The sequence below is a fragment of the Rhinichthys klamathensis genome, unplaced genomic scaffold, assembly GCF_029890125.1.
Source record: "Rhinichthys klamathensis goyatoka isolate OS25496 unplaced genomic scaffold, OSU_Roscu_1.1 h1tg000121l_1, whole genome shotgun sequence".
Classification (NCBI taxonomy): Eukaryota; Metazoa; Chordata; class Actinopteri; order Cypriniformes; family Leuciscidae; genus Rhinichthys; species Rhinichthys klamathensis.
In genome coordinates, this window is record NW_026606658.1 from 5,510,709 (window position 1) to 5,612,500 (window position 101,792).

Below are 101,792 nucleotides of genomic sequence, written 5' to 3' on the forward strand. Positions count from 1 at the left end.
TGGTGCGCGCGCGCAAGCACTAGCACACATAGCCTACACATACACATCGACACAATCTGCAACTTTTCTTATTCATGATGAGGCAGAAATCTGCATGTCATAAAACTAGTCTCAGCAAGAAGTAAACGGCAACATGTTATATAGGGGACACTGGGGCTAGTTGTCACACTTTTTACTCCAAAAAGTAGGCTATTTAATCCAATCTAGGCTATAATGTTCAAGTATATAACTATTTTTTTTTACATTTCCATTGTTATTGCCCATTACAAAACACATATGGTTAACATAGCCCTGCATTCATCTTTTGTGACAACATGCAGTAGTACCAGGTATGGGGTAAGTTGTCACAATCTAAACCAGCAGCTTTTTGTAATAAATAATTAATAAATAATGCAATAAATAAATGAACAAAGTGCAAAACATTCACAAAATATATATATAAAAAAATGTCAAAGGTAAAATAGGCTACAAATTATCTAATGACTTTTTGTGTATTGTAATTAGTAAATAATACGCTATAAAATTACAATATTTAAAACATGTGACAAGCTTTGACTTGACATATAAAAATAGTGTCCTGAGAACACTAACCATATAGTTGACCCTTGTATTTTATTATGTTTTTTCTTTTTTTTCTTGGAAAAGCTTTTTGGAAAATATGATGACATTGGAATATTACCTTGAAGGATAAAATTCACGAAACTTACACTACTTTAAGATGATTTTTAACAAGGTTTTGACTCCCCTTTTGATTCAGAACGTCACAGTTCTGACATACAATCCTTGTGACAACTAGACCCAGTATCTCTTATATACTTCATTATATTACTTCAGATAGAATTTCCAAAAATTTCAAATGGTTGTATCTGACAAGATCATTCAGACAGTTTTAAATCTTTTATATGCTAGTCAGTTTTCCCCATAAGTTTTGAATTATATATAACTGTTTTTATTTAGTCCATATTGAATTCAAAGGAACATGGTTGGAACTTCAAAGTAGTGCCATTCATTTATTAATTATTAATTATCATGACACATGACTGATGCTATCAGTGGCTGAGTTTTTTTTTAAAGAGTGCACATCTTATCGTAATGTAATATTTGACAAACACATCAGTGAAATAAGCATATCTAATGCACTTGACAGTTTTTCAGGTTGGCGAAAGCTTTCTAAATAACTGTGACATAAGGTCTAATGCTATTTGCCTTTTGCCATCTCTTTACTGGCATAAATGTATACGCATCTAGATGTCTAGGAGAGACTGTGTATTCGTATTATAACTTTCAAGAATGAAGAAAATATGTGTTTGAGTATGTGTACGTGTGTGTGATTGGGTAGGAAGGAGGAGGAATGCAGTGTGTGTCCCAAGGCCCAGGGAGGATCATGGGACCCTCACTGCAATGATTCAGTCCTCCACCCAAAGAAAGAGCTCGCTGTTCCCCAGGGATGTTTACTCCTCTGACTCTGACCAGGGAGAGAGCGCGTGAGAGGCAGAGAGAAAGAGACAGAGAGAAAGAGAGGGAGAGAGAGAGAGGGAGAGAGAGAGAGAGAGAGAGAGGGAGAGAGAGAGAGAGAGAGAGAGAGAGGGAGAGAGAGAGAGGGAGAGAGAGAGAGAGAGAGAGAGAGAGAGAGAGAGAGAGAGAGAGAGGGAGAGAGAGACAGAGAGAGAGAGAGAGAACTGACACCAAGTAAAAAGAAATTGAAGGCCAGAGAAAAGTTTGACGTAGAGAAATGTTTAAGATAATACTGGATGAGTTAAGATTTAATCTAAACAAACCTTTGTGCCATCCAATGCCAAATATCAATAATGGCCAATGAAAAAGATTCTCTGCTTAAGTGCATTTCTTTAGAAATATGAATGCAGCAGCCAAAATAGGAGCAAGCACATTCATACTTTGTACACAGACCGAAGCACCAACACGGTACTTTCTGAAGGTCTGCCGTTCTCTGTCACAGGTCACAAAAGCAAGTGCTGCAGCAATGGCGGGATAGGGCTATTCTTGTACCTGATGACTATCAGGTTTCTGTCAGACCTCAACTGGGTGTGGTGTACTTAGCATGGGACTGCAGTGTACAGTCCGTATTGATTGAGTGAAGACACTATATAATCTCACAATGATATGCTGTGAATCAAAGTGAGTTGCACAAGGCTATAAGAAAAATACTCAACAAAATAATCAGTGTAAAATTAATTAAAAATTCCCATTTATTTACTCTTAAAATCCACCTATTGGAAAAGATAAAAATTTAAATGTTGTCATTATTTATATACTCACCCTCATGTTGTTCCGAATCCGTATTATTAAACAAAAGGAGCAGTGCATGGCGTGCACAGACCTCCTCAGGGGCGGAGGGACCAAAAAGGTCCCTCTAATTTTTTTTATTTATTTAATAGTACCTGCATTTTTATTCTCTCTTTTCAGCCAACTTGTGAGAGGGATGCTTCCTTTGGCTGCATCAGAGAGTTCCTTGATTTTTTTTTTTTTCTTGGCATTCTAAGAAAATTTGTTGATACAATTATTAGAATGCATAACACATCAAATGAAAGTAGGGAAATGATGATAATATTACTAAATATTACTTAATTTACCAAACAAAATCAAGAATCAAGAAGGTTATGGACAATTAATTTTTAGTTTTGTTGATGTTGTAAATTTAATGTATGTATTATATGTATGAAAGACAGTGTTATAGCTATCATGAATCAGTAACACTTTACAATAAGGTTTCATTAGTTAACATTAGCTAATAATGAACTGCACTTCTACAGCATTTATTAATCTTAGTTAATATTAATTTCAGCATTTACTAAAACATTAAAATCAAAAGTTGTATTTGTTATCATTAGTTAATGCACTGACTGCGTGACATAACATGAATGAACAGTTAACAGTTGTATTATTAACTAAGATACAGTAACACATGTGTTGCTCAGAGTTCATGTTAGTTCATACATGAGTAAAGAACAAATGAACCTTATTGTAAAGGGTTACTATGATGAAATCAAAGATATAAGTTCCTTTCAATTATAAGTTCCCCCCGCCACTGAAAAGGAGACATTTTAAATCATGTACCTGTCACTCTTTTCCATGCAGTTTCAATGTATTTGAACTACAGCTTTAAAAAGGATGTAAAAGAACCATAAAAGTATAATACAAGTGATCCATGTGATTCATTTGCTGTAAGATTTCTGATGTCTTTGTGTTTTATCTCTAATCTTCATCAAGAATCACTATGATCTGCTGAGTCAGTGAGTTGAACAGATCAGTCTGAATCATTCAGATCATTTTTTTAATTCAGTGAATCAGATCAACTGATTAATTTTGATTCAGTTCATCAGATCAATTAAGTGAATCAGATTATTTGATTCATTTTTGATTCAGTTATTCAGATCAATTAAGTGAAATGATCCAACTCAAATGAGTAATTAGTTTAATAATCCACTTCTCTCATGAACTCTATCATGTGTAGTAGCGTTGCAAGTGTTTGATGCTGTCTACACTGGAGGCGTCAAAGCAAACGTTTCAAATTCATTTGTCCTTTGTGTCAGAAGTAGCTCAAGCGAGCGGGCAATCCATTTACTGGTGACGCTTCGCATGGGATCAATAGACAGTACCAATGATTGCAATTTCTACTGGCTTATGACACATGTAATGAGTAACTGTAATAGAAAATAATGAGTAAATTATTCAGTAACACTGTTTTAAGGTGACATAGTTACATGTTACTACATGTGCTTACTAAAGTAATAACAGTCAATTGTGTAGAATTACAAACTAACCCTAAACCAAATCCTAACCCTGACTCTATAGAAAGTACATGTGGAACATAATAAGTAATTTATTCAGAATCTCTCTTCATTTTTTGTTCCTTAGTATAAAACAGTCCAACAGGTTTGAAACAACATGCTTGCCATATACAACACTGCCAGTTGTATAATGAAAGAATTGTCATTTTTAAGTTAATTTATCCCTTTAACATCCTGTGATGTTTTCATTTTGCATGTCAACTGCAGTATGATCACACTAGGAAAACTATTTCCATAAAATGAACCCAGATAATAAGGTCTGAAAGGAACTATGACCTTCTTAAACATTCCAAATCCGTCTATGTTTAATCAAATCTGCAAACGCTCCACAGGTGAGCTATGGTCATGAGAACAGGAAGTGGAAAGGGAAATGAAACAATGGTTAGGATACAAATGACAGGGCAATTTTGTTTTAAATGTTTAGAGAGAAGACAAGCTCTGTGTTGAAAGCAATATCCTCTAAGTACATAGCGGAATCTTTGCAGAGAAAAACCCAACATTAGTTTAGAGATGCCCCTGGTAGAAGCCTCAAATACCCTCCCTGTCATCTGTCTAACCCTCTCCAACCCATGGCCTCTTTCACTTCATCAAACAGACAACAGACAGAGCTGAGTAAGGTGCCTGTCCCTTCATCATTAAGCCAGTTTGCTCTGCCTATGGCTGCTGACAGTGAATTATTCAACAGGACAAAGTGCTCTGTGGCTGTGCAGAGGCTTTACAGAGTAACAGATAATAATAGCATTAATGTCCATAGAATCTCATTAAGGGAGTTAGTACTCGGTTTTCTGCCTTCCTATATATATTTATTCACACACCGCATGTGCATATAATGGAAAAGAGCGACGTGGAAAAGGGTGGACAGGTTTGACGGTCCATAATGAAAGGGTTTGAGCTACAGTATGTTCCTGTAGTTGAGGTAGAGGAGAGTCGCTAAAAAAGAATTTTTTGGAAGAAGTGAGGTAAGCGACTTCTGGTGGGATTAAATGAAAATCATCCTTCTGAACTTTTCTTGGGAATTTCATTGGTACATGATGCTGTCCTAAAAGAAATCTCCTCCAAAATTGTGCTGACTTGGTGAGGATTTGGAATGGCAAGATGGTAAATGTAATTTCATGGTTTAGATTGTCATTGACCAGGCACCAGTTAAATTCTCCCCATGTGCCAGCGACCAGAGCAGCTGCCCAGCTGAGTTGGCTCCAGGTGCCACTATGGTCCAGCAAGCGGGCCTGCGGGTGAGCTCAGAGACAGAGTGAAGGTGAAAAACAGACGTTCCCTGGCTAGAGGGAAAAGAAAAAGAAGAAAAGCATTGCAGTGAAGGGCAGGCTTCATCAGAGATCAATGATGAGGCATTTTGAAAACCACAAACCACACTTTTCTCTCTGCTGGTGCTAACCGACTGGAAAAAGACGGGACACTATTCTGTGGAAAGTCCGGTCTATTCCTATTTTCCTTGTATGCTGCCATTTCGACATGAAGTCATATTTTCTCGCAACAACGGAAAACAAAGAGTAAAAATAATGCTACTGCAAATATTAAAACTGCATAATAGCGCTCACTATGGTATTAAAATAGCAGTCTGAATGCCAGTAGCCTCTATTCCCGGTTACTGGTGACAGGACCACCCAGCTGGACCAAATTAAAACCCAACAATATCTGACATCCAAGAGCTGCTGGTTTGAATCCACTGGGCATCCACTGGCAGTTTAACGGAAGCAGAGTGGTGATCTCATACTGCAAGCAATTTATCCAGTAATATTTCCACTGTACGTCCATTTCTTCACCTGTTACCTATTCTCATTTACCTTCTCCTTTTACTGGGCTAAACAGAAAGAGAATGAATGGGGCATGAAGACAGGGAGAAAGAGTGCAAAAGAAGAGACATGATAGTAGAGACAGCAACATTAGGGGGGGGGGGTTAGAAAGCTATCCTTACTGCTCTACATTAAGGGATCAGGCCGCGTCTCTGTAAATGAGTATTGATCCTCCTCCTGGCGGGATCATTTAGGAGATTAATGCTGGCAGTGCTGTTTGGGGGGGGGGGGGGGGGGGGGTTGGGGGGTTCCAGTTGGTCCAGGGGGGAGCTGACTCAGAGCTGCCCAGGACAGAGAGCCTGCTGTGGGGCTACATGGAGAACAAGCCCCTGCCTCCCCTCCTAACCATCTGGACTAACAGCTCAGGGCGCCAGCTGTGTGGGGGAAGGGAGAAGATGGTGTGTGTGTGTGTGTGTGTGTTGGGGGGGGGGGGGGGGGGGGGGGGGGGGGGGTAAAGGATTGAGAGAAAGAAAAAGGAAGGAAGAGAAATGGAAATGCAAAGGACTGCTAAAGAAACAGGGAAACGTACATAAAAAGAAAGAGGGAGGAAAAATAAGCTAAAAGTTATTTGTGTAAGGCTCATTTGACACACAGACACGTTGAAGAAATGAATGATTTAAAGTGGCGAAAACAGAGGAGAGGAACAGAAAGCATGAGGAACGAAAGAGAAACACAGGTGGCAAGTACAACTGCAGAAACAGAAAAAGAGAGTGAAAAACAAACAGGATGGCAGAAACTGACAGGTACACGTTAGTGACTAAGGTGGAGAAAGAAAGAAAGAAAGAAAGAAAAAAAGAAAGAAAGAAAGAAAGAAAGAAAGAAAGAAAGAAAGAAAGAAAGAAAGAAAGAAAGAAAGAAAGAAAGAAAGAAAGAAAGAAAGAAAGAAAGAGTGTGGTGATCATGATGGATGGAGTTTTTTTTTTTAAACTAAAGCAACCCTTGGGACTGCGTTCAGCATGAGGCATTAGCCATCTTCCATTACAGAATGAGAGTAAACAAAAATGTAATAATCTTAAACTAGGGTCAGACCAGGCATTTGCCAGAAACTAAACTGATTTGAAGACCCCATGAAATGGCTTGATGTGCATTGTGTTGTGTTGACATTAAACAGGAAGTTTAGGTTGTTTTAAAAAAAAAAATAGTCAATAAGTTTTTAATTATGTCACAGAAGAACAATTAGCTATTTGCTATTGCTAGCCAGTCAAGTGGTATTAAGGCACGGTCACATTTACGACTGTTTAGCAAATTTTCACAAGCAAATCCAGTTCTTTCAATATGAAACCCATGCAATTAAGAATTTTTGCGCGAGGGATGAAATATTTGTCCACTCAGAGGATTAAGCTCGTTATGTGGCTTTACCGCGTTCACCAACAAAAACTGCTTGGTTTAAAAGTAATTTCTGTGTGAGCTGTGCTTCATACTGTACATCATTACACTACTGACAATAAACAATGGACCTTCTACCTTAGACTGAGGGACATTCTCATTCTCCAGAGCATTTTATTATATGCAAATGAGTGCAAATTGCACTTATGAGTGCAAGATGAGTTATCAATATTTTTTTGGTCTATTTTCCTTTTAGAAGTACACTAATAACCTCAACATGGACTCAACCTCAATGGACTAATGTCCACAAAACAATTCAAACAATTTTGATTTCATATGGTTCGATAAACTTTGGACATAAAGTGCATACAAATGAAAGCTGTCTTCCCCTGTGCTGCGAGCCAAGTATGGCGGAAACATCTGTGCAAAAAATTTTGAACGTCAAAAGTGATTTCTGAGTCGTACAGTTCCATGGCCAGAAAACGAATTGATTGATTGAGACAAGATCCAGAAAAATCCAAAGCAAAAAAAAAAAAACATTCTGTGTCTACGTTTCATAAGCTCTAGTATTATGCTGAAGTTACTGCTGCTCATTGAAAATGCAAACACTAATGCCATTGCGACAAAACTATTCAAGAGCCCAGAACCACTCCCGGGCCTTACAATGGAATGTTTTGAAGGCAAGATTGAGATGTCAATCACACTACGCGCCCCCTTCCCAAGAACAAGGTCATTATGATCTCACTTCCTCTTCTCTGGAGTGTCCCTGGACAGGACTGACGCTCAGGAGAATTTGGCCACTCCCAAAACAAAACATCCAGTGAGCCAGCAGATTCTTCTAGAACTCAATTTTGTAATCAAATTCTTCATGCAGCCTAATGTAGAATAAGTTATCTACAGATAAATACAATCGAAAGTGTAATTAAAATCTTACCAAATGACCAAACACAAACTCTCCTTTTTTCTGTAAGCATTTTCTTTAAAGACTGTATTTCAAAACTGGTATACAACTTTCACTGCTTAACTGAAAATGACAAAGACGTGTAAACAGATATTGTTTCATGTACTTTAAAATATTTTGTTCATTGTAAAATATGTGTGACTCAAAAAAAATTAGTAAGTAAAAGCAAACATCTGCGTTCCCAGTAGTTTTTTTATGGGAAAAAATGAGTGTGTGGGAAGAAGTAGAATAGCTGATGTGCGTGTGTGTGTATGAGACGGGATTTTTTCTGGATCATCCAGGTTGTACGGGTGAGCTAAGTCTGTCACGCAGATTAGCTGAGATCCATTCCAAATGTTCCGTCAAAAATTCACCTCACAACCACAGCTAAAATTTATTTTGTGTATGTTGGAACACCAAGATCTTTCTTTGCTCATTTTGCTGGCATGTCTGAGAATCATGTGCTTCCCACACTCATACACACACACACCTCAGGCTCTGCATATCAAAAGATCCTCCACATTTAGGTGCAGATGTGAACACACCTGAGAGAAAAGGAGAAATAAAAAAGAGAACCCAATAGAGAACGGTTGTTAAGTGCTTTCATCAAAGGAACTTTTTCCACAGAAGGCATTTGGACATCCTCCTCATTACTTTCCTAAGTTTTGTTTTCCACTGATTCAGTCTGTTCCCTTCGCATTAGCGGTTAGATATTTCCATGTTTATTATGCAGGTATTTAGTCATTCAGAATTCCTGCCATTTTGTGGATAGATTTGGTGTATTAGCATGAAGCTAATTTCTGTTCAATATTTTTTGTATGTTTCCTTATTAAAAGCTTTTACACAAATGTTTTTTTTTTTTTCAAAAGTTAAAAACAAAGAAAAAAGATGTAGGCCTACACTCACATTAGAGTAAGACTCCAGTCATATTATAGCCTCTAAACCATTTTACATAACATGGAGTGGGTCACCTCATGGTGCCCACCATGTTGAGATCACATGACCTATTGAATACTACTCACATTATCTCAGTAAACATAATTATAAATAAATGAACCATTACTGGCTGCAAATAGCACTGGCATTGGTAATAATGTTTGCTTTTGTTTTAAGCTTTGCTTTTGCTTGCTTGTCAGAATTAATCTAAGACGACTGCCATATCTGTCAGCATTACATAAGCACAAAAAATACTGAGTGCACCTTTAAGGAAGAAGAAGAAACCTGTCACATGTCTCACCTGTTATTTTCATAGACAGTATAAGAAATGGACAGAGCCATCTCATTGGAACTCAGTTGAGACAGTTGAAGCCCATTTTTAGCGATTTTTGAGCACTTCCGTTCCTGACGCGCAGACTCAAACCGACTCAAACTAAGCTTGATGACGTGAGCAACCTGTCTGACAGACGTTACTCTTCTAGTAGCTGTGCTTGAAAATCGCCAACGTTAATCTTGCAGAGACGGGGAACTTGAGCAAAGAGTTCTTTGGCGTGAGTGAGCAGGAGTAAGTATTCCGTTGCTTTTATGGACTCATTATCTATGGGCTTCTCCCTTGACGGGACGTCCCCCCGATTGCCTGCGAGCTTCTCCTCCTGTCTGTACGGTAATTTCTGTACAGCGCGACAGAGAGTCGAGTGGTTATGACGCAATCGTTAGCCTATTTTTACTAAATCGGTTTCTACGGGGCCATAATGTAACATAGAAGGTAATGGAGCCCTTTATACATTGTCGTGTTTCTTTAGAAATAAATAATGGACAAATGGAGTCTTTAAACGCCTCAGATGTAAAGTTATTCGCTGTCAAAGTGACGCCAAAATGAATGGGAGTCAATGGAAATGCTAACGCAAGTGAAGTTCTGCTACAACATGGCGGGACCCGGCCGGCTTCAACTTCCGGTCGATGGATTACCCCCTTGGTTATTTTACGCTGACCCCCCAAAAAAGAACCCTGTCCAATGGTAGGCGAATTATTGCCTATATTCTTCAGACAATACATTCTGAGATGTTCAGTAAACTTTAACAGGGCACAGGATATAAATTGGCTACTTACACAGTCTTGACCAAAGGTTAATATTAGTGGACGATATGAAAAGAAGTAGGAATTAACAGGTGGGATTACTTAAAGGAAATGTCTTTTGAGAAAGATATTTTAGAGCAGCTAGAAGAGGCCCAGAGCCTCTGTTCGAGCAAGATCATCCATTCACACACACACACACACACGATAGGTCCAGCGGTCATGAAAGCTGCAACAAGCTACAGATTTAGCCTCTCAACCCAAAATAATTTAGAATGTCTTCAGAGAAAAGGAAAAGAAATGAAGGACAGCATGTCAAATAAATAAAATCACTCTCATTGCCCTTTTCACTATATTTGACTATAGCCCGTGTCATAGACCCAATGTCACCGGGTGCGAAGGACAAACGTCAAAATATATGTCCAAAAGAGAAAAAAAAAAAAAAAAAAAGGTTGATGATACAACTGAAAAGCTATGTCAGGTGTACTTCAGATACTGAAGAGGGCAAAGTTGGAGGCTGCAAAAAAACTATTTGAGGAAGCTCTCCACTACCACTTTCAATGTGCCATTTAGAGATTCTCAGAAGTCAAAACACAAGTTTCCTTGAAATCGACCAGAGTGAAAAAGAATCCCGTAAGCTTTCGTTTTTATGCTAGAGGGCTGATGAACAGCCGGGTCATCGCACTTACTGGCCCCAGTGGAACAATTCATTGACTCACCTTTTCTCTGCCTTTCTAATGACCATGACAGATTTAACAGACAAATACATTCAAATGGCTCCTGTTACAGAACAGACAACCATAAACCATTACAAATATGCCTGAGACAAGTGAGGGAAGAGAAAACGCAGCGCTCATCACTGTCACTTTTTACCCAACCGTCCAATCACAGTGGCGGAGGGGCGGGACTAATACCACACCGACCAACCTCCACATTCTGCTTGTACAACGTCAACAATGACAACAACAAGCATAATAAAGGAACAAAATAATTTAAAACAAGAGCCAGAGAAAATGCGTTACATTGTATCGACATTTTAATATAGAATCAACACAGAAACAAAATATGTGTGAAATGAGATGTGTGAAACATAATGTGTTGTCATTGATTCTCTCAGGCCCGGTTTCTCAGACAGGGCTAAGATTAAGCCAGGATTAGTTATAGGATTAATTTAGTTCAAGGGCATTTATATAGCTTTTATAAACGTGTCTTAGAAAAAAACATTTCTGGTGTGCATCTTCTTGAGACAAAACAATGGGAGTGACATTTTAAGATATGTCAGTGCAAGTTGCTTTCAGTTAAAACAGCTCAAACATGCATTTCAGTCTGCACGGGACTAGGCTTATGCCTTGTCTGTGAAACCGGGGGTCAATGTTTATAGTCCAGCCTAAGCCTTTAACCACAGAACTCAGATTCTATCACACTTATGTTAAGTATGATGAAGGTAACTGTTGAAAATACAGTTAGTACAGGATTGTATGAAGTTTATTCAATAAGAGTACAGTACACCTCAAAATGCACAAGGCAAGAGTTCTTATTGCTCATGTAGCCTAATTGTTTTGGCTACACGTCTATTTGCTAGACATAAAGGGGTTCATTAAAAACACTGGGTTAACACTAATTTGAAGAAACTGGAGAGGTCTTTCTCTGAATGTGCTTCGCCAGGCCACATTTGGTACGCACATAAGTGAACTAACCTCCTACTGCATATAAAAAAGGGAAAAAGGCTGTGAACCACTTCTATAAATTCAATTGTCTAGATTTAAAACAGGAGTTGTTCATTTCAAACCTAAGAGAGGATGTTATCTGAGTGTTATGAGTCTAAATCACAATTTGTACTTTATTCAAATATTCGCTTTAAAAAATATATATAGATCACGTAAGTGTTTATGTTTGGTGAAAGATTACTTGTTGAGTCATTGTCACAGCCTTTGCAGGAAGTGCTTTGACTTATAGCATATAACAACCACCACAAGAAGCAGAAAAACTAAACAAATTAATACAAATCAATGTGTGGTACCACCGTCTCCACAACTTGGATACTGACGCTTATATTTGATAAGCCCAGAAGCGCTCTTGGAGTCTCTATGAGCTGATGATATAGGTGTGTTTGATTAAGAAGACATGCAAAATGTGCATTTTTGGGGGTGCTGCAGGAACATGGTTGGGATTCTTGGGAACCGTCCTATCAAACAAAAGCAAAATTCAAAATATATAACTTAAAAAAAATACTTTTTGAAACAAGTGAAAAGCCATATTTAAATATTATGCAAATATGCACATTATTACATACTGCCATGATTGAACTGATGAACTAAATGAGGCTGGGGTAGTAGATAAACAAAAATATTTGGGCCTATTAGCTTGATCATGATTCATGTGCAAAAATCTTTGTGAAAGTAATGTTTGGGAAAGAGAAAAACAAAGAGAGCATACAGTGGGGGAAACAGCACATTGAAAACTTGGATCAAAATGTGAAACAATGGTGTAAAATTGATAAAAAAAAATATGAAAGATGCTGCACTATTTCTAGGTCATTAATCAAATAAGCAAATTTGTGATACTGACCATGTAAACTTCTTTGAGTGATGCTGTGATTAACAGAGCTGAAAGTTACTTTTAAAAGTGATGCATTACAATATTGCGCAACTCCCTAAAAATGTAAGCAATTGTGTTACTTAGTAACTATTTATGGAAAATAATGGATGCACTGAAATGAAAATTCTGGGCCGAAACCGAAAATTCAGGATGCACTTGGCCTAAATTCGAAATTAAATAATCAATTAATTAATCAAACTTTTCAACACTCAAATAGCTAAAACTGGGTTGTACGAACATTTAACTTGCACATAAGGCAGTTTTTTTATCAACATTTTTTTTTAATAACAGAATTTTTTCTGCTCCAGTTTTTTGGAGAAATATAAACAGCAATAAACAGTACTAATTTGTCTTCATGACAGATTTATTCAAATAGCCTAATAGTAATAAGTAAATATATAATGAATTTTTAATACAGTGCATTTACCAAAATGCTCTTTTTTTCTATTAATGAGTTTATGGACATTGAATAGCTTTCTTGAAAAAGATTTTAGATTTAAGAACCATTAAAAGTAAACATTATCAATCCAGGGTGTCCACACAACTGACATGTTTAACTGAACACAGTCAAACACTGAACACAGTCAAAACGTGCCATCAGAGAAGTGCTAATTAAACGTCTGTTTCGGTCACTGATTTAGGCCCTCCAAACCATTTCGGCCCAAAAATTCGGTATAGCCGAAATCTCTGTGCATCCCGAGACACTAATGCGTCACGTTATTTTTGCGTTAGTTTTTCTCATCTGGGCTGGCTTGTTTGATTTTAATTACAAAATTGTAGTTACTCAGTGTCTGCATACACCGAAAAACTCAGTAATACTTATACAGTTTACCACACACCAAAGTGAGAGGAGAGCTGATGAGTGAGACTGATAAATATACCATTCGTCGTTTGTTTACCTGTAACGTTAGCCTTTTTCTGTGCATGTCTTCACTTTCACTCTCTCGGGAGCTTCAACCTCCTTTTATCCACTTTCTAGTTTAATTACTGTAACGTTAGTAAAATATGTCGCCTTGAAAACCTTGCACTAGTCTTACTGAATTAGTATGGTTTGGGTACTATTACCCTTTTACATGTATGAAGAAGATTACAGCATAATTCCTGTTCAACTGGCTGCCTACGTCGTCTGCCTCAGATTTCCCGCAGTTCCTTGAATCTGATAAAAAAACTGTACACACGTCATAGGTGCTCTGATTGGCGAGGGACATTTTTGCATTTTTGTCGTCTCCGATTGGCTGCATTCACAGAAGCGAACCGGTGTTGTATGAGCTGTACCATTCTTTCTTAAAAGGGGTGGATGAGTAACTTTTTTTATGGATGGTGAGAAAATATATATGGTCTTTTGCTTAAAAATGACGCTTTACAACACATTTTTGTATTATTATTGATTAAAAAGTATAATATCAGGAGAACTATATTGTGTTTAACATAAATATCCCTCACTTCCACTTTGTAACACCCACCGTTTAGGATTCGAGGTCTCGCCCAAAAATGGCTGTGGAGAAACAGTTATGAAGATGTGTCGATCTACTCACCTAATTAATGTGGCGCATGCCCCAAATTAACCAAGAGTCCTCTAATCGAGCTGGAGGACATTCCTGGAAGGTGAGGCACAAGATGTTCCGTTATTTCCATTATTTCGTGCAGAAAAGAGGAGCCCAATGGGCTCACTGTGCAGTCGTGTTACGACTTTTATTTTCAGCCAATAGGAATCACAGTGCGATCACAGGCCAGGGCCTTCAAAGATGTTTTTATGCTGAATAAAACACAACACTGAACATAATACTGCATAGAAACAAGTCTTTAGCACAGAAACGGCAACAAAACGTTCCTAAAAGCATTGCAAAGTTCATATTCACACGGATGTATTCATATTTCTGTGCACAGTGAATACAGTTCGCATGTCATACCGTTTTAAAAGTGACATTGTATTAATAGAATAGTAATTGCTTCGCTACATCCATATATAAATTCAATAAGTTGTTTGTTTGCGTTCCGTGTGATTGCAGAGGCATTGTGCATCTCTTTAATTGCACTGCGAGATGTTTTCTTTGTTGATTAATTATCTCGTAACATAAAGTTGTATAAATTACTTTTAATATTTTAATTTTGTACGTGGGACTCAAATTTCCCAAAATATCCATTTCTGCACAGACTTTGTGATAGTTCACACATTCATGGTTGTCAACAGGTGCTATCAGTGTTGACATTTTCCTGTATTGTTATAGTACTATTTTCCTTGTAAGCATAGTGATAATGGTTTGGAAGAAGTAGAAATGGTAATAGCAGGGATTGGAAAATTTCTTACCATAGCTTGTTCTCTATAAACTTTGCTGTGGATGAAGTATAATGGCAACATTTGTGGGCTGATGATGTAACTGCATGTTATTGTGATTGTTTGCATTATGTGTTACACCCACTTTTTGCATAGTTTTTAGAAGGTAGAAGTTTTAATATTTGCGTTGGGTGTGTAGGCTATGTTACTTACCTAATGCATTATGAGACTTTGGGGAATGTAATATATTTTGTAAGTGTCTGATCTCAGCTAGCAGTTTGTAAATATCATAGGCCAGCCTGTTAAATGAGGTGCTATAATACTGTTTATCCATATTGTGGTTATTTACATTGCTTTCCCTGAAATTAATTTGAAAGTAAGGCCTGTTTACACTGCATGCTCAAGGTAATGTGAAACAACACCATCACTGCATCAGCTTACACACCGACAAATGTAAGAAAGTGCTGTTTATGCCTGTCACATATGTAAACTGCATTGACCCCGGGGTTATTTTTTTATTTTTATTAAAAAAATAATATGTAGGCCTAAGCATTTTGCTCAATGTGCATCTTATGTTGCTTCATATAGGCTATTGCTGTGTTGTGTTGATAAATAGCGTCAGTACATTGTGGAAGCATCTTTTTTTCAGTTCAATGTAGGGCTGCAACTAACGATTAATTTGATAATCGATTAATCGGGCGATTATTTTTTCGATTAATCGGATAAAAAATTCAATTTGATTTTTTTGTTTATTATAACTAAATAAAACCCTAAATCAGGGTATATTTATGTGTAAAAGTGTACTTTAAAAAGTGCAAAAGCCACACATTGAGTTTTACTAATATCAATATTTGCATTGTTTTTGATAATTGCTGATGGCAAGTTGACAACCATGATTAATGTAAAAAAAAAAAAAAATTATATCCAACATATTATGTTTTAACACAATTTTTGTTAAAACAAATTTACACAGACATGTTGTTCAGATGTGAAGATATAAACTAAAAACATCTAAAATATATAATTCATATAATTCAAAATATATAAATCAAACATCTAAAATATATAATTAATTTAATTTGTATTTAAAATTAATTGAATTATAAGGATACATTGATAAAATAAATATAGAAAGACTGAAAACAAGCGTGTGAACGTAGAGCCGCAGTAGATCGCGTTTGAAAAACAATTAAAACTTAAAGGGGTCATATAATGCCATTTTTGTACAAGCTAATATGATTCTTTAGGGTTTAAATTAAAAGTTTGTAATATACTTTAATTAAAAATTCTCATTAGTATTGTAAGAAAACACTTATTTTACCTGGTCAAAAACAGCTCTGTTTTCAGCACGCCGTTTCAGTGCATATGACTTTAAATGATAATGAGCTTTGCTCACCCCGCCTCTCTGTTCTGTGCGTATACCATTTGTAACACAATAACACAATAACCATAACGCGTTGTTCAGTATAAACGTGGGATTATGAATTATATTGAGAACGTCATACATAGAAAACATGCCGTAATGTACCCTGAGTGTACACCTTAGACGCATTCATTGTGAAGCGTGCAGCTAGCGATTTGCAAAGATTAATATATTAATATAAAGTTTAATAAAACGTTATACTCACTTCCGTTCTTCTGGAGATTCAGCAGGAACACGAATATCTGGTACCGATCCTTTTTTCATGAGCAGCTTCTTAGCAAATCCAGCTTTATACTGATCCTCGTTTATAAAGCAGTCTGGTGTGTGAAATGATTCGCGCAAACATGAAAGCATTGACGTTGCTCGTGGGGAATATTCCCTTCGAAAACAAACTCAGCCACTGCGTCTTCAGCGGTTCGGATTTAGGAACATTAAAATGACTGCTGTGTTCGTTATTACACCCAAGAACAGAACACCACAATCGCTTAGACGCCATTCTGCTCATAGACAGTGCTCCAGCATATCAACAATGACCACGCCGGTCCGCGCAGACTATGATTGACAGCTCCCTCACGAGCGAGGGCGGGTCTGTGTTGAAACGCTCCTGTCAATCAACAATCGTGGGAGGGGCTTCCGACCGTGTGACGTCACACGGTCGAACGGCTCGATTTGAGGCAGGGGAAAACATATATAAGGAGATTAAAGGATAATTCCGGTATTTAACACTTTGAGTCTATTTTCTAGTTTGTTTTGGATGAACTAGAGTGGTGGACTTAGAAATTTTGACGATGGGTCCTGTCTCGACTTTTTTAATATTTTAGAATCGCCTCTGAGCGCTTCAGAGTGGATGTCTATGGGCATGCTCAAACATGTCCTTAAAACAACCCTTAACGTTCGTTTTCAAAACTGTGCAACTCACCGAGTGGTTAGTGGTGTTCGTTGATGTTCCAAAACAAGTAGCGTAGCGAAATACAGTTTCTGTCGAGTTTTATTTGCCATTTTTTTAAATCGCATTGATGTCTGCTGGAGGACTCAGTGCTCGTTGATATTACTGCGCTACCGGAAACGGAAAGGGGTCTGTTTACATTTGGTTGTAGTCTTTTCGCTCGGTTCTCCGTCTCTCAGAAGGCTAGCGTGAGCTGAGCAGCTGCGGCAAAGTGGTTGTCGCCATCAAGTGGTCGGGGGTGTGCTAACGCTTCAGACTCAAATATCGAGCGGAAGTTTATACGCGGTTGTGAGGTATCTGAAAAAATATATTTGTTTTTAATCATCAACGAACACCACTAACCACTCGGTGAGTTGCACAGTTTTGAAAACGAACGTTAAGGGTTGTTTTAAGGACATGTTTGAGCATGCCCATAGACATCCACTCTGAAGCGCTCAGAGGCGATTCTAAAATATTAAAAAAGTCGAGACAGGACCCATCGTCAAAATTTCTAAGTCCACCACTCTAGTTCATCCAAAACAAACTAAAAAATAGACTCAAAGTGTTAAATACCGGAATTATCCTTTAAAACAAAAACACTGGATGGATTTTTATCATTTTATGATGGTTGTGTACAGGCACTGCCAACACACATTTCAGTACAATCAACTTGTAAAAGTGCATGTACCATTATATGACCCCTTTAATAGTAGACAAATGCTGTAAAAAGAGAACGGAATGGAGGTACGCAGCAAGCTAACATGCATGATTAAAAGGACAGGAAAAATGATGCATTAGTGCACAAGCATTCGCTGAAAACCACTGAGGCCACCCTTAAAAATATTTTGGTTTGCAGTAACAGCAAAAAAAAAAAAAAAAGGGTAGGTAGGTCTATTTTTTTTTTCAAGATTCAATGTAAAAAAAAAAAGGATAATTTTGGTCATGGTGATTACGTCGGTATGAATTTAAACAAATTTGCATATCGTGACGTCACTGACTGGGTCTTCAACCCCCATGCCTTCGGGCGCACCATTGCGAACCTCATTCTGATACAGGTTATAGACCACAAACAATTTGAAATCTTTGTAAAAAAAAAAACATATTTATTGCATTAATTCCAGCTGCATTCATTTGGAAAAAAATAGGCAGAATCAAAAAGAAAAAAGAAAAAAAAGGAGCCACTAGATTTCAATGAAAGTGGCTTTTCAGAGGGAAACAAATAAATTAAAATGACTAATCTCACCAGCGCCGCGCTGACCAATAAAACAGCGCGTTTGGCACCATTCGTTTACATTTGACCCATACTGTTACAAGCCCCCTTTCTGGTCTAGGGGCAGGAAAGGAGGGTAACAAAAAGTTGCAGGGAGAGAGTGAGAGATTTGACCCATAAACATCTGCTATTATTAACGGAAATCAGTGTGGTCAAATAGCTAGGCGCATTGTAGGAAACTATAGGCCGATTAAGTAGTCCTGACATATTATGGAATGGTCGATTTTCTTTTGTGCAATTTAGTACATTTCGGTATGGGATGTGCTGTTTTATTGGTCAGCGTGGTGCTGGTGAGATTAGTTCGCGCCGCTCTGACCATTGGCTGGCCCAAGCAAACAGTTCTCCCTGCGCTGTCGAGTCTTTCGCGACTCGCGCGGCTCGGTCCATTGAGCCACGCAGATTAAAAGTCAGCGCAGCGCGAACTCTGTAACACACCGCGCCGTTTGTCCCACTTTCGGTGTGTTTGGCTTCCCACACTTATGTGTGTTTGTTTGTCAGAGCCTGCAGTTGCTGTGTGACGCGCGTTCGCGGTGGGCATATCGTGACGAGCTGGACGCGCTCCGAGAAAAGGCCGTTAACATCGATTCCCTATTCTCCTATTCCATATTTGACCATTAAGAATTTCGAATAATGAGCGACTAAATGTAGGCTCATACAGACGTATTTCACAAGCAGCCGCGCCGCAGCCATCATCACCGAGCGCGAACCATTGACAGTGAATGAAACGAAGCGAACGCACAGGCCATAGTGTGACATGCGTAAACCAATGGTGTAAACAATCATAATAGATGACGCCACGGGTTTTTATTTAAAAGAAAGAACGTAGCCTACGCAATTTATATTCACAATACTTACTATAATCAATTTATATTATTTTATTGCATTTGTATATATTAGTTGTTTGAAGAGTAAAAAAAAAATCGGTCGGTCTTAATGCAAGTTTACAACCGGCAAGTCGGTCGGACTAAAAGGGAAAAAATAAATAAATAATTGGGTCGGTCCTAATTTGACAGGGTCGGTCGGGTTACGGCAAACAAGAATATTTTTAAGGATGGCCTGAGTACAGTGACTAAAAACAATCTTTTACTGCTGCTGTTATTAACTACCTTTATATTTAGTGCTTCACTTTGTAAACACCGTTTTAATTGAACCTATAGGGTAAGTGTACCCATTAAGCCCACCAAAATCTAAGTCTAGGTTTTTTAATAGATAATGACAAGGTTTATAAGGAAAATAATTAGTTAAAATGCAAGATTTATCTCTCATTTGAAAATGTATTAGTTAGTTGATGTAAATTTTTGAATATAAAATTAAGATAATTTATGAATAAAGTCAGAAGTCTGGCATGGGCTTAATTGGTACTTTTGGCACCATTTAAGCCCGCATGTGTTCCAAATAAGCCCACATCATCATTTATTCACAAAATATAAAAAAATGTATTGATTTTAAAGAAGTAAAACATCAATATATTTATTCAGTGACAGGGAAGTATTAAAAAAATTCCTTTTGCTAATGTTCGATTAAAGCCCTGGGTGGGATGGGTTGGTGTTAGTGGACGGTGGTCTGGAGCCTAAAGTCGGCTTGAATGGAGTTGTAGCTGGAGTCAAGCTGGAAGTTTGAACGGGTGTATCTCAGGAGCCAAGCCGAGTTAAGGCTCCATACTCTGGGCTTAGGGGGGCCTCCTAGTGGGCCCCAGACACCGGGAGTCTGGAGCCTTAACTCGGCTTGGCTCCCAAATTATGCCCGGTTATACATAAACGACTTTAGGACAAAACGGGCTCTATCTCATTTGAATGAATGTGTGTAATTTGTAGGCCTATCTAAATATAGTTGTAAATTAAGTTAGTAAGTAAGGTAAGGTTAAAAGGTTAGTAAGGTAAAAAGTACACAAAGAAATGTTATCATTAAACACTTTCAGAAAATGTATCAAAGTTTGCAATTAGAGGGATTCCTCATTGAAACACATAAGCTGGGCTTAAATGGTTCCACAGTGAGTAATGGTGAAAAAAGACAATGTTTTCCTTTAAAAATGTAAGATATGTTTACAAATACATGCATGGAGCTTAAATATACTGTGGACTAATTATCATAGTAATTTTCATTGTGCCCACATTGAGAAATGTTAGGGTTTTTTCATTCTAGGTTAGCTTGTGTTGGCTGTAGCTTGCATGCGTTTTGTGGCACTGTACCATTTAAGCCCATCTTTAAAAAAAGTTAATTTATGAAAATAATCTTCTCTACAAAACAATTTATGATGCATTTATTTGTAAATGAATGTAAAATGAATCACAAAACATTTATTGTTTGCAGTTCACATGCTTAATTCTTTGGCAGTCTATCTTTCTGTAAGGCTAATGGATTGACCTAGAGATTAGCTTTGAACTGAAGCTAATAAACTCATCTTTCCATTTAAAGGAAAACTATATAAAATGCTAAAGTACTATTTGTTCATACACAAAAAACAACACATTTATCTCTTATTTGATATAATATCAATGTAGTTAGTTACCAAATAAATGGCTGAAAATTGCAGAAATTTATTGATTTCTGAAGGGTCCCGAAACACCAAAGTTTTGGGGTGACTTTGTGTGAGGTGCCCTGAGACAGCTTGCACATGGGTGGGGCTAACTCAACATTGACAAATGTGATTGGTATACAATAAAAAATGCCAGGGAAGTAACAACTCACTGGATTGATTAAAATAATGAGCAGCATAAAATATGATTTACTCTTTTTTTTTTTTTTTTTTTTTTTGACTTCAAAGTTGAAAGTGGGCTTAAAGGGTACATGGGCTTAATGGGTACACTTACCCTATCTGCGGTAGTGCTATTTTAATCCATCACTTATGTTGCGAGCGAACTGATTGCGCCATAGACATAATAAATACATAGACGCCCTATTGGCTGCTGGAGCGCACGTCAACGGCGCCGCCATATTGCGGAGGGCAACTTTCCCATATATACCTCTCATTACGGGAATTGAGAAAAATGCCTGCTTCGTGTGCTGCTTGGGGCTGTACAAATCGCCACACAATTGAAAACAGGTCTCGGGGAATTACCTTTCACAAACAAAACTGAACATTTTTTAGGGCCAGAGCACCGATGGTGAGAGGACCCTCTTGGAATTGCTCTGTTTATTATGTTGTATTTGGTCATTATATAATTAGTAATAGTAACGTACACCACGTACAAACCAGTGAAATCGGTTGATAAATGTAAACGTTATTATTGTTTTTATCCAGGAAAACTGCAGCTCACCCGTTTACTTGCATTTGTTCACAGCGCAGTCTTGCACTCAGCAAAATGGCGGACGCGTTGACGTATCGCAGCAACGTTCCAAAGCGGCCAATAGGGCGTCTATGTATTTATTATGTCTATGGATTGCGCAACCTGATGCTCAAGACAAAATACAGACATCCCAAGTCTCCCGGAAGTTCCGGGAGTCGGTCCGCATATTGATAGCGGCTCCCTGGTGCCCGCAAATAAGTTCAAACTCCCGGAATCTAGAGCGCGCAAGCAAGAGCGCGCATGCGAGACAGAAGAGACTGTGCTCCAAATTAGGGCTGCAACTAACGATTATTTAGATAATCGATTAATCGGACGATTATTTTTTCGATTAATCGGATAAAAAAATTCTATTAGATTTTTGGTTTATTATGACTAAATAAAACCCGGTTACACTTTATTTTAAGGTGTCCTTGTTACAGTGTAATTATATATTTAAGTACAGAGTAATATTAAGTAACTACATGTACTTACTATAGGAATAGGGTAGGATTAGGTTGAGGGTTAGTTGCATGTAATTATGCATAATTTACTGTTATTACTACAGTAATTATTATTACTATATGTAACAAGGACACCGTAAAATAAAGTGTTACCTAAAACCCTAAATTAGGATATTTATGTGTAAAAGTGTACTTTAAAAAGTGCAAAAGCCACACTTTGAGTTTTACAAATATCAATATTTGCATTGTTTTTAATGATAATTGCTGATGGCAAGTTGACAACCATGATTAATGTAAAAAAAAAAAAAAAAATTATACCCAACATATTGTTTTAACACAATTTTTGTTAAAACAAATTTACAGACATGTTGTTCAGATGTGAAGATATAAACTAAAAACATCTAAAATATATAATTCATTTAATTTTTATTTAAAATTAATTGAATTATAAGGATAATTTGTAAAAATAAATATAGAAAGACTGAAAACAAGCGTGTGAACATATACATAATTAAAACTTAATAGTAGACAAATGCTATATAAAGAGAACGTAATGGAGGTACGCAGCAAGCTAACAGGCTTGATTAAAAAGACAGGAAAAATTATGCATTAGTGCACAAACATTCGCTGAAACATACAGTGACTAAAAAACAATATTTTACTGCTGCTGTTATTAACTGCCTTTATATTTAGTGCTTCGCTTTGTAAAGACCGTTTTAATTTAATATTTCTGCGGTAGCACCATTTTAATCCATCACTTATGTTGCGAGCGAACTGATTGCGCAACCTGATGCTCGAGACGCAAAATACAGACATCCCAAGTCTCCCGGAAGTTCTGGGAGTCACCCGCATATTGATAGCGGCTCCCTGATGCTCGCAAATTAGTTCAAACTCCCGGGATTTGAGCGCGCAAGCAAGAGCGCGCATGCGAGACAGAAGAGACTGTGCTCCAAACCGTGTAGCGCGAGCGCGCCAGAGCAACGGAGGGAGTGTGTGTGTGTACCTTGCGTGTGTGTGCGTGTGTGCCTCATGAAGCGCGTGTAAGACAGAGAGCATCCTGATTGGCCTGTTTCAACCAATCACCAGTAAACACTCCCCGTGACGTAAGCAGACCAACTAATCGATAATGACATTCGCTGACAACGATTTTCATAATCGATTATTATCGATTTTATCGATTAGTTGTTGCAGCCCTACTCCAAACCATGTAGCGCGCGCACGGCAGAGCGGCGGAGGAAGAGAGCCCTTGCGTGTGTGTGCCTCATGAAGCGCATGTAAGACAGACTAGAGCATCATGATTGGCCTGTTTCAACCAATCACCAGTAAACGCTCCCTGTGAAGTAAGCAGACCAACTAATCGATAATGACGTTCGTTGACAACGATTTTCATAATCGATTATTATCGATTTTATCGATCAGTTGTTGCAGCCCTAGTTCAGTGTGCTACACGTCAAATATAGGCTCAGTTGAAACACAAATTCTGATATACAGTATCACTGTGCTTGGACAGGCAATGTGAAATTTGTAACCTATTGATATTGTTGCTTAGCTTGGGCTTCCCCATACTGCCTTTGCGCAGCGCGATTTTATTCACGCTGCTAGGCAGTCTGGATACTATGGACCAAATTTTCGCCTCATCTAGGGAACCAATCACAGAACGGGGAGGGAGCAGCAAGACGATGACGACGTCTATGCGACACACCGAGGGAGTTTGTTTATACCTATGGATCAAACATGGCAGCAGACGCGAAGTTACCTTTCGACGCATATTGTTCCAAGCAGTTTACGCAAATAATTCTCTGACCCATCGTCTTCTTCCTCGTCTAATTTCTTTCGCTCTACATGTCATCTGGTATAATTGAAACGATTGGCTATGAGCTACGTACAGGCGCATTTGATAAATATTCGTAGCACCCAATAAACGGCTCTGGGCATTTGTAAACCACGCCTCAAATACGAGAAAATCAACATGTGAGACGTGGTCTGACGTTTGCCAGGCTAATTGTTGCTGAGATTTTTGCTGCTTTCACATCGAGTGTGAAACAGGCCTTATTAATCTAGAAACATCGGAGTTGGACAATAATAAGTTCATTCTAGACATAAGATTGGAAATTTGCCTTAGGTTTTACACTGGAACATCCTCTTATTTAGAATGGCAAGGTTTGCTAAATTAAAAGCAGTGTCAGGGAAAATTGTCTTGAGAAATTTGTTAAATTCATAAACAGTAGCTGTAATCAAGAAACTTTACTGCCATACCATGAGTGCAGCAGGCGCAGGCACTTAGTCCCGGTCACGTTGGAAGTTACTGAGCTGGGGACTATTTTCAGGCGCTGCGTCATATCATTACACCTGCTGCACTCATGGTACGGCAGTAAAGTTTCTTGATTATTACGCAGGAATGAGAGTATAGTTCCTAGCCATATCAGCCTAGAAAATCGCAACTTTACATTTTCCGTCAGTCTTAGTGCACAATGTAACTACAGAAGAGTCAAGTTTTAAATAGGAAAAATATCGAAACTCTTTGGTCATTTTTTTATGAGAAATGCTAATGGTCTTGTCCACTTCAATGATGTATGCTAAGCTATGCTAAAAGTGGTACCGCCAGAACCGGAGATCGGCTGAATGGATTCAAAAACGGTAAAACTCAACAGTTTAACTCTGGGGGAGTTGTAAAATAAGCCTATTTCCAAAAAAAAGTGGAGTACTCCTTTAAAGCTTACCTTACATGACTAAAACATTTGACACACTGTATGTGTTTTTGTGCAGTATTTAGAGTACATAGTTGTTTACCGGGACCTGGGTTTTAACATTTGCACAAAAAGGCTTATCTGTTTCTATTTGCTGTGTTACTAAATTAGAGATTTGTAACAGACCTTCAAAGAAAGTGTGTTGAAGCATGTTTTCGAAAGACACATAATGTAATTGATGGCAGGTAAATTAAATTTCACTCTATTCATCACAAAAAGTTGATGTATGGTTTAAGACTTGGAATATATGCCCGGTTTCTCAGACTAAAATACATGTTTGAGCTGTCTTAACAGAAAGCAACCTGCACTTAAAATATGTCGGTGCCATTGTTTTGTCTCAAGATGCACACCGGTAATGTTTTTAAGGCAGGCATGTTTATAAAAGCTATTTAAATGTCCTAATTTAACTAATGCCTAGTAGTCCTGGCTTGATCTAAGCCCTGTCTGTGAAACCAGGCCATAGTGTGTTACTTGAATGGTGTTTTGCATCCTTTTTGGTGCCTGACACCCCAGTATTCACATCAGCTACAGAGTTAAACGTTTAGAAAGGGTTAATGTAAAAACAGGACTTGAGAAAAGCCTTTTTCAGCTCAAGTAACATTTTTTCCTCATCAAAATATTTGACTTTAAACTTAAACCTTCTTGAGAGAAATTTAGAGGATCGCTGAGAATCTTCTGCTGGTTATGGTGTAGCTATTGGCAGTCGAAATTCATTTCTGCGGTGTCACTGAACACATTCTTTCAGAGATTTGCAAAAGGTTATTAAATACACCGCTGTATGGCCGTGTTGCACGGCAGGGAAGCGCACACACGCACTCTCCATTTGGAGGATGCTGAGGTTTATTTTGGCAGTTGTCATGACGTTGTGTGGTTTCACATGTGGTGAGAGAGAGAGGGGGAGGGAGACCCTTTTCATAGCAGAGATGCTTATTTAACATTTCCGGTCAATCAGAACCATGTCAACATCACTACACACACACACACACACACATTTATCCCATGCACACAAACCTATAGCTAGAAAAAGATTGCTATCTTAAACTCTCCTTCAACTTCTTGGTCTGTGACTTTGTAGTGATTACTCGTAGGAGACCGTTCACCTATCTGCACGTTGCTCGAGAAAGATGTGTGTGGTCAGAAATGCATGGCTTTCCACAATTAGGGATCAAACCTGTGGAGGAAACTGCACTGTAATTACTGGGATTGTTCTGAGCAGATGCAGAACAAATGTCTTTGTTGTAACAGCGCAGAGCTTCACAGCAAGGTGCGACGTGGGGCCAAAGTAAACACATGAACATGGAGTTGTGCATATTTTATGAGCAATTCATCTCTTTGTTCAAGGGTACCAGGTTTGCTGTGATCAAGATTCAGAATTTCCACCATTATCTGATATATGCAGATTTCAAAGAGGTCATATGGCAATGTGTGGCGAAATCTCATGCTTTCCTGTTTATTTTACAGGCTATGCATACAAATCCACTTTTTCCCCCTTTTTTGTAGTTTCAGATACATGCGCAAACTTCACCCCATTCTCTACACCTGGACAAGCTAATAAATACACTCAGTTTACTGCTTTTATAGATAGTTACAATTCTAAGCACATGTCGCTATACTGTTCAATAGTTAATATAGGATTTCAAATGCTTTTGAACTTACTATTCTTCAAAGAATCCTGGAAAAAACGTATAACAGAAACACATTAAGCAGCACAACTATTTTCAAGATTGATAATAATTAGATTTTTTTTTTTTGAGCACCAAATTAGCATATTAGAATGATTTCTGAAGGATCATGTGACACTGAAGAGTGAAGACTGGAGTAATGATGCTGAAAATACAGGCTTGGTTTGGGGTGACAGGAGTTTGTAAATATTATGACAGAATTTTCATTTTTTACTGAACTGTCCCCTTAAGTCACACTTGCACCTGTGAAGACATCATGTGTGCAGTTTATAATGTAATGCCAGTGTCTGCATTTGTGCTGTTTGTCAAAATGGTCTTGCGACATTTGCATCTTTATATCATTATAGTTTTTTTTTCTGCTGCAGAAAGGCATTTATCCTTAAGAAAGGATTCACACAGTATTTAAAGGCAGGCCCTCTTGAATTAATCATGTCTGTACTTACTCAAACTAGTGGCACATTTACATTGAATAGTTTTTCTCTGTGTCATCATCATTCTCATTATCAGTAAAGGGAAGCACCTCACCAATCATGGCTGGTAGTTGAGATAGTTATAAGAGTACATTGATTAATAAGCAGGAGTGTCAAGGCTGCAGTTTACACTAAAATGTCTGTGCAGCAGAGGCTCACCTTAGTACTTCAAAAAACACCTTGTACAAGAAAAATGCATAAAAGTGTGAATTATGAATGTGGTGGTATTGGACTGAGGGTAGAGTGGCTGTGGTAATGGACTGGTGAATGTTTCATTTGCTGCTGTATTACATCTTGCAGCAGCATGTAGGAAACTTTGAGAAATTCTTTTGTTGTCAGGATGCTAATGAGGTCATTGATTTTAAGGAGCTTTCACTGGAGATTTGGGGCCAGAATCCGTTTGAATTCCGTTTGTTTGGTTTGAACCACACCTGAGTCTTGAACACCAGCTTTGAGTTTGTGTCACTGTAGCTTTCTATCTGCTTTGCACATCTGGTCAATTTCCCCAATTCTTCTTTTTAAAACTACTCCGGCTCTGTCGGGTTGCATGGAGATCATGAGCTTTTTCAAGCCCACTCATAAATTCTTAGTTGGCTTCGGCTTGAGATCTGGACTGTGGATTTGGCCACTGCAGGATATTAACATTGTTGTTTTTAAGCCATCCATGTGTAGCATTGGTTTTATGCTTTGGGTCATTGTCTTGCTGGAAAACAAATCTTCTTCCAAGTTGCAGGTGTCTTGCAGATTCCATCAGGTTTTCCTCCAGGATTTCCCTTGTGTTTTTGCTGCATTTATTTTACCCATCAAACTCTCTACTCCGGGGCCTGTTGCGGAGAAGCATCCCCACAGCATGATGCTGCCGTCACCATGCTTCACAGTGGGGATGGTGTCTTTCCAATTCACTTTCATTTGCATGCTCCCGATCACTATAGTCTACTATATATTATAGTTTATTGAATTTCTTATAGATGCTGTCTTCGAGGGAATACTTCAGAGAGAAGGTTTCATTTTAGCATCTCTTATGGTGCATCTGTGGCAGACAAAAGTCGTTCTGTGTGTGTGTGTGATTCTATGTGGATTATGGGAAATCCACAAAGGGACAAATAGCCCAACTTAAAGGGATAGTTTTAAATTCTGTCATCATTTACTCAGCCTCAAGCTGTTCCAAACCTGTATGAATTAATTTTTTTTCTGCACAAAAGAAGATTTAAATTTCTGTAACCAAACGGTTGATGGACCCCATTGACTATATTGCATACTATGAAAGTCAATGGGGCCCATCAACTGTTTGGTGACCCATTTTTCAAAAGATCTTCTTTTGTGTTCAGCAGAAGAAAGAAATTCATACAGGTCTGGAACAACATGAGGGTGAGTAAATGATGACACAATTTTCATTTGTGGGTGAACTATCTCTTTAAGGTGAGGGTCAATCGCTCCCTAAACCCTAAATCACTATTCCCTATGTTAATCCACTAATAATCCACAGTTCACTTGAAGAAATAAATGAAAACGAGTGAGTGAGCGAATTCGGACAGCCGTTCAGCGTACATCTCGTTATTGCGATGCAATGTGGGATAGAATGAGTGCACTCAATAACGGCCTCTAGGTTTCGGACACCACTACAAATGACTGTCCCTTCAAATAATGCCGGCGATTTCGGATTCAACCTCATATTTGGTCCAAGCAGTCAAATCAAGTTAGGAACTGTTTTTATTCTGATTTTAGGGATTGGATCAGCAATTAATGTCAGCATGGATGTATATGTCCAACTAATATATATATATATATATATATTAGTTGCAGTGTTTCCCCTAGGATTTTTTTCAGGGGGGGGGGGACTGCTAGTGTTGCGGAGCGGGCGTGTTACGGATACGTGGTGTAAATTTTTTAGCAATCAAAAAGCATGTCTAATTAATTGAAATAGTGTATTATGAATCATTAAACGTATACAACATTTTAAGAAAAAATATGAAAAAAAAAATCACTAATTCTGTGTTGCGTTTTTTCTGGTAATAAAATGAAGACATAAAACACAAATTTTATCATTTATCATCAATTTTAATCATATGAAATTGAATAAACTTTTTGTCAAATAATGTGCTGCTGCACAATGAGCTTTACTGTTAAAATTAAAACATGGATTATTCCTTAAATTCAGTTTTGATGATAATTTATTTCTTATTTGGATTAGTGTTAGTGTATTATTACATTGGGACATATCTAAATTCTACTGTACAACGGTAATATTTCTGTCAAGTTAAACCGAACTTTTATTTTGACGGGTTGCCGTGAAGACCTTTTGAGTTTGTGTGTTTATGTCATAATGATAGTTTTTCTCAAATGAAGCGGTTAAATGATCACGAAGTGACTTTCGGAGTGGATCTAGAGCCTGGAGAGGAAGTTTATGCATTTGTGTCTTCATATAGGCAAAAAAACAGCGCAGTGCACACGTGCTTCAGTGTGTGTGTGTGTGTGGTAAATGAAACTGCGCGTCGGCTGCACCATTCATTCACACAGAACAAGCAGGATTCGTATTTAAATTGTCTTTGTGGTTTAATATCCACACACACTTGTCTACATCGCGATTTGATTTCAAGTGTATACTGAACTGCTTTCTATTTAATCCTCAAAAGATTGACAAATTCCATGAAATTCCGCGTTATACAGTAAATTTCTTTTTTATGACTGGATTTCGTCAGCAATTTAGGGGGGGCGGGGGGTCGTTTTGGAACAATGGTAGGGGAAACACTGAGTTGGGCATCACAGCTCTGGCCCTACAGAGCAAGTGACATGCATGGAGCCTGACTTTTAATGTTAAAACGGCAGAATTCCCACAAACCAAGGAAGTGCACTTTTCAGTCAGTCAAAAGCCATATGTCTCCACTCTCTTTCAGGAGTGAATGATTAGTTACATATGGAACTTGATCAGATAAATCAATCCCTTTTGTTGATTACACACATCTGGGCCCACCTTCCCAGCTAGTGTACAAGTATCTTGCACAATGATGTTTTCCAGAGATGACTGTAATTTAACATGCAGGTAAACAGCCAAAATTTTGTTTGGGAAAAAGTCAAAATGTCTTTTTACAGCTCATTTGAGAATCCTTGTTGCTCAACCCTTATAGGAAATTGGCTGTGTAGCTCTAATACTAAATAAAAGACACAATTATTTGTTTTATATTACAATATTGTTACGACATTGTGACCTCCTTCCAGTGAAAATCAGGCCTAGCCGTTTAGGATGACAAACATTTGCCAGAAAGGAAGTGCTGTTTAGTTTATAGGTGCTTTCAGTGTTACTCAAGTGAATGAAAGGAAACAGTGAAACACCATAATGACAGATCCCTCTGGTATTCTTTGTCCATGTCAGGATCTATTCTACATGATTTAAATCTGTAATTAATTTGATGTGGCATGTCCTTGTTTTGCAAACACTCCAGAATTGCGTAGACACGCACAGCTCTATTTCTAACATTTCTCTTGTTTGTACTATTCAACATGATGTTTTTCTTTTGTAGTCATCGTCTGTCCCCGTCTCTCCTTCTCACTCATTCCTTCCCCTTGTCCACCTGAGGAGGTGACTGTACTGTAGAGTGACTCACTCGTTCCTAGTGTGGTTTTGTGGTGGAGCGAGTACCGTCTCGAGCCTTCTCTGACTTCAGAAGACTTGAGCCCAAACCACATAAACTGTTACTGCCACTAACCCACGCGAACCCATACACACATGCCGGCTATGGGGTTTTGAAACTTATAGCTGGGAGGATGGAAGAAGAGATTAAAGAGTGGAAATAGCTATGTTTTTTGGATCCCTAGGTGGTATTTAATCTGAGAACTTGCCTTTTATAAGCAAAAAAATGTGAGAATTGTGGTTAAGAACTATTTTCTTACAGAATAATATCATAATTAAGAAACTCTTAATTTTGAAATAAATAGTTACTTCTAGATGTTACTTTATTATTTCTTAAGATTCACAAAATATCAGTACTATATCAGTTATTGGGCCGAATTTGAGATGGTTTTTATAATCTTTTATAATGTTGTGATGCTTAATTTCTTTTTTAGTTCTTAAAATGATAGTTAGTTTTTAGTTTTATTTATTTTTGTACAATTTATTTACACAAAAAAATATTTTTAATATCACTTGCAGCATTTAAAATGACAGTTAATTAAACAATTTAATTTGTTACTTATTTGCAGAAAATAATACTTCATTTTATTATCTGCAATATACCGTTTATCTGTCATAACATGAAATTTAAAGGTCCAGTGTGTGATTTTTGGCGACATCTAGCGGTTCGGTTGCGAGTTTACACTAAGGGCTCAGCCCACCGCTCACCCCTCCCTTTCGAAGAAGCTACGGTGGCTAAAACGGGACAAACATCGTCGTCTGAGACAGCAGAGAATAGCCAGCGTAAACCAAGTTTCTGTACCACAGTCCATTATAAACCACATCATGGATAAAGTTTCAGGTGAGGATCAAGGGTCTTAATGTTACATAATATAATGATAGTAATCAGCTGATTGTCTCACGAACGTAACCAGCACATTCTCCCCACATAGCAAACCCATAATACAGCGAGGGAGAAGAACCACATGAAAATATGCAACTATATATTTTTCTAACAGGGTAGTAAAAGTTTAGCTGGCTAATATGAGCTGTTACTGTGGCTGAGCTCGTTAAGCGTAAATCCTTGTTTAAACTCGACGCGTCCGCATGAGCCCAAAGGTGCGTGCGGCAAAAATGACGTGATTGTAACAGCGCGCGCGCCTCCGCATCCCTAGACACACTTACTACACACAATAGGCTTTTTTACTCTGATTTTGGAAACTGGATCGACTTAAAATGCTTCCAAGATCGACGGGTTGGTGATTCTGTATTACGGTCAATGAGTAGCCAACTAATCAGCTGTCTCACGAACTTAACCAGCACATTTATCCCCACATAGCAAAGCCATAACACAGCGAGGGAGAAGAATTAAGTTACATGAAACAATCCAACTACATATTTACACCACTGACAAGGGAAAAGTCACTACTCACGGTGTTTATGACTAGCTTCTTCTAGCTTCCTGCGGCTTCTCTTTCAAGGTAGTGACGAAACGCGCTCTGTAGCGTTGTTTGTTCGCGTTCGGCTACTGTAGAAATATGACGTCACAATATGGCGACCTTCATAGAAGGGGATTCCCGCGCCTATGTAGATATAAATGCCTCATTCTAAGGTAATAAAAACATTACGGTTTGTTAAGTAAGTTCTTTATACACCACTAAACACATAGTTATGGATGTCATATTGCATTTCTGTTAATAAATACTCAAAAATGTTACACACTGCACCTTTAAAAAAAAAAATTATAATAAATTATTTTAGAAACATTTTATTATTTTATCATCAAATCAACTTATAAATGACTTTCTTACAGTTGTCTATCCACATTAAAGGCACAGTATGTAAGATTTTTGGATCAAAATATCCAAAAATCACTAGAACAATGTTATATATTTAGTTGATTTGCGTATATTATCCCGAAGGTTTCTAAGAATGTTTAAATCCAGAGAAATAAGCAGTTTTAACCAGGACACGAACCATGTCCTTGCGTCGCCCATCAATGACATCATACCCACGTTACTCTCGATTTCCGGTTTTATTGTTTAGCAAACCATGGAAACACCAAAGACGCTTTAATATATTATGTGTTTTATTAGACAGGTGAGCAACTGTTTGGATACATTCATCGACAGAAAACTAATCATATAGCTCAACACAGTTAGTCTTTTTGTTTAAATCTAGTTTTTTTATTTATTTACTGCGAGTAGCCTATTTATGCCTAATATCAATCTAGCTCACTCACTGCAGTGTGCAACAAGTGTCTCATATAATAGCCGCCGAGCGAACGCACAGAGTAGCATTATAGCAACTTATATCACACTCAAATGTATCTAATATGACAAAACCACGCTGCGTTACCCCCCATACTCATGAACGGAAGAAGAGGAAGCGGTCTGCGGCATAATAAAAGCTCCACTGCTCTCGAGCTATGGGTCGTCCTTGTCTCTCATTAGCAATCACTGCAGCGGCCTCGTTACGTTAATAAATCTTTAATCCATAACTGGTCATCCATGAATATGATTTCTGCCTGAGTCGTCGTCGTATTCTCCGTAGAGGTGAAGACAACAACTCCCATGATTCCGTGAAATCAAGGCGTCATCAAGCTACGCCTTCGTTTTGAATAAACGACCTCTAGTGGCAAAAAATTACATAGTTTAGGCAAAAGACAGGAGAACGTTTTTTAACATTGAAAAAAATATTGCACTTTTAAGAATCATTTAAACAATGATTGTAGCTCATGCCTACGTTTTTCTTATTAAATGGTAATAAGCTCACCTTGGCAGTTAATTGTATATTTCCCCAAACTTTCTACACCTAACTTCTGCTATTCCTTCAGCCACCTCTCAGTCCACTAATGGTTTAATCTGGTTATGAAATGCTGTCCCTCTCCCCAATGACGGATCTCTTTGACTCGTGCTCCTCCCTCTCCACATTAAATTGAATGAAAGTTATCATTGTGTGTGTGGGGGAGGATTTTGCAATGGCCTATATGACAAGGGTGTGGCCTGAAGAGAGACAGTGGATGGTGTGGGATGCAACAGTTTTTTTGTAATATGAAGATTGTCTTTACATAAATGCATGTTATGGCCTCAGAACCCATGTGTGTGTGTATATGTATGTCAAGGAGAAAGAAATATGGGCTATAGAGTTCCAGAGTGTATGACAAGCATGTGATGAAAGTTTTACGTATTTCCCTAGTGCATTTGTTTATTAAATATGGTGGCTAATTTTATCATGCTTTTTGCCACCTATAAAAGTGTAGTAATCTTAGCTCAGTTTATCACATCATCATGTCGCATTCTGCAGATTTTGCCCCGACATAAAAGCAAAAAAGGTTGAAGGTTTTTTACTTAGAAATGTCATTAAAATATGTAATTCATTAGCTTCTATTTTTATTTGTTTTATTTAAATATTATTTATTTTATTTTTAGAATCCCTTCATCAGCAGCCCTATCTATGATCTGAACAATGCTATGGACAGCATCTATTTCTTAGGCTGGGATTTACTCATCTTTATAGTTGATATAGACGCATTATTTTACCCAACATTGCTTGAAAAAAACCACACATACTGAAATACTGCTGAACTGTCCTTTTGATTCTGAAATGTTTTATCATTTAAACATTAGAGCCTTTCATACCAAAAAGACAATGTAGGTGTAAGGTTATGTTGTGACAGTCCATGCAGAATAAATGCATGCATACAGCTCTAATGAGACAGTTGTACTGTCTGTGCTATATGGGCTAATTGTCTCTTAAGAAGAGGTTTCTGAGCTTGAGGGAGTAGTCTGTTACAGACCAAACAATATGGAGGCCGATTTTGTTTATTTTTTTGTTCGGTTTGCAGATAGACCTGTCTCTTGCTCTCCAGTGAAATACAGTTTACAGTGCTGAATTCAGCATGCCTGAGGAATTGTTGCAGTATGCGGTACTTGAAGTGCTGACTAGAACTACTTTCTAATCGGACCGATTTGCCAAGCTGGGGGTCTGTAGCACATTAAGAGCACTTATTTAATTGCGTTTCATTTGTACTTTGGCCTTTCTCTATATAAATATTTGACTATTATAGTTCTACTGAAAGCATCTAAATTAAGCTAGATAAAGCACTTCTGTCTTCTATAAGCCTGTCTATAACAGGGAAACAGTTATTGTTCATAATGTCCATTTCTAATGGCGCATGTAATGTAAAGCAAACTAATGCAGTTAAAACCTATGATATTGACTACAGCCAGATCTTGCATGCGAACGGATCTAAAATTGATCATCCATGGCATTCTGTGCAAAATCGGATGAATGAATGTAGAATTCTTCCAGCAACAACCACATCTTTCCTATTTCTTATGAAGTTCAGTCTGCACAGGCTGTTTAGAGGCAACCTGGCTGTTGTAATGAGGACATTTATGTCGCTCTGCATCAGGCGCATGCATGAATAAGCGGCAGGCTGCTTTTCTGTCTGAATGCTCTCTGCCAGCTACATTATTAAAATGTGTTTGTGTGGGTCTTATTTAACTTTTTTGTTGCAGCCTGTTCTCTTTGGATGTTCACCTAGAAGTGACAAGCACAGAGTGATTGTTCATCATGTCAGGGTGCTGTTGGAAACGCTGTATGGTTGTAAGCTTTTAAGCTGTTTTCAGTAAAGCCTGGCTTGTTCGTCAGTTGTGTGTAAAGTTATTGATTCCAGACCTGGCATAGTCGACTGTGGGACTTGGACCTAATCGCCATCCGGCAAAAACGCAACAAAATTAACATTCAGCTAGTGTTATGGTTCTCAAATTGTGGCACGCTTTATACAATATGTACGAATTTTGTATAAAAATATAAAAAAAACACTTGCACAGTGTTATATATTTCTTTCAATTGTGACTTACATGATCCTAAATGTTTCCAAGAATTTGTAAATTCAGAGAAATTCACAATTTTAAATAGTGCCCGTCACTTGTCGCCTGTCAATGGCGTAATTTCCGCGTTATCCCTGGTTTCCGCTTGTACGGCCATAGTAACCATGGCGACAGATGTGGATAACTGCGTAATGTTTAGCGACACACTGTTGTTGTTTCATTCAAACATTATGGATCATGGCAAGCAGACTTTGGGACAAAAGGAGAAATAAAACGAGGATCAATATCGGCATGGCGTTTTCGAGATGCAGAGAGCTTCGCGGTAAACTTCGACTTGACAGAGTCGCTCTTGCATGTACTTTATTAGACAGGTGAGCAAATGTACATAAAACAAATCAATGTTATATAGCTCAACTCAACATGATGAAATGTTAAAATATGATCCGTATGTTATTCTAATGTTGATCTAGGTTACTGCTAGTCTCATATAGCCAACAAACTAACACAGAATTACATTATAACTTTCAACACACTCAAATGCAGTTTAGTATGATAGTGTAACGTTAGACCAAGTGAAACAGCGTTTAATTCGTTTAATAAACTGACCTGTGTGAGTAGTAATTCAGCACTTGTTGGTAGTTCGGTAGAATTAAATGTCCTCATTCCTTTATATCAGCGGGACTCGTGTGTGGTGCGGATATCTGTCTCTCATTAGCAATCGTGACCTGCTTCATACCACAGTCATGTTAAAAAACATGAATGTTTTCACTCATCCATAAACATTATTAGATCCATCAGCATGACAGCGAGTTCCATTATTCCGCTTATCACTGCGTCATCAATCTATCTACGCCTTTGTTATTGTAAGAGGTTAGTGACCCCTAGCGGCGAAAAACAAACAAACATATTGTAGCTTTAATTCAGCAAGGGATCATTAAATTGATCAAAAGTGATCTCTTTTGTGCACTCTTAATTAACAATAAGCCTTGGTGCTAGAATTTTATATAGTGAGTTTTTTAACTGACAGCCGATTAGAAAATGAATAGTGCTTATTTTATAAAAAATCTTTATACAGTCACAAAAACTTTCACACATTAGGCTATTTATTTTCAGCATGTGATAGAAAAATGATAATGTACGAAGGAGACAACAAATGTAATAAGTGAAGTTTTTTTCTAACTACATTGTGACATTTTCAGAAATGGACAAGCTGTTAACAGGTCACATGCACACAAGCTGTGTTTGTCCAATCAATGTTATTGACCTCATAAATATGCAAACAAGACAGTTAACCCAGGGTTTAAAAATGTACATCCCAAAACCTAACTAACCATGAATTGCGTTACAAGGGTGTAGAAAGGCCCTTAACATTTCTCAAGTGTGAAAGGCCCAAAAGTGCCAACTTGTATTTCATTGTTGTGACTGGATGGTACTGGGATGTTCTGATCTGATTGAAGATTGTTTGTGGGCTGGAAAGTTTGGGCACCACTCAACTTGTGGATTTTCAAAGATTTCTCTCCAGTCTTACTCTGTTAAACACAAGAAATAATCACACATACTTGACCCAGGCAGACACCGGCCTGTGGTGGTCTGTAGGGTTAATGCTGGCCGGCTGTGGTGGAGTATTCTCAGGGCTTTAGGGGAGAGATGCCGAGGTTCGGCGTGTACCTGTCACTACTAAATGATTGCTCATTTCCTGCCGCGGGAGGAGGGGTGGGGGAGAGCAGTAATAGCACACAGCTGCCTGAGCTGGACGCTACCTTTCCTCTCCTCTCCTCCGCTGTCTTGTTCTCTTGCTATGTATCTGTCTCTTGTATCTTCCTTTGCTCCTGTCCTGTTTGTATCGTTTATAATATAAGATTCACTCTGGAATGTCAAAGGTGGACACACACCCACGGTGCCTCAGTGGGCATGTTCTCCACCTAGCATCTCTGGCTTTATTTGCGTGTCTGTGTGAGTTTGTGTTTGTGCGTACACACATGCTTGTGTCAAAGTGTGTGTATGTTTGGGGGAGGAGTGGATTAAGGAGGGGTCAGTAACAAATTCCATCCCGGTTCCAAACTAGGTCACATGACCTAGAATGGAAGTTTAGCAATGACCAGCTGTAGTCCACATTACATAGCAGGAGAAACTGCAAAGTCAGTTAACTAGACAGGAAAGATGCGGCTAGCTGAGCAAATTATGAATTAATAAAAGTCATCTGGGTTGTTCAGTAGTCAGTTGTAAAACTTAAAGCTGCAGTCGGCAAGTCTGGCAGATTGAGTGGATGTAGGAAAATTTTGAATGTTTACAACTCTCATGCCCCTCCCCCACTATCAACAGATACCCTCCCACCGAGTTCATGCTCGTCAGTGCGTGTGCACCAGATTTTCAGTTAACGCCAGGGCTCTCAAGTGTCACGCATTGAGCGTGACAGTCACTCATTTCGGTCTTTTGTCACGCTCTCCCGCCACACATTGTATTTCTCACGCTGAAAAACTATTTGTAATATATTTAATATGCCGCAGCGCCCAAAACTCTGGCCGCGCCGCTCTCACTGTGGAACCGGCATGAATCAAGCGCGTTTCCTCTGGTGTTGTTCGTCGAGCTACACAATAGCCAATCAGAAAATAGCACTATTGTATCTGGGTAAGATTTAACGCAACAACCAATGACAAAAATGTATCCAACCCCCCGTCGGCTGGGTGTCACTCTTACCTGTCTTCAAAACTTGAGAGCCCTGGAACGCGCCCGTCTCATCAGCATCCAACACCATGGAGTATTTGGAGGTATGCTGTCCTGGCTAATCTACCGATAGATTGCAATTGCTAACGTCATTTATACTCTAAATGAGCTTACTTGATTTTCCGCCATCACTCTTCATTACTGCGCGAACTTCCGCGAACTTCAGGCGTGTGCATGCCATGTGATTGTAATGTGCGCGAGGTGTGGCGTGTGCCCGATCTGTGATCTGTGACTGTGTGACAGTCAGATCTCACACCCCCCTGCGCTGATTGGACATGATGAACCGGGAGCTGTGGATTTTTGCTAAACAAATAACACGCTCCAGGTGGAGTTAGAAGCTCGGGTTTTTTTTCTAAAACCACTTTATTTATGTTGTTCTGTCAGATTATAGTGTCGATTTCACTGAATATGATAAAAAAAATGTTGCCGACGGCAGCTTTAATACTGCAATAGATATGGAGGATGGTCAATGATGTACATTATAATGGCATGATAAGCATTTTAGATAGGTTCAGGCCAGTTGATAGAACTTTTACTTGTACAGTTGGATCAATGGCGCATTTATTCCATCAGTCTTTGTTGTTTTCATAAATTATTTTTTTCAGACAGTTACGATAGATACAGAATTTTTTTAAACTCTTGAGACAATGATTATATTGTCTAAAAAATGTATATTGTATAAAAAACATTGGACTGCAACAATAAAAAACAAAAAAGGTTTACAATTCTCATTGCAAATTGAAAAATGTTTTAAGGACACCTATTATGCAAAATTCACTTTTACATGGTGTTTGAACATAAATGTGTGTTTAGCAGTGTGTGTACACAACCACCATATAATGAAAAAGATCCACCCAGTGCTTTTTTTTTTTTATCCCCATAAACCATAAGCACTGTCTCAGAACAACCCGTCCTCAGATTCAGGGCAACGTGACGTACTTTTGCACAAGCCCCTCCCACAACTGTTGATGGACACTGCAGTTTTAGCATAGACCCGCCCTGAGTGAACTGTACACAGTCAGCCATTGTTTCGACTCCGGAGCAGCTGTGGACAAGAATGTTTCCTAAGCGATTGAGGTGGTTTGTTATAAGATGTAAGAATGATCATAGCAGTCCTTGTTACTCGAGGATGGATCTTTACCAACTGTTCATGATCCAGCTTACAGTCTCCGGATCGATAGGCCTAATGTTACGGATCACGGCAGTAATGGAAGGGAGAGCGCGCACTTTATTACAGTTCATCTGAGTCGTTTTACGGATATAAAGTTTACCAGTTTATTAAGCACCCCCTCAAAAGGTGTATATATTTGTTTACTGTTAGTTGTAATGAGTGTTTTGTGCACTTCGCTGTGTATGTTGATGATAATGAAAGGGATAGAGAGAGAGTTTATGGATAAGACTTTAATGCGCACTTCTTATACTGTGTTTATTCAGCTCTTACGGTGATTTTCTGGAGTAAACCTGACGCTTCATCTTTTGTGTGATGTACAATAAACTTAATTAAACTCATCAGTGTATTTTTGGCCATCATTCGGACGGGGTCTGCTACAGCAGGCTTGTATTAAATAGTGGATAAAAGCAGATGACAAATAAGTTATAACCGTAATTTAACTAAACTATACCTGTTCTATCTCCATACAGCATATATTCTCTGGCTCTGTAAGCATTATTGTCCAACTCCAGGACGAAATGAACACCGCTACTGTGAGTTTCTGTTTTAATATTATCATTCCATGAGATTGTCCTGCCACTGAGCGCCAGCTCGTGAGGCTCCGCCCTCTGTGCCGGCAGCAGCAGCTCATTTGCATTTAAAGGGATACACACTAAAACGGCGCATTTTTTAAGCCCCAAAAAGTGACAATTTAAACATGCTGTAAAAAATGATCTGCTGGGTATTTTGAACTAACACTTCACATACACACTCTGCGGACATCAGAGACTTATTTTACATCTTGTGAAAAGGGGCATAAGAGGCGCCCTTTAATGTTTAATAATACAAAAAATACTTCTTACATTATATATTTTTTATTGCCTAAAACCAGATTTTATTTTCCATTTTTTGCCTTAGGTTCAGTGAAAATGTCAAATATTGGCCTGACCGAGCAAGCAGAATATATATCATCCTTATTGTTGAGCCCTGTATGCTCATATGAGCACTAGCTTAAAAAAAGATATTGTATCCACAGCTTGACTCATATCACTGGAAAATGATAAAACATAAATCTTCAGAATATCTCCCTCTTTCTTGGACGTAGAAAAGAGTGCATGTCAGGGTTCCATGGGTCATTGAAATGCACAAGTTGAAGGTGCTATATGTAATTTTTTTACTTTACTATAACATAAAAATACCATAAAATGTTGGCAGATATTTAGGAATCATGCTAAGTTCACATACTCTTTTCTCTGAAAAACAATGCTACAGCCAGTTATTCTACTTTGAAACGGAAAACATGGAAGCCAGCAAACGAACTGGGTCACAGTTTGCAGACTCTACCAGACCTAAAAAAAGCCTCGGCATCCATCTAAAAATCTATGAAGGGGAGCATAATTAACACGGATAAATCAACTCATAAACTTAAAGTTTGTAAGTCTCATCGCCGCCTTTTGTCAATTGCGCTCACTCCTGTTGCGTATCCTCAATCTGGCAACCTAAATGAGCATTGAGTCGGAGGAGGAGGGGGCGGGTGAAACAACTCTGGACTGCAGTACCCATTTCAACCACTAGCTGTCAATATTACATACTTCACCTTTAAAGGAACCACAATCCTCTTCAACAGCAAAGGCGGTTATAGCAAGCCACCACAGTTGTTTTGTTCAAGCTGCCCATTGCAAAATATTATACTCGTATTTGATACATTGAGTGACACAAAACGGCATGAATCATCTCGCATCACAGCCGCTTTATTTCTCAGTCAGTCGGGACATCGGGAAAAGAACGCCAACGTCAGGCTATATAAAATACCCAATGTACTCTCAGTAAGCCCTACACATGATGTGTTTGTTATACATATTTAAAGTCATCTGAATTTTATTTCAATAAATTATGTCACCCCAAGGATATGCTTGAATCGGTTTCCCATACACAGAACAGCGTAAAGCATGGCAGACTGTTATTTCATTTCGCTCGAGCTGACTGATAAATAACAAACATTTTTTATATGCTGTCCATCGAGCATGTCTGCTGTTTTATCACCTGGTCAGATTGCCAAAGTAACCTCTTCTCTTTTCTTCTCTCATTCCTTCACTCACTTAATCTCTCTCTCTGTCCTCCTACACCCGTTGTTTCCTCTTTGGATATTTCATGGGGATTTCTCCAGAGAAGATTATTCTCTGCTACATGCCAATTTTGGATTCTCAATGTTATTTTGAGGAAGAATGTTATCTTTGTGATTAAGTCATAAAGCTCTGTAATTCTAGATGGGTTTCAGGATTTGTAAGTGGAACATGTGGGAGACTGCATTTAAAGGGATTGTTCAGTCAAAAATGAAAATTTTGCCATTATTTACTCGCCCTTATGTTGTTCCAAATCTGTTGCTGTTCTATATAGAAAACAAAAGGTTAATTTTTAAACAATCTTCACACAGCTGTGTAGTGTGTTAGAGTATAATCTTGCAGTGAGCTGTTAACTCAAGAACCTCTGTAAACTAATCGAGTCAACCAGGTCAGTAAAAGAATCGTTGTTTTGAGTTCTCTTGTCTATAGGCCTGCCCCCTAGCAGTCGACTAAACGTTAGTCGACGAGAAGGCAAGGCAAATTTATTTATATAGCACATTTCATACGCTATGGCAATTCAAAGTGCACTTTGGGAAATGCTGAAACCTATCTAGAAGAGGCTTAGTCAGGCAAAATTTTATTACTCGGTTATTCGCAGAAAAAAAAAAAAGTGGCGAAGGCATGCAGTCCGTCCGTGAGGGACAGAACATTAACGGCGGGTCCTTGTGGTAATTACAGTATGTTGGGCTGGAAATTCAAACGTTCGCCTATTATTCATCGACCTCAAATATGGCTTATTTTAAACATGTAAGTAGCAACTTTACTTGGCCGCTCGCTCTAACGTTAAAGGTGCTAAATGTAACTTTTTCACTCTACTAATGGCGCTTTTCCATTACCAGTACCAGCTCAGCTCGACTCGACTCGCCTTGGCTCGCCTCGACTCGGCTCGCTTTTCGCTCCGTTTTCCATTGCAGAAAGTACCGCCACAAATAGTACCCGGTCGTCATAGCGACGCATTTCGTTCCTCGTTGCCCCATCAAGCTCTCGCTGGATCCTCTCTTCGGCAACCAAACAAAGGAATGTCTGCACCTCCTCGTTTGACCACGGCGTATTCTTCCGAGTTGCCATAATAATAGTAAGTAAGTTTAGTAACTATCTCTGGCCAAACTATTTAAAAATGGCGGGGTTATTCTGGATACTCCATCTGGCGCGTGCAATGATGACGCAGATTCTCTGTGACCAATCAGCAGTCGGCATTGTTTTCACGTCACATTTTAGTATCGGCTTAGCTCGCCTCAGCTCGCTTAGAACCTCGCCGGAGGTGGTACGAAAAAAAGTACCTGAAAGCAAGTACAGGTACAACTTTTACACAGTGGAAAACCAAACAAAGGCGAGTCGAGTCGAGCCAAGCCGAGCCGAGGCGAGCTGGTACTGTGTAGTGGAAAAGCGCCATAAAGCATAAAAAACAACAATCTCCGATATTTTGAAATTGGACTGCAGTACCTATTTCGACCATAGCTGTCAGACTGCACCTTTAACCAGGATATGCGCTATTATTAGGCGCATATCCAAGTGTTTTTGCGGAGTGTGGAAGCTAAAGTATAGTGCGCTTCATTGACATGGAGGTGCCGGTGTTGTGCCTAATTTCGCCCCCCTCCCAAATTATTACCCCCCTCGTTGAAGTCAGTACCTGATTGCCTAATCCCAACCCCGCCCCTTATCCTACCCCTCCCCCACAACTAATCCTAAACCTACCAATGCTAGGGGGGTAATAATTTGGCGGGGGTCGAAATTCGGCACAACACCGGCACGATCACTTGACTGAGAAAACACTAGTTTATTAATAAATAATCTCCTTGCTATTTTTTCAGACACATTCATAATCGTTATTTTTCTGGTGCTTTGCGGCAAGCTTTATCCGTGAGCTTGAGCACAGAATAGGCTATATATTACACATCTAGCCTACATACAGTATATTAAAGGCTCATTATTAATTTAGTATACAGTATATTAAGTAATTAAATTAATATAAACGTGTGATTAGTCGACTAATAGCTTAAATGAATGACTACTAGTCAACTAGAAAAATCTTTAGTCTAAGCCAAGGGAAGCCCTAATCTTTCCAGTTGTCAAATAGAATAAAACTGAATTAGAGTTCAACTCACTTACTCAATGATTCGAAACAACCCTCATGCCATTCCAAACCTGTATGATTTTCTTCTGCGTAACACAAAAGATATTTTGAAAAATGTTAGTAAGAGGTTTGGTAACCATTGACTTTCATTGTATGGACCATACAATGGTCCCCCCCCCCCCCCCCCCTGTTCTTTCTGTAAAATATAAAAAAAACACCTTTGATTCTTGATGGTTTATCCTTACTGTACGTTCACACCGCCACCGACTTGAGCTTCCAAAGCGGCCGGAAGTCATTCATTTTCAATGGAAGCTGGCTTCTCTCAGCTGCAAGGAGCGTCAAATCCCTCGGCGTCGCGTTTTGGGCGTTTTGAGCGTCTTGAGCGTCAATCAGAAAGTTGAAAGAAGCTCAACTTTATGGTAATGAGCTGTGACGCGGTTCAGCGGCAAGCAGCGGCAAAACGCCAGCAACCAATCGGAATATAGACGTCCCTCGCGCTGGCTGATTCCGGAGAAACACACGCTATAAACTTTCGTTCCTACCAAAACATTAGTTCCGAGAAAATGGAAGAGAAGCCAATAATCGCCGTTGCTGGGTTTCCTATCATTTATGACATGACGTTGTTTGCTTATAGGGACCGTGAGAGCACAACTTTTATTTGAAATATTTACGATCGCTCGTTTTAAAGCGGGAATGCAATTCATTTGCTCACGGTGACACCGATTTGACCGCAAATAATAATAATAATAGTTCTATTCTTTTTTCCCCGACCAAATGTGACCAAAACAGTTATAAAAATGCTGTCATTATAAAATATTTCTTTAATGTATTGCTAGTTTTTTTCTGTTTATTACATTTTATGTTGTGACACTTCTATTCTCCCTGCAACGTCAGAGCTTTCAAAGTGTCCAAAGCGTCAACAAGCTTCCCTGTACTTTTTGACAAGCGTCCTTGACAGGGTGGCCAGAGCTTCTTTGACGCTCAAGTCAGCGGCGGTGTGAACGTACAGTTACCAATATAGGCCCCTTTCCCCTTATAGGAAGTGATCATGTGACACAGTGTGTGCAGGATTGTGATCATTGCCTAACTGCTTTATGAAGCGGAAGCTGTTTCCTGAGCTGTCATAGGTAATGTTTGTCTCATTCAATATCATGCAGAAATGTCCTCTGGCCGTAGAGTTAAAGAAAAGAAATGCTCGGGGCAGTGCAGACATGAATTGATTTTGAAATATTTATAAAAATCGATAAGAACAGACTGCAGCGCTTAACTTATCTTCTTATCTCCCCTGTGACCGTTCTCTTTCACTAGTTCTTTACCTAAATAACTCTCATGAACAGCGCTGCACTGCTTTGACTGTTATATCATTCAAGTGCAAGTTGCTGATAATATGGTTTGATTACTGATGGACTAGACCACATGGCATCTGTGCCCGCAGAGATCTGCAGAATTTGAATGCATGTCAGTCACAAAGTTAAGTTGTTATATGTTGGCTAATTTATTGTACATTTAGCTATAAGACTGTAGTACGCTCAGCTTTATTTAACACATTTTTCAATGTTGAAATCCAGATTTTGACACGAAATCAGCACAAAAAAATGTGGCAATCCTGTCTTTGTCATTTTCTTAGATTGTAATAAATCGCTATGCTTTTAAATTGAGTAAACATTAACTGGTTTAGTGTCCTGTACGGTGTGGAAAATGAAACGGTCACAGTAGAGTCTTTTGCCTCAGCCTGTTTCCATGTTTTTCATCAAATCAGCATTTATTCTTTCCCGGCTGCTGCCGTACCTATGCTGACAGGCCTCCAACCCTGCATTAGTGTGGAAATAAGTCAAATCCTTAATGCCTTGTTTTTCTTGCGTTTTTCCCCCCCTTCTCTCTCACCCTCTTAAGACAGGAAAGGGTTACTTTCCATGTTTCCTGTCCAATTCCCCCTGCTCCAGCTCCTTTCGGATCACTTTCTTCATACTAAACATTCCCAGGCTCCCATAACCTCCTGGCTTCCTTACACTGGCCAAGAGAGATCCCAGGTGAGCGTGTGGGCGAACCTCCTGTTTTTAAGGATAGAAATCTCTCGCGTTTTGCCTCCTGACAACGGTGGTGGTAAAACGTGGTTTCTTTTTTAGCTTTCCTCGATCGCAGGCATGGGAAAACGGTTATTTGAGAAATCTATACCAGTCATTTGGCACAGAGTAAGGCCAAGCTGATTGGTGAAACTGAAGTTTTAGTGCTCAAGTGAGCAATGTTAAAGGAGAACTCCGGTCAATTTTAACATTGAGCTAATTTTTTTGTACATTTGGAGTGCTGTCAGTACAGACAAAAACGACAAAAATCGGTGTTGCCTACACCGTGTTATCCTCTTTTTAAAATTCGCACCCTGTTGACTTCAATGGGGCAAGTTCTAAACCTGCTTTTAGCCTCTTAACAACCTTAATATGTCATTACAAGTGCACAGCCATGTGAGTGGTGTTATTAAGAGTGACCACGGTCAATCTGACTGCATGTGAAAGATATTAATAAAAATGATGTTAATTCAGCCAGCTCACATACCTGTATTTACTTCCTGTTTTCGTTCGAAGTCCACAGTAGTCGATTGTTGAGTTCGCGCCAAGGTTATTATAGTTTTGCTTTTTTAAATTAGTTTTTATTTAATATCGTTTTCAATTTTGCTTTAAATTTAAGTTTAGTTTTAGTTAGTTTCATTAATGGTATTGTTAGTTTTAGTTTAGTTTTTATTTTGGAAACACATTTCTATTTAGTTTTTATTTTATTTAGTTTCAGTTTCAGTTTTAGTAATTATAAGCAGAGTAATTATTAGCAGAGCTAACAGAACACTTCCAGTGTAGACCAAAGCGAGACGATTAATTTCAGCAAAGTTTAATGTTTGCCCAGATTACAGTTAACTCTTGTGCAAACATCTTAATAATACAAATAAAATAATGGTTTGAGATTGAACAAAGCACCAAATAAATAGAACTTAAAAGTAGACAAGAAAAAAAATATGAAAAATTCAGACAAACTAATTCATATTAAAGATTAAATCTTGTTAAACATAGTTTACTTTTCAGAGTGGCCACTGGAACATAACAAAAAAACAGCTCAATTTATCTGACTACAGCCAACACAACCGGCTGTGAAGCCAGTGTAATTAAATAATAAGTATCAGTGTGTGAGTGTGCACTGTGTACATGTCTTTATATCCTGGTGGGGACTTAAACCTGAATGCACACAGACGCATGGGGACTCGTGTCACTTTGGGACCTATAGGTACGCAAGCTTATAAATCATACACAATGAGTTTTTTTTTAAAATGTAAAAATGGAGAAAGTTGTGTGTGAGACGGGTACGTTTAGGGGTCTGTGTAGTGTGTGTGTGTGTGTGTGTGTGTGTGATGGGTCGGGTCAGTGTAAGGAGACAGAATATACTGTTTGTACAGTATAAAAAAAACATTACGTCTATGGAGAGTCCCCACAAATATAGTGGACCAGACTGTCTCTGTGTTTGTGTGTGTGTGTGTGTATATGCGCGTGCTTGTTGGTGTTTCGTGTCCTGGTATTTCCTAGAATCCCTACATTGTCAACGTTAATGAAAACATGATATCTCAAACATACAGAAGTACATTAAAGGTTTTTTTGTGCTTGACGGACTTGTTTGCTGTTGCACCCGCGCATTGCAAACGTCATTCTAAAAACGCTGCGCTCAAGTTAAAAGAAGTTCAACTTGCGTCTCATTACCTTGTGTTATTTCCCATTCCACTGCCACAAACGCATCCTTTATGAACAGCCGATGTGTTCAACGATGTGTTCTACGTTACGGTCCTTCATTGAGCACATCACGACACGCGGTTAATCGCCTCAGCAACTTCACACGGGTGAAGCGCCAGGCATTTCCCTAAACAGCCAGGTCTGATTTCCCGTCAAAGTAAAGAGCTTATTACGAAAACGATTATTTATTTTTGCTAATTATTATTTTATTTCAGTTAGTTTTTCAGTAACTGTTGTTAGTTTCGTTTTAGTTTTTCATTTATTATGAATTTTTAATTTTATTTCAGTTTACGAAAATGTTTTTTGACCAATAGTTTTAGTCTTAGTTTCAAGTTTCGTTTTAGTTTTTCATTTATTATGAATTTTTAATTTTATTTCAGTTTACGAAAATGTTTTTTGACCAATAGTTTTAGTCTTAGTTTCAGTTTTCGTTTACGAAAATAACCTTGGTTCGCGCGCGCGATCATTGGTAACTATTATAACTAATGATCGCGCGCGCGAACTCGACAATCGACTACTGTGGACTTCGAACGAAAACAGGAAGTAATACAGGTATGTTAGCTGGCTGAATTAACATCATTTTTATTAATATCTTTCACATGCAGTCAGATTGACCGTGGTCACTCTTAATAACACCACTCAAATGGCTGTGCACTTGTAATGACACATTAAGGTTGTTAAGAGGCTAAAAGCAGGTTTAGAACTTGCCCCATTGAAGTCAACAGGGTGCGAATTTTAAAAAGAGGATAACACGGTGTAGGCAACACAAAATTTTTGTCGTTTTTGTCTGTACTGACAGCACTCCAAATGTACAAAAAAATGATCGCAGTGTTAAAATTGACCGGAGTTCTCCTTTAAGTCTTCTCAAATACCTCACGCGATAACTCAGAGCCAGGCTATCATGAGGCAATTCTCGGGAATTTCATCTTCGAAATGTTCCAGAAGTTGAAGGCCTGTCATTGGATCTTGGAGCTGTCACTCCAGGTACCATGACAATAGATGAGAGGCTCTGATACAGCAGAGGTGGCCTGTGATCAATTTTAGCGATAAAGACCGTTTAGCTCAACATGACACTCGATACATCCTGTTAAGGGTTTCGCTTTGAATGTTCAGATGAGTCTAGGGGAAACCTCATACAGAAAAAAAAAAAAAAAATCTGCTAGTTAGTTCATAATGCCTCTCTCTTTCCCAACAGTAAAATCCTTGTAGGGTCAGAAAATAGTCTTATCAGCAGGTTTTAACTGCACACTTCCAATAAAATACACATAGTATGGTCAGGCAACTGGTTTGTGTTTTATAATCCTGTTGTTCATCCCTCCTCTTTGTCCTGTTCGCTATCTTTTCCCACAGATTCTCTTCCAACTCTCTCTCTCTCTCTCTCTCTCTCTCTCTCTCTCTCTCTCTCTCTCTCTCTCTCTCTCTCTCTCTCTCTCTCTCTCTCTCTCTCTCTCTCTCTCTCTCTCTCTCTCTCTCTCTCTCTCTCTCTCTCTCTCTCTCTCTCTCTCTCTCTCAGAGCACCTGACAGATGGATTGAGAGAGAGAGGGAGAGAGGTTTGGATGTGCGATCACCCCCGCTTTGACCAAAAAAAACACTAGTCTTTGTAAATAGAAACCCGGGACAGAACGGAACAAACAGAGCGATGTTATTTGGGCTTGACCCAGTGATAGACCTGCTGAGATGGTCTAAATATAGTCCCGTGGTGTACTGACTAATTGCCCTATGAGCAGTAATCATTCCCAGCCTCTGAAACCTCTTAAACAGCGAAGAGAGTCAAGTCACTGCTGCCCCCCTGCTGTGCCAGAGCCAAATACCAGAACGAGCAGAAGTGACTGAGCAGATCCGTGTGGAGATGAACCCAGCGCTTCTCTGTTTTAGGTGCCTGTCTGCACAGGTGGGGTTAATTTGAACAGGATATGAAAGATTGTGTTTTTTTTTATGTTTCATTGCATTTTAACTTTAGCTAATAGAGTGATGCAGGGATAACGTAATGTTTTTTTTCTTCTTCTTTTTTTTTTCTCAATTCATGAGTAAAATAAGGTCTGTGGTTAATATAACTTGACGGTACTTGAACGTTTTCCTCTACAACGTGAACCATACACCCATATGGAAAACGCAAATTTTGAAGCAGTTATGTTTATTTAAAAAAAACGTTCTAATTAACTAGATAAGAACGTTTGGAGTGTGATTCTGTGCAGTTTACATTGTAGACCTAAATGTTCAAGTATCATCATCAAGTTATGTTTACCACAGACCTTATTTTACTCATCTATTTGAAAAATCCCATTATAAAACACCATAGGGAAATCTTGAGGGAACAAGGGGGGAATTAGTCTTCTGGGGTTTGACATCATCCCTGCACCACTCCAAGGCAATAGGTTTTACCTTGCATCACAAATAAGCAACCAACATTTTAAATAGTGTTTGGAGAAATCGAAACATTTGGGCCAAGGCAATAGTTTTTGGACCCAGTCTTTACCTTTGATTGTTAGGGATGGGTAGCTTAAGGAATTTAACTTGTTCTGAATCCTAAAAAGACTCTGTTAGTCACCATGAATTCAAAATTCACAATTCAATTTTTTTTACAGAATGTTTATTATAAATGAATTACCCATGCACATAATCTTTTTTTAAATTGTGCACTCTCAATCTTTAATCAAAAAACGTTAACCTCCCCTTTCTTCATGACGTATGTCTCGCGGAGGGTAGGACTAAATATCCTCTCCACAACTGACTGCAAACTGGCATTCAGATCTGCCTCTATTTAGTTAGCAACGGCCAACCTTCTACGATCCAATCAATTCCCGAGGACAAAATCTTCGAAAAAGAATTGTTTTTTGGTTCCCAACTCTATTTGTTTGCTGAGTAAATCAGTAATGCATTGTAAAAAGATTTCTCAAACTGCCAGTATTAAAACGCTGTGGCAGTCTTGCTCTTTTTGCAATCAGTATACAGCACTTTGCCTGCCAAGTAACATGAGACACTGTGTATGCTACCTGCTTCCGAGCAGAGCTACACAAACCTGTGACCAAAGCTTAACCTGCGGTCACACATAGGAAGTGGCCGCCACCCACCGGATATCCTCCTAACTCCCACGGCTAAATAAAGCCGTAGAGCAGAGCAGCTGATAGCGAGTGAGATGTTCGCCCTCTGCTGCTTCAGCATGTGTGATTATGACACTGCAGCTTGATCTGAGAGTCTCTTCCTTTCTCATTCAAGCGCACATTCTGCAAATGTGGTTTGGAACTTCTTGTCCTTTTACATATTGTGAATGAGAGCATATGTTGTCTGTGTAGCCAATGCTGTTTTTATATTAAACAAATAGAGATAAGGCAGTCACAGAAGAGGACAAGAGATTCCTTCCTAATGCTCATTTATATTTAGACATTACATTCTAACAAGGACAAGAATGAGGTCTATCTTGACGACAGTGAATATTACTCCTCCGGACAGCAATCTGAGATACAGGGCCTCTTTTATTTCATCGGCCAAAGCTTGACTATATCTGGCCTAACCCAGAATTGTTTTCCTAAATTACTCGAGGCTTAAAAAAGAGGCAAATTAAAAATAAATTCTGATGCATAATATACCTCAATTGAAGCATAGACAAATAATAAGTTAATTGAGTTCAATTGGTTTTCATTTACCCATGAAATAGTTCACACTCACTTTCATAGCCACACTGGCTGCTTTAACACATTCAGGAAGTTGCAGTAAAACAGTGACAAAACAAGAAAGCATGTACGAAAGCGGAAGTCATGAGTCAGCATTAGTCCTAGACTGCCGTATCCCACCAGCTTTTTTACAGAGGAAGTGATTATCATTACATGGAGCTTTCGGTTTCTCATTAACACAGGGGTGAATGCTGTTTTTTTAATCTACTCGCTGGTCAGTGAGCAGAGAGCTGGATAATGTCAATATAAAGAGCAGGGGGTAGCCCAGACATCAAGACGAGGACCTTCTAACACGGAACTGAGTTTAGATGTTTACTGTTCCCGAGCAATTTGTTGCTTTAATATAGAATTGAATTTATGTGTGGTCTATATGGACTATATTTAAAATCGAACTCTCGGATTTGTAATAGCTTTGTTGTTTTGGACTTAAATGTTACATAATGTGAAACTGTATGTACCGATCCTGCATTTGTCCTTTTTTTTTTTTTTTTTTTTTTTTTTTTTTTGAGTCTATCAGTTTCCAAATAAAATTAATCAGATTAGTGTACATGGATTTACAAATCATATACATTGGTCCAACATAAATCAAGTAAGTTAAACAAACATAGTTTGTTACGTATTAATTTCAACATCACGGAATTAAATATTTTTTTAGGTGAGCCAATTAAGTAGTATCAAAGTTATCTTACTACCAAACTTCTGAACAGCCTATTGTATGTTTATGTTAATATGAGATAAAATTATTCATATTGTGAAATTTGGGCTTTATCTTTTAATGTGTATATGGGTCTTTCTACAGAAGTGGTGCAAAATGCCCCCCATATATATATATATATATATATATACACTCACCGGCCACTTTATTAGGTACCCCATGCTAGTAACGGGTTGGACCCCCTTTTGCCTTCAGAACTGCCTCAATTCTTCGTGGCATAGATTCAACAAGGTGCTGGAAGCATTCCTCAGGGAGTTTGGTCCATATTGACATGATGGCATCACACAGTTGCCGCAGATTTGTCGGCTGCACATCCATGATGCGAATCTCCCGTTCCACCACATCCCAAAGATGCTCTATTGGGTTGAGATCTGGTGACTGTGGAGGCCATTTTAGTACAGTGAACTCATTGTCATGTTCAAGAAACCAATTTGAAATGATTAGAGCTTTGTGACATGGTGGAAGTAGCCATCAGAGGATGGGTACATGGTGGCCATAAAGGGATGGACATGGTCAGAAACAATGCTCAGGTAGGCCGTGGCATTTAAACGATGCCCAATTGGCACTAAGGGGCCTAAAGTGTGCCAGGAAAACATCCCCCACACCATTACACCACCACCACTAGCCTGCACAGTGGTAACAAGGCATGATGGTTCCATGTTCTCATTCTGTTTACGCCAAATTCTGACTCTAACATCTGAATGTCTCAACAGAAATCGAGACTCATCAGACCAGGCAACATTTTTCCAGTCTTCAACTGTTCAATTTTGGTGAGCTCTTGCAAATTGTAGCCTCTTTTTCCTATTTGTAGTGGAGATGAGTGGTACCCGGTGGAGTCTTCTGCTGTTGTAGCCCATCCGCCTCAAGGTTGTGCGTGTTGTGGCTTCACAAATGCTTTGCTGCATACCTCGGTTGTAACGAGTGGTTATTTCAGTCACTGTTGCCCTTCTATCAGCTCGAACCAGTCTGGCCATTCTCCTCTGACCTCTGGCATCAACAAGGCATTTCCGCCCACAGAACTGCCGCTCACTGGATGTTTTTTCTTTTTCTGACCATTCTCTGTAATCCCTAGAGATGGTTGTGCGTGAAAATCCCAGTAGATTAGCAGTTTCTGAAATACTCAGACCAGCCCTTCTGGCACCAACAATCATGCCACGTTCAAAGTCACTCAAATCAACTTTCTTCCCCATACTGATGCTCGGTTTGAACTGCAGGAGATTGTCTTGACCATGTCTACATGCCTAAATGCACTGAGTTGCCGCCATGTGATTGGCTGCTTAGAAATTAAGTGTTAACGAGCAGTTGGACAGGTGTACCTAATAAAGTGGCCGGAGAGTGTATATATATATATATGTGTTTATTTAAAAAGACAAATTACATGTATTTACAAAAATCAAGTTCATTACTATAAGAGGCAATATAAAGAATTCATGTAACAACTAATACATATCTTTAAATATAGTGGTTTATATATTATTCTCTATTGAATGGCATGTGTCCCCCAGTCTAACCCTCAAAACTTCACTTAGAAAGTACTACACAACTGTTTTTTATATATAAATATATATAATACATTTTTTTTTTAAACACCTCATCCTAAATGTGCCTTGTCAAGTTCTTATGAAATTTAGCTGATTTGGTTTTTCAGCCCTTTTGAAAAACATTTTTTAAAGAATTTATTTAGATGGGAAAATTGCTGTCCCCATTTTTTTTTTTCAATACCGAAACAAATCAATTTTCTTCTAGATTGATGAAATACTTGCCCAAACCATGTGACCAAGAAGACGAATTAAGCTGTCTTCCCACCCTGGATCACATGGTGCGTAGATAATCTTTAACATTTAAAAAAAAAAAAATGCTGTAAAGTCAGACAACCTGCATGTGTTTTTAAAAACTGTCATTACCAAACTTGATATACTTTCAAAAAACTAAATGTAATGTTGGCATTCATTTCATAACTTTCATTTCGTGACTTTCAATGTTCAAGTCATTGATGTATGCATTTCACTGTTCTCACATTTTAAGATAAGGGCAAAATACGGTTGAATCGTCAATACCGAAACAACCATAACTGTTTCAGTATTTACATATTCGTTTCGGTTGTAATATTCAATTGTTTGTTTTATGTATATTAATTAATAACACATATATATATATATATATATATATATATATATATATATATATATATATATATATATATATATATATATATATATATATATATATATATATATATATATATATATATATATATATATATAATGTTATGTGTATATATAAATCAGCTTAGCCTGTGTTGTGATTTCATTTTTACATTCTGCACCTCTTCACTGAGAATTAGCTATAATGATATGGCTGCTCTGGGGACAATCAATTTACTATGCTTAGCGTGTGACATCTCTCTGCTTCACAGTGAGGTCACCTGTAGCTTTTACTAATGGCGAATGCCTTTCACATCGTTCCCCCTGTTGTTTTCCATGCATTTGATTTTAGTATGTGGAATCCTATTCCAATAGTCGTAATTAAATGCTCAGGATACTAAAGCACAATACAGACATCAGCAGAAAAGCTTGGGCAGCCGGATAAGTGGGTGGGTTGTTGGCAGAGTGTGAGGGTGGGTGTAATGGTATTAGTAGTGATTGGCTAATTTATGAGGCTGTTTAGTTATTCATGTTGAGTGTTGGCCATCCATCATAGCAGTGCTGAAGGAAGTCAAACTGCAGCGTTTATCTGCCAGACCAGAGAACCACGTCATGCTGTGGAAACTACCGCTGCTCAATAACTAGACACGCAGAACATGACATAGTTTCATAGTTGCAGGCTTTTAAGGGTTTTGCCCAGGAACTGTAGGTGGGCAAACAAACAAATTTAGACCAAAAATCCCCCAGCATCATGAGGATCTTGTGTTGCGGAGCTCCACCAACAGGAACTCCATCAGAGTGTTACGGCTCTCAAGGGACAGCAGCATTTATTTCCCCCCCCTCCTGCTCATGTTTTTCACACAGTCTCACTCCATGTTCCTCATCCTTCAGGTGCATGTGTTTTTACTAACATTTTGTGTTTCAAGCAGAGCATCTCATGCCCAAACTGCAGCCATTTGAATGCTCTGAAAACATCAGACAGTTCACCAACTGTGTGATGCATATTTCTCACAGTATGGTGAGATCTGGCTGAAATCTCGAGGTCCAATCTGATTGGCTGTCTTCTACATTTTACTAGAGTGCCATCTGGAAACAAAGACGTTAACAAGTTCTGAAGAACCTAGTTTTTTCCTTAGAGTTATATATATATATATATATATATATATATATATATATATATATACTCTATAGTTATATATATATATATGCCTCTATTTCCTTTATACATCTTATTTGATGTATCTGGAACATCAAAAGTCTCCTAAAACTATAATTGAATGGAGACGATTATGAGTGACTCATAAATATGTGTGGTCTTTTATATCTTGTTCTATGACAAAATGTTCCTCTAGAAATTCAATACTCTGCTCTGGTCTGTATTTTCACGACAGTGGCTTCTGGTTCATGTACATATGGCACTTGTTTTAATCAAATGCATTTGAAAAAAGAGACTCTTTAAAATATTAATTTCCTGGACTTTGCAGAGGAGTTCCTGCATAACGCTTTAAGCCATTGTATTATCCTGAAAACTTTTCAAAGCGTTGGATTATTTTCAACATTGATGAAGTTGTAACCTAGTTTCTATCACTGGGATGGTGTTCCATCAGCAGTGGGGTTTTCCATGTGAGCCAGAGGATATATTATCTCTCATTCACATCCCCCATATTTCTCTCTCTCTCTCTCTCTCTCTCTCTCTCTCTCTCTCTCTCTCTCTCTCTCTCTCTCTCTCTCTCTCTCTCTCTCTCTCTCTCTCTCTCTCTCTCTCTCTCTCTCTCTCTCTCTCTCTCTCTCTCTTACCTCACATCCTGTGATTTGTTGGAGGGCTTAATCCAGGTTCTTAAATGAAACCTTGAGGGTCTCTATGGGATCAATTTGCAGGGATTTCTCCTCCCTGTTCTCCTCTGTTATTCCATCTTCCTCTTTCTTCCTTGATTTCTCCTATCCTTTCTTCATTTTCTCTGTTGGCTCAATGCAGCATGTTTAGAGCCAGATGCATTCGGGCGTCAGTTTGATCTGTTGACGACCCACTCTCTGGTGGTTAGCCGATCAGTCTTGTCTTTAATCGGCCAATCAGTAGGGGGCCTTTGTTCTTAGGTCCAGTCTGCCACTTCCTGGCACCAGTGAAAGAGTAAATGTTCCTGTAAGTGAAAAAATATATAATCAAGATAGCTTCGAAAACTGGATTTGCATTGAGGTTTTATATCAACTCCCTGAGGGATGTGCCGTTTGATTGTTTTGTACTCTGTTAGACCTTGTCACCCCCTCTGAAAAGGGAAATCATTTTTTTGCCTTTTAATGTGGTGCTTGAGAACAAGTGAGAGGGAGAGAGACAGACAGGAGGGTAATAGATGTCTCCGTAGGCTACTCTCACTTAAACAGGCAGAGCTCACTGAAGGGAACCCGCGGGCCTGAATCTATTATTCACATACAGCTCTGCAGATCTTCTCTTTCAAACACATGCACACACTCACACAAAAGTGAGGAAATGAAAGCTGTCGGCTGTTAGCGCTCACAGCGCAAATGGACGGAGCAAAGGCCTTTTTGTAAAGACATGAATCTCCAGTGACTCTACAAAGACCTACTAGTGGACCCATTGTGTGAGAAACAAGGGCAGATACAGTATCTGTATTGAGGTGAATAAGCTTAATGGGTAGAGTTGACTCTTGAACCGATAATGGTCTTGCTGAGTCCTGGGACTCTTAACAGCTGAGGTTTTTTTTAAACTGCTGGATGTTGGCATCGAGAACCTGTACCTAAATCCGTATTCATTGGGACGTTTTGCCTACTTTTTATGCTCTAACCACTTGTGGTCACTTTTTGGATTTCTATTCTTAAAAAACTCAACTTTTTATTAAATTTTAGTGTTAATATATTGAATAAATATTATATTTTATTATATTTTTTCCCTCAAAGAACTAATGGGGTGATTGCCATTCAACAGAAATTGCCACACTATAGTCAGTATTAATATGATGGGGTGAAACAGATTCCACCACTCTGACAAATGATCTTCAGATTCATTTTCATGCTTAAAAACACAGGAGCAAATTTAGCTCAACAAGTTCAGGCATGAGTTTTACTGGAAATGCTAAATATAAAATGGTTGGTTTGAAATAACATCCAAACATTGTGTCTATACACACACAGCCTGGCAGTCCTGACTTTCTTTCCTTTATTCTTCACTTATCGGTCACTTTCTGTCATTTATCTGTCACTTTCTGTCAATCAAATTTATTTGTGAAGTAAACATAAAATTAAAACATTCTTAATGCATATTTTTTTGTCTTATTTTAAACTATTCATTGGTGAACATTATTTTATTTAAAGTGTCTTCATTTATTAAGACACGTTACAAATACACTTCTTTTTATTATTTTCTTTTTTTTATTATGAACTTTAGTTATTATTTTTATTAATTGTTTTATTATTTTTATATATCGTTTTATATATCATTTCACATTATGAGAGTAAAATTGTGAACATGAATTCACAATAAGGTGTACTCTAGTGTGTAATTTTTTCACCACTGTCGACACAAATCAGAATTGTTTACGAACAGGTTTCCATCGCACTCCTGCCGCTGTTTGCTCCCATTTTTTTGACAAATAGTATATATTCATTGGGAAGTCAACCTATGCATATTTTAAAAATGTAAATAATTTTTACAATAATATATAATACTATTTTAGGCAAGTATTTCAAACATTTAAAAAAATACACACTTCTCCAATTGGAAATGGCCACAGCTGTGGGAGACTAGGACCAAATGTGACCCTGGACCACAAAACCAGTCACATGGGTATATTTTTTGAAATTGAGATTTATACATCACCTGATATTTGGCCGAGATGCAACTATTTGGTATCTGAGAGTGCAAAAAAATCTAAACATTGAGAAAATCGCCTTTAAAGTTCTACATTTATGTTTGCGATTGTGCTGCATTCACTCACAAAAATAAATGTTTTATATATTTACGGTAGGAAATTTACTAAATATCTTCATGGAACATGATCTTTACTTAATATCCTAATGATTTTTGGCATAAAAAAAATATCGATAATTTTGACCCATACAATATATTGTTGGCCATTGCCACAAATATACCCGTGCTTGTGACTGGTTTTGTGATCCAGGGTCACAAATGATAAGCTCATTTAACCCTAAAAATATCCATATTTTAATCCCATGATAATATACATTTGCTTTTTTAAAAAGACTTTTCATTAGACATTATTGGTATAGTCAGGGCCTCTTCCGTTTTGGTCACATGGCTGGTAATAATGACATCATTGAAGCTCTCCAATTTAAGTTTAATACCAGAGTCGAGGGTTGAAGGCTATAATTTTGCTTCTCTTTTTGACATGCAGTCAGTCCGGTCTAATTTAGGCCTGGGTACAGCTGTGTGCACTTCTAACCATACCCTGTTAAATCTGTTTGTCTGTTGCTAAACTAGTGTTTTTAAACGACAACAAAAACACCTGCTGCTGTTTTATTCAGTGATGTGCTGACAGCCATTACCGTCCGTGAGAGACCATGAAAAGGCTGCAGCATTGTACTGTGATGTTAAAAGACTATAAATGTGTTTTATGTCATGTTAAATGTTAATTATAATATTTTTCTTTCAATATCGGAATGATTTTTGTCTGCTGTTAAAACTTTACCATGATCAAGCTTTCAGTGTAACAAATGCCAGATTTACACGAAGGACTTAAAAAGACATTTTACTTAAGTCAAGCTGAGCAACTTTTTTGCTAGTGAGTGCTGACATAATCAGAATTGGACAAGAGAGTGTTGTTAGTCACACTTAAGGGTTGGAGTTGGACAAAAAGAAAAAAAGCCTGTGTCTGTATCATGAAGCCACACTGAGCAATGATGCAGTATGGAGTCACACACAGCACACTGTTCAGCCTATGTGCAACTACAGACTCCAGGTCACATCACAGGACTGCTTATAAAGTGTGTGTGTGGCCGAGATAAACGTGTTCACTGAAAACCATTTCGGTGGACAAACACAAATACATGCACAGACTTGGCCGTCTGCTGATATTTTATCGCCAGCTCTATTGGGGTAAACACTACGCAATGTTTGAAGAGGAAAGCTTTAATCAAAGAGTAATTGTTTACATTTGGAGGTGGCTTGGCCTTGTGCCATTGGGTACATGTGAATGATGGGTCATTTACTGTATGTGTGAAGGAATAGTAGGCCCAAAAATGAAAATTGATTATTTACTGACCAACAGGACCCGACAACATGGGGGTTTTGCCTTAAAGAAAAAAATAATAATTTACACACCCTCAAGTTTTAGACCATTTGTGCTCCAAACATGAATAGAAGGATGTGCTTTTACTTTTCTATGGGAGCTGAGTGGCAGATATGATTGTGATATTGACAGTGGTGATGAATGGTGAGAGTGTCATACTGTGGTGAAACACTAAACTACATCATCCATCAGAGTAAAAAAAAAAAACAGGCGACAACTAGTTGCTTTAAGGTGAAGACAAAGTTGTCATATGTTGCTCACAATGCTGGAGTTTCTATTTAGTGCTTAAATCATGTTACATATTTAATTTTTTTAAATGCACTTTGCGCTCTTTAATTGTGACTTTCTTTAGCACCAAATAAGCATAGTGGTACCTGAAAGATCATGTGACACTGAAGACTGAAGTAATGACTGCTGATAATTCAGATTACATCGTAAAATAGAAAACGTTATTTTAAATTGTAATATTTCACAATATTACTGTTTTTTCTGAATAAATGTAGCCTTGGTGAGCATAAATAACTTCTTTCTAAATCATTAAAAAAATATTACCACCAACCACAAACTTTTGAACGGTAGCGTATATGATGACTTTATTTTCCTTGTATGGAAAGCAATCATAGACTGTGCTGAAGACAACCACACTTGCAAACGCAGCAGACTTATTCTGGCAAGAATTGAGCGGACTTCGCCTGGTGAACAATAAAACAGGCGAGAAAATCTCATAGACTTCCATTACAGCATACATGACAAGCACTGCTGACATTTTCTTCAGAAAATAAAAATCTGCAATGTTTTCACCATAAATTCTTGTTATAGAAGCACAGTTCATGCACTGTATGTGAAATCCATTTGCAGAGTTCTTGTTGTTTTGTTATTTATGGCAGCTGCCAACACTGCACGGTAGATATTTGGCCTCATCTCATTTGGCTCATGAACTTCAGTTTAAGCTCTTTTTAAATGCTCTTATTATCACTCAGATGAACAATCAATGCAAGCCAATTTAATATGATTAATGAATTCGCACTGTCACACCAACATCGTACTCTCACATTGCTCATTATACTATTCATTACAAAAACACAGGATGTCCCACTTTCTAAAACTTCACAAATAAAAGCCCTAAAGTTGATTCGTTTTATTTTAATACCATGTATTTGAGTCTCTTATACATTATTCAGAGACATAGAGAGCCACTTTGTGAAGCATTATGAATAATCAATAAGCAAACCTCAGTAATACATCGTATAAAGAGATCATTTCTCCCTTGACTGTACAGCAGATTATAGTCATACAGACGGTAAAGAGCGATTTCATACGGACCTCCCGGTGAGGTCAACGGTGTCTGGGGGCTAAACGTTATTGACTGAGTGCTTCAGCATCTGCTTGTGTCCTTGTGTGGTGCTGACTCCATTTGACCCTTACACACACACACACACACACACACATCCAAGTTGAGGGATGTAAGCTTTGTGTTTTACCCTGATGGGACTCCAGGGCTCTTGTCTATCACACTGTTACACTCAGAACATTCATAATTTACAGCTGAAGATTTAAAGAGGCAGCGTGTTTACAGTGGAGGCTTGTTCCATGTGTTTGTGGACTTTTCAGACCATGGTGTGCGAGAGCATGTTTGTGTACTTGCGTACATTAGTAAGCCCTGCTTTCGAAATCAAAAGAAGGTGTTGGAACTGATTATCTCTGCAGTCTTAGATGCTCACAGAGGCTGAAGACATAGTTGTGCTGAATTAGCGTACAGGTGAATAAACTTCTCTCTTTCCACATCCCTTTTTCCCCCTGTTTCACAAGGGAGTGTCTAACAAGGGTAGTCAGTATGGATCAAGAATGTCAAGTGAATAATTTATTTCTTATTAATATTTATTTAGTCTCAAACAATCTTTTCTGTGTGCTGGACACATTATGTGGTTAAAAGGTCCTTTGCGGGGGTATTCATTTAATCCGTTTTCATAATTGGATAATTACAGGATCATGAGAAGACCAAATGTAAATGCCTCTGGTTGTTTAAGTCGCACATGTAAAGTTTACTCTTAACAAGTCTGTGACAGCATACGGAAGTCACACAGTCATGGATGAGATGCATAGAAAGATCTCAAATACTTATTCCATATGATGTGGAAAATTTCACCGGCTGGCTTTAGCATCATCACAGAAGTGAACTATGTTTGCATATAGCATGGGAGTAGTAGATGAGATTTATATCTGATTTGTGGAGACACATTTATGTAGCCGAGTGTAAATGGATTGTGCATACCCAATTGGACAGCTATCCGATCGATCCGAAGTGTAAATGGGCTTTAACTGTGTTTGTTTTGTGGTTGTTTCAGGTGAGCAGAGGGCTGTGGAAGGAGAAGAGGAGGATTGTGGCCCGTCTTGGGACAGAAACGCTGAAGATTCTTTGGGTATTTTTATGAACATCATACAGAAGTCTATTAGTATGCTCCATATATTGTTTATATATTGTTTTATAGATTATTGCAGTGTTTATTATAAATAATTTATCCGTGCACATTATATTTGTTAGAATTGATTTGCCCTCTTACTCTTTAATCAAAAACATGGACAGTAGGCTACTTCCTCCTCTCCTGCAACCTGTCCCTCACATGGGAACGACAACAATCCAACTATCCAGTCAAATTGTGTTGGACAAAATCCAAGTCTAACGCTACTTTTTTTTTTCTTGTTCAAGAAGCTGTATATTAGGGATGCACCCAAATTTAGTTTTTTGGCAGAAAGTCCGAAAATATGAGCCGAGAATATATGCCGCCCCACCCCGCCCCTCAGTGTTCAGCGCTTAGGTTTTACTCTTGCTCTAGCCATTATCAGTGCGCGGTGTGGCGCTCCACTCAATATTCCGCTCACATGCGTTTTGTGGATTAATTGCTAAGTTTCACCATTATTTCGGTACTCGTGCGCTGTTATCTGTGAGCACAGCACAGCCACACAACTCGAAGGGCACACTCACAGAAAGGTGCGTTTTAGATTCCTCTTTTGGACACACACACAAAATTATGTCAAAATACCAGTCTCTGCAATATATAAAATACCAGTCTCTCGTTAACACACAGTCGGTTATGTCTTAAGTGAACATAAAGAGTTGAGAAAGAAATCAGATGTGTATCATTATATTGGATCTGTGCATTCAGTCTTAAAGTGACAGCAGCCTATAAATATCTGCTGCTGAGTCATTAATAATAATCAAACAACAAAACACAGCTTTAACACAGATTAATCTACATTTAATTAATTTATACAGTGAACACTTAAGTGTTATTTTATTGATGTATAAATAAATGTTTAAATTCAGTATCATTCAAATTATTGAATTTAATTAAAAAGTATCATATTAATACAAAAATAAGCTTATTTGAAATAGTAAAAAAAATAAGTTTCTGCCCAGAATTTTCATTTCGGTGCTTCCCTACTGTATATACGTCACAGTAGAGATGAATTGCAATTTCTGTTTCTTGCCAACTTGTAAGGTGCAGTCACATTTGAACAGGTGAAATACAGTCATTTCAATAGGAATCCATGTGCATGAGGGTGAAAGATTTGCCCACACAGATTTTGCAATGTGTTTAAGATGGTCACCCAGGTTGCTGGTGAAATGTCACCAAAAATGTCACTGTGATCACACCTTTTAAACTTTACTGACCATACAACTGGAAAAAGCTCTCACCAGGGGTGTCTAAACTCGGTCCTGGAGCCACTGTCCTTCAGAGTTTAGCTCCAACTTGCCTCAACACACCTGCCTGGAAGTTTTTAGTATGCCTAGTAAGACCTTTATCGGCTGGTTCAGGTGTTTAATTTAGGTTGGAGCAGGATTGGAAACCCCACACACAGTTAAAATGTCATTGCCATTGCAGTTGTTGCTCTTCGGCTGCCAGATCGGTTTTATATTCCATTGTATAAAACAATCACTTGACCTTGTTTCGTAGAGTATTCTTATTCTCTCGTGGCACAGTGACACAGTTGATCTTTATTTAAGCTGATATAGTTGAGGTCAGATTTGCTGGGACTGCTGTTACCACAGCCCTACACTGCCGCCCACTGCAATAATGCTAAGCTGTTATTGATAGGTCATGGTGCTTCATTACCAGTCATTATAAAGTCTCAATGGGGAGCTGTTGTAGTCATTACTTGGCATACAGTCTCATTCTTTGTGCATCATTGATGCTTGTCACTCACTTTCGAGGCAACATAGTGGAATGTTTTGCATTTAGGTCTAGTCATGTTTTTTGGGGGGGTGATGTAGTGTATAGTACATACATACATAGTCTACAGTATTAGGTTCTGGATCCAGCTGTACATTTCCTGTGTTTACAGTCAATGAGCGACCAAGGCCTTGACAAATCCCTTTTGGAGCGTCTCAGGAGATCCGAGAACTCCCTTTGCTACCATCGACCTCGTTATAAAATAGACAGCTGTTTCAGTCCCATTTTCAAAACAAAAAATGGAAATTTGATATGATATTTAATAACAGATTAAAAACTTGTGCTCTTTCAAAGCTTTAGGTCTTTTGGAAATGATTTAAAGCTGCGCATCTGTAATTGTGACAGCTCAAATAGGGATGTGCGCATCACTAATTTGAAAGTCGTTTAAACAGAAGTTTTGTTACCGACTAGTCTAAAAGTAAGAAACCCTCTAAAGACTTGTGTATATACGATCCATTTGAGCACTTAATCTATGAATCAAACAGTCAAATCACATAATAAATGCCGCACACGCGAATAAAGCTCATTCTAATTCTGATTCTAAGCTCGGTTATTTATCCGGAATCGAAATGAATATGCAATGCACCTTCTTGCTTCGGCTATCACACCTACGTGCATGTCCTGAATATGGTTATGATGGCTCTAGTGGAATTATGCCAGTTTGAAATGGCACAGCTTACATTAAAACTTTTCTGTTTTATCTCTAATTCAAAATACTCCCGCACCATGTTTGCATTTTGAGCGGTCAATTCTGCGCTCTCCGTGACTGACAGGTCAAATAAAAAGATTAGGCCCTACCCTATCTTGAAGTAGCCTATTATTTTTCCAAGTGTTTTATTTTAATGTGCTTTTTAAAATGCTTTTAAATATAAATGTATCAAAGTTAATGGTGCAGGGAAGAAGAGGTAACCGCTAACGGTAAAAGGACGTTTTTAAATAAATAAAACGAAAGTAAACGGCAGGTGCAAGTTCATAGCCGAATGCTGCCCATACAGACAAAACACAGCTTAAATGCCCAGGCCTGGCCTTCTCTCCTCTTCCTCTGTCGTCACTCCTCCTCTTATCCTTCAGAGCTCCTGGGACTCCAGACTGGTGCAGCACGCAGTGACATTCATTAACAATCGCGCCATCGGCCTCTCTCCGTTTCCACGGCTCGCTCCCTGCTCTTCACAGTAACATTAAAACGACAGTAATTTGAACGATACAATCTCTTGTGTTTTTCTTCTTCTATGTAATAGACTATTGTTTTTAGTGTCGACTAGTAGCAGCTGGCCAGCAGACTTCACTAGTGAACCTTGCGTCTATGTAGTTTTACCATTTTCTCAGGCAAATTGGACCTTGGGAAGTTTCTCCGAAGGGATTTTCAATGTTCTTTCTTTTGTTTTGATTAATTGAATCTGGCTTTAGTGTAGTCTTGTATGTAGAGTAGCTCTGACCTGATTAGTTCCGTTGTAACTTTGTAACACTTTATTTACTGAATGTTTAGGTATGATAAATGCCTTCAATCAATAAATAACTCTCCAGACCCCAGTGTGCGGTTTTGTCTCGCCTCATAAATGCCTTCTCTAATGAGTGGAGAGAAATTTCTCATTAACAGACTGAAGGTTGAGCCTGCTTAATTTAACAGCTTTACTGTTGGTTACCGTGGTAATTACAGCCCCGCTTCACTTTGATCTCGCCAGACAATGTTTCCCAGATTCTCCAACTCATCAGAGAAACAGCTGCTATATCAGAGAAACCCTCTCTATGGCAGGGAAATGAGAGACAGCTCCTCCATCACATGACACACGCTCTGAAGTCTAGATTTACAACTGGTGCCTTTGTTGAACACAATGTGCATGATTCCTGCGAGATTTCCGAGGGACAGAGGGTAAAACTGCATGCCGAAGCTTAAAGGGAAGCTTCACCCGGAATAAAAATTGCCATAATTTACTCACCAGATTGTTCATGCTGCTTTTATACAATGTAGGTTAATGTTGACAAGGGGCTGTCAAGCGGCAGAAATTATATCTCATAGCTCATATTAGTTGTGTACTATATTCTACTTTGTGTGGTTGTGTAAAAGGCTACTTTTATGATGCTTTTGGTATTTTCTTATATTGGGAAAAGAGTAATGTGAAGAAAGAAAGTCATACAAGGAACGTCATGAGTAAATGGTGACCGAATTATCATTTTTATGTGATCTATCCCTTTGACCCCGAGAGCAGAGAGTGAGAATACACTTGTGTCTGTGGATATAAAAGCAATGTTGGCCACTGATCGCATGCAAACACAACCGTGTTTATGTGCAAACAGACTTTCTTTTTTGGTTCTACCCTATCTAGATAACCGTTGCTCGTCTTATTACTTCTTAAAAGCTACCCGAGTTCACTCTCAACTCCCTGGGGTCTCCAGACCTGAACAAGTACTGAGGCAGGAGTATCTGCATAAGCTTTGATGCTCAGTTTCATATTCTCTAACATTAAAAATGTGCATATTATAACGGGCTTCTTTTCCCTGGCCTCTCTGTTCTGATATTATACACAGAGTTGAAGACAGAGCTCTTTAACCACACCCTCCATCACTCAGGAAAACTTGATGCAGGTCTTTGTCTTTCTGTCTATGTTCCTGTAAAGTTGGCCTTCCTTGCTTTGTTTTTCTCTCTTTTGTTCTTGGTACCTTTGTAAGTTGTTTTTATTTTATTTAAGCCAAAGGTACTGAGTGAGTCAAGGCCCATTCGCACCAAGAAAGATAACTATAATAATAAAAATAACTAAAGTTCTTATTCTATGAGAATAGGAAAGTCCACACCACAGCTATAACGATAGAGGAATGATATCGTATTTTTTTCCCTCAGTTTATGAACAATAAAACATCGATTGACAGCCAATCTGAATCTAGCCGACTTTAAAGAGCTTGAACATTTGCTGTGCTCTTAGAATAAACAATGTTATCGTCAGTTGTTGTGGACGCTAATATAGTTATTATACTAACCCATCTTTATAGTTATTGTTCTTTTTTCTAGTTCTAGTTATTGTGGGCAACTGATCAAATAAAAGAAGGGCTGGCATTTATTTATTTTTTTGTCTCAAAATAAAAATGTTGTCATCATTTACTCACCGTGAAGTTGTTCCAAACCTGTATGAATTTCTTTCTTCTGTTGTACACAAAAGAAGATATTTTGAAGAATATGGGTAAAATATCTTCTTTTGTGTTCAGCAGAAGAAAGAAATTCATACAGGTTTGGAACAACTTCACGGTGAGTAAATGATGACAACATTTTTATTTTTGGGTGAAGTATCCCTTTAAGATAGCATTAGCAAGCATTAGTACCATTATGTGTATGCAACCCTATACTGAAAGGCAAAAAGACAGAAGTGTTGGGAAATTTGGAAATGAGAGCATAATGATGAAACAAGGAAAAGATGTAATGGGAGTTGGTTGAAGGTGGAGTGTGAGGGTTTATGCAGTCTTTTCTACTGTGTGACCTACTTAAGGAATACAAATGTCACACCAAACAGCAAAAGGTCGTTTAAAGGTTCTTTAAGGTGACTCACATAGACTTAGCCTCTGGCCACAGTCTTTCACACTTTCATTACGGTTTCTTGGCCTTCCTCATACATCCCCTGATCATTTCATCTGGGTGAATGCTATTATCGAAAACAAATCCTGTGCTATCTGTCTTCTCACTTCTTTATTCCAGAATCTAAAATTGAGCTAAAATTACCCATTTAAAGGGTCACTCCACCCATTTGCATTAAGAGGTCCATTGTTAGACAACCAGTCATACTATTGAATGGTCGTGCAACATTCTTTCATTTTCCCCTGAGACGAGAGAAATCTACTATTTACCTTTTTCACTTCCTCCTACAATGACGCAAAAATCGTCATTTGACGTCATTGTAGGAGGAAGTGTAAAAAGGGGGGATTTCTGTATAGACTACAAGCACAAATTCCCACCCTTTCAAACCCGCCCATAGGGGGTTGTGCCTAATGCGCTAACAGAGCTATCACAGATCAGTGGGTGGGACTTCACTTGCAGATACTGAAAGCAATATCAGCCATCTTGTTTATAAGCTAAGCTAACAAGCGCTGTGGAGATAGGAAGTTACGACAATGACGGAAGAAACTAAACATGATATGGAAGTAGAGGATTTTGAAATTCTGCTGCTCGAATCCGCTCTTCGTGGCTATCTTTACGAGCCGCAATATAGTGAAGAGCAGCTGAGGCTGATGGAGGATCAGGAGGCGGCTGCCTGTCGCGAACGAGGAGCCCGGACTGGGTCGAGCTGAGGCGGGCTGCTGGTGCGTGTGCTCTCGCTGTGCGCTACGGACACAGATAGAGTCCGTCTGCTGCAGAGAATTTCAACGATCGCAATTTCTCCTAGACGAAATCTCTGAATCAGACGACCACACGGACGTTTGTGTTGTGATGTGAACCATCCTAGTTTCGCCTGACTGAAAATCCAGGTATCATGCAATAATTCACCATATAGAAAGAAATACAAACGAGTAATTCACTAATGAGTTTGCCAATGTAACGGGGTTCGTTGTTGTGGGAAGAAGGAGGCTGGAACCGGCGAACATTTAAACATTTTAATAGTAAAATAAACAAATACAAAACAAAAGTATAAGCCAGCTGGCCACACACAACAGAAACAAAACATAAAATCAGGCCTGTTCCTTTTGTGCTTCCGCTCCTCCGTGAGAGATATGAGACCGCTGCACAGGTGCCATTCATTATCACTGGCGTCGTCCTCTCACGTCCCTCGCCCTCGTCCTGCTCGCCACAGCCAACTAACTAGACATTTTTTGTGAAATGAATTTCAAACTCATTTAGCAGCTAGCCTTCTTGTAGACGGAAGAGTGATTTCTCTGATGTTTGCGCTGTTCTGGATTAGTGGGAGTGGCTTGCGGAGCTGTGCAACGTGGTGCATTGTGGGAGTTGTTGTCTTACATACAAATGCGCCCTAAAGTTATTTTCTGTCTTTTCTCGGTCAAGAGGGCACCAAATTCAAAATTTCTTTTACATTTCGACTACATATATAACCCACTTTCAATAAAGATTAATGTTGAAATGGGTGGAGTGACCCTTTAAATTCAAAATTGTAGCACTTGGCTCCCTCCTACTGTGGACGTTCATGCAACATCAACCCAAGTGCTGAGAATCTTTTTGGCTGTCGCAGTCACTTCCTATCCAACACTTCACCGTGGAGGTGACACACACTAAGTTGCCCTTGGCGACTGCATTCCGTGGGTCAAAGTTCAATACCTTGATTTACAGCATCCTGTCTGGTCGGCTCTGCGGAAATGAGGCTCCTCACCACAGCGTCTTCAAGAAAAAAAACATCACTGCCAAGAGAAATTGACACACGGTTATCTTTTGGTTCCTGCAACCATACTTTCCTGTAGAATCCAGATATGTTTACTGCTAATATTATTTATTGAAAAATATGGCTTAAGTATGATATGTATAACAAATCATATTCATATAAAATCATGTACATTTTTTTAAATAATTTTTTACTTTATTTTATAATTAATTAGTTTGCTTATTTACTGTAACAGTTTTTCTATACAATTTTCAAGCTCTGAAAATAACAAAAACACCACAAAAGTGGCATAAAATGGTTTCATTTGCAGTTGTTTACAGTAGTATTCACACATACAGTAAAGTCAAACATCACTGGTCTTATGATCATCTTTAAAATCAAACCTGGTGTGATGCATTTTGAGACTATATTTAGATGCACACATAAGCTATTGAGATTTGCAAGTTGCTATGATTTTCACTGAATAACAAATTTCATTCTATTCCTCACAAAAAAAAAGAATAATTTGAGGTTACTGCATTAATCATATGGGCTATCCAATACTTTTGTGTTGTTTTTCGCGAGTCCTCATTCCCATTCACTTCCATCATTTAAAAAAGAACAGCCAGGATATTCTATAAAATGTATTTGTTTTCAGCAGTATTTATGGGTGAGATTCCTTTAATTATCCAGTGATTTACATTGAAATGGTTCAGTCATTGAGAATATTTTGGTTTTTTATTCTCTCGTCTTTCTGATGTGGGATGCTTTCCTTATTGATTAGTCCACATCTGCGTGTACAGGCAAGCCTGTAGTTTTGAAATTGGAATAGATTTTTTCCCTTCCCCATTGATTGGCTCGGGTGACAGCTAATTACTCAAGAGTGTGTTTGTGCGTGTGTTATGCACAGTTGATATTATTTCATGTGGTTCTTTAGATAGGGCGGTCTAGTTGACTGACATGTTTTAACATCTGTTGTATTGTTCCTGCAGAGAACAGTCTTTTTGCAGGCACATGTACGTAGCGTGTTACGGTGTACTGGCATGTTTGTGTTTTCATTTCCTCTGGTTAATATTTTGTTGCTGTGGCTGTCACAAGATAAGATACTGCAGGGCTGTTTGTGTGTGTGTCACGTTCCTGCAAAAACTGTGTGTCCATAAGTCTGCTGTGGAGAAGCAGTCTCTTTCAAACAAGGAATTAAAAAACAGATTAGCAAACTGTGGTGTTTTCTATGAAAATGTCTCGTCTTCTGAGAGAGACAACTGACCTTTCACTCAAACACACACACACTTGACTTTTAACCGACTGGTATCAAGCTTATACGTCTATGACTTAAAATCCCCCTGTAGTCAATAATTATATCCCTTAAAAGTAATCTATGATCACCAAAATGACATATTTAAATGTTTTTTCCTTGAAAAAAAAAATCTTCATGCCTTAAAATAGCTTGAATGTATCTCTACACCCTTGCCTCATTTAGTATATGCGGTTCTATGAATATGCAAATTAGCCCTGCCTCCACTCACTCACACCAGCGCAGAGATAATCACACGTTGACCTGATTGGTTACAAGGTAGTTTGTGACGTCAGAAACACTAGCGATTTCAACCCGTACTTTTGAGACTGTAGTTTTAAGGAAAAAATACTCAGCAATGGCATTGACTTGTCTTAAAGCATATTAAAAATACCACATAGACATATAAACAACATTTTAAAAGCTTGATTTTTTTTTTATATATATAATTCTTTTAGGGCCACTGTACACTACCAATCAAAAGTCTTGACACAACTGACTTAAATTTTGTTTTGCAAACAAATATTGTGCTTACATTAAACAAAATATATATTTATTTATGTTTATTTGTTTATTTATTTAAACTGCATAATTCTCATACTTCCATTTTGTGTTATTTCATAGTTTTGAAGACTTTACTATTATTCTAATGTGTGGGAAGTTGTAATAAATAAAGAATGCGCAAGTGTGTCCAAACTTTCGACTGGAAGTGTAGTTCAGGACTAAAATTAAGTAGGAGAGCTTAAAAAACTAAATGCTCAGATAATGCTTTCTCTAGGTACATTTGTGAAATAATAACACTCTTTTTGTTTTCATATCAAACAGATCAGCGGAGCCTCTCTTTGAGCTGGGATATTATCGTTAAATTCTCTGAAGAAACTTGGCTTAGAATGTTTAGCATGTGCAGTTTATTGTCTCTTCATCTTTTCCCTATTTTGTTTATTTTCACACGTGTTAACGACTTCACAGCTTGCCCAGAACAACAGGAGAATTAGCCAACACAGGCTTGATTAAACAAGCCAAAATATGGTACGACAGACCTGTGTTGTGTTTAGAGATCGGGAAGTTTGTAGAGGCGTAGAGATATGACAGATGTGCTGTGCATGTAAGTGTGTGTATCTGTGGCAGTCAGAGCGCATGGCCGCTGGATATGGATGTTCTCGCCAGAACGGCCGTGTGTGTCCACCTCTCTTATCTCCTGCAGATCCCTTCCTTTCATCTCCTTTCAGACCTACAGGGTACTGGACAAACCCCTCCCTAAAATATGGTCCCCCTCAACACTCACTTACTCACACACACACACCAATGCTGCTATCTCACTGCCACAGATGAGGACCTTCATGTACAGGCCAAATGACATCCCCCCCCCCCCCCCCCGATCCTCGTCCCACTACCACACACACATTAGGGTTGGTTCTCATCTCACCTGGCTCATTCATTGTCCCCTCCTCCTTGGTTAGCCATCTTTTCCTCCCTTATCCTTCCCCTCCTGTTGTTTTTCTGCCTTTGCCTCGACTCTAATCTGAGCCTGCGTGACATCTGGAATGTCCTCTGGTTTTGATCGAGATAGTCAGGAAAGCGAGGGGGGGGGGACGCAGGCGGACACCTCTAAACACTGTAATTTAAAGAATCTATTGTGTTAATTACACAGCAGAGGTTCAGTTCTGTTCTCTGTATTTGTTTTTTGTTCAGGATCTTCAGTGACAGTGTGGCAGACATGAAAACCCAAGAGCACCGCTCCAGCCCTCTGAAATCACACACACAGAGTGAGTATAGAGATAATAATATGCAGTCTTATGAAGCACATCTTTTAGGGTCAAATAATAATACTGTTGCAGTTGTACTCACAAAAAATGCTGTCTGCTTTTGTAGTATTCAAATAGATTAATCAACAGAGTACTTTTTAATTGTTTAATGTACATCATACAGACATTACATCATACAAACATTTTTTGTTCACTTAAAGTTAAACTCATTCTGTTCCATTCAGCTTACTGTATCCATAAAAATAAAGAATGCTTTCTGTGTGAACATCCTTTAATCCTGACACTTATTTGCTAATTGTTCTCTGATGAATCGGATCACAAAGACCCACCATTAATAACAAAATGAGTCCCATTTTTTTATGGCTGTGCATAACTGTTACTAAATTTATATCAATGTGAAATGTCTTAAGTTGGAAAAAGAAATTCACTTCAAAAGTCACTTCAGTGTACTCCGGTACCTGCCCATCCCTAGTAGTCATAAAGAATTATACTACAAAATTAGGCAATTTTGTAACGTTAGCCCATCAGGTAAGTCCCCATGACCTATTGACCAACATCTGGCCTGCATTCCTTTACGCATGGGTGAGGTGTAAACACACACGTATGCACACTGAATTCATTCTCACAAACACATTCTGGTTTTTACAACAAAAAAAACAGACCTACACATAGATATATGTGGTGGCCGGAGCGTAACCTTTCTACTAACATAAACACCAGATCTCACCTTTGAACTCTTCACCTTTCCTTCTGCTAATTGGTCCGTGATGCTCTTCTTTTTCTTCGTGAACATTACTGTGGCTAAAAATAAGTCCCTATTTCTTGTACCTAAAATAGAGTACACTCCACTCCTTCTGCTGTTCTCATCTTCCCCTTTTAGGCCTGGTGAAAGCCAGCTCTGTATGATGTTTCTTTTTTTAACCTAATTAATTCTATAGTTGCCTAAATGGGATTAGGAATGACCCTGCTTTGCACATACAGACTTCTGAAAAACCGTGGAAACATCATTTAAGTTTTTTCCATCTTCATTAGAAATCTGATGATCTGATGCATTTAAACTGATAAATGCATATTTTAAATGCACTGTAAGCCACTTTGGATAAATGTGTCTGCCAAATGAATAAATGTAAATGTACTTCTTTTTTTATCACTGCTGAGCTTTTTCATACATTTCCCATTAGTTATTTTTCACGTCAGCCGTTATATTAGACAGAAGTCCGCAAGGTTCACAGTCATGATGTGTTTTGAATATAGTTTAACGGTTATTCCTGTTCATGTAATGAAGCTTCTTCTGCTGGGCCATATTTATGCTTTAAAGTAGGGTAATTCCTTCTGCGTGTGTGTGTGTGTGTGTGTGTGTGTGTGTTAGCGTGAATTAGAAAGCATGAGAAGTTATAAGACTTAGTGAGCTGCTGCATGAACAAGAGCAATACGCTGAGCTTGAATCAAACTCTTTGCCCCAGGGTGAATTGGTGTATGTGTGTATGAAACAATGTAAAAGGAGAACAGGGTTAGACCCTTTTTATTCGCTTTAGTTCTGTACATCTGATTTCTTAAATGACAAAGTTGAAGGTGTTATCTTATCTTGTTGTGACAGGTGATGCACGGCCCCACTCCCAAATTAAGGGTCTCCAGTTTCGCAGCATTGCACCCAAAGCCCCAGCAGTGGTTCCATCATCTGCAGTTCTGTCCTGCCAACCTCCCTCAGCCCTTCCAGAAGCATCCACGGCTGTCAGCCCTAAATCCATCCTGGTCCCTGCCCAGAACTATGCACTCATGCAGGTGGCTGGACAAGAGGGAACCTTCTCATTGGTGGCCTTACCTCAGACACAACAGCAACAGCCAATCCAGAAGAACCTTAAGCTGCCTATTCCTAGATACCAACCGGTGAGAAGCAAGAGCGCTACAGAAAAAGGCAGTAGCAAGTTGCTGAGTCCAGCCAAGGTTTCTGCAACCACTCAAGCTCAATCATCTGCTGTGAAATCAGAACAGAGTTCAGACCCAGTATCTGAGCAGCTTATAATAGACACTCCTACTTCGTCTGAAATCAACATTGCACCATTGTTCCCTGGTGCACAGACGGATCGAAAAATGGAACAAAAGAGCGATACCCGTCCACTCAAAAACCAGCACTACCCTTCTGGAACCTCCCTTGTTGCCCCTGTCAAAAAAATCTCACCAGTTAAAACCCAAATAGAGGGTTCAGCCTCGGCGGGCAGTGCCATCACAGTTCTCTCTCCCACTATCTTTAGCAAAGCTGTTCAGATCATTCCATCTCCACCCAAGGGCAAGCTGCCCATCCTGCCCTATGCCAAGGTGAAGAACTCCCTCCTGGTACCAACCAGCCTTGCCAGCACCCCATTCTCAGACAAGCAGACTGTGAGTGGAGCCAAAAGCAGCCTGAAAAGCCCTCCAGACAACAACATCAAGTCCGTAGACAGCCAAGTTAAGAGTGAAAGCCTGAGCCAAGACCACAACAACACCCAGTTCAAGAAAACTCCAGGCAAAAAACGTGGGAGGAAGAGGAAAACCATGGAGGATATTCTGGCCTTTGAGGCCCGAAAGAAGAGATCCTTGTCATTTTTCAGTAGGAGGGTACCTGAGAAACCTCCAGTTGGTGTTCCAAATTCTGCATCTCAAGAGAAGCTGCTGGACATATCCAAAAAGTACCGTAGTATTCGTCCCAAGCCGGTACTGGTAATGGAAACCGCTATTCCACAACTTGTACCGCTTCCTTCTTTGTCAACACCAGACAACCCTGATCAGGAGCTATTATTAGGACAGCAGATATCAGGAAAAATATTGAGTGCTCCCCAGTCTTCACAAGCTACTGATCAGCAGCCCATGGCAGATTGTAAAGGTGGTGGAGGTGTGATTTACACAAGTCGTCCACTGTACCGATGTCCTACCTGCAGCAGGTGTTTCCAGTTCAAGCATCACTTGCAGAGCCACATGAACAGCCACAGTAACCTGCGGCCCTATGTCTGCCCAGTATGCAGGAAGGCCTATGCTCACTCGGGCAGTCTTAGCACTCATATGAAACTGCACCATGTGGAAAGCAGGCCCCGGAAGAGCCTTTGCTGTGAATTCTGCGATAAGTCATTTGGCTATGTGGGTGTCTACTTCAGCCATTTGAGAGAGGTGCACCGGGTAATACTCACTGTTGAGCCATCCATCAGTCAACATGAAGAAAACATGTCTGTAGAAGAGTAAGTAACAAACATTGACTCTTGAGCGTTGACTCTTGCTAAAGCCTTCTTGTTCTTGACATAGATGATCCTTGTCTTGCAGGTCTTCAGATGCTGATGAACAGGCCTCGGAACAGCGTGTCGACCCAGTCGAGCTACAAATTAAGTGTGGGCGCTGCCAGGCCATCACACCTACCTTTGCTGACATGAAGCTGCATTTGTTGTACGTGCACGGAGAGGAGGTCCAGGTCCGACCGAGGGATGGGGTCATGCGTGGGGGCCGTGAAGCAGAGGATGAGCTGGTCAAACATGCAGCACATTACTGGAGGCAACTCAATGAGAAACGCAACCTAGTGCACTGTGGCACCTGCAATGAGGAGTTCTTCTCCTTTTCCAAGTTCAAATGCCACCTGCATTCTCACCATCAAGGAGCTAGAGAGAGTCGAGAAGAGGAGGAGGAGGAAGAAGAGGTAGGTAAGGAGGGCCATGTATTAAGGGGCCTCAATAAAGGTATATCCCTGAGGGTGGGAGCTCACTTTAACTGCATCCTTTGCAGTAAGGTGTTTAATAAGAGACCAGAAGTTATTGAGCATTGGAGGGCACAGCACAACTGTGAAAATCCCACCCTTCTTTGGGATGTCCTGGACTTCAAAGGGGAGAACAAGCCTACTGATGGGCCAAATTAACTGCAAATGGGTAATTTATTATTTGCTTCACGTGTCGATTGTGTGGTTTATGCAGAAAAAAAATCCACTAATAGACTATGTTGTTGTTGATGTTTTCTTTTGCACTGTTTTTAATATCACAAATGTTGTTTTGTAATGCTCGAATTTTGTTAAGTTTATTTGTTTTATTTTTGGTCTTTTTTTCTTTAACGTTTTAATGTTTTATGCATAAAAGCATTATAAAATAATCCATAACATTCAAATTACAAACCTCAAATTCTATCAAAAACATTACCATGGCCCAGCTGTAGATGTAATACAACTGCCAGAAAATGAAAGACCCAAGGATGATAATCATAATTTTTAAGGTTTGTGGAGACATAGTGTGCTAATAACTGCTTCAACTAAAGTGAATCAGGTGAAACAGACTAACAAAGGCTCATCAAACACATTGGCACTCAGACAAATTGAAAATTTGCAGTAGACTGAATACAAATGGGTCATGATTAGCATGCTTGAAATAACATATCAAAGAACATTCAAAGTAATACGAATTATCAGTGACATTCCACAAACACATAACCATAATCACACAGTTTCAGTCCTCATTCCACCACTAAAATAAATACTGCCGGAAAACCTCTGCTGACAGTCACTTTTCAATCCAAGACAAACAGGTCCACTAATAAATATTTAAAATATCCCTGAGAATATAAAACTCAATTTGGCCAATCTTCAACTGTTAGGTTTAGAATGAATGCGTGTGTGTGTGTGTGTGTGTCATAAATATTCTGTGTTGTATTTTTGGATGGAAATGTTATATATTTAAAAGAATTTTCCATGGTGAAATGTGTGGTCCTTAATTTATATTATCAGTCTATTCCAACATATTTGTTTTTCCGTTCATAAAAAATATTTCAGGGTAAAGGAATGTTAAAAACCCTCTCAATTGTTATATATGTATACTTGTATAGATAGATTAAAAATATATATATAAACAATACTATATACAAGCTGTATATTGAAAATATATATTTACACAAAGACTTCCCCCTCCTGTTTTCTCTTAAAAAAAAATCAATAATTAAATATATTTATTTGTTAAAATGTCTTAAAGGGTTAGTTCACCCAAAAATGAAATTTCTGTCGTTAATTACTCACCCATATGTCATTCCAAACCCGTAAAACCTTTGCTCATCTTCGGAACACAAATTAAGATATTTTAGATGAAATCCGAGAGCTTTCTGACCCCCAGATAGACTGCAACGTTATCACCAGTTTCAAGGCCCAGAAAGGTCGTAAAGACATCGTTAAAATGGTCCATGTGACTACAGTGGTTCAACCTTAATGTTATGAAGCGACGAGAATACTTTTTGTGTGAAAAACCACGAAAATAACGACTTTATTCAACAATTTCTTCTCTTCTGTGTCAGTCTCCGACGCTGTTCACATAAGCACCACGATGCAGGAGCCGGCCAATACTGAGCCGGCGTTCTGTCGTAGAACCCGCAAGCACTGCGCTGTGTTTACAACGTGAAAAGACTCGGAGACTTACTGGGCAGAAAAGAATTTGTTGAATAAAGTTACTATTTTTGATTTTTTTTGTGCACAAAAGTATTCTCGTTGCTTCACTGTAGTCACATAAACCATTTTACCGATGTCTTTACGACCTTTCTGGGCCTTGAAATTGGTGATAATGTTGCAGTCTATCTGGGGGTCAGAAAGCTCTCGGATTTCATCTAAAATATCTTAATTTGTGTTCTGAAGATGAACGAAGGTCTTACAGGTTTGGAACGACATGGGGATGAATAATTAATGACAGAAATTTAATTTTGGGGGGAAATCACCCTTTAATTGTTTTTAAAAACCTGCAGCTTGAACTAGACTACACTACCAGTCAAATGTTTGAGCACACTTGACAGAGTTCAATGGTTGATGGGGCCTATTAGTAAAGAATAAGCAGCTAACAAGTGTCCAGCAGACATGGCATCTCCTTTCGAATTGTTTAAAAAGCATCCCAGGTGGATAGTACTTCATGAAGTTTGTGGAGAGAATGAGTGTGCATAGCTGGAATAGGCAAAGGTTGGCTACTTAAAAGCTAAAATACAATGCATGATTTTTACCCTGATTTGCGGTCTAGAGGAGTTGACTCAAGTTGCTGAATGTTATAGGCAAGATGGAGATTTTGGGCTGTCAGAGTTGAAAAATTTGACAGAAAACCACATATTGTATAATCCCCACAGACTCAAATTCCATCTAGTCGGAGGATATAAAATATATTCGATATTTTGAGTTGATTTTAAAACAGTTTGTTGTGTTCGTAACAACTTGAAAGTCTGGTAGTGTGTATAGTATATGCCCAAATTTGTCTGTAACCATTTACAAGTCAGCAAGTATATGATGCCTAGTTTTTTTAAAATCTGTAGTGTATTCCAACCTTAACAAAATTCTATTTGTTATTTCATAGTTGACTTCACTATTATAAAAATATGGACTTTAGAAATGATAAAGAATGAGTAAGTGTGTTCAAACCTTAGACTGGTGTACGTTCTGTAAACGGTTATCTTCTTGGACGGGTGCTATGTAAAGTGAACTGATAAAGTTCACTAACATTACTTTCTTGGCAACAAAACAAGCCGTAAATCCCAGAGCACCAGTTGAATTCATATTTTAGATAACCTAAAGTCAACAATTGTATCAGTCATCAAACAGACAACTGCTGCTTGTCTTGTTGAAATTACCCCTGAAATGTTTTCATTGTGGAACTAACTCTTAAGAGAATGAAAATAAATGTTTTGTTTAAAATGTGGTCTTATTACATTTAAAGTGATTGATTGTTTTATGATGGGCAAAATACTTTTCAGGCTTTACGCCTTAATCAACACTTTCTTTGTGGTTCAAAGCCATTAATGACAAGTGTCTGGTAGATTTTCCAGTTCTGAAGATTTCCCTGCCACTGTGATAGTTAAACTTGTCTGTTTTTTGCTTAAACCAAGCCCTGAGTAGCAAGAGAGCGTCGTCCCTGCATTATTGATTATTGGTGCCTAAATAAAAATATCTAACTACAATAATAGTCTGTGTTTATTGTATGCCACAACCTCATGGTTGTCTGACTTCCAGCATCTCTCTAATGAACACAATTGAACACATAAGCTGCTGCATCTTAAAGGCTTACCTTATTCCATACAAAGACATTTACCGCAAGACTTCATTTGTAGGTTGCACAGAACAGTGAGCAGTGTAAGGCAAGAATTAAATCAATTTCAGCCGAACACATGATGGATTCATATTAGTGTATTTTATGCAACAACCTATATTCACTGAAGGAGTGCTAATGCTTCTATAATGTCTGCTTGAATGTATGCATCATTAAATTATCACTATAGTCATCATTATATTGTAATGTTAACAGACACATTTCGAACAACATTGGAAAGAACGGCTTTCCCACCTCAGTGTGATTTTAATCACAAACGCAACATCTGGTATTTTACAAGTATATTGCTTATGATTGTGAATAAAGGTTTTTCATAACACATTTTTATATTGTATTCCTCAGTGCTTCCTGTGCAGCTCAGCCTCTGATTTATAGCCTACATTAAATGATCATAACTTCTCCGTCCCAATATTGCAGTCACTTCAGATGCAAGTAGTGAAGGAACGTCAACACCGATGCATATTCCTCTTTAATCTGTGTTGCACTCTTTCTCACTTCTACTTTCTCTCCTTTCGCACCAGAAACATGATCACTCGCAGGAGATCAAAGCCCATCCTTCTAACAGGATTAGAGGATGGAGCTTTAGAAGGAGAGCGTCTGTTTTAAAGTAAATGAAGGATGTAGGGCTGTAGAAAAGAAAGGCAAAAAGGATGTTGCAGGGAGAGAGAAAGGAAGTAGGAGATGGTATAGAGAAAAATAAAAAAATGCTGGGGAAAAAAATAAAACAACAAAAACAGCAGAAGAAAGGGGGAGAAATCATTTGCAGAGATGACCATGATGAGGAGGATGAGGATTAATTCTTCATGAACTATGATGAATGGATACTGATAAAAGAATGATAGCCAGTGACAGAGAAAGTTCTCACACCCAAAAAAAGAAGCAGCCATTTTAATACAGCATTAACTTGCATTGTGACTAATGGGAGAAAGAAGCTGTATCGATCTGGTTTGTTTGGAGGAGGAATAGAGAGATTATGTTGAGCTGAAGATGAATGAATAAAGTAATGGGTGTGTCTAAAGTAGATAACCATGACCTGCATTTACAAACCCGGAGTGTGATGTGAACTGAATGAACACATGCACTGGAAGGAGAAGTTTTAGCAACATCGAAAGCTGTAGATGACCAGCACTTTATGTGCATCTCACCTCTTGTTCGTAATATGATCTATTCGATGTTATAATAGAGGATATTCATTCAATAATAAAAAATGTAGGATAAGACTTTAGTTCAAACCTGAACCAAACATATATTTTTATTCAAAGATCAACAGTCTGTCATTAGTCTTTAGTCTGCCACAAAAAAAAAAAAAAAAAAAAAAAAACATTAAAATCATGACCTCAAATGTCATTGTGAAAAAAAAATGTGTTAGGCTACTGTTGTAACAGTGTACAGGCTAAATCAGACCTAACAGGCTATAGCCTAACGCTAATAAGCCTTATGCCAAAATTATTATTACAACTAAATTGTGGTCATTAAATAGGAAAACTAAATAATTGTGTAGATGATTTGCTTCAAGTGTAACCCGACATCAGACATTAAGGCCCGGCCGAAGTATTTTTTTGCACACAGTGACGCAACCAATCAATCACTCCTTTAATGCTGCGTTCACACCAGACGCGAATAGCGCGTCAAATTCGCGCCTACCCCGTATAGTTATATATACGAATCCATTCGCGCGTCAAGAGCGTTTAGACTGGCTGCCTGCACATTCACTGTCCTCGCGGCTGCTGCAACTTGAGTGGGCTGCTGCAGTACGACTCAACTTCCACGGACAGTTTTTAATGTTTTATCAAGATTTTGCTTTAGTATAATTTTCGGGACAATTAAGGCCGGTTTCGGGATTCGGGATTCCGGTTTCTTAGATTTCGGGACTGTCCCGAATTTTTCGGGACTTCTGGTCACCCTAACCATGCGTCAACATGCCGACGCACATGGTACCCCTTAAGCGTCAATATGAGACGCTCATCCTCGGGCGTCATCTAACTGACGCTTTTGACCATGCGTCTAAATCCGCCGCACATGGCACCCTTTAGCGTCAGTTAGATGACGCTTCCGTTATGGGTAGGTTTAGGTCTGGGGTAGGGTTAGGGTTAGACCACTAGGAGGCGCGTCTCATATTGACGCTTAAGGGGTACCATGTGCGTCGGCATGTTGACGCATGGTCAAAAGCGTCAGTTAGATGACGCCTTGGGATGAGAACTGGCTGCTTTAATTGATCCACAAGGAATTGACTGGAATGTATAAAGCAAATTGGTAAAACAATATCTAAACATCCTAAAACAACATACATTTATTTCGCAAAATTGCGTATTCGTCCATTGGCAATTAGATTTGTCTTGTTTTATGTGTAAACCTGACTAAATATACACTATTGTTAGTTTTTTATGAATCATTTTATTAAGGATGCATTAAATTGATCAAAAGTGACAGTAATGTTACAAAAGATTTACATTTCAAATATACGCTGATCTTTTGAACTTTCTGTTTTTATTAAAAATATATCACGGTTTCTGCAAAAATCAGCGCAACTGTTTTCAACATTGATAGTAATAAGAAATATTTCTTGAGCATATTAGAATGATTTCTGAAGGATCATGTGACACTGAAAGAGTAATGGCTTCCAAAAAGTCAGCTTTTGTGTCTGGAATAAATTTCATTTTATTAAAATAGAAAAGTTATTTTAACTGTAATAATATTTCACAATGTTCCTGTTTTTACTGTATTCTTGAACAAATAAACACAGCCTTGGTGAGCATATAAGAGACTTAATTTAAAACATTAAAAAATATTTCCGACCCCAACCGTTTTGACAAATTTGCCAGTGGTGTAATAAATAAATATATATATATATATATATTCAAAGTAATCTTAAAAAAAAAGTCTTAATATATTATGCACTTTAGCTTCCTACACAACTTTATTTTGACTTAAGGATATTTTGACTAGAAAAAAAATATTGGTAATGAATACATTGCAATGAGCAAGACGTATATATCTTTTCACTTCCTACTTGTTTTTGTTGAGTCAGATAACATAATATTGATGATATTATGCAATGTGGACCATTTAAGCTTGTGAAAAGATTTGTGGGGTCTGAATATGAATGTTTCTACATCTTTCTATTGCAATATATTTGTACTACACCTGGAGACACTTGTAAGTACGAAGCCCATGTCAGTGACATTGCTTTGGTCTCTCTTGTGTGCTGTGTGGTCCAGATGGTACAGAATCAGTCTGTTCCACTGGGTCTCTAGTAGACCGCCCAGAGGGACAGTAGCCATCTGCCCAGGACATCACACTACCCACACACAACTCTGATCTGGAACACACACATGACTACACACAGAAACAAAAGAGCCACTAAACTGCTCATCTAGAACATTTCCTGGTTTCTTCAACAACGGTCAGAGAGTGTTGCCACCCCAACATAGTGGCCCAGACTCCACCAAGGGCCGATAGGACCTTTTAGACCAGCAAGTAATGATGTAAACACTAATCTTGTTTGCAAATACATATTTGTTTGGTTCATTTTTAGGGGCCGTTTACACAACACCGTTTTAAATTACACATCAGAAAACTTTTTATGCGTTTTGGCGGTTCATTTACACGACAATACCGTTTTGGGGGCCTGAAAAGGCAAACTTTTGAAAATGGGTTTAAAAGTGCAAGTTTTTGAAAACTATGCTGCTATTAGCTGTCTGATTTCGAAGGCTGCATCCTCCAGAGGTCGCATTTGTCAGTCACTACATCATTGAAGCTGTTTCGTTTCAGTAAACTGACCACTACATTCCAAAGACATAAAGAAATTACAACAATTTAAGCTTTATTAGGAATAACGGTCAATTTTATAATGGTTACAGTTCTGAAATAAGACATCTCTTAAAGGTGCACTATGCAGGAATTCCGTTTTAGTCAAACAGCGACCCCTAGAGTCGCTGTGGAGTACTTGTACTGTCGTAAATAGCACTCACGCGTAGATGGCTTTGCACTCACGGCCTGATCCCCTCCCCCTGTAGACCGGTACCTGTTCAGTAGGATGGAAGCTGTCACGAGTTGAAATAAGGTGTGGCCCCTTTAAGAGCTGCGCCCCTGTTTAACTGTCGGCAGTCTGTATTGTATGTGCGCCTCGAACACCACATGTATACGGCGCCGGGTTATTTCTGTTTGATGCTTATTTTATCAGATCTTTTTTGCCGTAAAGCAATTCATTACATCGCGAGACCTGATATCACGCACACTTCCTGATGCTGCGGCCCGCCGGCTCAAAGTTGCAAGTGTGTTTTTTCCGCTCACATGCGATAGGGGGGTGCGAAACGACCACCATTCAACCCGAAAGGAGTAATATAACCATTCCAGTGACTCCGAAGCTATTCGGTTGAGGTAAAAAAAAACCTGCATAGTTCACCTTTAAAGATCCTTTAAGAAATTGAATACTTCCCTAGTACTATAGTATGCAAAAAACAGTAGGCCAAAAGTAGGCGGATGACCTAATACTTCCGGGGAGATTCTGAAGTGCGCATTCGATGGACACTTTACTATCCCATGAGGCCACGGGAGAGGATTTATGAATGGAAGTGAAGCAACGCAACTGACGCTGGTAGGTCACATCATGATAATGACAACATGAGTGACAGATGTAGTACGTCTGGATTACATTCATACACACACTCAAATTCAAATGTAGTACCTATACTCAGTGCGCATTTTGGGACACACCGTGTAAACTACAAAAATGCTAATTTTTGAAAACAGTGATTTCATGTGCATGCATATTACATGTTTAGTCTATAGGCGCGTCTAGTTTTCTTTACAAAGTGACATCGGCAACTACTGGTCTGGCATGCATAATACAGTGTTTTAATCATTTTTGAAGATCTGTGTGAAGTGAGAACGCAAAAGGAAAACCTTTCCATTTTTAGTACATCGTTATCGTCTAAACATACCCTTATTTCCTTGTTGATTAAACACACTCCTGTTTTCATTCTCACCCAATCAGTGCTCAATCATTCACTGGAATAGATTAGTGATAATGGGCTCTCGGTTGTCAGTACTTTAGCATCCTAATGAGAGCAGTATTTACTAATCTAGAAAGGGGAGTGAGAAAGCACTCCAAGTTTGACTGCTTTTAATGAGACCCAGGTAGGCTAACCGGAGCAGTCTGGAGTAATTAGGAAAGGATGTAGAGCATTTTCTCTCACCCCGTCCTGCCCCCCACTATCTTCCAGTGTCTTCCCACAGGGAGGATCCTGACAGTGGAAAGCTAAGGGGGGGGGCTCTAGGGAATTAGGTCTGCCTGAGTGATAACCTACATTCACCCAATCCGACGTCTTTCTGCTCTCCGCTCGCAAATAAAACTAATGACATACCGCAGGCCTACAGACTTGCATGAATATTATGTTGATGTTATGTGCATGTGAGCGCTACATTAACTAATGTTCAAAAACTGGCTACCTACACACGTTAAGACATCAATGCACAACACGTCATTTTCTTCTTCCATACGCATGCATGCAAAATGCATGGAAGAACTTGAAATTGTTCACACATACATAACCTTTGATGATGCTCCTCTGCTCTTTTGATGGCAATTACCTGCGGCATGCTCTGAAATTCTCTTAACCTTATCTGATAGGTTAATTAGCTAATGCATATTCGTCGCACTGGACGCTGGGAAAATGCCAGAAGCGATATGGAGAAGTGCTTTACATTTACCTAGCCGACATTACAGTTACAGCTACAATACTTTTTAAGACACTCCCCCTTTTTATACTCTTTCTTTCACGGTTCATCAATAGCCGCATATAATACAGTTTATCATTTATCACTACGGTCGTCCTTTCCTCTGTTTTCACTTTCACGCCCGTTTGCAGGACTAATGAGTTCTTGCAATTTGCAATTAAGAAAAGCATTTTATCATTATCACCTCCAGCTATATTCCATGTCTCCTTCCTTCCTCCCTCACATCCCCTTCCCCAGATGGAGTGTTACAGTGTGGCCTCTCGTTGTGATGATCCCCCTCGGGAAACCTGGATCCCACCTCAGCGGTCAGAATCAATTACATTCATATCTCTCTCTCCTTCTCTCTCTCTCTCTCTCTCTCTGCTGTTTCCATGAGTCACATTTTGCAGGCACAGCATAGACTCCCCTGTCAGGTCCTGAGAAAATGCTCCTCCTTTCAGTGCATTTAACAGGTTTAGAGGGGGCACTGGAGAGGTGATAAATTCACTCAGAGCGAGAGGAAAATGGAGAGAGGGGAAAGGTGTATGTATGGGCTGGGGAAGCAGATGACAGGTAGGAATAATAACCAGACAGATGAGGGAGGAAAAACAGGGACAGAGAAAGGAGAGAGTGTGCATGTTACAGTGAGAAGAAGTTTAGAAATCTATCTATCTATCTATCTATCTATCTATCTATCTATCTATCTATCTATCTATCTATCTATCTATCTATCTTATCTATCTATCTATCTATCTATCTATCTATCTATCTATCTATCTATCTATCTATCTATCTATCTATCTATCTATCTATCTATCTATCTATCTATCTATCTATCTATCTATCTATCTATCTATCTATCTATCTATCTATCTATCTATCTATCTATCTATCTATCTCAGTGGACTTTGTCTCAGCTTAAAGTTTGAAGGTTATTGTTTGAAAACAGGCTTTAAAGAGAGTTCACCCATACATGTTATATATGTTGTTTCATCTCATATATATCTCATAAATATTTCAGAAGAAAGCAACGACCTGATAATTTGTTGGGTGATAACTTTAAGGCCTGTATAATCTTAACACAATAGCCTTCAAACTTTAAGTTGAAACTATTTTAAACTACATTTAGTCAAGCCAACATGAGGTCTGTGTAGTTTGGTGCCTAATCATGGATCTAAACCAAAAAATGTTAAGATCTGTATCCTTTAGTTACTTGCAATGTTGAAATATTTGGCATGCAAGTTTAAAAGATCTCTTGAGTAACCTCTCGTTTTCATTTTCCTTTGGAGATGGCTGTCTTGGAAACAGAGAAACCGTAAAATAAACATAAAAGAAAAATAAACAGGCATAAACAGCACACAAACATTGGCAGGGTCAAACCAAACTGTGTAAATCTCTCATTCTTTCTCTTCTGTTCAACTACCTAAAACACTCCAAACGGCAATACAAAATTGGCATGAAACACACATTGTGGAGATTTCACATTACATTGCTGTTAGGTTTTTTGCATTCAATCTCAAACAGGCAAAATGCCAAGTACAATGAAACCCATCAGTCTCACTATGTTACCAGATCATGGAATACCAGTTGTGGATATGAACATTAAATTCTTTACACATTATTAGTGCGAGGGCTCTGAACAGCACTGTCAATGCAATGCCTACCTCTCATATATCTCTGTAATCAATACCATGTTATGCAGCCACCGGAGGGAGAAAGAGAGAGTGAAAATAAAAAGAGAAAGAAAGAGAGAAATAGAGAGAGCAGTTCTGAGCTTTCCTGTATTAAACGGCTGAGTGAATTTACAAGCATTTTCAGCACGTTAATGCATTGGCTGTGCCTTTACCAGGTGACAGTTGAGTTCTGCATACAGTTCATTGACCTCACACACATGTACCTGGGCCGCACGTGTGACTCGTCGCATCCAAGTTCTATTACGGGACTGGTATATCAAACATCCTACTGAACGCAGTAACATATGGGGGCTTTGCTTCAAAACTGCACATTTTAATAATGTTTCTTTAAACATTTATCACTGAGATCTTGTGGTTTTCAATACTGCCGTGCCTCCAGGGCTCTGATATCTGAGGATTGATATTTTCTTCTAGGCTTTCCACCTGCTGTTCACTTGGACAATGGCAAGAGAAATCACACATCAATATTACTGACTCAACAGAGCACAGAAAGCCAAGAGCTCAAGCTTAGTATAGTTTACACCCTTTGCGCTGCTTTTAAAGTGCCAATTAGGAGAGGTTAAAACTGTGTGCCAGAACAGTGCAATACGCTGTATAAAAGATTGAGGTAAGTACTGGCTCGCCACTTGCTCATATCCTCATAGCCTATGTTCTGTTATAAAGGGGTTTATTTTGGAGCAAGTAGCAACTTAAGCATAAAAAAAAATTCAAATGTATATTTCTATTTACATTTTTATTATTATTAGTTATAACATTTTTATATTATCAGCTGTAATATAGATTATTGGAAATATTTTATTTACGTATTTATTAGTAATCCATTACACATTAGACATAAAAAACATGAACATTTTAATCAGGATATACCAAAACAACTTCTGGAGCTTTGCTTAGACTTTTGCTTAGAGTGTGTTGTCATGTGTGTTGGGGAATAAAACTTGCAGGATATGACTTATTGTTCTGAGATAATGTGCGATGTAATGTTCTCCAGCTCTCTTGGACAGAGCCCGGTCAACGAAAAAGCCCCATCGCCGCAGGCTACAAGGAGCGCCAAGAAACCGCACCTGCCAAAGACAGACTCCATCACGAGAGCCATATCAGGTTTTACTGCAGGGATGTGTGTGTGTGTGTGTGTGTGTGCCTCTGAGGAAACAAAGCCTTTTAAACACCTTTTCGTCTGCACATCATCCAAAGGTACAAGCACAACCTCCGAGCAATGCCTTTAACTCTGGGAAAACATTACATACGCAACACATGTTCGGCTTCAGGACAATGGAGACAAAAAAACAAAAAAACAAAAAAGGACTATAAAGGACTAGCAGAAAGAAATGTAGAGGGAGAAACGTCAGTCATGTAACATAAGTAACAAGCCATCCCCTATACCTAACAAGCCATATGCATAAGTAACAAGTAAGCATAAGTAATGTATGCATAAGTATGCATAAGCATTAATAACATATGCATAGGTAACAAGCCACAAGCCACCCCCTAACTAACTCTTGGTATGCCATTTTCCCTCCTGTGAGCTCTGCTATAGGCCTGGTTCAGCACTTTAAAGGGTTAGTTCACCCAAAAATGAAAATTCTGTCGGTATTTACTCACCCTCATGTTGTTCCAACCCCGTAAGACCTTCGTTCATCTTCGGAACACGAATTAAGATATTTTTGATGAAATCTGAGAGCTGGATCACTCCTCCGTACTAGTCCATAGGCTTCTTCAGGGATTGAACTTGCCGGCCTCGAAAAGTTATTAAAGACATCGTTAAAAAGTGACTACAGTGGCTCAATCTTAAGTTTATCAAGCGACGAGAATACTTTTTGTGCGCAAAAACAAACAAAAATAACGACTTTATTTCAACTATTCATTTCCTTCTCTTTGGGCCTCTACTCAGTTAACGTAGTGTGATTCCGTAGAGCTACGTCACACGTAGGCTCACTATTGGCCGACGCTGGTCATGTGCGTGATGCGTGTGACGTACAACAACAGAAGCTTACGCTATTACACTAGTGAACTGACTCGAGGCCCACAGAGAAGGAAATGAATAGTTGAAATAAAGTCGTTATTTTTGTTTGTTTTTGCGCACAAAAAGTATTCTCGTCGCTTGATAAACTTAAGATTGAGCCACTGTAGTCACTTGGACTATTTTAACGATGTCTTTAATAACTTTTCGAGGCCGGCAAGTTCAATCCCTGAAGAAGCCTATGGACTAGTATGGAGGAGTGATCCAGCTCTCAGATTTCATCAAAAATATCTTAATTCGTGTTCCGAAGATGAACGAAGGTCTTACGGGGTTGGAACAACATGAGGGTGAGTAATTACTGACAGAATTTTCATTTTTGGGTGAACTAACCTTTTAAAGTCGGACACAGAGTTCGATAAGTCTATATGGTAACACAAAAACAAAAAAACCCTTGGAAACTTTATATAAACACATCATCATAACCAGTTGCTTTGCTCTTCACTAATACCGGTAAGTCGATGCAGAACTTTTGATACTCACAATTAAAGACATTGAATCCATTGCTGATCTTATCCAGCTTTTTCAAGGATTTTTTACACGATTCATTCATAGTCACACTTTCAGTGTGGTTGGCGTTTTGTCACTAGTTTTCGTGGCACAAACTGTTAAAGTTTGTCTTGCGCTAATGAATTGTCTTTTGGCACTAGCACCCAAATGTCAATTTGGGAACATGGTCAATTAAGAAATTTTCAATTAAATCAGCAGACTGATCTCATGAAATGGCGTATGTATGACACGCCAATTCGTATTTCCATTTTTGGCGTGCTAACAACACGCATAATCGCTTTTCAGCGTGTTTATCAACGCCTTGACTTAACGTTACATTACTGTATAATATATGACCTAACCCAACCCCGTCCCTAAACCTACCCGTCACTGGGGTTAATACCATTTATGAGTCTTCCCCTACCATCCTAGGAAAAAAAATATTGCTCCACAGTTGTAAATATACATTTTGCTTCGTTTCGCTCGGACATTTAACGGCGTACACATACACGCGGAATCACTCGGACATTTAACGGCGTAGCTACATATACACGCAAAAGATGACGGTTCATTTCGGCTTGGACACACACGCGGATAGCTCAAAATAAGTATAACACGCCACTTGACTTGAAAGTGGCGTGTATGTTTACGCAAAGTCATGATGTCATGTTAAAATCAGAGAGATTTCTGTTCTTCCATTGACAGTCCACGTGACGCTTCAAAAAGGTTATAAAGAGATCGTAAAACTAATCTATATGAATTGAGAATAGCTAAATGGTTTTTCAACTAGGCCTACTCTGGCTGAAAGGTGCTACGTAACGCACGAGAATGAACCTCATTGGTTCTCGCACGTCATGCGAACATGCTTGAGCTTCTGTTTCCCACAACTGATGTGTGCGTTGATGAATGTTTATGTGAATAAAAGCCTAAATTCAATCTGTTCATCAAATAAAGCGATTAATTCTCTTCAGAAAATGTGTACTAAACTGCTCAATTCATATGGATTAGTTTCACAAACTTTTTGAGGCGTCAAAGTGGTAGTTGCGTATCTGTTAATGGAGACACAGAAAGTTCTCAGATTTCATTCACATATCTTCATTTGGGTTTTGAAGATGAACAAAAGTCTTACGGGTTTGGAACGACATGAGGGTGAGTAATTAATGACAGAATTTTCATGTTTGGGTAAACTAACCATTTAAAGACTTCCAAAAATTTTACAATACACTTGCGATTAATACATTTAATAAAGTGATAAACAATTAGCGTTCTTCTCATTCTGTCCGAAATTTCAACCGAAAGCGCTCTACCTATTGCTATGCTATGCTTCTGCAGGAAAATGATTGAAATGCTGAATAACTTAATATAACTGTGGGCACTAACAGGTTTAAAAAACACTGTTGAAACATTTTTTATACTTGTAAAAAAGAATACATCGCATACTTTTAATATCCCCTCAGTCTTTTGTTTTGACTTATTTTGGGGAAGCCTTTATCACCCCCATAATTATATGTATGAAAGAACACACATAGCCTACACCATTTTAATTTTAAATCTTCAAGCCCACTCTTTTCTTTTCCTCCTCTTTCGCCATGAAATTCTTTTCTAATCTGTTTGTGTTACAATATTTCATAGAACATCTTATTTTTGTGGTAACCAACAACAGCACACTTCCAACCCCAGCTCATATTTAACTTGACAGGTTTGTGGCGTGTATGCGGGTAGCTTCTACAATGATTTTTAATGAGACCAGTAGAAAACAAGATACCAGAAGGGGGGGGGGGGTTCTTTACACACACACACAATTTATAGGGACATTCTATAAATAATTGTAGACTGTACAAACTGTATATTCTATCCACTAGTGGTTCCCAACCTTTTTTTGTCTGAGACCCCCTTTTTCCCAAGTAAATATTTTAGGGCCCCCCTTCACATTTAATGATATTATCGCTCTTGTAAGCTTGCAGCAAGGATGACAAAAAAAGTTGTTTTCAAACAAACAGTAGGCTATGTTTAATATAACCAGATATGTTTATGCACAAATAATAGCCTATAATATTGAAAATACAATAACAAAAACATCAGTAGGCCCTTTGTAGGCTAATTTAAAAACGTAAGCCTTGGAGAAGCCTATATATTGGCCCTATTTGAAATCCAAAAACAAAAATATTCACAGTGGTGTGTAGGTAAAATAAAGAAAGAATATAGGCTATTACTAAATGACTGCTGTCTGGGCCCTCAATACTTGCAAGTTATTTGTGAGGCTTTATTTTTTACGCTTTTGGCGCTATAGCGAGCGATAATAAACTTGCGTTTATTAACAGAATAATGCGTCTCTCGGAAGAACATTGTAGCCGGAACTACTTCTCTCTGTGTACGTCTACGTCTATGACGAGTCACGCAGGTACTGGGCTACTCCGCAGCGGCAGCGATCCGAACCAGTGTAAAATAGTCCCAATGTAAACACTTATTATACGTGTACCATAGTGGTTCAGAATAAGACAAAAACACGGATTGAAAAATGGATTCATGATGAACTCGCTCATTATATACATTTTGTAAATTTTGAACAGAAAAAAGTTAAGGACTTTTATTTAATGCTCATTGCTCAAAACTTTTCAAAATATGATGCGACCCCCCACAGAGTTCGCAGAGGCCCCCTTGTGGCCCGCGACCCCCCTGTTGGAAACCGATGCAACTAACCCATACCCCTAAACCTAACCACCACATAAAACATTCTGCATTTTTATATTTTTAAAAAACATTAGGCCTACTTATTATGATTTATAAGCTGTTTACCTCATGGGGACCAAAAATGTACCCACAAGGACAATGATTTCAGATATTGCCATCTTTGTGGAGACATTTTGTCCCTATAACATATACCTGAACCACACACACACACACACACACACACACACACACACTATATAAATATATACTAATAAATGTATAATTATTTTAAGAAAGCTTATATAAACATCCAGATATCAGCATCAAAACAGATGTCTAAGAAATTCATGCCTGTGTGCATAATTGCATTCAGAAGGAGTGTAATCTCTCCCTTCCTCCATCTTCCTCTTTCTCTCTCTGCTGCTTTTGCACTCTCTATCCCGCATCAAAGAAAGAGAAAGGAAACATGCAGGCATTGTGGGAGGATTACGAAACAGGAAAAAAGGTGTGTGTGTGTGTGTGTGTGTGTGTGTGTGTGTGTGTGTGTGTGTGTGTGTGTGTGTGTGTGTGTGTGTGTGTGTGTGTGTGTGTGTGTGTGTGTGTGTGTGTGTGTGTGTGTCAGAAGGAGCAAGGAGAACACAGTGTGGGAGACTGGGATGGTACACATGAATTACAGGGTTTAGTGTGCTCATATTTCAAACACACGCACAGACACACACACACTCGTATGGTTAACTGCAGTGTAATTACAGAGTGTTATCTATGATTACAGCGGTGGCTTACACCTGATGCCAGAGAAAGTGCTGCACACTTTAAATATTTAATCAAATCCTTCAGAATGAACCTAATGAGGCAGAGGGTGGGGGTGGAATTACGCTTGCTTACAAACATGGAAACATACCTGCACACTCACATGCACGTACACAGCAAAGGAGATCATTCTGTGTGAGGAGGAAATAAAGAGGAGATAAGAAGAAAGTAACCCTTTTATAGGAAGATGGAAATGAGAGCAGAGGAAAAGGAAAGATTAAAACAACCGGCTGAGAAGGAACAGAGAGAACAGAGTGATTATTCTGCATTTGACAGTATACCTTTAGACCAAGTATTTAGTTCTTTTGTAGAGTTTAATAATTAAAACACGCCAGAGTCTTTCATATTTTCGTTCCTTTCCTTCTGTCCTCCCTTGAAAAAACTGTTGGCTCTCCCACTGCCCATCTCCATCACTCAAATCTTACAGTTGAGTTCTGTTTAGACAGACAGATAGATAGATAGATAGATAGATAGATAGATAGATAGATAGATAGATAGATAGATAGATAGATAGATAGATAGATAGATGGATGGATGGATGGATGGATGGATGGATGGATGGATGGATGGATGGATGGATGGATGGATGGATGGATGGATGGATGGATGGATGGATGGATGGATGGATGGATGGATGGATGGATAGATAGATAGATAGATAGATAGATAGATAGATAGATAGATAGATAGATAGATAGATAGATAGATAGATAGATAGATAGATAGATAGATAGATAAAAAGAATTAATATATAGACCACTTCTATTATTGTTTGCTGTCAGGATGTGAAGAGATTTTTAACCAGTATAACAAAAAGTATTTATGACAAAAATTGCCTACCCTACATTTAAGTTGAAAAAATATGAGTATACTATCTACTATTTCCACACACACACACCAGACCGCATTCAGGCACACACACCTTCACTCTGTCACCCTTCCATCTGCCCAATGTCTCACCTTACGTCCCTAGCGGAGCTCTCCTTTACTCAAGGCGGTGTAGGGTTTGCGTAAAGGGTGCGATCCTGAACGCAACCCCCCTCCTTTTCCCAACACACACTCACACTCCCCATTAATTTCCAAAAAACCATTGATTTTTCTGTTCCCCAGTAATGCTATCATCTCCTGGAAACAAACCCACCAAGGAGTTCAGTTTGATCAATTCATATCCCAATGCACCTTTCTCTCTCTCTCTCTCTCTCTTTCAGAGGTCATGTAGTGGTGGTACACATGCACCAGTATGCAGGTGGCTTTATGAAGATCATCTCCCTCCCGTTTCCCAGTGGAAATGGATGTCCATTAAAGATGACATCACACAGGCACTACAACAGCCATGAGCAGCTGTGGCCCATAAGAGAGGCTCAGCTATCCTGTAATGTCTCATATGAGTCTAGCAGACTCATGCACACACACACACACACACACACACACACACACACACACACACACACACACACACACACACACACACACACACACACACACACACACACACACACACAGAGCAACGTCATGGCTTTGGGGAAAACTAATGGCACAGCTCACCTAACACATAGAGAAGTGACTTAAACAGCACACACACAGGATAGAAAATCACATCTCTTTGCTATCTTGGAGAAACAAATGAGATTAAATTGAGATTCTTTTTTTTACCTGAGAATTTCATCTTTCGTCGTCTCAAGAGTTTGTACAAAGATGCAGATAGTGCTGGTTGAACACCAAAGTCTGCAATCAGATTTAAATTTGAACTCAAACTTTTCTTATCATTTTTTGCATTTTTGACAGAGGTGGCTTTTAGAGGCGTTTGCATCGGAGGTCTTCATGTCAACTTATTCTAACCCTAACCCTACCAGTCAACTAATACTCTTTTAACACTCTATTGAGAGTTAGTAGACATGTAGGTGCAATGTTACAGTCAACAGAATGTGTTAAAGGGACCATCAAAATAAAGTGAAACCAAAATCTAAATCTAAATCTATAATCTCCTGAGCTACAAAAGAGCAATATCTGAGTATTGTCATCTAAAAAGTTAGGAGAGGTAAAACATTTCAGCCCAAAACTGTGTACTTGACACACAGATCTAATCATTCAAACATAAAGTATGCCGACATAGGTCATTTAAGCTGGATGAATTAAATCTTCATTATACGTTTCATACAGACTCCTTCTCTCTTTCTCCTCATGAAGTTACACATCCGACAGGTGCTCTGCTTTCGGCCAGATTGCTTTGAGGGACAACAGCAACTGTTGCGTCCACCTGTCTTTCCTCTTTTCTTTTCTTTTTTTTTCTTTTCTTTTTAGTCTCTGTGAAAACAGCTTCACACTGAACACATTGTGCTTATTGGTCACTGAGGGTTTGATGTCATGTTAGAGCATCAGGATTTTAACAGAAGATGAACTCTCAAGTCAATGTCACTGGCAAGGCTGATATTAAATCTGTCACGGTAAGGTCTACACACACACACACACACACACACACACACACACACACACACACACACACACACACACACACACACACACACACACACACACACACACAAACCATACAGTCACACTAACGCAGCCCTGCAGGGCCCCCTAGTGCTGCTGAATAGTCACTAAAATGGAAATGAGCACACATACACACAACACACACGCACGCTACCACACATATGCATGCACATGCATACACTTCTTTGATATTTGACAGGTTGTGTTTTCCTTTACTCTTTGCTGAATGCCTTCAAACACATTTGCTGACTGAGAATTTTCAAGCGTACAAGATTATGAACATCAGTGCAATTTGACTTTAAAGACCACATATGGAAAGGTGATGCTAGAGAGGTAAAAAAAATTAAACTAAACTAAATTAAACTAAAAATAAGATTCAAATAAAATTTGTTTAATTATGAACAGAACGTTTGCAGAGATTGTCTAAGGTGGTCATTGTTGCTGGTCCGCTGGTCATGTGCTTGTTTGCTTGTTCTGGTTATTGGCTGGTTGACCACCATGTTCCCAAAACCACCTTTTACTTTTAGCTAGTAGCTGGTTTGTTGCTGGTCTGAGATGGCCTATCTGGCTTTGACCAGCTAATGACTAGCTTGCGCAAACTAATGACCAGCCTGGTCCATTTAATAACCAACTTGGACCAGCTAATGACAAGCTCAGACTGGCAAAAAAGAGTTTTGTCTTTTAGTTCATCTTTAGCTTTGATGCTATCAGTATGCATACAAAAATAAAAAAAGACGTTTAGCTGATATACACATTTAATATGTATATTCTTTCTCAAAGAAAACATATACATGTTGCACACAGATTTGCAGATGCAACCTTCAACTGAAGAGCGTGCAGCAAATCATGGTTAAAAAAATGCACTGCCTAAATTTTGTTTTATAGGAAATACATCAACAGGAAGGATAACTGAGCTTGTCAAGCAATTTCACCATATCCAGCTCAATAAATTATGCACAATCCTGAAATATTTCCAAAGGTGCTAAATGGTTTAACTAAGCTGGTTTGTTAAATTGTGACTCAAGGCATTGATCTCACTGGGCTGCTTACTGGCGTAAAGCTATAAGGTTATGGCTATAGCAGTGTTCTGTGCTGAGTTAGCAGTATTACTATGATGTATGTCGCTCTCCTGAGGGATGCAGAACACATGCTGTTGCATGAACAAGCAGTCTGAAACATGACAGGGAGGCATTTGGCCTCTTGTTTCTCTCCAATACTGAGGGAAAAAAGGGAGGACAGAGAGAAATGTAAAATGCTCACCAAGGAAAAGGGCCTATATGACATCATTTGACATTTTGTTTAAAATCACGCATGCACACAGGAACTTCATAACTCAAGATGTTCCTGCTCCCAAGGAGGGACACCTTTAGTCCTGCTCCGTTATTCCTACAGAAAATGATATCTCAAATCATATGGCTTTTTGAGGAGAGGTGTGCATTTTTCTGTAATTTGGCATGATCTACTTTGGATGGCATTACTCCACCGTTCTGTTTTTCTTCAAAAGGGGAGGAGGCCACAATCAGTGTTCAAGGTTTGAGATTAACTGAGGAATCTTTTAGGTGAAATCTTTCAAGAGTTGGGTTTTCATGCTTTATGGGGACATTCCATAGACATAACTCTAAACTTACTCATCACAGAAAGCTTTCTGCATGTTTATTCCCCATTTAATTCCCATAACGGCATACCCGAACCCCCCCCCCCCCCCCCCCCCCCCCCCCCCAACCCCCACACCCCACACACACACACACACACACGGGCTAGATATAATTCAAAAAGCAGATTGCTTATTTCCCTGCAAAGAAAGCAAACATTTTCTCAGAAAATTAATTCTTTCTTATTTGAGATTTACTCAACACTCACATTTGTGATCAAAAGCACCGCAACCTAATGTTTGTCAAATGCGCAAGTGATATTTGCCTTTCCCATATTCTGAGTGCTTTGCTATGTGAGGTCCCATACCTTTTGATAGAGCATACTGAGAAAGAGCATGACATTTACCAGCATGTGAACACACACACAAACATTCACATCCTCATTTCAGACTCTCATATGCGGGGCATAGGTAAATCCTTTCACGCTGACTGGTATCTGTTTTATATATTCAGGAACATCAACATAAAATACATATCCTATACCTGCATGAAATAATGTCTTAACAAATGTTTGGAATCATCTTGGAAATGGGAGGAAACGCTTCACTCTTGCTTTCCACCTTTAACAGGAAACATACGAAAGAGAGCACGAAAGAAAATCTCTTGCCTCTCTCAACACATCAGTTTATATTTTACACATCAATCACAGGCCTGGCATTGGCACAACACTAAACCTGGACCACAGGCTGCATAAACCACAGCTCATTGATATAGACTCTGGCATGAGCACATTCATCTTCTTCCCAGTTCACATATGTTACTGATCACAGTAGAACCAATCTGATTTACACACCCTCATCTTTCGTGATCGAAAGGGTCAAAAGCCAAGATTCTAATTACGGTTAATTCAAAGTGCTTGTGAAATTGGGCTTCTGAGATGGTGACGACATGTTGGGGATATAACGGTGGGAAACAAACACTGCAGGGCTGAAATATAGCCAATGGTGGTTTCAGGTTTCATCTGTCTTCATCCTTTATCTGTACATAATATTTCTCTCATCTAGCCTGAGGCGGTCCAGTACTAACAATATTGCCATAACGCCAGCTGTCACTGTAAAAGGGAGAGCGGGGCTGGTTGTCACCCTTTTTTTTTTCCAATGAATATTTTTCAAGATAGGCACATCAAATCAAGTCTTGAAAATCCTGGCTACAAAAACTATATGTGACATTTTCACTATTTGGCCAGGAAAAATCGTTCACTATAGGTACACCTTGCTAGTACTGGGTTGAACCCCCTTTTCCCTTCAGAACTGCCTTTCTTCTTCATGGCATAGATTCGACAAGGTGCTGAAAACATTCCTCAGAGATTTTAGTCCACATTGATATGATAGCATCACGCAGTTGCTGTAGATTTTTCGTCTGCACATACATGATGCGAATCTCCAATAAAGGTGCTCTATTGGATTAAGGTCTGGTGACCGTGGAGGCCATTTGAGTGAACTCATTGTCATGATCAAGAAACCAGTTTGAGATGATTTGAGTTTTGTGACATGACGCTTTATCTGGAAGTAGCCATACTTCCATAGGTTACACTGTGGTCATAAAGGGATGGACATGGTCAGCAACAGAACTTAGCTCCGGCATTTAAATGATGCTCAATTGATAATAAGGGGCCCAAAATGTACCACGAAAATATCCCCCACACAATTACACCACCAGCAGCAGCCTAAACCTCAGTTTCCTGTTCTTAGCTGACAGGAGTGGTACCTGGTGTGATCTTCTGCTGCTGTTGCCCGTCTGCTTCAAAATTCGACATGAGCATTCAGAGATGCTCTTCTGCAGTCCTCGGTTAAAATAGTATGGTAAGAAATACCAATTTGCAATATCAAGCATGGGCTGTTTTTGTACAGCTAAAAATAACTGGCAGCGGATGACACCAGAAGCCTTGCACATTCAAATTGCAAATGGTTGCGCACGCCGCACTCCATAATGTTAAAAATAAGGTGGATAATCACACTACACAGGGTATGTTGTCACAATGAGGACCTGCCATTAAACAGTCTATTATAGGATGTCCAACAAATGTAGAAAATCAAACAAGAAATAGCAAAAACGTAGGCTATGTAACATACAAAACATCAGAAAACCACATTTTCCACTTACAGTTCTTTCTTTCTTTCTTTCTTTCTTTTTGCCTCTTTACATTCTCCTCACTCAGGCTTTCTTTTCAAACATGATCTGCATTGTGGACAGACTCACAACCCCCTGTAACGATGGATATGCCAACCTGCATCTCTGGCTCTCTGGAGAGGGCCTATTTAAGACAGATTTGCACCCCAGGTCAAAGAACCTCCAACTGGGCATGTTAGCCAGCAACAGAAGGCCTCCTCATCCTGGTGTTTAACCCTTACCCACCATGTCACTAATACAGAAGGGGGTGACGTGTGGTGACCACCCTAACTGTTCTCTAACATTAGGACAAAGAGACATACATGTTTGTGATTTGAGAGTCTTATAGCTTGAAGCAGTGATAATCAGAAGCATTAAAGGGTTAGTTCACCCAAAAATGAAAATTCTGTCAGTAATTACTCACCCTCATGTTGTTCCAACCCCGTAAGACTTTCGTTCATCTTCGGAACACAAATTAAGATATTTTTAATGAAATCTGAGAGCTGGATCACTCCTCCATAGGCTTCTTAAGGGATCGAAACTGGCCGGCCCAAAAGTTATGAAAGACATCGTTAAAATAGTCCGAGTGACCACAGTGGCTCAACCTTAAGTTTATCAAGAGACGAGAATACTTTTTGTGCGCAAAAAAACAAACAAAAAGAACGACTTTATTCAACTACTCTGTAAGGCCGTGATAACTACGCAAAGCTTCTAGGTTGCACGTCACGCGACGTGCAACCTAGAAGCTTTGCGTAGTTTCACTACGTAAAATATCACGGCCTTACACAGTAGTTGAATAAAGTCGTTCTTTTTGTTTGTTTTTTTGCGCACAAAAAGTATTCTCGTCGCTTGATAAACTTAAGATTGAGCCACTGTAGTCACTCGGACTATTTTAACGATGTCTTTCATAACATTTGGGCCGGCCAGTTTCGATCCCTTAAGAAGCCTATGGAGGAGTGATCCAGCTCTCAGATTTCATTAAAAATATCTTAATTTGTGTTCCGAAGATGAACGAAAGTCTTACGGGGTTGGAACAACATGAGGGTGAGTAATTACTGACAGAATTTTCATTTTTGGGTGAACTAACCCTTTAATAGTCTCAAATGTAGGTGGAGAGAATTACAGCAGATAAAAATGTTTTTTTACACGTTTTTATGGACATAAAGTACAACTGGCAAGTTCAAGTTATTTAAAGCCTCTGTCCATTGTGAATGTGCCTATCATCTTTTGTACTTCTAGTCATTTATTTGATGGAATAAAACATGCTGAATCCTCACCTTGGTGATCCGCCTCAACAGGGAAGGAGAGCAGCTCGCCTGAAGGACTCACCCAGGATTTTTACATTAACATCAAGACTCCAGCTGACATTCTTCATGAGTCAAGCAAAAGCCCCCAACTGCTTTTACACCTGAAGCCCCCTCTCTCCATCCCTCATGTTATTTTCTTTCTCAAAAAAAAAAACCTTGCGTTCCCCCTCTTCTCTTTCACCAGAAGGTATGCATCTGATTTTTCAAGAGAAAACTGAGCCTTCTTAAGCAATACTTCATGTTCCATAACATGTTTTACATGCAAAAGTTACACATTCACAGAAGTTATGATTAAAAAATCATTTAAAATATGAGGATTCAAGTGGATAAACACTCTCTGAACTGAATATTTCAATAGGCATTTTAGAAAGAATATTTATAAAGAAAAAACATTTTCTAAGAAATTAGGAAACTGTAGTAGGCCTAAAGTTTATTTCACGCTACTCATAAAAAAATAAATAGCTACATTGACATTACTTTTGTTTTACAGTCTCCACTGAAAAACAGATAGTAGGCACATACCAACAAGATGAACACGCAAAACAATATTAGAATAAAATTAATACGGACCTGATTGTTCATGCCACCGGTTTCAGCGTTCATAGATGAGGGGGGATATTAGGACATTTCAAGATGGTGCGTTTGACCAATCAAAATAAAGTATGCAGAGAGCATATACTTATAAGAAATAATAAATTATTTATTTCCTGAGTATCAACCAGTGCTATCAACCCCATGGCATGGGCAATTCTAGAGCATTGCTCTACAGTTTGAGCTAAAACAACTGTAAAGTTCAGACAGGCAAGGAGAGTGGGGGACCTAATTTCAGCATTTTATTAACACAATAGATATAACACAAAAGCCAAAAAAAAACTGCAACAGCTTCACATACACAAAGACAATAACCAATAAATACAGTGTAACAAGGTTAGTTGTTCAGGGAAGAAGGAGGCGGGAACCGGCGAATGTTCAACATAATAGTTTAATCATAAAATAAACAAACATAACAAAACACAATGTGAATAGTCAAGGCCTGGTCCTCTATCGTCCCTCACTGCCATCACTCCTCTTTTTATCCATCCGGAGCTCCTCTGTGAGACACTCTAGGCACAGGTGACGCTCATTAGCAATTGCGCTGCCGGCTCTCGACCCGCCCTGCTTACCACATACCCCCATCGCCCCTTGCAGGACCCCTCACAGTACCCTCGAGGCTGTGCTCTACTCCTCCCCTCTCCGGGAGGTCCAGTCATAGGCGGCCGCAGCACCTGGGGGTAAGGGCAGACGAGGCGAGAGAAAGGGAGATGGAAGGATGAGGAGAGACAGAGACGAGAGAGGAATAAAAATCTTGGTCCAGTTCCCAAAACGCATTGCCATCCGGTCCTTCACCAGCTGGGTGAACTCCTTCCGCAATGCCTGGCGGTGGTGATGGATATCCCTTGGTGGACAGCGCTCTAGCCCCTCGGACGCCTGCTGTACGGCGACGGCTCCTCCATGTTCGGGCAGTCGGCTGCGAGTCCCCTGTAAAATGGTAAATGGACTGCATTTATATAGCGCTTTCACAGACCCAATGGCCACCAAAGCGCTTTACATTTTGCCTCACATTCACCCATTCACTCTCTCATTCATACACCGACGGCGGTGTCAGCCATGCAAGGCGCCATCCAGCTCGTCGGGAGCAGCTGGGGTTAGGTGTCTTGCTCATGGACACTTCGACACTTGGTCAGGTGGAACCGGGGATTGAGCCACCAACCTGTTCCCTGCGAGTCCTCCATCATGGCATACATCTGCTCCAATTGAGGAATAGATATGGAAGAAGTTTTATTTGTATAGCGCCTTTCCACAAGCCCAAGGTCGCTTAACAAAGGAGTTTGAGCAACATTTACAGTTTACAAACAACACAAAAATAAACATAAAATACAATTCATTGAAAATACATACAGATATGGGCTTCAGTATAGTTTCTTTAATGAGTAGGTCAGGTCTATTCCTCCTAATGAGGGTATGACAAGAGAGCATCATGTTGAAGGATATTCAGATATACATATACACAGAGATGACTACAAGTTCATATTGCATATAAAACACATATAAAGAT

The 101,792-nt window shown here is 38.9% G+C and overlaps 1 protein-coding gene across 3 annotated transcripts; it reads left to right on the top strand.

The window, feature by feature from the left end:
* Positions 1 to 13,974: 13,974 nt before the first annotated feature.
* Positions 13,975 to 76,579, top strand: znf438 (zinc finger protein 438). 3 transcript variants are annotated; one of them, XM_056255675.1, is made up of 6 exons: positions 13,981 to 14,099; positions 35,144 to 35,231; positions 61,431 to 61,505; positions 71,595 to 71,668; positions 73,266 to 74,877; positions 74,960 to 76,579. In XM_056255675.1, exons 4-6 carry the CDS (start codon positions 71,620 to 71,622, stop codon positions 75,540 to 75,542), a joined length of 2,244 nt encoding a protein of 747 aa, XP_056111650.1. In that variant the 5' UTR covers positions 13,981 to 14,099; positions 35,144 to 35,231; positions 61,431 to 61,505; positions 71,595 to 71,619; the 3' UTR covers positions 75,543 to 76,579. The 3 variants fall into 3 exon arrangements, with proteins under 3 accessions (XP_056111649.1, XP_056111650.1, XP_056111651.1); XM_056255676.1 differs by lacking the exon at positions 13,981 to 14,099 and adding an exon at positions 34,495 to 34,605; XM_056255674.1 differs by lacking the exon at positions 35,144 to 35,231 and having other exon boundaries at positions 13,975 to 14,099.
* The last annotated feature ends 25,213 nt before the right edge of the window (positions 76,580 to 101,792 follow it).

Coding starts and splice junctions, on each gene's coding strand:
- znf438 (XM_056255674.1), top strand. CDS start 71,620: ATGAAAACCCAAGAGCACCGCTCCAGCCCTCTGAAATCACACACACAG. Junction 71,669..73,265: donor TCTGAAATCACACACACAGA/GTGAGTATAGAG, acceptor TTGTTGTGACAG/GTGATGCACGGCCCCACTCC. Junction 74,878..74,959: donor GAAAACATGTCTGTAGAAGA/GTAAGTAACAAA, acceptor CTTGTCTTGCAG/GTCTTCAGATGCTGATGAAC.